General features: G+C 42.4%; 1 protein-coding gene across 1 annotated transcript; it reads left to right on the top strand.

The window, feature by feature from the left end:
- The first annotated feature begins 6,750 nt into the window (after positions 1–6,750).
- NOX4 (NADPH oxidase 4) lies at positions 6,751–118,754 on the top strand. Its single transcript, XM_082482344.1, has 18 exons — positions 6,751–6,817; positions 7,557–7,652; positions 16,313–16,423; positions 17,440–17,524; positions 18,181–18,278; positions 20,328–20,355; positions 23,540–23,612; positions 28,124–28,204; positions 33,429–33,657; positions 35,717–35,881; positions 36,030–36,092; positions 55,859–55,919; positions 79,715–79,796; positions 105,605–105,724; positions 109,207–109,315; positions 110,413–110,481; positions 112,509–112,609; positions 118,097–118,754. Exons 1-18 carry the CDS (start codon positions 6,761–6,763, stop codon positions 118,215–118,217), a joined length of 1,749 nt encoding a protein of 582 aa, XP_082338470.1. The 5' UTR covers positions 6,751–6,760; the 3' UTR covers positions 118,218–118,754.
- Positions 118,755–121,896: the final 3,142 nt, after the last annotated feature.

Raw genomic sequence — 121,896 nt, forward strand, 5'->3', positions numbered from 1 at the left:
GTTTTACAAAGACAAATATAACCCCAGATTAAATAAGAGTAATAAACTTGGCCGAGGCACTTTTATAGGAGGATTCTGAGGTGTGACAATGTGAATAGACAAAGAATGAACTCATCCTCAGGTGGGAATTTCTAGTATCTGCGATATCTGACCCAAATTTGCTCACTTTTTATCTTGCTGTATCAAAAGTGCTTTCCTGTTTTACTTTTTTTGATCATGGATAAAAGTCAGCTTTGGTCCACAGAGCTCCTTTGTTAGCTCCATGCCCTCCTTCGCCTGTGCCTTTCCAATTTCTTTCCTGCCCCGCTAACTTTGTAGTAAGAGTGCAAACACCCGTTTGGCAGAGTTAATGCGGAAGAACGTGCCAATCTCTTGGATCTGCAGTCTTGATGCTTTTAACTTCACATTCTTCCAAGGACAAGTTTTTCCAAGAATTGGAGAATTATGAATGTTTACTCAACATTGATATTTATGATGCTTGGATAAGCATGTTGTTGGATGTTGTACTGTAGACTTTAAGAGTTTCTGTAAACTATAGTCTGTAAACTGTAAGAGCTGTAAGTTTGTACTGTAATTGTTTAAAATTTTTCAGTCAACCGGGACTGATGTTTTCTCCATGAGCCCCCTGGGAAACTTGGATACTGCACATTATTTGGCACTGACCTTTGTGTCCTGGCGCTGATCAGGGTGTCCTGGCACAGTGTTAGCGTGCACTATGTCACCTTGGGACTCAACCTACCGGAGATGTAAAAAAATGTTTTATTTCTTGTCTCAAATTATTACTGCGCACCCTTAGCCAGCTCTCCCCTTCCACCTGAGAAGTGACTGCGCTGATATGAAGCATTTCTTGCCCAGTTTTTACTTATTTCATGGATTGTTCCAAGACTCGGTTATTAATGATGCCACTAAAGCTCTGGCCTCTCTTTGAAGGATATCACTTTTTTATTAAGTGCATATCACAAGGGATTGTTATTCAGCGGTAGTGTATTAGTGTGATTGTTCCACACCAGCTCTGCTCAATAGCTTTTATTCATGGTCTGGAAGCATTAATAATCTTCAGTGCAATGCTGCAGCTGAATTGGCAAACGCAGCAACTTGGCATAGAGGCGGAGGAGTATCCTGTAACGTGTTAAGATACTTGTACTCCTACCTATAACATTAGTGAGCCTGGGTTTGGAGTGTTGTATAAAAAGAAGGGGTTTCCTCTTCAGAAAGGAAGATGGAATGTCTACTAAAACCCCTCCAACTCTGGAAACCTTGTCTTGGAGGGAAGAATTAAGAACTAAATGCACAGTCTATTCAGTTACCCAGGAAAAAGGTTAAAAGGAAACTTGATAGTAAGTTATGTGAAACTGAAGAGAAAAGGGATTTCCGAGGGTAGATTCATTTCCATTTAACAGCAAAATACATGATAATCCCAGTGCTTCCAAAATAGTTTCAGACCTGTTTCATATAAAAATACGGTGCATTCACCAAAAGAAAAAAACCCAAACAAACAAAAAAAGAAAGCAGAGAATAACGACTTAAGGGGTCATTTAGCTTGGTGGGTTGTGTTTATTTCCCTCTTAAAAGGTTTTACAATAAAGCTAGCGATTTTTTCTTTTTTTTAAAAAGAACTGCTCAATCTCAGAGTTGATTAGCCAAATACAGAAATAATTGGTTGAGAATCTCTGGAATGCCAGTTTGGGGGAATGGAATCGTTCCTTTAACCTCTAAAATCAATGCAATATATTTTTTAATCCCCATACTATTTTCAGACCTGGTCCCCCCTCATAGCTCAATCCAGGAAAGGCCCATACATTTAGTGGAAGGTGGATTGGACCTGAAACCTTTTAAAAGGTACAAGATGCTGCGTGTTAATGATCTATAGATATGTGGTTCAATTCTGTAATAAGTGTTCAAGAAAATCTTACAAACAGTTGGAAAAATAAATATAACTGACATTTCTCTCAAATTGTCACGGAATGCACTCCAGCTGTATTTATTATACACATTTTCCCCATGTGCTCTGTGCTTGCATTCTTTCGTGATGAACGATGTTGCCGTGTGTTGGAGTTGTCATGCTATCTTTCTTGTTTGAATCAGGAATGTGCAGGAGGTTACTTGAGGACAAAATACTGTAGGACCTCCTGTAATATTTTTGAACTTGCAGCATGGAGCTGAGTGGTGGCTGAATGGCTTGGTTTAGGGGAGAGTTTCGACGGAAGCAAAACCCAACCTGCTAACGCCACCAGTGCACTCCCGCCGTGCTGCCCGTTTCGCTGTGTCTACAAGAATCTCCATCTGTCATTGTCAGACTTTTAATTTGAAGTCTTTGGGCATAAATTTTATTTTTCTGGCAAGGTAGAGTGTGGGCCTGGGCCATGCCTAATGCTCCTAGACACTATGGCAGCAGTAAATAATGCCATGGATCACTGCAGCTTCATTGAAATTAATAAATTTGGCTGTCGCCCAACTCTGGAGAAGCATCTCACCCTAGGGAGGCCTCCGAGTCCATCGGGGAGCGTACAAGAAAGCCAGCTGATCTTGTGGAATGTAGCAAATGTAAAGATCCCGTTTCAAAAAAGGAAAGAAATGACACAACGTGTAATGCCATAAAAGCCATATGCCATTGCACAGGATATTACTCGCATGGCACACATCTCAACTGACATACATTTTGATCGCTGTTTTACCCTTATGCTGTGACTACACACCACAGTTATAGGAAAAATTATAAAGGCAAACAGCATGTAGCTTAAGTTTAATGACAAAGTTTCTAAGAAATACAAGAAGTTCACTCGTGGGGAAACCTTCTTTTTCTGGTTTCTTCTGTGATTGCAGTTTTCTCCTGAACGTTTTGAATTTTGCCATTTGCTCTGCATTTTTTCTTCCAACAGAAACAAAAAAATGAAATCTCCTTTTTCTTAGACTATCTTCTCCCTTCCTCGGATGTGTGCTGTTACCACTTGGCCAGTATCCCTTTCTGATTTTCTTTGACCTCTCTCTCTCTTGCATTCCTGGCTGCACAGTGGCTCACTCGGAGATTGTTTCCTTCCTTGACCCCTGTGAAGGGCAGCGGTTAGGAAACTTTCCTGGGATGCGAATGCAATGGCTGCAGTTCTCTGTGAAAGGTCCAGCTCTCCCACTGTTGGGCAAGTGCTCTAATCGCTCAGCTGTTATGCAGAAACTGCACTTTTCCCGTTCTCTGTGATGAAATCAGTGCCAACATTTCCTTCTCCTCCCATGAACTCAGTGTTAAGGGTAAATACTCCGAGAAGAAACACTGGATCAACCCCCTTAGGGATGAGGAATTTAAGGGGCTGTCTGCCTAAATCTAGATTGCAACAGAGCAGAAGACGAGGTGCCCAAATCTCTCCCCAGACTGGAAGGTCACAGTGTTGTGCTCACAACATGTGCAGTCACTGCAGGAACTTGCAGGATGATCATGATATTCTGAGAGATGGAGACCCCTCGAAGTTTAGGTGATTTGGCTCCAGATCACTCTCAGGTACATCAGGGAAATTCAAGCACCAGAAGCCATGTTTGTAACATTAACTACAATGCTCAGCAAAGTGTTGTAAAGCTCTGGGAGAGCAGATTTGAGTGGAGTGGATGTTGATGGGATGTAGACTTGGAAGGCGAGTGCGCAGTCGGGGTGACTTTGTTGATGCCGTAGAAGCATCTTTATCAGAGAAAGTACCGTGCTCAGTCTCTGAGAGGGCCTGCCTGTCTTGACAGGGGTCTGTCCAGCTGGTACGACGAAGCACAAAGATCATCATAATTGGAGGACGGATGTTCACGAAGGAGAGAAGAGACGAGCTGGTGTGCAAAAGATGTTCGAGAGTCATGTTATGGCTTTTCTAATTCTTCAGGTTATAACTAGCATCTATGGCCACTTGTGAGCACTCTTACCAAGCGGTCTGAAACACACACTCATATACGTCTGGGATGGTTTAAAACAGAAAGAAGACAGAAAACATCCAGACACCCCTGTGAAAGCATGATTTAGGCACTTGCAAACTCAGCCTTTTCTACAGAAGAAGAACGCGGTTGTATCAGTGTGGCACCGGTCTCTGCCAGCCTCTCCTTGGGATACTGATTCAAAACCTTTGGCTGTTTCCAGGGAGAAAGACAAAGGGGATGTTTTCTATGAAAACACCCTCCTTGCTCTGTACCTAGATACGATGTAGGATGCAGTGTCGACTGGAGCATGAGTCACGTACTCCACATGCGTTACAGCACTTGGGAAGTAGGCAGTGAAGTACAGTCGCCGGCTCGTGAGTCATCAGCTTCATGTGAGTGGGCAGTCAAATCCTGCATAAGCTGATTTCTCAGAGACATTTCTAAGGGTATTTTGAAGAATAGCATATGGCACGGGCAAATTATTTTGGTTTTGTTTGTGCTTGCTGCAGCTTCAGCTTTGGCCGAGGCCCCACGTTATTAGGCCTGACATATCCTACGAGTTTTATTTTCTGTCATTCCAGCTTTGACATGCTTGTCTAGAGGAGTTTCATCATCCGGTTCTCTGTAAGCAGCTTCCATTTCTCTCTACATTCCGAGAGGAACGAGGAAGTGAATGGAAATAGCAAACAAGATAAATAAACTATACCGTTTCTTCTGCTGTTAGAGCTGCTTTGGCACCAATCTATGGTTCTGGTGAGCCTTAAATTCAAAATATGTATTTTCCCTTTCACTAGTTCTCCTTTTAATGTCATTTGATGATATAAAATATCCGTAATCCTCTGTCCTGCTGTTCCAAAACTTCACCTGGCACCTCATACAGCCGCAGAAATCCTCCCACTTTCCGAGACAGGGCTCCTGCCGCAGCCAAAATACCCCCAACTGAGTTTCACAGGAGCTGTGCCCTACTCGTACTCTTTAAGTTTAGGGCCACATATGGGTCAGACACTCCCTCCATCTTTATATGGAACTGGAAAAAAGATGGTACTTAGCTTCCTCCCAATTTTCTCCAGGCCCTTGGTATGTGGCTCACGAGGAACACAAAAGATGGCAACTTTCCGAGTTGTAACAGAAAGACAGCCAGCTCAAGCTGGGCTGGATGAGACTTCCCGGCGCTGCTCCTTGGACTTGGCATCTCCCGGAAAAACAGCCTTGCTCTGCTGCCAGCTGTCACTGCTGCTGCTATCTCAGGGAGCAGCCGTGGACAACACAATGCCCGGTTTAGAGTGGAAGCTCCCCTGGTGACTCATGAGGATGTATTTAAAAGCTGCTAGCAATGAGGGTTTTTTTAAAGCTTTTTCTTAATATAAAAATCAATATCTGGTGCAACTGCCCCTCCAAAAAAAACCAACAAAACCAAACCAAACCCAAACCAAACATGTTCACCCTGGAGAAGAGAAGACTCCAGGAAGATCTTATTGCGGCCTTCCAGTACCTAAAGGGGGCCTACAGGAGAGCTGGGGAAGGACTTTTTACTAGGGCATGTAGTGATAGGACGAGGGGGAATGGCTTTGAACTGTGAGAGGGAGGGCAGGCTCAGATTGAACATTAGGAAGAAGTTTTTCACTATGAGGGTGGTAAGGCACTGGGACAGGTTGCCCAGAGAGGTTGTTGAGGCCCCATCCCTGGAGGTGTTCAAGGGCAGGCTGGACATGGCCTTGGGCAACCTGGTCTAGTGGGAGGTGTCCCTGCTTATGGCAGGGGGGTTGGAACTCCATGATGTTCAAGGTCCTTTCCAACCTAAACCATTCTATGATTTGGTGATTCTATGATTCTATGAAGACCACCACAAAAAAAATAGACTGGTTGCAAAGTGTAGCAATCAGAACTCGTGACACTGTGGATGTGGGCATGGTCCTCGGGACACTAGGGACGTGGTTTAGTGGTGGGCTTGTCAGTGTTAGGTTAGTGATTGGACTAGATGATCTTACAGGTCTTTTCCAATCTGGGAGATTCTGTGATTCTGTGAGTCTGGAGGGCGCCCATAGCATCTTTTCTCATGGCGGCGGTAAGGTTCCACACCGGCCGTGATCCCGCACCCGCTGTGCCTGCGCGCTGGGTGGCCTCATGCCAGGCGCAGCAGCCTGCCTCCTCCGGTGCCCCCCACCCCCGGGGACACCTGATGGAGCAGGATGAAACTGGGAACAGCACAATCCGGCCCTTCCCAGCTTTCGAGGACCTCATGTACAGCCCAACGGTAGTTTCTTGGACAGCCTCTTTGTTTTCCCCCGAATCGCGGCGGTGCGGTCGGACGCGCGGCTGCTCCCCCCCTCCCCCCCCCGTATCGCATTTCAGCCCGGGGTAAGGGGGGAACTGGGGCAAGGAAGGGGGGAAACCCCACGGACGGGCTTCCCCCGTGGGTTTCCAAGGTGGTCGGGGGGGTGGGGGGGTGGGGATGCAAGGAACCGACCCCATCGCTGCGGGACAGAGGGGGTGGAGACCCAAAGCCCCTTTCGGACGGTCGTGTCCCGTCCCCCCTCCCTCGGCGCGGTTGAGCTGCGGGTCCCGGGTGGGCGCCCAGGGACAAAGGGCGCCGGGCGGCAGACAAAGGGGCAGCGGCCCGGGGGAGGGGGGGGGGGGGGGGGGGGGCGGTTGGAGCACGGCGGGGGCCGGAGCGCAACGCCCCGGCGGCCGGAAGACAGGGCGGGGGGTGAGGGGTGGGGAGAGGGGAGGGAGGACGGGCTGAGCCCCGCTGAAAAGGAGGGCTCGTCCGCCCGTCGCCCCCCTACACGTGTGTGTGTGTGTGTGTGTGTGTCCCACCCCACCACTACCCCACCGCCACCCCCCCCCGGGTGCTGCCCCGCAGGCGTCCCGCACCATGGCTCTGTCCTGGAGGAGCTGGCTGGCCAACGAGGGGAGCAAACACCTCTTTCTGGTAGGGGGCTGTGTGTCCTTCCCCCCCGCTACCCCCTCCCCCCGGGTGGGGGACGGGGGTATCCCCTCGGTGGGGCTGGGGAGGTGGGGGGCGCTGGTAAGGCGGCCGGGGCCGGAGCGGCGGGGGTCGGGGTGGATGGAGGGAGTCCGGGGGTACTGTGGGGGGGTGGCCCTGCCCGGGAGCAGGATGCCCCGCAGGGATGTGGGTGGTCGGGATGTGGTCCCCGCGCGTCCCGGTGGGCGGCGGGCAGGGCGACACGCGTGTGCCCGTGGGCCGGGGACGAGGAGGGGCGTCCGCGTCCTTGCGGGGACTCGGTAGGCTCTGTTTGCTCTTTGTTAGAGCCTCTTTGGGAAAGTTTGGGGGAGAAACTGCCTCTTCTTGGAGGTCAGGTTCGTCTTGCCTTTGTCTTCGGCTCTGTGGCTAGTTTTTATTCTTTGGGTCTTTCGCCGCAACATCTAAAGACTGGAGTAGCTGTCGCACGCGGAGGGTTTTGCCAGCTCGCGGCAGGCTGAAAGTCACAAAGGTAACGTTTTGTGAAGTTCAGTGAAAGTGAAAGTTTCTCACATAGGGGCTATTCCTCATAATACTTTAAAATACTTTATGCTAAACGCTCGAAGTTTTTTTCTCCCGTTCCATATGTTTACAAAACTACATGCATACGAGCTTTATGAATGGAATTAACTGAAAAGTTTGCACATGTAACTTTCACTTACGATTTCTTGTTTCTGTTTCATTTTAGTTTTTCTGGCTCTGCCTCAATGTATGGCTCTTCTGGAAAACCTTCCTGCTCTATTATCAAGGGCTGCAGTATTACTACTTGCATCAGATGTTAGGGGTGAGTGACCCGGACGTTACTTTTTGCCCTGGAAATTGGGATGCTGGGAGACGGGAAAGGGACAAAATGCATTTGCTAATCAAGGATGACACCAATTGCCTGTTAATGCTGCAGACATCAAGTAGGAAATTACTGGGATACTGTTGACAGTTGTTTAGGAGTAGAAAGTGGACAGTGTTGAGAATAAAAAGAGCCAGTCAAGTGTGGGACAGCTATCCTTCCTCCTCCTTTCCTCCCTCCCGGTGTTCCCAGCTGCAGACAGGCTCACAGGAACACAAACATGCTCAAAAGATCACTGGAGCTCGGCGTTTTGTCATCAAAACGTTAGCCAAACTTATGGGCTCGCGCTGTCAAATCCTTCCTAATCCAGTTATTGTGATACATATTTGCTGGAGGAATTCTTTCGATACGTCTTAGTTCTTTTCGGTCTTTGTCATCCTCGTAGTTCCTGTGTTCTGTGTAAATCATTGCAATCTATATAGTTTTAGTTTTTTTTTTTTCTAACAACAAATCCTTGGAATCTGAATGGTTTAATGAAGATCTTAGTATTTTGATTTAACAAGGGTAATATCCACTGCCACCAGAAGAATCCAAAAAAGATAATTTGGGGAAGTGAGATATGGGTCTGTCTTGTGAAGTTATCCACAGCTACGCTGTTGCAGTTGTTTGAAATTACTTCTATCCAAAGGGATAAATTAAGGGTTAACGGTTTTCTGGAAAGCGCTCTAGGGTTGCTCACAATTTGAGAATCCAGAAAAAGTGGATGAATAATATGATGCTTTGTAACACCGTGTCATACTCAGGAATGGATTTCACTGCAAAGTTGACATGGGGCGAAAGCACAGATGATGCACATCCCAAGCCGCTGTAGAGCCTCTGAGTTTTATCTTTGGTAGAACCAGGAGATGTTTTTTTCAGATGGTTGATACCATTGCCAGAGCTAGCCACCTCCATAAGCTTTTGTGAACTTGCCTGAAAGTCAGTTGACCTGATACACTTTTCTCTTTTTGTGGTCTTATAGCTGACCCAGATGTGTTAAGAAATGAATCTTAGCAAAGGCGGTGCAAAAAGAAGGGAATAAAAATACTGAAATACTTCACTATGGTGACTTTATAACAGAAAAAAAACACAAAAACACGTTTAATTTTACCAAAATCTGTAATAGTCTTGCAGCTCAGTGCATCCCTTTGAAAAGTGTGTTTGTTCCTGGCAGAGTAAGTGGGTTGTTTATAAAGTGATTATTCTTGGGTCAACATGTTGGGCCAGATTGTCAGCTGGTATCAATCAGCAAAGTTCCTCTCAATTCAGAAGACTCGTCTGCCGTGTACCAGCTCATCACCTGGCCTTGTTTTGGTTTTCTTATACTTCAAAATGAAAGACACATACAAAGTAAGGTGTGTTCAGAACCCGTGAGTTGATTCAAGCAACAGATTCATTGTCTTGGTCAGGAGATGAGAGGTAGGAGGCCACGCGTTTGAGTTGTGTCTGCAGCTGTGGGAAAAAATACCAAAGAAGCTTAGAGACTCTTTAAAATGAGGAAGAAAGCAAAAAGCTAAGTCTAAAAGATACTTTTGACCCAAACTCTGAAACAATTTTAAAAATTTTGAAAATATTAAAGGCTGTAAAACATTTTCACAGTTTACTTTTTACAGTTTGACTAAATATTGTAGAAATGCCATTCTAAGATGCCAAAGTTAGCTTTCTCCCGTCTCTTCAATATGTGTATAAATCGTACAGATTGTTTTGCTGGGGTCGGGAAAACTGAACGAACTTTCAGTCTCTTCAGGAGACAGAGTTAGCAGAGCCACGCTACAGCCGCTGTTGCCTTCCACGGGGATTTTTCTTCGTTAATTTTGGCTTGCGGAGCCACTGTCCACCGCGTGGCCCAGCTGCGTAACCCGTCTCCTCTCTGTTCCATACGCGGGTGAGTGGCTTGCAGTGTCTCTGTGTGACAGTTCCTGATGTTTGAAAATTTTGAGATTTAGATGAAAATTCTTCATTTGTAGTTCAACAGTTGTTTGTTTGGGTTTTTTTTTTTGTCCTAAGAGGATGAACTTTTTTATGGATACTTTCATAAAAATTCACTCCTTTTTCTGGCTAGTTAACTAAAAATGGCAAAAGGTAGTGGTATTTTTTTGAATTAAAAAAAAGATATTATCTTGTGTTTCAACGAGGTCTGCTGAGGAGAATTTTTCTCTCTTTCTTTGTACACTGTGATAGCCTAAAATCTCCTTAAGAACTTCTGGCCTTGCAGCACTCAAAGATTTACCTAGGTAATAAAGGTAACTTTATTGTTTTCCGTGTAACAGGATGGAGAACAAGAAGAGTTGCTGTGGTAAATCGGGTTGTGATATGAAATGAAATTCTGGACTGAATAGCCGAATATATTCAACTCTGCCATGTTTTCATGCTACTGCTTTTCTTTCTGATGTGAGGAAGAAAGAATTCTTTCCTTCTGCGGTCACTGAAGTGGTTCACTTGCCTTCAGCCTTCTACAGAAGACTCAGTTTTATTCTTTGTCGTTTGCATCCTCTGCAGTCTTCATACTTAGCACAGGATATTAAAATTATTTAGGTACCTAACTCTCACTCAGTCTTTCAATGTCAGTCCTTCAGATCATTTATTCTACACCTGTAAAAAGGCAGTAATAGCATGGTGGTGGCCTGGAAGCGCAAAGAGAATAAATAAGTCAATGTCATTGTTGTGCTAGGAGAAGGTTAGTCCGTCTATTCAAGTTATGTTGTGTCAAACGTTACCACTTTGCTCAGTTTGAGTCCTATGGATGAGACCACCATAAACTCTTCAGTGTGGAACCTCTGTCCTTGGAGGTTTTCAAAAACTAATTGGACAAAACCCTGAGCGAATTCGGTCTGAGTTTGGTGTCGAACCTGCTTGGAGTAGGAGATTGGAAGGGAGACATATCCCAAGCTCCCTTCCAACCACAATAATTCTGTGGTTATGTGATTCTTTTGGTCTAAGTTAACCAGAACCTAGTGGATGTAAACCCCTTCCCTGTACTTCTGCCTTGATTAGCCACCCTTTTGGATGCTTAATTGCTTGTAACACTGCGGATCAGAGTCTTACTACGTGGATGGATTCGTTGCCACTGGTTCAGGAACATGAGTCAAATAAAAAAAAAAATAAATCTCAGCTTTTCACAATTTAATAAATGCAAACTTGTGGCATTATTTTGCCTAACGAACAGAAGTCTGTGAGGCGTACAACAGGCACTGATTTTGTATAAAAGATTGTGACAAAAAGGAAAAGAAGATTTTCATCTCCATGTTCATGGTAGATACTACGGGATGTAGTATGTGTGAATTACAGAAAGGAACGTTCATAGATTACTTGATGTGACTCCAGAATCTCCATTGTTCTCAGTCAGAGAAATTGTCCAAATGATTAATTTCCTTGCAGGCTTCATGATTTCTCTCTTCACATTAGCTTGGCTGTAGTTTTTTACAACAGGTTTGCTTGCATCTGACCAACAAATTCAGGCCTAAATTCAGTACTGGTCTTATTAGAGAACTGAAATCGTGCTTTTAACAGCATTAAATGAAATACCTGTTTCTTGTTGCTTGATTTCCCCATGAATAGAAAGAGCATTAGGCTCATTTTGTCACAGCGTAAAAGGTTTCTCTTTCCCTATTGCTTCTCTGGTCCCTGCTCAGATAACTCTAATGTAGTCAAATGGCTGTTAATGCAAGAGATAAGCTTCTGGGTTTCACACCCAAGTGGAGAAAAAGCATTCTCAGAAGGGTCTCTTTGGGAAAAGATTGAATAACTGAAAAGGGGACCGAAAAGGAAAAGTGCCGCCTCACTTCTTTATCCTTACTGCGCAGTAACTGCGCGTCACGGTTGGGTCATCTTTATTTACTGATTGGAATACGTTGCAGTAACTCGCATGTCTCTCCTTGCTACTTCATCGTAATGATAAAGATTTTGCTAACGGAGGCCAAATTCTGCTTTCTTTGATCCGTGAACAACCCTCCTGCCGCCTGCTTCCCCCGCCCGCCTGAGCGCCGGAGGGACCGGTGTCGCTCGACCCTTTATTTTCCTTAATGCGCGGTTTTGCCATTTAATTGTCTTGTAACCAGGCTGTTTGGGATTTGCTCTTTAGGGTGCTACATGTAGCAAAAATGTTTAATGATAGGTTTATGTTGCTATGGAAGCTCTGTGTGTGTGTGTGTATATATATGCAATTCAATTCTTCAATTTTTTTTTGCCACAAGATGAGCTTAGAAGGTGAGATAGGACAATATTTGGTGAAGTCTTCCTGTATTTTGCTCCCCGATACCTTTTGCAACCATATATTGAATATTAGATTTCTGCGCGCAGCAGTTGCAGGTAAGGGTCGTCTCTGTATTTATAACTGACGAACTTTGGGGAATTCTGTGATACACAGTAAATTATTTTAGCCCTCAACTTGATACTGAAATCACTTGCCTAATGACAGAGAAGCACATTTCCTCTGCAGCACACGGAACGTCCAACGAGAACTGACTCTCTGCTTTTCTGTCCTACTTTGTACATTGTATGAGCGCAGCCAGGAGTCCATCCTGATTTCTGTGGGACCATCCGCCAGACAGGGATAGCTGGAGAACTTACGTTCCCGCTGCATCTCTGGAGCCCTTCACTGCTGATATGGAGAAGGAAAGTGCAGTGACTGCTTTATACTTGCCTGGAGAAGAAGTCTGTCCTAGTTTTTAGGATACCAGCTTTGAGTTTGTAGTGGGTCCAGTTCCCTACTATCCCTGCCACGGACTTCCCCTGTGAATTTGATTAATTTTTTAGGTTTTCTAGGCCTCTCTGCCCCTGCGTGAAATGAGATGACAGCATGTGTGGCACTGGTTAGGCAGAGTGCAGAAGGAGGTAGTGAAATGCTTGGGTTTGATATCAGCAAAGGTGGATGAAAGAGAGTGTCCGGCAGAGATTTTGGGGGTGTGTTTTCTCTCTTTTTGATCCTGCAGCAATTTAGTATGCTACTAACATGAAATAAAAACCTCCCTGTTTTTTGTTTGGTTTGGTTTTTTTTTTTTTTTAAGACAATGATAGTCTTAGGAAAAGAAGAGGATTATGGTTCTCTCATTTCTTAGCTAAATGAAAAGGATATATATTCCCTTCCAGAACCAGAGAGTTGCCTTGGAGCAAAAATCTTCTTTTAGTCTGCTATTGTTTAAAAATCCAACAATACGCTATATTAATTTGTTACTATGCCACCCAGGCAACGCAAAGGAAGTCGAGAAAGAGACCACTTGGAAATCATTTGGAAAGAATTAGTTTCATGGGGATATTTTTAGCCTTTGGTTATATGTTAAGAGCAAACTTAGTACTCTGTTATTCTTCTGGGTCTTGAACGAACTGTGATTGTAAGCGTTGCTAAATGTATTACTTTACCATTGTTTTCAAACTGGTCATGGGCTTACTGCAGCAAACATTACCCAACTTTAGTTCAGAATAAAACCTTAAATGAACCATTGGTGAAACTATTTGCATCTGGAGATGTCATTTCCTCCTCTCTCTCTCTCTCTCTTTTTTTTTTTTTTCCCAGATGCTGATAGCATTGAATTAGAATTAATATAAGGGCATTCTTCCATAGTAATTGCATTATGAATGAATATCTGCTAATTGTTAAATAGTGGCATGGAAAAACACAAAGCCAGGTTAGTAGGGTAGCTCTTTCTACTGATCATAGCCGATTCATATTTTGAAATTGTTTAGCATTTTACTTATTTCTTAGAATAAATTATATCATGTACTTAGTACTACACAGCGTAGAACTTATTCTAGACTGTTCCAAAGTAGGCTGTTTTGTTGAAGTTTTGCAAGAAGAATAGCCGTGCCTGATAAAGGAAGTCTTGGATAACTGATATCATGCCTGGTTTATGTTTAAACTCAAAGAAAACATAAACTCTTGAGAAACTAATGTTGTATCATATAGGTCATATAATAGAAGTTATTGCAACTTTGAAATTGCTTTACTTATTCATTGTATTGCAACTTTTTTCAGCTTTTGGGTGTTGGTCAAGAGCTACAAAAATGGTTCTGTTTACTTCTGGGTTTGCATAATGTTAGTTCTACATAATTCTTGTGTTTTTCAAATCATGCTCATTTAATCACTGAAATACTGTAGCACATCAGCAAGCTCTAATAAAAATGCTTATATGAGTTTAATGACCATGCTTTTGAAGTTATTGCTTTTATGAGGTGTATAGCTCATTTTTATCTTCTCTTTAGAGGAATAATAATTAATGAAAATAGAGACAGGCTTGTATATGCAAACGACACATTATAAAGACATTTTACTTGCCATTAAGTCTAATCATTTCAAGGGTATTGCCATTTTATCTGGTAGTCCAAACGTATTTACAATGTTCTAAAGTCACTTTAAGCTACTGTGGGCAAGGATGGAGAAATATTTATTGTGGTTTTTTTCACTTTTTTTTTTTTTAATCATATTTTGAAGTGGAAAGTGACATCAGCATTCAGTAAAATCTCAGCTCAGTCGCTGAGGTTGTGGCCGCTGTAGCTGGTGCCCGTTGTAGTCATTGCACTTGGGCTCTGGACCAGTTGGGAGAGTCCAGAGGAGAGGATGATCTAAAGTCTGAAGAACATGATTTGTGAGGGAAAAGTAGCAAGAATAATCTCTCATTTTGCACATGAACAGAGTGTGAAGTAACAGATGAAATAGAAGCAAGGGAGGTTTATGTAAGGGGAAAAAAGGACTAACATTGCATGGGAAGAAATAGTGGAGGAGGTCTGAGAGTGGGAAAGAACTAGGTGATGTGCTTCATTCTAGTCTTATTTTCTGTAATTCAGTAGGTTAGAGGTGCCCCTGTTGTAAGTGTCCCTCTCAGTGTAAGTATCATGAGATCTGCTCCCGGGGTGTTTGCCGGGGATCCCGCAGTTACGTGGCAGAGAACAAGGCAGAGCACATTTTTGTGGGGTAATTGCTCCTATGACCAACTTTTGAGAGAAGGTGCCCCTGTGACTGCTTTGTCCTGTGGAAGCGGGCGATGTCTGGTGAGGAGGTCCCCGGCACGCAGGTCTAACTAAATAATGTAAAGTAGCCATAAGAGAAATGGGCTTTAGGTGGAGAACTTGATCCTTCGGGTAAATTGAACATCTTTACCTTCCGTTTGCCTGCCGGTGTCGGGCCCAGAGGGACGGCAGAGAAGGTGGGGTACGTGGGCGTTAGTGACCGAGAGAGCGGGCAGTTCTGCCGGTTTATGGTACTGAGAAGCTCCTCTCGTGCTGTTGCGCTTGTGATCTTGCTAGACACGCTGAAGTCCACTTATTTTGGTTACTTTATTTTTGCTAGTTTATATATTCCTCCATTTCTGTGATGGGAAGATAAGTCCATGAAAGACAACTAATAGCAATTACAAATTTTGAAATTACAAGGCTTTTCTAATAATTTTTGTTAAAAACTAAATCCAAATAAATAAACCCTCTTTGTTTCTCTCCAATTTTCTTTCTTCTTCTTGATAAGAAAGATATGAATATAATAAATGTTTCACTGATGAAATTCTTTTTGATTGAGAAATACCACGTTCTTTTTTTAACCATAAAGTTTCATTTTGAAAAAGTAATAAATCTTTAGTAATTTTTATTAGATAATTTTTACCTGTTCAAATAATTCACATACCTCTGTAGTTGTGTTATCTTATAATGTTATCGTAGTTTTTAATTAATTTCTTCAGGAGTTGAAAAACTTGGGGTTTAGAGAACATTGTTAAGAAATATCCTTCCAGAAATCTGTTGACAGTCTAAAAGCATCTTTTATGTAAGCTAGCAAAATGCTAATTCAGCCTAATGACTAGGAGAACAATGACACCTTGCTAACTTCTTTAAAAATCATAAATGAATGAGAGAATATAATAAGATTAAAAACCCCAGGGTTATGACATTAATATGTGCTTTGTTCATTTGTTTGACAAGTGTTTTTGTTCTAATTATGTGACTTCCAAATATACCAGTGAGAGCATTAGTGAAATTAGATTTCATTACAGTTCTCAGCTATTGAGTACTTAAAAGGAAGAAAACCTACTTTCTTTAGGTCCAAGTATGGCACTGCGTTGTGTGAGTGGATGAGGAGTTCTGTGACAATTCCGTAACAGTCCTTGAAACAGTATTATCATTTCAGTTTAATTGAATCAATTTTTATTTTTTTTTACATCTTTCTGGCTTGTTTATTAGAAAATCATTACACTTTACTTAAGTGGTAGTGTTTTCATAGTATTTATCCCTCTTTCTTATTTAATAATATCTGTTGTAGCTTTTTCAGTGGTGATTTTTCAGTGGATGCTTATTGTTGCCTCAGATACGTTTTTGTTCCACGTGGCTTTGAGCTCTGGTGGCGATATTGGTTCTTTCAGTAGAAAGTTGTCATTTGCTGACATTATTGCTGACAAAATTAGTTTTGAGTAAGTTTTTGAAGCAAAGGTGAGAGCTGTTTCCCCCGGCGAGCAGGATAGCGGGCTGTGTACGGTAGTTTGCCCAGTGCATGTCAAACGTCAGGAAACTCCACCATCCTGATGAGTCAAGAGAGTGTGGGAACCGTTGGGGTTCACAGCAAAGAAAAGGAGGTTGAATACTGACAGCTGAACCGTTAGAGCGCCTTTTCCCCCCGTAATCTAACTCTTGCTGTGTTTGTTCAGCTAGGATTGTGTGTTAGCAGAGCTTCAGCGTCCGTCCTCAATCTCAACTGCTGCCTGGTCCTTCTGCCCATGTGCCGTGTTCTCTTGGCCTTCCTGCGAGGCTCTCAGAAGGTAAGTCCTGTCCTCAGGATGCGGCAGCTGAGAAGCAGAGGGCCCTGGTCTCTGTTCAGTCTGAAAACAATAAGAAAAAATGTGGTATATCCCTGTTTGTTGTGCAGTGTGTGCCTGCACGGTGCGGGTATCATTCAGCCTGGAGTCATGACCCCTTTGAAGACGGGGCCTTGGCTGCCATTGTCTGGTTTGACCGGACCCGTTGTGAGGAGGGTTTCTTGGAGGCATTTTTGAAGCACAGGGGCTTGCTGTGGAATTGTAACCAGATGGAGTCTCCTCCTTCTTTCCCGACTCTAATATAAAAGACATCCCCGTCCTCTGTGCTGCTTCCTGCTAGAATTCAACAGAGCAAAAAGAACTTTGTCGCTGCATGACCGCAAGTGTCCTACTGGAGATGACAGAATTTTAAATAAAAATACCCGACCTGATATATTCGTTATGATGAGAGGAAAAAACCAAAATGTTCTGGCAAAGCTACGAGGGTTTGTTTTCTGTACCAGTATTCAGCAAACAATAGTTTAGCTTGTTCGTGGTTTGTCAGTTGCTTTGACAGAATATAAGTAATGCTTTTGAGGAACATCCGTGTTTTCTGGATGGTTGAAAACTGAACCTATGAGCTCTGTTCGCCACGTGACAGTACCTATAAGATATGATGCCTATAAACGCATATACGTATGCAAATGTACCTTTCCCTCTAATCCTGCTCACTTAAAGAATCAGTGATGCCTACAACAATTAGTGCTGGAATTCCTAAATTTTAAGGCCAGAAGGGACATTACTTTATGTACTCTTGACATCTATGTAATACTGATCCAACAGTCATTTCTTCATTAAGACATCAAAATTGGCTCATTGACGTAACGCTGCAATTTTTTAATTTAGGTACTGTGCTTGCAAAGGTGTTAAACCTAGTAAAAGCTGAAGGTGCTATTAAATCACCTTAGTTGCTGTTAGTATTTTTTTTTTTGCTTTGCTTTGTTTTAGAAGAGAGATTGCTTGAATTCTTCTCTTATTAGGTTGCCAGCAGGAAAACCAGAAGGCTGCTAGATAAAAGTAAAACTTTCCACGTGACGTGTGGTGTTACAATATGCATCTTTTCAGGTGAGATCTTACTGTGCCGAGCAGCAGCTTGTTTGGAAAATGCACGAAAGCGGTATTTTGTGGTTTTTCTTATACAGTACATTTGGGGGTAGTCTTGCTCTGTGCTTCCCTGCCTCAAATTGTGAATGCTTTCTCAGATACGTGTGGGTTTTGGTTTGTTTTTCCTTTAAACACGGGCTTACATTCTAATGCCGAGCCTTTCCTCAAAATTCCAGTTTCTAAAAGGACAGGTATATGAGATCAGGTCAAAGTCTGCCATTATAAGTGATCTTCAATTATGCCTGAGGAATTTGAGTGGAGAAGCAGGATGCTACAGGCTTATCTGCAGAGGAAGGAGCCGTGGAGGCAAATACCCATTTCACTGAAGACGAAACATTCTTTGGTGGAGGCTTTTGAATGTTGTCTCCCAGCTGAAGCATTGCAGTATGGAAATGATTGCTCTACTGTTAAAAAAAAAAAAAAATCCTAAAATACGTACAGCTTTCTGCCGTGAATATCTATAACCTGATTTACGTTAGAAAAATAATTCCTTAGTCCCCGATGCATCTCATGCAGGTGATGTGATTATGGTTTGGCATCTGGGTAGCCACTTTACTTCAGGGGAATATCTACCTCTTGTTTACGGATCTCAGCTTTATTCTGTGTTTTTTTTTCAGTCTTACATGTTGCTGCTCATCTGGTGAACGCTCTTAACTTCTCTGAGAACTACAATGAAGACTTTCTGTCACTAAATGCGGCAAACTATCGTGGTGAGGTGAGCCGGCTGTCCTTTTATATTTTGCTTTTTAAGTATATAATTTAAATATGTGATTATTTGTACATCCAATTCCATTGCGTGATCCATCCTATGATCTATACAGTGCTGCTGATTTCGTGCACTGAAAACTCACCATCATGTGGATTGCTGTGAATTTTATTTCTTTCTCTGGACAAAGCATTTCTGAGCACTTTGTGTAGGCCAGCAGGATTCAGGCCTCTGGGTTGTGAGGTGGAGAATGCGGTCGTCTAGTCCTTTCACCTGACACCCCGTTCTGCTTCTCCACAACACGCTTTAACTTTTGGTCAGCCCTGAGTTGGTCAGGCAGTTGGACTAGATGGTCGTTGTAAGTCTCTTCCGACTGAAATAGTCTATTGTGGTCGTCTTCTGCTTCTCTCTGTTCCTGTTTTAGGAAAATACATTCTGCATTTGCAGTATTTAGAATATAGTGCTATGTGACATATACTGAGGATTTGAGGATAGTGAGATCTGAGAGTGATTTTGCATTTTTAAACTGCAGTGGGAACTGGGGTATATATGCTAAGAATGGAATTGGCTATCTGCATGAACTGGGCTGGAAGCTGATTTCCAGTTACGAAATACTTTGTTTGCATGACTTCTGACTGTGCTGCGGATCTCCTGAAGGCGTACCACAGTCCTAGTCCCTCCTCCAGGTGCTCGCTTGTGCGTTTGGCGCTGGAGAGATGTTTGCAGCTTTTAGGAGTAAGACCAGAGTCCAAGGCTCTTTCTTCTTTGGGCTATAATCAAGTTCTCACTTGTTTATATTCGTTCTCGTCTCAAGTCTGCATTTCTTTTCTACCAGCTTCATTAGGAAAGATTTCGAATGACCCTATCCCAGCTGCATCCTTTCCTGGAAAAGGAGAGCTTGACTCAGCCCAGGCTCATAAGGACCAACAACCAAGGTCTTCCACTCCCTGGGTGAATGATCTAATCACCGAGCTATTCTGTGGCAGACAGACATGCCAACACCAACTATTGTGCTGAGGTTCTGGATTGAACTCAAGCGTCTGCATGTGTTAGGAGCGGTCAAACACACTTAACCTCATCAGGAACACCAGCAGGAGCTTGCCTCAGGCAAGAACGTGCCAGCGTGTGCATGGCAGCCTGGAGTAAGCAGCCTTAGGAATTTTGCAATAGGAAATGGAGATAACAACAAGCTTTTAGTAAGCTTTAGTAACTCTGGGGTCAAAATCTCATGGATTTTAGGTGCTCTGGTAGGTAGCTCTTTCAACCTTTGTGCTTGAATTCCACTTAAACGTGTTTTTTAATTGCGGTGTGCAGTCTGGATGCCACTGTCATCTTCTGCGCATGGCTGCGCGCATTTGGATACCGACCAGGTCGGGGAGAGGGATGCTTCATTTTTCCAGTGTGAAAGCTGCTCGTCTCCCCTCACTGCATTTTACTGCAAGTTAAACCAAAAAAAACCAGTTTTCCTCTGCAGTGAAGACAAAACCTCAGGAGGCGTAGGACTCAGCGGGGGTGAGGCAGTTTCCTGTGAGGTTGACATATCCCCCTCTTCCTTTCACATGTGGTGAAGGACACAGGAACATCTGGCCTTGTATTATCAGCTCCTTAGTGTTCAGCCCTGCTTCACCGGAGTCCACTGCAAATCTCTTGGTGATGTAATTGGCTGTAAAATGCTCGCTGCTGATCTTTCATTTAAATTCAAAATCTCTCTCTCTTCTGCTCCCGTCTGTCCTCCCAAAGCTATGAGGTAACCGAGTAAAGTTAGGCTTTCAAATAATAATTAATTGTAAAATTGTCTGGATCCTAATTCTTCATAACAGATCAGAACTGTCTTCATTGAGGGAGTGCAGAGGTTAAAGGTGTGGTTTACGTTGAACCGCAGTCAGTGTAAACTGCTACCAAATGCCAAATACCAAATCCATTCCTGCATCCAGATTTAGGGATTGCTTATGCCAAGGAGCGCATGAGCTTTATGAGCTCCTTATTATTATTACATTATTCATAAGGATATAAAATCGTATAAAATTGACTTTGTTTTCTGGCCTGTCTGTTTTTCAGGACCCGAGGAAACTGCTTTTTGCCACTGGTAAGTCTGTTGCAAAACTGAATGAGAAGGTTTGCTGCTTCTCATCACCACTCTCCAGACAAAACATTTTGATGCGGGGTTTGCATGCTCCATTTGCTGTATCTCAGCTAGGTTGAGTGCTAATATACCCTGGGTTTGCTTATCCAGTAGTCAGGAGGGAGGACTTACATAAGCCGTGTAGTCGGATGAGCAGCATCTTCAAAGCTGTTGTTGTACGGATGAGTCAGTGGAAAATCATCAGTTTCAAACAGGGATTCTGCATAATATTAAAGCCCAACTCCTAAATGATCCAACTTCTAGAAAAAGAAACACAACAAAAAAGCAGTCGTCTTGCATCGGCTGGTTTATTTAAGGGTTGGTTTGACTTCAGAGCCCTCTAAACTGTTACACGGGAGTCAGGCTTCAGCACGTACAAAGAATAAATAAGCAAAGACATTTTTGGTGCAGGCCTTTAGAAGGGAGCAACGTTTGGGTACGGAGGGGCAGGCACAAGGCGGAGCTGTAGTGCTTCACAAGCAGGTAAAGGTCCTTTCTGGGGTCATCTCTCTTTCACTCTTACTTAGATCAAATGCAAAAATCCCCACTTGGCAGCATTTAGGGCAGGGTCCGAAGGAAGCGGTGTGGACAGCAATAAATGGGGTTCTAGACCTGTCGATCCCAAGACGTTTACTAGAAGTGGCAGCCTGTGGGAAAGGGCTTTCCAAAAACCCTAAGCAAGGTTTAGGGCAGTTGAGAGTAGAGGAAGTGAGAAAGTGAAATGGTAGAAGTTGAGGTACAAATTAACTGCTAACTGGAAATAGGTTGGGTGACTGGTGTAGTTAGTGGTGGAAGCTTGATGGAAGGTAGCTGACAGAGGAGGGAGCTAAAGATGGGGAGGGAGAATCAGAACCAGCAGCTAATATTATATTTAATATCTTGGAAAAAGGAGAAGGACTCGGGGTGAAGAATGAGTGTAGAGCCCCCATCAAATATTGTCACAGCTTCTGGGGACATTTTGAGACCTCTCTAGTTGAGCAGAGGATCTGCAAGGTGGAACCCCTTGCATCCTCGGCAGCCAGGAACGTACTGCATTTTCAAAAGTTTGAGCACATTGTTACAAAAAGCAGTGATTCCAAGTCATTTTAAATGTAAAATTACTCAGATCGCTCCCCATTCTAACAGCGGGTGAGTAACATGTATTATTTGTGCTGCGGGAGTGCCCAGACAGGGACAAAGATTTTGCTGCAACGGGAGCTGTACAGATATGCAAGTAAAAGGTCTCTTCCCAAGCAGTTCAGAACTAGATTTATTGGGTGATTTTTTTAACGCGGTGAAGAGAAGGAATAAGGAGTTGGAAGGATTTACAGTGTGACAACTTTTCGGATCAGTCCAGGAAAGAACCTCCTTGCTTAAGGGTGTGAGGCGGGCTCTGGGAAGCACAAGTATTCAAGATGATAGTTGGTAGAGGAAAAGAGAGATAGGGACTGGGAGGAGAGGAAACACTAAAAATACACCGGTGAATCAGGGCAAGGTTGAGTGATGTCCTGTTTGCAGTTTGATGGAGAAGAGAATTGAAGAACGGGATATAACAGGTGATCTATGGCTCGAGTGACAGTGTAGGAAGCGGGATCAAGCGCTGTACTGCAGTTGGATTGGAAGTATTTGTGTCAGAGGGGAGACTGATTGTACACTACCTATCAAATAGATTAAGAAAGAAGAAATGAAGGAGGAGTCAATGGAAAGAATGCACATTTTTCATTGCAGCTGCTTTTAGTTGTAACCTTTCCATGAAGGAGTGAAATTAAAGTTTCTTATGCAGTCCATGGCAAAACTTCCATTGATTGTAGGAGCAGGATTTTTCCTGCAGTTGGTAAAACCGAGGAGGGATTTGAGATGTATCAGATTTGGGGTATCTGACTTTTCAACAACTTTCAAGAAGTTTATAAAGCTCTAAGATTTGAAATTGTCTCTTTATTGCTAAAGAGTCTAAAATCACAATCAATTATTTAAAAAAATTAGCTTGTTCTTATCATTAGGACGCGATCCTGTACGACATCCCGGACCATTAAAATCTGTGGTTTTGCCATTTACGTCCATGAAAGCTGATTGCAACACTTATATTCTGACACTAAACCAGCACTTATTTAGCTTTGTGCTGGCGATTGGCCTGACAGACTGTGTTGAAACCCAAACACGTGGCCTTTAGGGTGACCAGAGACTACGCTTAAAAAGTGTCATTCTTTGAGAAGTGAAAGGTTTTGTTGTAGGGCTTCGTGGATTTTAGGTTCTTAATTCTTAATTCAGGTTCTTAATTCCTGGGATGGCAATTTTGAAGCTAAAAAACTGGTAAGGTAACGATAAAAAAAAAAAAAAGATAAAAAAGGCTCAGAAAAAGTGGTAAATTCGGTTGGGATTTTTCTAATCTATCTTTAGGCTGATGGTTTACTGTACTTTATGGGCAGGTTTCTACTTTAGGATGCGATCAATCATGCTGTAGAAATACTTCTTACTCTCCTTTGACTTCAAAATAGCTGAGGATAGACTAGTTCTGATACAAGTCTGCATTGGAGCAGATGAGTTCGGTCCTTAATGTTTTTAACCTTTCCTTCTCAAGCACCGGCTGTAGATCACTCTCACAGACCTTGCTCTACGGGCAACAATTTCAAGCATGATACAATGCCACGGAGAGTAATTTCAGGCTCTTTCCCATTCCAGGATGTAATGGGTTGGCAAACAATTGTAGCGACAGCTTGCATAGAAATTGATTTCCCTGAAATTCTGGCCCTGGCCAGGTTTTTAATTGTCGTGTTCAACAGAATTTAGGGTTTGGAATAAAAAAAAGAGATATAGAAATTTGTCAGTCTTACAAATAAACAAGTGGACGGGATTTGTCGTTGGTTACCTGCTTAGAGACAAATGTTGTGAGCAAATGAGTACAGGAGCAAAGGCAATAGGAAATCAGTGATGCATGGTGAAATGCAAGGAAAAGGGCAGTTTTCTCTGGGAAGGTGGGAAATAACGCAACGGCTCTTCTTTCCTATCTAGCTTGATACGTGAATTGTCTTCAAGAGATAAATACATGCAGGAGTTTGATTGAATCGTGATTTGTATGTTTAATAACTTCCACTTTCTTCAAAGGTCCCAGGAGAGAGGTGTACCTCTTCACAGTTCAAATATAAGTTATCTTATCTTATGTCTGGTTTAGTTCCAGGTATGACTGGAGTCATTATGGTGTTAGTATTATTCCTAATGTGTACAGCTTCTACGTATGCCATCAGGTAAGATATAATCTGATCATTATGCTGAAAAATGCCATTTAAGTAATCATATTCTCATACTGATTAGAGGGAATGAAGAGTAAATGCAATACGAGGCAAGAAGTATTTAAATGAGTGTTAAAAATGCCAGCTTTCTTGCCCTATTTTTTTTTTTTTTTTACTAGCTTGCAGGTAAATTAGCACACTGAATTTTCTATTCAAAAAATTACAAAACCTGATTAAATTGCCTTCAGAGGAAATTATTGTTTGAGGAATGTGCTCAGCTAAAAATCTAGACCTTTAAAAATTCAAATAGTTCTTTTTTCCTGTTTGTACAGGGAGGCAGTAAACTGAGCATATGGCAAGTTCTGTCCGATGCATAAATTAAGTCCACTGGAAGTAAAATAAGATGATATCTTTATCTTAATTATTTTTACCAATTAATTCTAACATCAAACTAAAAAAACAACAACAACAAAACAGCAATGAAGCAAACCGAAACAGAATTGCGCTACTTAAGTAGAATGTTGCTTTTTTTTAAAGCTCTGCTTCTGGTTGTCAGATACTGTTTGTTTTGTTGTTTTTTTTTTTTTTTAATGTCGATTATAATTTTGAAACAGCAATGCACTGTTGGCTCAGAGTAGCCGCTGGGATTTTTAAAGGTTTGGTCCTCCGCTGGGTTCACATTCTGCACCGACATTATTGAACACTTATTTTAGTACATTTGAGTGACCGGTTCCTCGGAGTATCTAGCCCAATGTTGTGGCCTTTTTAGAGCTTGGATTCCGCAATTGAAGCGTATAAAAAACCCCTTGATTTTTGTAGCAGTCTCTGGTGAATTCAAAGGCTGATTATTTAATACCTCATGTCAATTCCGCAAGCTCTGAAGGACATTTTAATGCCGTATCTTCGAGCATTAATGGTGCTCCACCGATGTGAGCTAGATGTGTGGTTTTGAACTTTGTTGAACTAATCCGTCTTTCCTGAGTAGCAGCATTGTCAGGCGCTGATTCAGGAAAGTAGTTCAGCAAATACTTGGGCATTTTTTGTAGACAAAGTTATTTCCAGGGTTGAGAGCTTTGTGAGGCACAGTAGGCTGGAGGAGCCCAGGGTGAGACTGCTGCACAAGATGTCAGAGGTGGCTGCACGTTACGTAGTCCGCACGGATGGCTCTACTTGCAAAAGAAAGTGGGGTTTGGGAAGACGGAAAAATGAAACAATTACTTCACTCTGCAGCACTGAGCCAGAACAAAGTCCTGTTTTCTCCAAGGCCACGATGAACTAGAAAAAAAGAGCAGCATTTAGCAATGGTTGGGAAACTTAGGGAAATATATGTAGTTGCAAACATATTCTTGGAAATAATAATTCTGCAGTTCATGCAACAAAGGTTTCCATTTTTCCAAGTTACATGCTTCTTATTTCCTTCTTCAAGCACAAGTACTTTCCCATCTTTCTGCCATCCAGCCGGCAGAATGAAAGCCCTTAAGAGATCATTTGCATCTCCTGTTACTCTCCCTCAGGCATACGGCTCAAGCTTGTCTTCCTGGTGTGTTTTCCTAAGGAAACAAGCTTCTCTCTGCATCTTTCTGTCCCTTTTAAATCTCTTTCCCTGGGGATTCTCAGGTGTGTTATGATGGCTAAGCTCACGCTATGGGCTTAGAAAAATTGATTGTGAATGTTCACCGCCTATCAGAAACCGGGCTTTGTAAAAAATGTTTCAGAGACTATTATATTCTCTTAGATTTCAGCCTTAATTCACTCTTGCACACTGCCCTGCTTAATCATTTCTTCTTTTGTATGTTCTTCCTGAAATTTTTCTACGTGTGATTATCCTGCTATTTTTGTGCCTTTACTTGTTCAGGAAACCGTGTGAATAAGTATTAGAAGGATTGAATTAGCTGCTAATGTTTTAAAGAGGGGAAAGTGAGCGTTGTTTGAAAAATTTTTTAAATTTTTGCTGTGTCATACCTGGGAATTAGACCAACATTTTTTTTTTTTTTGTTCAGTAGTTGTTTGGTGGAAGGGTTATGAAGTTATTAGAAAATAAAATAAAACCTATGAATAAATGTTGACATTTCTGCTAACTTTCAAATGAATGTTGTTCAAGAAGTTTTCCGTTGAACGCAATTACTGGTGACTCTGGAAATCACATATTTAAAGGAACATTCAAATATAAGCCGCTCCAATGCCATGCCTTTTTGTAACCAAATAGTCCAGTCTTCAATTTCATCTTCTATCTACCACGTATATCTTCCTTTTCAAAACTAGCCGTAACGGGGTTAAAAATATTTTTCTAAAACTGTGCTGCTTACTGTGTCCCTTTAAAGCACGGCAATATCCCCTTACGTTTCTCAGTAAGTTAACTCTTGCAGGTCTGCACCCGCAAAAGTCTAAAGTGGGTTAACCAAAATGGAAGTTTAATATGCAACTTCATGACAAGTTTTCAGGACTTTGAGTTCTGAAGAAATGCATACATTCTATGAATAATGTCACTTTTGAGCCCTAAGGAGAAGGCAAAGAAAGTAATAAATGTTCTGAAGAACTATAAAAATATATATGTAGCAGTAGGAAGATTATTGAGTGTATTAGGATATTGTATATATCGGTAGGACACACAGTTTAAGAAGGATACAAGTAAGAAACAAAATTATTAAAATGTTGGAAAATATGCTTTGTGGTAAGAGGTTCAAGGATCTCCATCCCTTTAATTTAAGGAGGTGAAGTTGAGAGGACTAAATTACGTTTAGGGGATACATGTGAGGAACCAGGATTTTGTAGTAGAAATATCTGCAGGAATGCTGAAAGAAGAATAAAATTCTGAACTGGCTGGAAGCTGACATTTAGACATACTCAGACAAGAAGTTTACAGTAATTTTAATCAGTAATAATAATTAGCTGTTAAAAACAACCCTCCAGAAGCTGGGATTGACTTTCCATTACTGACATTTTGAAAAATTGGTGCCGTCTGAAAAAAGTGCTCAAGATCCAATAAAAACGAACTCAGTGCAGCTCTTGGTATTGTAGCGAGATACCAAATTAAACCAGAGCTCCGAGACCTGCTTCAGGTCTGGGTGTAAATGTTATTCTCTTTGTGCCTTCTCATTGCGCTTCCATTCCCCACACCGTCATCCTTTACTTTCGTCCTACTGATGTTCACTCCCACAGCTCCTTACGGACCCCGAGTGACTGCATGAAAATGCCTCCCGGGGTGTGGGTAGTTACAAATGGTTTGAGCAGCCTCAAGGAGGAAAAAGCGTTAGCCTGGTGCGGAATGGGGGAAGGACGGCAAGGTGAAGGGGGGGCTTCTGAGCCCCTTGGTGTTGCTGGGTTCCTTAGAACTGCCCTGGCTTGGGTTTCATTTTGGTGGCCCTCAGAATACCAAAATTATTTTTTTTCTGTCTTGAGAAAGAAAACAACCGAGTCCTGTATTGACAGAAACAAATGCAGCGTACGTTTCAGACGTGTTGAAGCAAGGGTAGTTAGCTGTTTATGTAAAAGACTGTAGGAGGGGAAAAAATTCTGAAAGAAGTTAGCTGTGTCGGAGGAGTAGCTTCTTAAGCTATGTACTCAGAGTTAAGGCCTTTTTTTTTTATTGAATAATTGTTTTGCCTTGGAATGGGGGTAGGTTTTTAGGTTTTGGAAGGGACTCCTACCATGCTGTGTAGTGTGAGAAGTATGTTTGTGTGCTATGAAGTAGGATATTTTCTTAACCATCTGGTTGTTGTTGTTTTTTGGTGACTATTTTACTCAAGAAAAAACAAACAGGCTTAACAGAAAACAATTCCAGATGAGTATTTTCTTTGGTCTTGGTTCTTTTTGCATTACCTAACACATTACTGATGAAAGTAAGTCCTCTTTCTCCTTCACCTTTCCTGATCCTCACAGCGGTAATGTTCTTGCTCCTCCCAAGACCATCAGTCCTGGAGCCCCACCATATGTGGCCTCCCACCCTGAAAATTCTCCTAACTGTCCTCTGGTTGCCTCCTTGCTCTAGTTCCCTTTCCTCCTGTATCCCCTTCCACTGCGTACCCTCACAAGTTTCTTTTACCTTTCCCACCAGCCCTTCTGCTGCTGTCTGCGCTACCTGTTTGTATGTCGTTCCAGTAGTGACGCATTAAACAGCACAGCCTTGTATCGGGACAGGGAGAATGGAAGGCAACACTCACTCTAAAGAGGTTGAGTTTTGAGCCTGGAGACTGAAGAACTATTCTAGGTATAAGGATCTGATGGGGACTAAGCAGGATCTATGAAAGCAGTGAAGTCTCCTAATTTTGGAAGAGTTTTTCAGCTAGATCTGTATTCTATGTCCTTCATCTCTCTTTCTCAAATTCTTACTTCTGTGCCAGTCCCTTGTTCTTCTCAACACTTAATTGTGTGCAAGAACAGTGTGCCTGGAGGAATACATACTGGGCTTTGACTATTCTACATGACTACATGGCGTATAATGATGTTGTATGTGCACAGGTCTGCTTTTAATTAGCAGTGATTCCATCTGAGTGAAACAGCATTGAACCATGGTTTATTCTTTTCAGGGTTTCAAACTATGACATCTTCTGGTATACACACAACCTTTTCTTTGTCTTCTATATGCTGCTGATGCTGCACGTCTCTGGGTGAGTAAATGGAAAACACTGTCCTTTTTCTTGAAGCACAACCAGAAAGAGCAGTTCCCTTGATTACTGCCTTTCCCAAACACACTGGTGCACAGTGGGCCAACTTCTTGACAAGAGCTGTTATTGTCAGTTTTTCAACAGGTTATTATTTAAATAATGTTCAGAATGTAGTTTGGAGAATTGTGTGTTACTACAGCCAGCTAGCACAAACTTCTCCACTTCCAAGTTTATTCCTTGTCCATTTTACCAGTTTCTAGTGGGAAATCAAGAAAAACCCCTCTTTTCTACCCCCTCTTACCTGGCTGCTGAGAGGAGGATGAGAAGTAGAGTTGCTCATCCCTTTCTCTTTCCTCTCTACCTTCCATTTGGACTCCTAAGGAGAGCAAAGGAATGGCCTCTCCCTAATTAGCTCTTTCTCATTGCCGTGGTACAAAATATATTAGTTTTCCTTCTTGTTTTCACAAACGTGAGACGAGCGTTCACGTGCCACGAAGCTGATGGTCAGGTCTGTGTCTGGCACAAGCAAGATACCTCTACCGCAAAGAAAAGCAGCTTCCACAAGTTACGCTGTGTGAAAACCTGGTCCGTTAACATCTCTGAAGTTTCCTTTGAGGATGAAGGTGCAGAGGCTGGTGCAGGGAAGGGAAGGTGAATTTGAACGAGGTTTATTTCTCCATGTCACCAAACATCCACTGAAACACGGAGTGCTGGAATGTCTGTGTGACACTGAGCACCGCGGCTGAAAGTAAACAGTGAAAGGTAATTAGGCCTAGCAAGATCCCGGTAGGAATATGTTGTTGAACAAAACAAACGCAGCTTGAGATCTGGTGAATTGAAATAATGAGCTCAAAACAATTGCAATTCCTGGACGCAATTCCAGTTCTCTGTGGTTTTCTATTTTTATTTTTTATTTTTTTTTCTGTGGCATAGCTCTTGTTCATAGCTGGGGAAGATGGATGTAACCTGTTGTCCCCATGCTGGAGCGGGATAAACTTTTGCTAAATTGTTCTTGACAGGTGTTTGTCTAACTTCTTGAAAACATCTGGTGACCGAGATCCTCTAACCTCCCTAGGCAATCAGTTCCAGTGATTGCCTTCGGAGTATTTTTCATGTCCAGTTTAATTCATCTCCTTCATTGTATTATCCGTTGCCCATTGTCTTCCTAACCATGTTGCCACTTCATGAAGGAAGAAGTATATTTGGAGTCGTTTGCAAACCAAGGCTGCAGGAATACGCCACGCGTTTAAACGGGCATCTTCTGGTACACAGCCTCCTTAATATGGAATTGGAAAGTGTGAGTTCAGTGTGAGTCTAAAAAAACTGAGTGTCAGTTAAAAGTGGGAGAAGAATGAGTCATGGAGAGTGGGACTCAGTTCAAATTTAAGATGCCTAAATGTAGGTCTCTACATGTTTTCTAAGTGTCTGTCTCCCATTATAGTCTAATGAGTTCTAATAAATACAATCGATGGAGCCTCAGGAATGCTTTAGCTAACCTGCTGCTACAAAGATCTCATTCAAACGGGCTGCATTGATTTCTGGGCTCCATTGGCGATGTTGATTAGAAGATCTCTTCTGAGAATAAAGGAAGCTTAGACGCACATGCTTAGGAGCCAAGTGACTCCTGCGTGGAGTGACTTAGAGATTTGCAGACACATGGCCAGTTACTCTACAGAGCAAGGCATTCCCTGTGGCTGGGCTGTGCCGGCAGGTTGGGTGAGGATTTACTTGTCTTGGGAGTCCCTCCATTTGAATATTTCCATAGTATTCCTGGATTCTTGTTTTGTTTCAAACTGTTATAGATATGTTCTCGTAGTATCCTCTTCTTCAGGGTCGCCAAGCACTATTCAGCAGTATAAAAAGTGACATGATTCATCTGTTGTATATTATCGGTCTGTTCTTTCATCCCTATCCTAAGGGAGAGGAGAACCTTTCAGGTAATTATCCTTAAAGACTTTTGTTGCTCTTGTACTTCTTGCAACATGACTTTCAAATATTGTAGTGTTATAAGGCCTGGTGCATATCTACATTAATTTATCTATATTTTAAGCCAGTAATAGCAACAACAAAAAATATTTTATGTTAAAACGGAAGCCTGATGTACCAATATAAGGAGCTGTAAAACATATGAAACATTTAGAGCCCAATCCTCAGCTGATTCAAATTTGGTATTACTGTGGAGTTAAGTGGGTTATGCTGGTTCATCGGAGCTGAGAATAAAAGTAACTAGTGTTACCCAAGGATTTATCTTCCAAAGGCTGAAAATTCTTAAGATTCCACCCACATGTTGACCTTTAAGGAGACCCCCTCAAGCAACTCACCTTGAGTTGAGCAGCAGAAGATGGATGAGGAGATAGGAGCAGTGTAGTTCCCTATAAAAACATTAAGAACCTTTGACCTCCAGCTTATTATCGTAAAAATCTCAAGAAATAGTGATAGATATTTTCCAGCTCTAGGCAGAAGTGAATGTTGTCTCTGTTTTGGGGGTGGAAAATTGTTTTCAGAGTCTGATGTATGTCCATGCAAATAGACTGCATGCTGTGTTGCTCAGCCAGTAGTACACTTTCATATGTCTTCCCCTTTTTGTCTCTCCCGGTTTTGTTTGCTGAAGATGTCTGTCTCCTACTGTCTCCTATGACATCCACATATTGATTTTTATGTATTCAAGTGTTGTACCGAATAAATATGTGAGGATATGTCTTAGGCTCCTTAAGAGTTGTGCAGAACTCAACCTTTCTGGGGACCGATCTGGAGTGTGTAAGATGACTTGCCTTTCCTTGACAGCTTCAGAAATGGGAGTCATCGCACCTGCTGTTAACAGGCAGCTTTGTCAGCCCAGTTTGCCACTCAGTTAGCATGTTTGTAATAGTTTAAGCAAACGAGAGATCACTGGAGGGGATGGTCATGTTTGCAGTTCAGCTATTCATGTCTCAAGGGGAACTCTGAATCCTCTTTTGGGTTGTTCTGAGAACAGAGGAGCCGTGAGAGCAGCTGGCAGGCATGTACACAAGGTTGATTGAAAAAATATCGCATGTGCTGTGACTTCCAGCTAAATCCGTGAGGCACCATAATATTATGGAGCTGGGAACTAGCGTAATGCTCGGGGTATCTGTCACTTTGCAAATATGCGACGACCAACAGTGATGCCAGATGCAAGCGATAGGCATGGCTGGGCAAGGAATACCGACAGAAGCATGGGTGTAGGCACAAGGACACTTCCCAGGTGATTCTGCCAGGGTTGGATGTGGAGTTTAGAGTGAGCGGGTTTAACTTCCAAGCTGTACGTTATTCACTGGACCATGCGGGAAGCTTGTTACTAGCTGTCAGGACTGCATTTCAGTAGGGAAGATTGCCAGTGGGCTGTCAGAACCCATTTAAGTTGGGAATATAGCAGGTATTCTACTTCTGTCTCTTCTCGTGAATTAAACTCTGTCACTGCTGCTGCTGTATGTCTATGTTAGGGAGAGGAGGGAGGAGCATATATCCTTATGTTTGATGGTATACTTGAGATGAACCTTCACCACATGGTCTGGTGCTCAGAGGGCACGTCTCACCAGACATTGTGTCAGTGTGCCTTAGTTTCCACCCAGCATCATCCTACACAGCTGTCATTTAGCCCTCTGTTTTTTAAAATATTTCTCGTTGTGATTTTACTGTCATCAAATCCGGATTTGGAGGCAAGTAGCGTTCTGAGGAACTTTATTACTAGTATTATTGGTTCTTCCCCATTTTCAATAATTCATTCATGTGTTGAGATATCCCAGTGTCTCAGGTTTCCACTTCTTTCTTCATAGTTTCTAGCTGCAGCTGCTAAGTTCTCACTTCGTTTTGCTATAATCATAGAATCATAGAATTGTTTAGGTTGGAAAAGACCTTTAAGATCATCGAGTCCAACCGTAAACCTAGCACTGCCAAGTCCACCACTAAACCATGTCCCTCAGCACCACATCCACACATCTTTTAAATACCTCCAGGGATGGTGACTAAACCCCTTCCCCGTGCAGCCTGTTCCAGTGCTTGACAACCCTTTCAGTGAAGAAATTTTTGCTAATATCCAATCTAAACCTCCACTGGTGTAACTTGAGGTTGTTTCCTCTCATCCTGTCACTTGTTACTCGGTAGAAGGGACAGACCACCACCTCGCTACACCCTCCTTTCAGGTAGTTGTAGGGAGCGATAAGGTCTCCCCTCAGCCTCCTTTTCTCCAGGCTAAACAACCCCAGTTCCCTCAGTCGCTCCTCAGAAGACTTGTGCTGTAGACCCCTCATGTTCCAGCACCTCAGTGTCCTTCTTGTAGTGGGGGGGCCCAAAACTGAACACAGTACTTGAGGTGGGGCCTCACCAGTGCCTAGTACAGGGGGATGATCACTGCCCCAGTCCTGCTGGCCACACTATTCCTGATACAGGCCAGGATGCTGTTGGCCTTCTTGGCCACCTGGGCACACTGCTGGCTCATATTCAGTCCACCAACACCCCCAGGTTCTTTTCTGCCGGGCAGCTTTCCAGCCGCTCCTCCCCGATCCTGTAGCGCTGCATGGGGTTGTTGTGACCCAAGTGCAGGACCTTGGCCTTGTTGAACCTCATACCATTGGCCTCGGGCCATCGAGCATAAATTTAACTTTAGCTTAAAAACACAATCATAGACCCCACAAAATAATTTGCGAGAAAGGTTCCTTGGCTATCATGCAGGACTTTCTTTTTTCCTTTTATCTATTTCACAATATGTTTTTTGTTATTATACCGTTGGAGCAAATTATACCATTGTGTGTGCAAACCTGATAAACACCAAATAGTAGGAACATTCCTGCAATTTATGATTTGGCAACTTAGGCCACTTCTGCTACAGATTGCCTCAAAAAAATGGGGCTTGCTGACTGTAGGGAGGATGAGTGAAAACAGCCTGGGTGTGATTGAACTGGAAATGTGATTATTTAATTTTTTTTCCAAGGCTCCCACTATATCTTCCCTCTTTCAAGCAGTATTAAGCTTGAGGCTGTTCAGTGCGGGAGTGCCAAGTGAGTTGGAAAAGTTAAACCTTGCCTCTAGTGACAGAGGGCTCTATTGTTGCAAAGCTTCGATCTCACTGAAAGTCCTGAAAGCCAACAGAATAAAAATTCTTACAGAAGATGAGCATCGTGACTGCTTCCTAAAACCCTCTCTGAATTAAGATAAGTTTCTTGGTTTTGACTGTTACTTCAGTGTCTTTTCTATTTTTATTTTCCTGTAGGGGGGTGCTCAAGTACCAGACCAACTTAGAGGAACACCCTCCTGGTTGCTTTAATCCTAACAAAACGCTCCGAGAGAATGTGACGTTGCCAAAGGCTTTTGAAGAGTCGTTTCCTGACTATACTACTGAGCCTTTCCCAGAGGACTTATCACTACCAGAACCCTTTGTACAAAATAACTTTATGAGAATTTGTTCTGAGGAACCCAAGTTCCAGTCACACTTCCCAGAGGTCTGTATGATCCGACGTTTCAGGTATTACAAGCCATGCCAAGTCTTTCAGTCAGCCATAACCACTAATTATTCCTTTTCCAGACCAGATGTTTTAATAATGGAAAATATTATTAAAAGCTTTTCAGGCATTCAAAGATTTGGTGGGGAAAAAAACAATCTGTATTAAACCTTGAACTGCATTACAATGTGGTGCATAGAATAGGGTGGAAAAATGTCAAGAGATTGGTTGTAATGTTCTTTTTTGTATGACACGCTAAGAGATGTATTGGTCTTGCTATAACTGTGACTTTAAATTACAGCTTAGCACTTCAGAGCAAACATTTATATAACGTATTTATAAGGTCCCTTTGTAAGCATTGTGTGGCAGTAGTTAATTGAAATAATCAAACTCCATTTGTTCTCCTTTACGCTGCGGATGGAAGTCCTAATACTCATTTCTGGGTTGCAGTTGGTTGTGGTTTGGCTTTGTGTAGCCTGTTGTTTGCAGACAGGCTTGTTTTATGGGCGGCCTGGGTAAATGAGCGTGACGGCAGTGGGGATAGAAAAGCCTTTTCTTTTTCTGTTTTCAGTTTTCCTTTTGTTTCTTTGTGTTTTGTGAAAGCAGCTTTTTCTTCATCCGTTTTTTCCCTTTTCTTTTGAGAAAAGATGAGCTGGGCTGTGTTGGCAAGTAGCCTGAGGAAGTTTGGGAACACGGACTTCACAAGTCCAAGGCCCACCATTCAAGGTGGTTCTATAACAGACCTTACAGGAGTTTCTTATTTTTTATTATTGTAATTGTTTTCTGTGGAACACGTATGTCCCTTTCTACCTACAGTGGGAACCCATTTTACTCTGGAGCATGTAATCATAATAAGAAAGAGTCAATTCCACATTGAAGTCTTCCAACCAAGTTCTTTGGATTTGTAGTCTGTTGTGGTAACACTCCTGAATTACAAGCATCAATGTATATCTGGCTCCATGTGACCCGCCGGACATCAAACTTTGGGGCATTCTTTGGGGCTTAAGATGTCTACTTTAGAGCCATTTATGGGAAAACAAGAGCCATGAAAAGAAATGGCCACTCAGTGTTCTCCTGGCAGCTCGTAACTTTATTTTAGGATTTTTTTGGATTTGGAAGTGTTTTATGCACTTAAAGATACTGAGTTTTAAAAAAAAGAAGAAAAAAAAAAAGCCTTAGGTCTTGTGAGCTACTGAAGTTTTTCAACTCTGCTAGTTGCAAGAGATGCTGGCGTGTAACTCTAAAAATTGAATTGGGAAGATGGATGAGGGTGGAGGGCACTTCAGTGCCACGGCTGGAATGACTGAGCAGATGTGGACTCAGTGGTTAGCTCTGCCATGAGTTGTTAGTAATTGACTCTTAGCGTGGGATTTAGCTGAGCAGCTGCAAATGTCTCCATCTGAGGGAGTCACCCAGGGCTCTGTGTAATCACTGCAGAGAAATGGGCATTTCCAGAGCATTATTAGTCTAGCATACACGTCTTCCACAGGGGCAAATGAATTGTGATTCAAAAGTGCCCATTTCTCTCCCCTGTCTATGATTTTACACTAGCTTAATATAAGCATAAATTCTATAGCACAAGAATTGCGTCTTTCTTAGTCTTTGGCTTGTACCTGAGATGATTAAAAGAAGGTAATAGTCAAATAATATTGCAAGCCAGAAAGTGTTTTTCCATAAAGGTTAACCTGTTTTGTAGTACTCTGGTCTGTTAGATTTTGAAACAGCGTATGGGCTGTGTCCTTCACTGCTGAAACCAGTTGCAATCTAACTACACAAAACCAGCGTAACATGGTTGCAAATGAGGTCATTAGCATTTTGTTCCTGATGAGTTTTATGATTGAAAGCGTTTGTGCTTGTGGATGATGCTGCCGGTTAGACTGATTAAGCCTCCATAACGTGCTTGGATTGCTGCATGTAGAGAGATGTGGAGGTTACTCGTGGCCAAAACACTGTTCCACAATAGATGTGAGAGGAGGTTCTGCAAGCACTCACGTAGTTTTGAAATTAGACAACTTAAAATTAAAAGTCCTTGAGGTAACACAGTTTTGTTCTCCCGTAGACCTGGTTTTGGATTTCTGGACCATTGTGCTTGTACTGTGTGGAAAGGCTGTACCGCTACATCCGCAGCAATAAACCGGTCACAGTAACTTCAGTGATAAGCCATCCCTCCAACGTCCTTGAAGTAAGGATGGTGAAAGACGACTTTAAAGCGAGGCCTGGTCAGGTGAGTTAATGTGCCCCTGAGAAATCAGTGCCGTTCCTGTAGCCTTGTCTATAGGGGTGACTTTCACTTTGTATGCACTAACCCATCACCCAATGTTTTGAACATGTCTTTGTGGTCATTTGATTTTCTCTGGCTGATTTGGTTTCAGTATGTTATTCTGCACTGTCCAAGAGTGTCCGCACTGGAAAGCCACCCATTCACCCTTACGATGGTAAGAAATACAATTTCTTTTTCTGTACTTTCCCTTCTGTTTATATTTGGTAAGCAAATGGTCTTTATTGCCTTCAAGGTGAAAATTCCCTCCAGAAGAGCTCATGTTTCATTTATGAGGGTACCAATGAATATGAAATGGGATGATTATTATGTATGACAGTACTCAATACATATTTAATTTTCTCCACTGTTGAGAAAATGATAATAGGAACTTTTTTCAAAGTCTACCATAAGTGAAAAACACAAATAAATAAAGAAATAAAGTCCATGTGGTTTTGATCATTGTTTCATAAAAGAGATTTCAGCCGTTTTTGTAGACCTTAACGCAGAATGAGCACAAATTGTAATGAATTTTCTGTCATCTTTGGTATTCAATGAAAATACATTCCTGCAACTGCCTTTTCCAAAGTTAGAAAAACATCAAGTTTAAAAAAGAAGTTTCTAAAATAGCCTTCTGCTTTATTTTTATATTAAGAGATATATCGATGACTTAAAGTGATATACCAGTGAAGTCATACAACAGTGGGATTATGACTTACTCAGCTCAATTTATCTAGAATGGGAACTGGAGCCCCTGGAGACAGACTGGAATAAAGTGAAATTGTATATAAACATATCTGAAGTTCTCCAGGAGTGAGCAGTGGGAGATGCTGCCAGAAAATCCCTGTACAGCACAGGCTATGTTGTTTCAAAAAGCAGAGTCTAAGGTTGAATATTAGTGGCAGCCTTTTTCTTCCAAAGGGAATAATTTAGGATTGCCTGAAACTGATATTCTTCTTCAAGAAGACCATGGAGATAAATTTTCACGTTTGATTCTTTTCTTTGGGCTGATAACTGATACTTTATCTCCACTGAATTGTACCTAGTGCTGTGGAAGAGCTGACATGTCCTAATGTTACTTGAGATTCAGAGGGCACAACCAGGTCCTGTCCACTCCCACCTCTTTGGTTTTGTGGGGTGTTTATTATTTATTTATTTATTTATTTATTTATTTAGCTCTCTGTATGCTGAGCTGTCAGGCAGGTAGTGTCACAGGGGAACCCACACTAAATTCCATCCAAAATAAATTTTGTGCTGTAAATCTGGGAGTGAATCTCACTTAAAGGAAGCTGCCTCTGTACAGCTTGATGGAGCGATATTGGCACTTGCATAGCCTGATTCTTGCGGTTTTCCTGGCTATTCACTTAACCGATAGAAAGCAGTGTTATCTATCTGTTGTTAACTCCAGTATGCAGTTTTTAAGGCTTTCCTCTGTATAATGCGTGAAGACAACTAGTTTGCAATGCTGAAAAATGGTGTACGTTGCAATACTGATGGAAAAGTAGCTGGTTTTTTTAGTGCAGAATGTTTCAATCGGTATTTATTTATATTACTTATTAGTTTAGTGATCAGAACAGAGTTTAGCGTAAGTCTCAAACTGCTCTTTACACCCGTTTGGCCCTAACATAGCTATATTTAATAGTTACACCTGTTCTGTACCAGTGGACATATCCTATTTAAACATTAATCTCGAAGCATTGTGTTCTTGATTTCTGACTGCCCATCTCAGTGGAAATTAAAATAATGGTAATAATTAGATCACTAGTAGTAATTGCACAGCTTGGAAACTATGGGACTGTTACGAAGTTTTACTCTTCTACTGCTAAGACAATGGATCATGTGATTCTAATTTCCAAAAATAGTGTAATCGAAGGCTATTAGGCCTGGTTCAGTAGTCTTTTCTCTGGCAAAACTTCCTATTTGTTATGATCAGAGTTTTTATCAGAAAAGAGACTGCTGACATGGACCTACTGGGTTAGATCACAGGATGAAGTTTAATAGGATGTTTTATGAAGTCAGATTCTTTGTATGAGGTAAGGATTTCATGCAGTATTTAAAATGACACACTATAATAATGCAAGTAATGAAAAATGATTTTTGCACAAAAACTTCTAGATCTAGGAGCTATGGGAAATAGATCTCTTGTTATGAGTGAGTTCTCTTAGTGAATATAAATAACTCATATTCAGATAATGTGCAGTATATTTCAGATATATAAGTCGGGTTGATAAATTACAGTTTGTGTAATTTTGACGGTCACATATTCAATATGTAACGTTAGAACTAGCAATTCCCACTCATGCACAATGCATTACATTTTAAGTATGTAATACTAGACCAGGCAATCTCTGTTCATGCTCAATGCTTTACACTTTAAAGTGCAGTGATATCCTTCAGCATAACAGCATATCCTTCAAGATGGCATACGTGTTTTTAACTATTACAAGATACGAAGTTACCACTGAGTTACTGAGCTTCATCTTTATTGCCACAAACATATTTCGGTAGAACATCAGCTATGCCGGAGAAATGCTGTTATTGGGTAAATGGCTGTTTTACAGCATAATGAGGATTTGGAATGTCTAGGTTTATGACCATCTTTTTGCCCAGCCTAGGCAGGGGACAGTCATTTCCACATGTCTTTCTAGGTCATAGAATATGCCTTGGGCTGCCGTCCTGTTTAGAAAGTTGTTTTTTTTTCCTGTTGTTTAGTACAGAGCCAGACATGCGACTGTGCTTATAGAGTGTGTAGGCAATAGCTTAACTCAGTATTTTTTCTGCTCCCATCTGACCTACTTGTAGTTACCAAGCAAGCTGGAACACTACGGCCGCTTCTTTTGTCAGATGACGATAATCCCTGGGTTATTTTTGAAGAAGGTAGATTTAGATTAGATATTAGGAAGAAATTTTTCACTCTGAGGGTGGTGAGGCACTGGTACAGGTTGCCCAAGGAAGTTGTGGTTGCCCCATCCCTGGAGGTGTCCAAGGCCAGGCTGGATGGGGCTTTGAGCAACCTGGGCTGGTGGGAGGTGTCCCTGCCCATGGCAGAGGGGTTGGGACTGGATGATCTTTAAGGTCCCTTCCAACCTAAACCATTCTATGATTCTGTGATTTTTCTAGGCTGGTGTAGGAGCGTGGGGCTCGGAGCCACAGCAAGAGCAGCATGAGGGGCACGTGGGGCTTTGGATGCTGGAAGGGCAGTGCAGCCATGGCTGCGGCAGAGTTAGGGGAAAGGCTGCAGCCTTCTTCCCGGTGCTCTTGTCCTGCTTAGGCTCTGTGTGATGTCCTGTCTAAGCTGATGAAACATCTCACTGTGACCGGAGTATGCTTAAAAGACAAGACGTGGCCGGTCCAGGCATATCTTTATACTCTTAGCGAGGACTGTAAGCAAAAGCGCAAAGGAAGGGGTGAGTCAGTGTGAAGGAGTCATGCAGATATTTTACTAGTCCCTTCCCTTTTCGAGGTTGTGTAATATTTACAGTTTAGCTCAGTTTCTTACATAACGCCGGGGTGGAGGAACACAGTGGGAGGCTGTGGAAAGGGCCTGAACCCACTCCCGTTGCACCCTGGCAAAGCTCCCCCCTGTTTCGCTCGGAGCCGGAGGGAGCTCTGAGTGGTAACCAAGTGAGCATAAAGAGGTAAGCATCCTTCAGAAACGTGAGCACTGGCGGTTATTTTCTTTTCCCTGTTGTCGATTGAAAGCGTTCTTCCCCATGCTGATGGAAGGAAAGATCAGAAGCCATTGGTGCAAAACGCACGTGGGAATTTAGAGAGAAGCAAAATCTGTGTTGCTCTGAACTCAGAGCTGCCAGTCTCACTTCTTTGCTAACCTGTGACCTGGCTCTGCTGTCAAAGGCTTCATGTTACAGGATCACAGAGTGGTTGATACTGAAAGGGACCTCTGGAAAAATTCCTATCCAACCCTCCTGCTCAAACAGGGCTACCTAGAGCCTGTAGCCCAGGACCGTGTCCAGATGGCTTTTGAGTATCCCTAAGGATGGAGACTCAACAAGGTCCCTAGGCAGCCTGTTTCAGTGCTCGGTCACCCTCACAGCAAAAAAGTGTTTCCTTATGTTCAGAGGGAACCTCTTGTGTTTCAGTTTCTGCCCATCGCCTCTGTTCCTGCTGCTGGGAACCACTGAAAAGAGTCTGACTCCATCCTCTTGGCACCCTCCCTTTAGGTATTTATAGACATTGATAAGGTCCCCTTAAGCCTTCTCTTCTCCAGGCTGAACAGACCCAGCTCTCTCAGCCTTTCCTCATAGGAGAGATGCTCCAGACTTTTAATTGTCTTTATGGCCCTTTGTTGGACTCTCCCCAGTATGTCCATGTCTCTCTTGTACTAAGGAACCCAGAACTGGGCACAGCACTCCAGGTGTGGCCTCAGCAGCGCTGAGTAAAGGGGAGGCATCACCTCCCTCGGCCTGCTGGCAACGTCACTTGTACACACTGAGGTTCAGGCACTTGGAGATCCCAGTTTTCTCTCATGATGGATGTGGAAGCCAGCGTTTTTAAACTCCATTTTTGAAGTGTGCTTCCACTGTTTTTTATTCACTAGTGTGACTTTGTGTTCACTTGTGTGACTCCTTGACTTTGTTACCCACTGGAAAGTCTGGGAGTGGTAATGAAGGGATTCCTGCAAGTGACCTGCCGGCCATTGCTGGGTAGTTCATAGTGGGCTTCTAGCTTCATATCGTCTTCATTGCTCCATCATCTTTGATTTCACTTTGACAAAATGCTTTCTTTTTAACGTGTTTTACTGTGCTTCTTTCACTGGTTTCTATACACAACTGTACACAACTGTTACTATGCTGTGTAAAACAGTGTGAGTAACATTTTCAGTCCTGTACTCTCTTGTGTCCAGTTTACTTATTTCAGATAGGGTATCATTCCATCTTACAGTTGAGCCTGAGCAGAATACAGTCAGCTCCAATATATTTTGATCTGTAGTGGAGAGAAATATTGTGTGTGAATAAGTATTTTAGTTGAGCGTTTGTAAAGGGACAAATGATTTTTGTGTGTTTCTACTTGATGAACTTTTTAAAGGAGATTTGTCTTTCAGACCAAGTGCACAATGTGGTCTGGAGATCAGATTCCAAAGAAACATCGGAAATCTTCTCTTTAGTACTCTGCTTCCTAAGACTGACCTTTCTTTACAATTCTGTGGAAGCAAGTGTGGAACTCATCTGCTGTGGAATAGTTTAAATGTCATTGTCTATCGCAATCTTTAAAGCCCTTGGAAAAGAAAGCCAGCACCAGCAATAGTAGTATTTTTCTAGTCATGAGGATGGTTCTTCATTACAGTTCATATATCCAAAGCATTACTTCCACTTTCTTTAGTATACAAAGCCCCATACCTTATCAAAACCAAGAAAAAAAAAAAAGGTTATGGAGATTCTTCCATCCTTTTTTTTTTTTTTTTTTTTTTTTTACATTTTGGAAAGTATTTGTTTCCTCTAACTTCGTTATGGTTGCTCTTCATTTTAATTTGTATGAACCAGAAGAGACTCAGGCGTGCAGTTTATGGCAGCATTGGCTTTATTTCCATCTCCATCTTACATTTTCCACTTAGTATTGAGTTCCCTCTCTTTCCAGACACTTAACCACACCACTATTTGCAGCAGCATGAAGCCATAGTACTGACCATTTATGGCTGTGCACTTCCTTTTCTTTTGCTAATGAATGAATTCAGAACTAGGTTCCTGTTTATAATGTGTATTAGTGTCTTACAAGAGAAGTCAATTTTTCTGCTATGTTTTTGGAATGTCTTTCATTGGCACGAAGTGATTGGCAGTAAGCCTCGTGGAAATAGCTTTGTGTTTTGCAGATGTTAAGTTCTTCAGAAGATGTGCTTGGTCCTTTCATGTGGTCTCTGCTGAATCTACTACAGTCAGTGCAAGCCGTAAACTCCCACAAGCTGCCGTTTAGACAGCTTGGCTACCAAAAGCCTGGTGTCCACTCCCAGCACCTCATAAAGCTCAGTAACCTTGTTGTTTTAGTAGTGTTGATTTGCTTGTGGCAAAAGAAGGTAGGAAGCAATTACATCATTTCTTATGGAACTTAGATTGTGACAGACCTTGAAATAAGGACAACACCAAGAGGTGGATTCTTCTAAATTTGGAGATGGCTCAGATCTGAGGTTTGGTGAAAACTTCTGCTCTGCAACAAACATCCACAAATGCAGGATCAAATAACGTGTTATTTCAAATTAGTGACAGTTTTGGTTGTCACTAGCTGCTGTCATGCCCCCGTTTCGCCTCTGAACTGGAATCTATGTTTCACAAAGATAGGAGCTACTGTTCTGCCATTGTGGTGTGAATTCAGAGGTCACTTAAAGTGCTGGCTGAACAGCTTAAAGTTTAAAATCCTTCCTTCTGGTGCATGCAAGGAATAGTGCAAACTGTTCAAAACTGTTCTTTCAGTGAGTACCGTCTCTAAACTACAAGTACCACCTCTGAGGAGAAAAGAAAATTAGTCCCAATTGTACATGCAGTAGTCAGTGGAGTCTTTCATGAAAACTTCTTTACTGCTGCCTTTTTGCAGTGGTGGCTATGGAGGAAAGCATAGCCGGTGCTGTGGTGATTGAGTGAGTCAGTTTGCAGCATCTCCTTTGCTAAAGTTGAACTGTTGATGGAAAGGCTTCATTAAGTTTTGTTTTATGGCAACAACAGAGATCTGCTATTTGGAATAGTAATATTATTTTTTTTCAGCTAAAATGTTGGCTGTCGAGGGATTGTCCTCTTTCATTTCTGACAATCGTGTGTGTGTTTAATAAATTATTTTTTCAGGTATTTTGATACTTCACCATAACAAGATCATAGAATCATAGGGTTGGAAGGGACCTCTGGAGATCATCTAGTCCAACCCCCCTGCCAGAGCAGGGACACCTTAGAGCAGGTTGCACAGGAATGCATCCAGGCAGGTTTTGAATGTCTCCAGAGATGGAGACTCCACCACCTCCCTGGGCAGCCTGTTCCAGTGCTCTGCCACACTCAAGGTAAAGAAGTTCCTCCTCATGTTTAGGTGGAACTTACTATACTCAAGTTTGTGCCCGTTACCTCTTGTCCTGTCACTGGGCACCACTGAAAAGAGCCTGGCCCCATCCTCCTGGCACCCACCCTTTAAGTATTTATAAGCATTGATCAGGTCCCCCCTCAACCATCTTTTTTCCAGACTAAAGAGACCCAATTCCCTCAGTCTTTCTTCATAAGAGAGGTGTTCCAGTCCCCTAATTATCTCGGTAGCCCTTTGCTGGACCCTGTCCAGCAGTTCCCTGTCCTTCTTGAACTGGGGAGCCCAGAACTGGACACAGTACTCCAGGTGCGGCCTCACCAGGGCAGAGTAGAGGATGATCTCCCTTGACCTGCTGGCCACACTCTTCTTGATGCACCCCAGGATGCCATTGGCCTTCTTGGCCACCAGGGCACATTGCTGGCTCATGGTCATCCTGTTGTCCACCAGGACTCCCAGATATCTGAAGTATTAATTTAGCACCCAAGACATGAGGCGTCAGGGTTTTATGCATTGTATGTAGACACTGAGACAACACCTCCTTGAGACTGGCACTCTTGTTGTGCAAAACAATGGAGAGTGCTTTTGTCTAATCCATACTTCTCTAATACGAGGGTGAGAGACTCTTCCAAAGAGACCTTCAGGAGAGGAGTGAAACCTTAAATTCTCTGAATCACATTATTGCATTGACCAGAGAAGGTGCTAGAGTTAGTCCCTGAGAATCCCCCCCTCAGGTGCTGTGGGTGCTGGAGAGGAGAGATGCTTTAGGAGATTCTGGGAACTGAATTCTGCACTCTGTAGTTCTTGTCCAGTGATTTCAGTGACCCAATCACAATTCCTTTCTTCATTGAAGTCACTCAGGCAAATAATCTCAAATTTCTCTGAGATTTGGGACATCATTTTGTTGGAAGTGATGAAACAATAAATCTTAGCCCACTAAGCTCATGCTCTTCAGGCAGAGAAAAAGCATTGCCTGGTCTGTATAGGTCAACCTTCACTGACATGACTTTATGTAGAGGTTTCACTCCTTTCTCCACCATTCCTCCTGACCCAGCACCTTTGGCAGGTTGCCCCTTCCCTTCCTGCAGTTCCCCTTTTAAGCATCCTGAATCCCTTTTGGAAACAATTAAAAAGCCACCTGTTATTAAAATAAAAGGCTTAATGTGAAGATGTTAATCTGTATTGTAAGAAGTTGACTCTCAGTGTAGAAAAAGTGCTACCTCTTCTGCTCCTCTGAACAGTGCAACCTTAAATTTTTTGGATAAATGTCTTTGTACTTTACTCATCTCTCTAAAGCTATCCAGGACCTCATTTGTCATTCCAAGAAATGTATATCCCGAGCCTCTTGTCTTTTCAGATTAATACTGGTTTAGCATAGAAGTTGTCCTTCAGTGACTTTTTTTTTTTAATTAACACATACATCTATCCGAAGATACTCTTGTTGATACCCAGACACAGGTAATTTGTATAAACTCTTGTTGAGCTTTCTCTGCCTCTCTGCTTAAGATGTACTCCGCATAGCCACTGATTAGTAGCTTCATGAGATAGAATTAATAGAGGCAGATGGCACGGAAGTGGCACATAAAAAACAAAAAAATAAAATCAAAAGAAAGGACCTAAAGCAAAGATCCCAGCCTTCACACTCCGGGACTTTATTCCCCAGGGCTCGGTATTGAGGCCAGTTCTGTTTAATATCTTTATCAACGACCTGGACGAGGGTATTGAATGCGCCCTCAGGAAGTTTGCAGACAACACCAAGTTGGGTGGGAGTGTTGATCTGCTTGAGGGCGGGATGACTTTGCAGAGGGATCTGGACAGGCTGGACCGATGGCCCAAGGCCAATGGTATGAGGTTCAACAAGGCCAAGTGCCAGGTCCTGCACTTGGGTCACAACAACCCCATGCAGCGCTACAGGCTTGGGGAAGAGTGGCTGGAAAGCTGCCCGGCAGAAAAGGACCTGGAGGGGTACTGGTCAACAGCCAGCTGAATATGAGCCAGCAGTATGCCCAGGTGGCCAAGAAAGCCAATGGCATCCTGGCCTGTATCAGAAATAGTGTGGCCAGCAGGACTAGGGAAGTGATCGACCCCCTGTACTTGGCACTGGTGGGGTCCCACCTTGAGTACTGTGTTCAGTTTTGGGCCCTTCACTACAAAAAAGACATTGAGATTCTGGAGCGTGTCCAAAGAAGGGCTACAGAGCTGGTGAGAGGTCTGGAGCACAAGTCATGAGGAGCAGCTGAGGGAACTGGGGTTGATTAGCCTGGAGAAAAGGAGGCTGAGGGGAGACCTTATCATTCTACATCTACAACTACCTGAAAGGAGGTTGTAGCAAGGGGGAGGTTGGTCTCTTCTCCCAGGTAACAAGTGATTGGATGAGAAGAAATGGCCTCAAGTTGCACCAGGGAAGGTTTAGGATGGATATTAGGAAAAATTTCTTCACCAAAACAGTTTTCAAACATCGGAATAGGCTGTCCAGGGAGGGTGTTGAGTCACCATCCCTGTAGGTATTTAAAAGACTGGTAGATGTGGTGTTTAGAGACATAGTTTAGTGGTGGTTTTGGCAGTGTTAGGTAGATGGTTGGACTTTATGATCTTAAAGGTCCCTTCCAACCTAGACGATTCTATGTTTCTGTGTAATATCTGCTTTATATTAGAATGAGCGGCTGCTTCTTCAGATCCTCCAGAGGGTTTTGACCCTTCATTCGATGTCTAGACCCTAGTTCTGGTAGCAGGTAAGCAGAGATCAACTACCCACAACAGGTAGTTAGAAACTTTCTTTGAAACTAGAAATTTTCTTGTGTGTTATTGTGTGCTCTGACTTCACCTGGTTGAGTGCTGCATAGTGAATCTGCTTTTAATTCCCATTGAAGTAGAAGCTGGAAGAGTCTGGTAATAAGAAGCTCCAAGAAGTTCTGCTCTTTTGCTGGTTGTCCATCTTCCTGCACAGATGGTTAATTTGAAGCTGATCACATCAGGATGATTTGTAGTGTGAGATCTTTCTTCTCTGCCTTGCATATACTGTTCTATATGAGTAAGAAAAAGAAAAATTCCAGAGGGACTTGAATTCTCTGCTCATATACACGGATGGTCAAATCCTGGCAATGTCGTTTATACCATGTAGCAAGTTCGGGGGCCGGTATGTGTGTGTTTTTTAAAGTCGAGTTTTGAAGAGGGGAGAGGACAAGTTTGCATATGCAGATACTCAAATCCACAGACAAAATCCAAATATATATTGTTGAGGAAGAATACTTTGTCTGATTAGTACCCAAATTAAAATTCTATAAGTAATAATTACTGAGTCCCAGGTGGTGAAACTCTAAAGTCCGTTAATCATCTCAGAGTAGGTAGATTTACCTGAAAGAGGTTTCTGGATGTACATGACAAATTATAGTACTGTACCTAAATGTCTCAAAGCTATTACTTATTTATACATTTTCTACCTTTAAGTTTTTTCTTTTGGTTCATTTTTTCTGCAGATTGAGTTTTCTTTGTTACCTCTGCACCTCTATTTAATCCATTTGGTATCTGGATTTAGACATGATGGGATTACAAGCTGATGGCCTTGATCTGTACATTTACATTTTTGGGCTTGATGCCTTGTCAGAAAGGTCTCGGCAAATAATGCAAGAGTATAAACAATGTCAAAAGTAACACATTGGCTTTTGGAAAAGAAAACCAGTGTTTTGTAAAGCCAAGGTTGTCTTTATCCCTGGGTAATCCAGAGTTCATTTAAAATCAGTGAATGTATTAACAGTGTAGCGGTGAAGTTTTAGCTCTGCGCTTCTTTCAAGCAAGAAATTTAGTGCTGTGCAAAGAGCAAAACTGGAGATGATGGAGAAACACGTCCTGTACTGTAAAATTGAGAAATAGTCTCCACAACAGGAAAAGCCTACGGGCCAAATTCTGAAATACTTCATTAAAAAAACTGAAAAGTTTTGGAAGTTTGCCTGAGTAAAAAGTCTTCAAGGACATCAAGAGCAAAGTTCATACTGACAGATAAATACAATAAAACCAAAATCTAACATGATGACATTCTAATAAGGTTTGTTAAATATCTTGTGCAAATGGTTATGAAACTTTTCTTTATGCGATGATTTACAGAGCGTTTAGGGAAATGCAGATATTGTGAAGTATCTTGCTGGCAAATGAAAGAAATCCCTAGAGCTTGTCTGCTCTTCATAGAAGTAGAAAATCTAGCAGCTGTTTGACAAAGAATTTAAATAAAACAAAAATAGAGTAGATTAATATTTCAGATGCCTTCAGTACTTCCTTAGGCTTGTTTGTTTGGTTTGATTTGGTTCTGGGCTTAATAGTTTTGGAGTCAATAAAAGCCCTAAGTAAACCTTTACTTACATTTAAACTTACAAATCTGACTCTTGGATCAAGGGACCACAGAAATTGTTATATTCAAGTTCACTAAATCCTGAGTACTCCTTCAGAAGATTGAAACAGAAGGTGTTGATCCCTCTCGTGAGCAGTTTTTTTTTTTTTTTTCTCATACTGCAAAAGTAGATTTACAATATACAATAAGCATCTACTGACTTTAGCAGAGAAGTGTGTTTTCTCCCATCAGAGGTAGTGCTGCTAGGTCAGGTGAGACAAAGACTAGGAAGTGCAGGAGAACATCAAAATGAAAAATAAACAAGCACAACTTTTTAACGTGAATACAATTAACTTGTAGACAAAGTATTAGAGGAAATGAAGTGCCTTACCTCTTGCTGTCCTAAAATTAAGACCAGCTGACTGGCTGGGATCTGTGCTTTAGCCTGGCAAAATATTGATCTGTTGATGGTTCTTTCCATGAGTGCCTTACACCACTGGGAGCCAGTTTGCACGAGTCTGGAGGTGGCCCATACTTTCTGCTCAGGGATGGTGGAGCCTTTTGTGACATTTGCTTTCCTTGTTAGTGCATTTGTCAGCTCACGGCAGTGTCGCTTGGCATGTGTCCGCATACCCTTGGAGGACCTGGAGAGGCAGCCTTGGGCAGAAACATTGCGCTACGGCCTTGGCCTCCTTCAGGGACCAAGGCTTGTGTCCTGAGCATCCCATAAGGTTGTGGTTTGTTTTTTCCACTACCTAGCAATGTGAAATGCGTAAATTATATGGGCTGACCATTGCTAGGATTGGAACCTTTTTACTGTGTTACAGGCAGTTAGACTTGATGATCCTTATGGGTTCCTTCAAACTTGTGCATTCTACGATTCTATGGAAAGTGATGTGTCCGCTTGTGTCAGCAAGTTTTTTACCTCGGTTGAGCTGCAGAGACAAAGAAATACTGAGGAGTCTGTAGAAGTTTCTTTTTGTAGTGCATCTGTAGCAGCAATAGAGTAGCACTTGGGCTATTACAGATTTATTAGAAAACAAATAAAGTAATTTCATGTTATTTATTCAACAATGTATATATTTTATGCAACATTATATGGATTTTAAACTTACAACTCTTGGTGTATTTACAAACCTAAGACATCTATTACAGTAAAGATTTGTGTTTTCTGGTGATGCAAGAGTGAAATCAAGGAAAAAATGCTCATAGATTGAGACCTAAGAAAAAAAAAAAAAGATTGTTTTGAACACTGAGAGTAATTTAACAACAGAGACTGCAGGGAGTGAAGTAGCAAATGCGGAACGACAGCCTCACAGGAATTAGTGGGTGTGGGTTTGGTTTGTGGTTTATGTTACAGAAGTTAGACCCCAGATGACCAGAATGATCCTTCTTGGCACTGCAGCTGACCAGTGATGCATCCCGAGCATCCCACAGTGTTATGGTGTGTTTTTTCCACTCGCTAGGCTGCAGGTGTTTGGGGCTGTGTGACAAGGAGTAAAAGGGAATGGAAAGCGAAAGGGAAGAGTGTCTGGGATATGTTTCTGCAGCTGGGCTGCTTGCAAGGAGTCAGCTCTGCAGTGGGAGGGCTCTGGCTGAAGCAACGAGTACTCAAGTCATGGTGGTCTTGCCTTGATCATCCAGACACCCTTGATACTTAGGTCATGTTCCATGGTTAGGATTTCCCCACATTCAGAGGTGTTATAATGTCTGCTGATGTCTGCCAGTTAAATTAGGATAGCTGTAAGGCCAAGTCTCTAACAGGGAAAGCTTTTAGACAAAATCCGATCTAAAGTGACCCGAAACAGAAAAATAAACAGGGCCGTGTTAGAGAATCTCCCAGCCTTTGGGGCAGAGAGGTGTTCAAAAGAGTAACTCCTCAGATCAACGTCTTTTCTCTGAAATTTGCTTCCTATGGGACTCATCAGTTAAAACAAGGGTAACCCAGTGTAACAGAGTTCACCTCCTGTGAGTCAGACTGAAGTCTAGCTACTATTTTTTGGCTACCTTTATATAGCATGCCTGTGTTTGTCATCACTCCTCTTCATTTTCTAATGTCAGGATGAATCATTTTAGGAATGTTTATATCAGTTCTGTATGAAACCAGACAAGCTACAGCTTACTGAGCTTCCGAGGTTCACATTTTCTTGACAGTTGACAAAGTTGAAAACCCTTTAAACCTTTTCTTTTTCTTTTTTTTTTTGGTCTTTTTTTTTTTTTTCTCCCTTCTATGGGAGGCAAAATAAGTAAGTTGTGTTCCGTTCTTCCCCCCGTCCTGTCCTGTCCTGTCCCCGTCCCCGTCCCCCCCCCCAGCCCCAATTCTGCCTTGTTCCCAGTCATGCTAAGTGTTTGATGTGTTTTTCTTGATCTGCGTGAGGGTTTGTCTGAGTCTGGAGCAAGGATGGGCTGATGAAACGGGGTTCGCGGTGCAGCTGGTTCACCCTGGCACGCCGGCAGAGGATGGAAACAGATCAGGGGCTCAGCAGTGTTTACAGTCCCTATCAGGATATTTGCAAATCCATATTAGGATCATATTGTGGCTTTTTCCCCCACAGTGAAAGCTTTCTTTGAAGAAGTTTCCCTTTATTTAAGCAAACTCCGCAATGAGCTTTTTAGTTCCCAAAATCAGGCAAAGATGAGCTTTCACTTTGTTCTTCCAGCTGTGGCACAGATCTTCTTTGTAACTTTGGGCACTGTTCAGGCCACCTACCACAGGACCAAAGACAGAAGTTGGTGCTTACTGTGGTGCATCAGCTTGAGAGCAGTATCTCCACAGGAGATACGGAGCTTTATTTGCAGAGCCGCATGGGGGTACATAACTTGGGCATCCCTTTCATCTCCTTTTTTTCTGAAAATAGATATTCTTCAGTGTTATCCTGGTGTGTGCATCAGCGCTTCCGCGACAGCGCTGTAGTCAAAACCGAACATCTCTCTAAAAGAGTCTTCCCAATTCTTATGGTAGAGATGTACAGAACTGGAAACCTTCAGGAATTAACTTTCTATTTTCTTGCTAGTTTGCTCTTGACTCACCCGAGCTCCCTGCATCTAAAAAGAGTGTTTTACAATATTTCAATGGTATTTAATACCATTAGAATTATTTCACTAAGTTTTGTCGTGTTTCTTCTTCTGGGCAGGATTCTTGACTGGGAATAGAGACCAGTGATGTTACGTATTTGGGGTATTCTAAGCTGGAAACACAGGTGCTGATAACCTATTTTTCATTTACTGTATGTTTTGTTCTTGTATGAACAGATTCCTCCACTGCTCATTGCCTCCACTAGATTTTTATACCAGTATAAAGGGCGTGTAAAGTATTACCGCTGTGGTCTAACAGTAATTAGTTCACTCTGTGTTCATGTAAAAGCAAGACATAGAGGACAACTGAGAATCGTGTTCACAATGTAAAACTGATAAATAAAATACATTTCAAGTACGTATTAGTCTAGTAGTGCATTAAAAAGGAATTAATTAAATTATTAAGATTACTAAAAATTATTAAAAAATAGCATCTATATTTTATCTCAGCATAGAGATAAACAGAAGAGCTACAGCTACTGGTGAGTGTAATTAATTTGTTGGTTTATAAGTATAAAGTTCTCCAGAGACTGCTGCAAATTCCCTATGTGATAATTTGCATTTGTGTTTCGTGTTAGCTTGAAAAAAAGGAAAAAAAACGTATGGAAAGGTGTTTTTTCGTCAAGATATAGAATAATATGTACTCCATAAGTTTTATCTACACATAAAATACTGTTCTCACTGCTTTGAATGTGAAAATAGACACAAAAATAAAATAAAAATAGGCCTTGTAAACTTGTTAGCATGTGATTAACAGCTCTGAGGAAATCTACCAGCTTTCCAATGCGAAGAACATCGTTTGGGTTCTCCAGGGGTGCAAATCTGCACAGCTCTATTAAATTTAACAGAATTTCTTTGGTTTTCAATTGTTTTTGGAAGATGGCCAAATGCTGGCAGATAACCTAATGAGCGTAGCTGTTCTTACCTGTAAAATCTTTCACTTTTTAAAAGTATAGATAGCTTGAGGTTAGAATAAGATTAACATAGCTTCACGTAATTACGCTATCTGCCACGCTTAATTTGTGTACCATAGCGTTTCGAGCAAATGAGTGTGGCAAACGGGGTTCATTTAACTCTTCAAAATGCAGCGAGAGCTACTGAAAACCTTATCACTTGTGACCTTTTGTTTAACAATGTCTAATGTCCCTTCTCGTTGCAGACTATTCAAGTTAGTGATTTACCTGTTTGGAAAACATTATTTAAGGAAAAAGAACTAAGAAAAAGTATTTTTTGATTTCAAGATTGGCTAATCTTTACAATTTCCTCTTGGGCAGCGTACTGGGCAGTAAGGAAAAACTACGGGGCTGCATGTGGCTCTCGCCACAGTACAACTAATAGTCACTGGATTGTTTCTTAGCACTTCCAGGTTAAAAGGAGCAGGGGGAAATCCAAGTACTGTTTACCAAAACACATCTTAAGAACAATTTTAATTGGTTTTGTTCACAGCTGCAGAGAGGACATCATGCATTGCTGAGGCCACTTTGATATTCCTTTATTTGAGCAAGGCGCATGTGCTTAGTCTCTTGATTTCCAATTCCAGAAGGTGCTGCAGCTTGTGCTTGTCTTCATAGAACATAAACAGATGTCAGTTTAAATGTGTGTATGAGCCGACTGTAATAAGGATCTCGCAGCAGTGTTTAGCTGTGCACTGTTTTAAAGATGAGATACGGCAAATTAGAAGTAAAATAGGTGATCAAAGACTTAAATACGTAAATAAATCCTCATAGAGAAATTGATAAAGCGTGGAGTAGATGAGTGGGCGGGGGGTGGGTGGAAAACTGGCTGAACGGATTGTGATCAGTAGCACGAAGTCCAGCTGGAGGCCACTCAATAGTGGTGTACCTCAGGGGTCAATACTGGTTTGCAAACGATGCAAAACTGGAAAGAGTGGTTGATATACTAGGTGGTTGTGCTGCCATTTGAAGGACCTTGAGAGGCTAGACAAATGTGCTGACAGTAACCTCATGAAGATCATGAAAGGGAATTGCCAAATCCTACCTCTGAGGAGGAATAACCCCAGGTACAGCAGAGGGTGACCATGAGCCAGCAACGTGCCCTTGCAGCAAAGAAGGCCAAGAGCCTCCTAGGCTGTATTAGGCAGAGCATTGCCAGCAAGTCGAGGGAGGTGACACTTCTCCTCTGCTCAGCACTGGTAAGATATATCTGGAGCTCTGTTTCCAGTTCTGGGCTCCCCAGTATGAGAGAGACACGAACATATTGGAGCACAAAGGGCCATGAAGATGATTAAGTAACTGGAGCATCTCTCATATGAGGAGAGGCTGAGAGAGCTGGAACTGTTGGAGGAGTGAAGAAAACAGAGCCAGACTCTTCTCAGTGGCACCCAGTGACAGGATAACACAAATTGAAATACAGGAGTGTCCATCTGAACTTAAGAAAAAAAACAGTTTTTCTGTGGTGGTGGCACAAGTTGCCCAGAGAGTCCGTGGTGTCTCCATCCTTGGAGACATTCAAAGTGCAACTGGAGACTGTCCTGGGCCACCTGCTCTTGCAGACCCTGCTTGAGTAGGAGTATAGAAGTAGCTAGTCTCCAGAGGTGATTTCTAGTCTCCACTATCCTACAATTCTGTGATTTCATGAAGAAAGTCTAATATATAAGAGGATATTTTCATTGCACTTCATTACACATGCCCAGTGGTCTGTTAATAACACAGGACAGTTTACCCACTTCCATGATTAAATGTCTGAAAAACTGTCTTTGAATATTTTCTTAAGCTTCTGGAATATATTCCCTAACAGTCTGGAAAAAGCCATCATTTGGAGACTTATTTGTGTTTACGGAGATGAGAGGTAAAATAAGTGTTCTGTGCAGTAAAAACATAAATAAAATTTCCAAAGTTAAAATTACGGGTTCATAGGAAAGTCTTAAGTCAGAAGAGACCTCTGGAGATCATCTGGTTCAACCTTTTGGTGCAAGGACCATTGATACGGTTTGGGCTGGGTTGGCCACTAAAACGAACGGCAGATGCTCTCTTTTACTTTCCTCCCCTTCAGAGAAGGGAAAGCATCTCCCTTCAGGGAAGGAAGGATGAGAGAGCAGAGAGACTTATGAGTTTAAAAAGAAACTAAACCGGGACAGCTGTAGGTTAGGTTATCCAGGGACCTGGGAAGGTGAATTAGCAAGAGAAATTGCACTGTTTCTCCGGTACCTATTCCATGGTGAAGAATATTTTTCTTATATCCAGGTGAAATTTCCTCTGAAGCAACCTGTGCCCCTGGTCTCTCGTCCCGTCACCATGCATGGTGGTGAAGAGAGCACTTCCATTTTCTCTATGGCTGTTTTTTTAAGTATTGGAGACAGTGATCTCCCTGAGCCTTCTCTTCTGTGGGTTACACAAGCACATTTCCTTTTTTGACCTCTCTTTGTATGTCAGGTTCTCCAATCCTGTCATCGTCTTGGTGGCCCTTCACTGGACCTCCTACAATCTTTCTCTCATTTGAACTGGGGGAAATTCCCTCCGTGTAGCCTAGATGATGGGTGTGTTTCTTCTGGTAAGATTTAGCAGCACAATAAGATATTTCCAGAGCTCTCTGAGGAGCTCTTGTACCCAGTTATAGGTATCAAAATAGGCTTCCTAAAGTCTAAAGAGAAATAAATCTCTTTTTTATTGGATAATTTTTCAAAGTAGTGCAGAAAGGAGTTAGTCGCAAGGGTAATGTAAAGGATAACAGGTCTGAACCTATTCTGGATGGAGACAAGAAGTGTTCTGCCATTAACTTTAATGGAAGGAGAGATTGACAGACAATTTTATAGAAGATGTGCTGAACTGGGACTGTGCATAGTTGGACTAAGAAAATCACTCAACCTCCTGTGAAACGCAGAGAGCCCTGGGACAGTCCAGACTGAAAAATAAACTCTGCTAAAGGCTCTTACAGAAGTCCCCAGGAGAACAGATCTTTTTGCTGCCAGTATGCGACTTTCTAGCTGAGAAGCTGCTCACCTGCTTTTGTATGGAGAATTGGTCTTGATATTTTTGTTGGAAAACACTGCGACTAGCTGCAGCAGATACTGGCTTCGTTGTGTGAGGTTTGCCTGCATCCCTCCCTTGATGCCATTTTTTTGAAGGCTAAGACTTGCTGAAATAATTCTAAGTTTCCGTAGCAAATTTTTATAGGAAAACTTGAAATAAGACAAGGAATTAAATGTGAGTCTGTCCAGTAATCAGTACTCTTAACAAGAATGCTCTTCCCCTTCAGGAAAATGGAGTGGCTATCTGGGATTTTGTATTCCCTATTCGAGGTTGGCCAAGATGTGGAGAATACTAACCATTTATCTGTGTCTGCTGCTAAATAAGGAACTGATAGGCACTGGTCCTCAGCCCTGATGCCAGTGGTTTTCCACTCCACAACTGATTATCTTGGGAGCACTAATGGCAATGGTCCAGAACAGAGCCAAGAAGTGTCCTCACAAGCGTGGTTGGTTAATTCAATATTTGGTGCTCCAATTCGCTACCTGAGCTTCTTTGATTTATAATGTAGATGTGATCCTTGAATTTAAGCCCTTTCCTCATATTTGTAGCAGTAGAAAGAAAAAAAGACAGGGGTGTCATCTGTTGGGTGTTGGATTCATGATGGAGCTTGGATCAGTCATTAACAGGTTCTAGGAAAGGCATTGAAACTCAGTAGTAATATCTTCTTTCAAAAAGAAACCAATGGTGTTGGTTTATAGAAGGAAAGTGAAGATTTTTTTTCTTGAGGAATAGTTGCTTGTCTTGTTTATGTTTGAAATCATTTGGTGTACCTGCAAAAGCTGTCCAGACAATGCATTTGAAATCTCTCTGTAGCTAACAAGGAACAAAACTGAGGGGGCTCCTTAGACCTTTGACATGGCTTGACTGGAGGTTTTTAGATATCACGGTTTGGATAAGACTGTAAATAATATCATTCCTGTGATGATAGTCACAAGTAAGTAGCTCCGAGGTGAGGGCATAGGTGCAGAATGAGAGGGTAGTGGCTGCAAAGTGATTTTTATGATGTGCCATGCAATCTGCCGTTTCTCCTTTGCAAACTCTAAGCTCTTGTGAAGTCCAGCAAAATCTCAGTTTCCATTTAGAAGAAAGCGTCAGTTGTGTGAGAGTGATCAGCTTGAAAACGTGTGCCCTGACATTCAAGATCCAGAAGTCTCTTAAATGCCTCGATTTAGGAGTGATGGGGCAGTTCCTGCTTTTGACTGATAAGTGTCAATAGTAGAGGGAGCGTTTCTGGACTGTTGTATCCTCAGTTGAAATCATTGCTGAGTAATGTTAATGAAGTGGCTGTTCCAGATCACACCTCCAGACAAGCCTGTCCCAAACTCCTCTGTGACCAAAAGAAAGGGTTAAGACTGAGCCAAGACTAGCCATGCTTGGCCTCCTGAGCTGTACTTGTGCTAGACTTGCTTTTTAAAGGGATAGGCGCGAGCGTGGCTGCTCGGGAATGACCTGTTTACACCAGGTTCTGTCTTAACAACTGTACTTTAAATGCATTTTGTTATTTTCTTGTTACTCAGAAGTGGTCCTTAATATATTTAATATTTTTAGTGCCCTACAGATACCAAAGCAACGTTTGGGGTCCACCTTAAAGTAGTAGGAGACTGGACAGGTATGTAGAAAAACAATTCCTTTTCAGAGACAAATACCTTTACTTGAACTGTTATCCCTTTCTGGCTTCAGCAGGATTGTACCTTGATTGTGGTGTATCTCACGAGAGGTCATTCATGCTTGTTTTCCCAAAGTTGTTTTTATTACATTCTTGATGCAACCCCTGCTTTTTTCAGATGTGCATTTCTGCAGATAACGTGTTTTTCCAACTACTAACAGATCTTCTGATCGCACTGTAATAATTTTCAGTGTTCCTCCATTCCTGCCGCTTTTTCTTATTTTTTCGGTAGCCTGCTGCCCCCGTGCAGTGCCTCTGTGCGTCGCGGTGGCTGCAGAAATGCTGAAATGTGCAGCTCCCAGATAAGAGGATTTTGATGCCGGCAGTTTGGATGGCTGCCAGGTTAATTAACGCCTGTGGTACACTGAGATTACAGGTTGCTTTCATGTTCTTCCATGCTCTTCCATTGCTCTTTGAATGTCCTCCAGACCAGGGGCGTAAGCCAGGATTCCCCGCAGAGGAGAATGGTAATTTGCTGTTCCCTGTGACAGTTGTATACTCAAGTGATAGTTGTCGTTATTCCTTGGCGGCTGACTTTCTTCTTGCCTACCATAGCATTTCCTTGTAAGGAAGACAAATACACAGCACCATCTTCTTCGTTTCTTATGAGGAAATGTTTTCCCTGTTGATGTGTATCGGCTCGTGTTTTTGTGGAACTGAGACAAATGAGCTTGTCGCCCTAAAAGGGATTAGACCAATTTGGGGAGAGTAAGTGCACAAACGTCTGTTGAACTTAGCGGTCGTTCTGCATACTTGGCTGTGGAAGTTGCTGAAACTTTAATAAGCAAAGGGTTGGGAGGGCAATGCCATAGGCACATACGCTCCATAATCATCCTGATTTTCTCTTCTTGCTTGAAGTTTAGGATTTTGTCCAGACAGAGGCAGGTTATGGGCCTAATTAGGCTCTGGTCTGCTCCAATATGATGGCTCTTGTTGTTAAGCTTCATTCCTACCTGGGAGAGGACAGTAAGCTACTGGGACAACTGGGGTGGAGAAGTACTAGCTAAATGAGTTTTCCAAAAGAAGTGGCATCTTTGAAGTTTTCTGATTGCCTCTGTGGTGTGAATTGCTCTCTGTTAGCATTTAAATGTTATTCTCCCAACTCAGTATTTATATTCTCCATGGAGAGGCAGGTCTGCCTAGGCAGGAGTGTGCGAGATTCAGGGCACTGTCACATTACAGAGACCGTTTGTTGTATTACTTTTGCTAAACAGGCATGTCTCTCCTGGGGACAAACGTGCTGTCAAGAAGCAGGTGGTTTACCCAACCCTTTATGCTGCATCTGCACCACAGAGCCCCGTTCTCACGGGATCCCTTAAGCCCTGTGACAATTAATGGTCTCTAATCCGCTGACTGTTTGAGGAAGGATTATTATATTTGCCACATTCCTTATAATCTTTCTTAAGCGTGCTGTAATGGCCACTTCTGTAGACAGGATATTGGGCTGGAGGAGTTTCTATGCGACATACTGTCATTTGAGCTCTTCTCACGACCTGTTTTCTCAGCCTTTATCTCATTTATTCAAATTCTCTTTTGTATCACGTTTTCACATTCCTGACAGTTTATGCCTGGCACCAAAGAGAGTTAACAATTTATTTCAGAGAACTCAATTACAACCCTAAATTAAAAGGATGCAAGAAGAGTGCAGATATGCTGTGAAATGCAGGGAAGAACCGGTTAGTTTGAGACGTTTCTCCTCTTGCTGGCTTCAGCTTCTGCTGCCGGCAGCTGGGAGATGCGGTGAAGGAAGAATTTCCTGCCGGTAGCTGTACGGACTTGAGGAGGGGTACACACCGCTGGCAAACCAATTCTGCACGTTATGTTTCGGGTCAAGTCTCTGACACCGAGTCCTATGTTTTGAAAATTGAATAAAATACCTCGTGGCCTTAATGACTTTGGTTTGTAGATTGGGGACGCAACCGCACGTCAAGAGGGAAGATAAGGGGTAATAGAATTGTCAACTCCTGATGAGAAGTTGCTGGTAATGGAAAGTCATTTCTTGCCCGTATCCCAGTGCATATAATTTTAAATATCCATTAGAAGAAGCCACAAGAAGTGGCTTCTGAAAAAGGCAGTCACTCTAGAAATAGCTTTTTCCGTAGGAGCAGATATTTAGTAAATTTTCAGACAATACTGTTATTTGCTTTTTAAAACAATGATGTGAATAATGAAAAATGTAGGACAGAAAAAGTAGAGAAGAGAGGAAGAAACCTCAGAAACAGTAGGTCTGAGACCTTTGCAAACCAAGCAGTAATCCAGACCCCTAAGTGATGTGTTTCTTGCTCCATTGAAATGAAATGTACTATCTGAGCTTAGAAGAGCTGAGAAGCTGACCTTCTCAGAAGCAGATTTGGATAAAAGCACGACATTCCCTCCCATTTAGTAGTCAGTGGCATCCTTTAGATAAATTTCCAGTACAAATCTGAACTCTTTCATTTCTCATCTGTGTTACGGTGCTATTAGTAACTGTGTTGTGCTTAGCTTTCGTGTTCCTCACAGAAAACAGAGCCACACAGGCACTGGTATTGCTGTAATGTGCCCTCAGATGCCTGTGGAGCATATACTTTCACCTGAAATACTTCCCATGGCTCCCCTTGTAGACCTCTGACCTGCTGATGTGTGCAGTTTAGGATGAGATGAGTCAGGCCCCAAGCATGTCTTTTTTTTCTCTAGAGTAGATACATACATCACTACCTCAGAAGCAGTTAGTTTAGTTAATTGACAATTAGTTGGGACGGTTCCTAACGCTTTTTCCATCTTTTGCCATATGCACTGGGTACTGTGAATAGTTGGAACAGCTATTATAGACCTCCCTAAAGAATGGCTTCGCGATAATGTAATTACTGTCCTTGTGCTGACAAGCGATTACTGAAGTCAGCACCTATTGCATTAACAAAATGTTCTGTGGCACTGTGGTGGCTCGTACTATTAATGCAATTATTTCGTTATATTACAGAGGTGAAACCTATGGCTGTAGACCACAGCGTAGTTAGCCTGGCAGGACTTAGACACCCGAGTTACGACGGGTTTACAGTGGCTGAGCTGTGGGCATGGCGGACGTGAAGCCCCGGGGGTTGGGTTAGCCCCGTGGCTCAGCGCTGGGGCAGCGCGTGTGCCTCTGCGGCTGCCTGGTGGTTACTGCAGCTGAGCTGGAGCATGGCAACTTTAAACCCTACCGTAACGTTGCGGTCCCTGCAATGGCTCGTGCGCGGATCAGAGCTGGGAGATCGGTGGATTAGCTAATAAGTTAATCTTGTTGCTCGTCTCCCCTCTAAACACCAGTTTTGTTCTGCTTCTCTCATATCTCTGGGGTCACCTGTTTCTCCTTCAGCTTTGGAAAACTCGTCGCCTTAGTATTTACAAAAGGGTTTTTTGAAAGTTTTTTTTTTTGTCCCGCTTACTGTGTAGTTCGTCCTCAGCGTTGTCATCTATCAGCCTTATTCTTCTTCTGTCGTTACTGCTGCCTCAAGTGCTACTGCTTGTTTGGTTTTAAAGCTGACACTTCATCCGGCACCTCCAGAGGGGAAAAAGAGAGGCCACGGGCCATGCCTCCCGTCCAACCACTTGGCAGCATGGGAAAAAAACAAACCATGGCAGTGTATCAAGGCAGTGTGTCTCAATCACTAGACAAACTTCGGGGTGCGAGACAGAAAGTGATATTGATGATGGCGAAACAACAGACTTCTGAAGCCACGCAGCATGTTTTTTTGTGGAAAACAAACACAACGCACTCAGAGGCGTTATGGCGAATTGCGTGCCGTAAGGCAATAAAACATTGCCGCTATGTTGCAGTGCGGTGCGGGTACAAATGGATGTGGGACCCTGTTTAAAACGCTGCTGCTGTTCTGCGCTCTACAGTAATTTTTATCTTGTAGTGACATCCCTCTGCTGGGTAGCTGATCCTACTGTAGGGCACTAAAAATATTAAATATATTAAGGACCACTTCTGAGTAACAAGAAGTGATCCTAGCGGTGGCCGCAAGGCCTGTCCACCGTCCCGAGCAGCGTGGTGTTTATTGTGGAGGTGCCATAAGAGCACTTTAATGCCACTCATTGAACCTGAGACTACTGTCCTATAGGTTACTAAATGTCACGGCAGCAGGAGGTATTGATGTGTGCGGGAACTCTCCGGCTAGAGCCAGAACAGTCAGATCGTGGGGTACCGATCTGCATCACCCTAGTAAACTCTAGTACGCCTCAGAAAATACGTATCTTTGCTTAATTCTTCCTGCTAGAGATGAGGATATACATGGTCACTGGGTCATTTAGGTACTGAGTGCCTTATTTTGAATCTGACATCGTACGATGTGAATTTTTGTCAGATGTTGTCATAGTCCTTTTTCTGGAAGGTCCAGATTTGGAGCAGGAAGTCTCGGGGGAAAGAAAACATTTTTCAGTGAAAAACAACAATTTTCCAGAACATGGCAAATCTATGAAAGCATGGATCTTGTTTAACTCCCTGTGGACTAAAAACTGAGACAGCAAAGAGTACACACCCCAGATTTGTTATTTTTAAACAGACAAAAAATTTAAGGCAGTTGTTTGGGATTTTGAAGGCTGACTAAGGATTTTTTGTGTGCTCAGCAGAAGAAAATAAACATAACTTTTGAGTGGCTCTGAAGAAAGAACGATCTAAACTTGCTGGGCTGGGCGGGTTTGCCAAATTGTTCAGGAGTATCTACATGACCTTGTTAAGGCTTTGGAACTCCTGGTTTAGAGAATGCCTGAAGCATCCCGAGGCTCGCTCTGCATTGCTGCACTTAGCTGGAACTTTTCAGCAAGCATAGGAGCTCGCAAAAAAGCAGTATTTTATTTTCGGTAACCCCGGGGACAGTTTTAGCGATATTATTAAAGTAGTGGATCATTCAGTCAGTATCTACTATGTTCTTAGTAGATCTTGATTCAGACTGGAGGAATGTGTGAAGCAGAAGATGACAAGAGGAATAATAAGAGTACAAAGTCTGCCCGCAGGATGTGACAAGGTTGTCCCAGGATCACTATAACTGCTGCCGAGTTTCTTTAAAAAATATTTAGTCACTGGTGATGAACAGTTGGTCAACTCTTTCGCTATTACCTCAAGCTCTGTTTGATTTGGACCTTTTTTATTCCATAGTAACATGTATTCTGTTGTGTTTAGTTATTCCATGGGATTCCTGGCAGTGTGTAAAGGCGTTAATGATGTGGTACTGTCGGTTGTTCCAGCAAAATCAATGTGTGGGTTTGGAAGCTGAAGGCAGAGATGGGATAGATGTTATTTTCCCTTGTTAGATTTTACGTCTACCGATTCGTATATTGTCAGTGAATCCTACTTACACTTCTGAGAAAGATATCAGAATTGAGTGCTAAAAAGGTTTAATTGTGTTTCTTTTTATATAATTTGGCATTAGTAATAAAAGTAATACTGTTACATTAAGTTAAAATACTTAACAATATAATTAGTGTAGCGTAAGGAGTACTATTTTTATTCTTCATTGCCATTAATGTTCATTAATTATCTTATTTGTGACTGCAAACAAGCTCAATAAAAGACAGGATTAAGAGAATGGAGCAAAAGAAGGAGAACAGATTTAGTTTCCTGGCTCAAAGCTGAAAGCTCCTTTCCTCTGATTAAAGAATTAATGCTGAAGGTGAACACATCTGAATTTTTGGCTGCAGACCTCGATTGTTTTATATTAGTTGAATTCTAGCTGATTTAATACCAAAACCAGTATAACTTGCGTCAACTCCGATTTGAACATTTAATGAGCTTTACCTCTACAGGAAAAAAGATTTTTTAGGTGAGAAAGTTGCCTCGAAGGAAATCTTCTCCGACTCTGAAGTCCTTTCTTTATGCATCCTGTTATTTGGAAACTTCCACCTTTTTGCATATCCCAGGTTGTTTTTAATCATGTAATCACTATAGAAAATGACATGGCTGAATGCTGTAAATTATTTTTATCCTTTGGTACAATATACCACGGGATGTGTGGATGTTGCTGTAGTTAAGAACTGATCCAAGAGTATGAGGTTGGAGGGTTCCTTGCCGTGCCTCAGACGCTTTAAGTACCCTTAGGAACTACAGGAGTGAAACCCGTGGAGCACATTAACATCTACCAGCTGATGGGATCGAAATGAATGGAGTGAAAAAAAGCAAAAAGCTACTTTCTTCTTTGAAAATAGAGTCACAAGGTAGAAAAGCTCTAGGACATGTATCTGAGTGGATTGCCAGGCAAATTTCTGGTTTTGTAATCACTATTTATATGCTGTGTTTGCCTGTTTCAGAAGGCAAAGTTGCTGTCCTGGGGTTGCCTGTGTTTCGCCATTTTTCTGTTAATCTTTGCTTAGGGATGCTTAGGGAAGTCCCGTTCTTGTGGTAGTTTCTGTGCAGAGGTACACAGCTGCTTGAAGCAATGAAGTCTGGCTGGATTTTCTGGTTCCTTTGTGCGAGCGCCTTTAACGAGCTCAGGTCCCTAATGGTTTCTAGAGAAATTTGAGAGTTCACATCAAAACACCGGCTCTTTATGCATGCCTGCGCTTCCCTGGGGGCAACAGTGGACTCCCATAGAAGCCACTCAAGTTTTGCTGAAGAATCCCTACCAAACATCGTCTTGTTTTGTTCCCAGTTCATTGAAACTTCTTCCTCAGGGACAGAAGAAAAAAGCAGACACGCTTCAGACTTGGAATTAGAAGTTACTGCAGTTTAACTAAAAATTGCTAGTTAAAATCTCTGAAAAGTAAATTTGAAAGGTTTCTTTTTGGGATCCTTTTCTAACAGATTGTAAAAATGCTGTAGTTAATTAAGAAAAATATATTTCAAGTTTGGAACATTAAAAAAAATAGGAAGAACTTTTTTAGGAACTGTTGATATTTATAAACTTTATGATCAGAAGGGGCGGTTATCTTTATGTGCTCTGAACACCCGCATGACGCTTTAGAATTTCTTAGAATAATTTCTATACAGAAGTTAACATAAACATAAACCAAACCCGAAACTTGGGGTTGAAACAGTCTGCAATTTTTTCAGCATCAGCCTTTCAGCATCAGCTCTTTCTGTGCTGTTTGTGGAAAGGAAGCTCAAACTTTGTGATGATGTCATAATTTAGTGTTTTTCCTGGTTTGTATTTTTTTTTTTTAAACCCCTTTACTCCTGCATTTCAGCGGAAGAACGACCACTGGAAAACGTATGTGCATTTTAGTTGTTGCCTCTTTATGTTCAAATACTTACAGAAAATGAGCACGACACCTTTGAACCATCTATTTGGTTGACCTGTTGTACTAAGTTCAAGTTTTGAGACCTTGCATTTTTCTGCCTGTTTGCTTTCTGCACCCTCTTCACTTCTAACATTCCTTTTAAATCCAGAAGTGGGCTGGCTTTTCAGTAGAGGTCTCATCATTGATTTGGGCTGTGGTATGATTTAAAGTGTAGCTCTCTCTTGCCATAAAGATCACCAGCAGTGGTGGTTGCTGGGCTATTCAGAAGATGACCTATCATGCTCCCTTGTATTTCTCCTTATTCCTTGGTCTCTCCTACCTGTCTGCTTGTATCTGCAGGCGCCTTGTCTAAACTTGGATCAGAAGGGAGAGTGGCCATCACTTACTCAGAATTTATTCTGGGCTCAGCAGTTAACTCTGTGGGAGTTAATTAAAACTCCCACAACATTGCAAATGTCATCATGATCAAATAATGTGGTCAAAGGACATTTTCACCCTATTTGCACAGCAAATATTGTATTGCTCCTTGTTGGCATGATATTAGTGTTGCAGTTCTAGTTAGGATATCCCATCTCTTTTATTGCATTATTTTTCTTCTTCATTCCATCAGTATATTTACCTGCTTTTTGCCAGCTGCATATCTCTGAAGGGAGACCTTATTATGGCGTACAAGTCTCTAAAGGGTGGGTTGAAGGAGGATGGAGCCAGGCTCTTTTCAATGGTTCCCAGTGACAGGACGAGGGGCAATGGGCACAAGTTAGAACACAGGAAGTTCCGTTCAAATACACGGAAACACTTCTTTACGGTTCAGGTGACAGAGCACTGGCACAGGCTGCCCAGGGAGGGTGTGGAGTCCCCTTCCCTGGAGATTTTCAAGACCCGCCTGGATGCAGTCCTGAGTAATGTGCTCTGGGCAATCCTGCTTTGGCAGGGGAGTTGGACTAGATGATCTCTAGAGGTCCCTTCCAACTCTGAAACTCCGTGATTCCGTGATGATTCCGTATTCACACCCCAAACTTAAAACTTCCTTGAAACAGCAAATGTCTGTTCCAAAACCTCTTTCTATTCCAAGGTACATTAAAATGAGCGCTGGCATTGTTTATGTGAAGCAAATCCTGTGCCCCAAATTTTACCATCAATTCCCTACAGCCCTTTGCAAACCAGCTTTGCATTCATGTGCCCCACACACCTTCCTGTTGCTCCATCCAGTCCTTTGACATTTGTATATGCATTGTTTCTCCGATGCATCAAGCACTAGCTGGAGAATTTGGGTTTCACCGTAAGGAAATATAGCCAGTCCGTGATCCAAGAAGTTTTGAGGGACATCTTGCAGCCATAGCTCTTCTCTGCCTCAGTTCTCCCCTGGAGATCTGTCCCATTAAATCGTAAATATTATTAACAAAAAGCTGCCACTGACCAACTTATATAGTTGTCAACTACAAAAATAGGATTCCCGTGAAAAAAATAGGTATGTGACAGCTGCAAAAGTGTTACTTCTTCCTTCAAAGAAACAAACCGAACCAAACCTCAGAACTTGCACTGAAAGCACCGTGTTGTGACAATGGACCAACAGCATGTTTCCACAACTTGTCAAAGTAGATATTTCGGTATCTGCTATAAACAGGTTAGAAAAGTTTAGTTTAAAATATTTATGGCTACACATTTTATATGAATATTAACTACACAAACAACTGCATGCTAACATCAGCTCTGTATTGGACTACGAACCTTGTGGTCCCAATGCCTCAAAAAAGTGGATACCGCAGTGCAGAACAAAGATGGGGGGGTAAGTTCCTAATGAGAATGGAGTCATAGAATCATAGAATGGTTTAGGTTGGAAAGGACCTTGAAGATCATTGAGTTCCAACACCCCTGCCATAGGCAGGGACACCTCCCACTAGACCAGGTTGCCCAAGGCCACGTCCAGCCTGGCCTTGAACACCTCCAGGGATGGGGCCACAACCACCTCTCTGGGCAACCTGTGCCAGTGCCTCACCACCCTCACAGTGAAAAACTCCTTCCTAATGTTCAGTCTGAACCTGCCCTCTTCCAGTTTAAAGCCATTCCCCCTCGTCCTATCGCTACATGCCCGAGTAAAAAGTCCTTCCTCAGCTCTCCTGTGGGCCCCCTTTAGGGACTGGAAGGCCGCAATAAGATCTCCCTGGAGCCTTCTCTTCTCCAGGCTGAACAGCCCCAACTCTTTCAGCCTCTCTTCATAGGAGAGGTGCTCCAGCGCTCGGATTATCCTCGTGGCTCTCTTCTGGACACACTCCAGCAGGTCCATGTCCTTCTTCTGTTGGGGACTCCAGAGCTGGATGCAGTACTCCAGGTGGGGTCTCACGAGAGTGGAGTAGAGGGGCAGAATCACCTCCTTTGACCTGCTGGCCACACTTATTCTGATGCAGCCCAGGATATGGTTGGCCTTCTGGTCTGCGATCGCACACTGCTGTCTCATGTTGAGCTTCTCGTCAATCAGCACCCCCAGGTCCTTCTCCTCAGGGCTGCTCTCCAGCCATTCCCCGCTGAGGCTGTATTTGTGCTTGGGATTGCCCCAACCCAGTCAGACTGCCAGTGCCATACTATTTTTAATATAAAGGCATCCTGTTGTTAGTGTCAGTCCTCTAAGTCAATTTGTAATTAAGCGCCTTTTTTTTTTATTTTTTATCAGGCTTTAAAATTTCAAAAGGCGGTGAAGCAGAAATGCCTTAAATAATCTATAAAGTTTAACACACTGCAAGGTGAATCAAGTGCTCGTGCGTCTAAATTTTGAGTGACATTTGAAATGGCGGTTGCTACATGCTGAACGTGGCATTTCTTAACGAGACTAATTATCTCAGTATTAACTAAATGCTGGGAGGAGAAACTGTAAGAGGGGATCCATAGCCTGGAAATCACTCTCCCAAAGGTGAATGGGATTGCGGCTCTGCCCCTCTGGGTACGCGGGGTGGAGTGTGCCGTGAGGGCAATAACCGGCGCTTTGGTATGAAGCGCAGCAGCTGATGGGCAGGGTGCAGCCTGTATTTTGTTTCACTGACATTATAACCCACATTTCTGCAGCTCGGGCATGTTCTTCTTCCTCTTTTTCTCCTTTATTTAACACTCTTTTTGCTCAGAATGGGGATGAAGTGACAGAGCTTGTTTCAAAAAGGGTATCGCGATACTTCTTATTTAGCTAGTTTGTGACATTTGTAGCAGATTAGACCAAATTACACTATAATGAAATAATATTCCATGAGAAGCAAGTTTGTAGGGAGAAGTAATATCTTTTATTAGATCAGCTGAAACAGCTGGAAAAAACAGGTTGTCTTTCAGGCATGCAGGGCCTTCAGCAGGTTTGACAAAGGGGCAGCAGAGTCAAAGCAAAGAGCAGGGAATGAAATAACATTCCCTGTTACTTTTTAAAACATTGGTTTTTTTTCCCTTAAGAAATATGAGGGATAAAAATGCCTAGTAAATGAATAGGAGATGCACCTCCCCCCCTCCACCCTTTTTTTTTTTTTTTATAAAGTTGATTTACCTTTTCCGTGAGAAAGATTATTTGTTTCTCCGAAAATTCTTTTGGTCAGAAATACTGTCTGAACGCCAAAAATATCACTTGTAAGTGCTCTCCCCACTGCCTCTCAGGATTGGTATGCCTCCAGCTTGCTTTATCCTCTCTTGGCTGGGTTCCCATTTAGGGTATATTTGCTGTAATATGCCATGGTCTCACTCTTTCCTGGAGAGAGAACGCGCTTCCATCGTGGCAGGTACAGTCCGGCCGGCGACTCTAACTGGGAAAAGAGATGGGCATGTGAGAAAACTCCGCAGTGACTTGCATGAAGCCCTGCATTTTATTTGTATATACGTGCCCACACACGTCCCTCTGCTTTCAGTGTTTGGGTGGCTTTTTTACATTTTAATGTGTTGGGTTTTTTTCTCTTAAAATATCAATATCCGATCTAAAACCCATTTTGATTTGAAATGTTTGACCATCTATAGAGAGGTGAATTTGGACGATGCTTTATGCAAAGCATCACTGTGCTTTTAGTAATTTGAAGGGGCGCTGTTCTGTACATAGGAGCTGATTAACAGTGGATGACTGCTTGGATTTGTGGACTTACCTGAAACCAGAGAACTTTGTTATGCCGTAGTAAATACCATTATCATGAGTAAGAGAGAACGCTTCTCTGGTGGGGAGAGAGCCTGGAAGGTCTGTGAATCCAAATTAGGCGTATTTGTGTGAAAACATGTGTGTTGGATAAGGGGGGACTCAGTGGAGGGTGGCGTTTACACATTTTTCAGTGTTGAAGGGGGATTTTGGGGAGAAGAGGAGTTTCAGGGATTATTGGCTATTTTGAGTTTTGCTGAAATGGCTGCTGTGATGATTTTACTGTACCGTCAACGATAACTAGCACACCTACAGCCTCCGAGAAGCCTCCTCGTGTTATGTGGAATGGAAATAAATCAGTGGGCAGTTTGTGCTCTTTGTTGAGATAAGCAGTTTTAAGGACTATCTCTTCCCATAAATTTAACATATTCCCTTATTCATTAAGCACACCGTAAGTGCCATTTCCTCAAGGAAAATGCCAGAGACGCCCACGTGCGTTTTCAAAGCTGAAGCTGCGATGCTTTGCTGTGCTTTGCCAAGTGGCTGGTGCCAGCCTGACGGCTCAGGGCTTTCCCTCAAGGATTTCATTTACACCGTGTTAGCTGAGCATCTCTTGAGCTTAGCCGTGACTGGGTGGAAAAAGGCAAAATTTCTAATTAAAGGAAGACATTTTTGTAATTTCTGTTATTTGATGTTTGCATTTTTTTAATGGGTTGAGGAGATTATGCTAATTGTGCCCCATTACTAACAAGCATGGCAAACGGAATTTTCTCAGCGCAGTTTCCAAATAAAGCAGCATTTCATTAATCCAAAAATTTGTTTAGAAATAATATTTCTTTAAAAGTCTCCCATACTTCTCAACAAATATGTACCAGCATATGCCATTTCCGCATGAACAGGTTTTTATCATTTCTGTGCCATTTGATACTGCTGAATTTGTGATGGTACATCGTTGCACTGCTATATGCCAGGTCACGACTGGTATCTAAAATAATCAAAAGATAGATATCTAATGACAGCATATAGTTACAAGAATTGGCTTATTCGCTTTTTCAGAAAAGTACATGCCAAACTTTTTCCGTACAACGATGTGAGGAATTGTGTGATCTAAGTCACATTAAAACACTGGTTTTCTTTCTTCTAGTAAATAGTTATCAATGTAGTATTACATAGTAACGTTTTCAAGTTTTTCTTTCCCATTTGAGGCTGGGAATACTTTTTTTATTTTTACTTGAGTAGTAACAGACTTTCTGTCATGTAAAAACGTGTCTATTTAATATTTCATTGTGTTCATAGCATCATAATAGTTGAAAGATAGAGACGACAATCCAGTAGAAAATTCCACAAGATGTTTTAAGGAGAATCTACACATAAGCTAATGCTAAGTCAGCAAATATATGTATTTTTAAGAAATTATTAATTAAGAGTAAATGAAAAGTACCCAGACTAGTTTATATATAGTGGTTTATATTCAGGGAGTCGGCTGGCTTAAGTTCTCAGGAGTGACTTGTCTAGTTCAGATGTAAGAAGAAATAACAGAATTGCTCACAGCAGGGTGAAATTAAACCAAACTTTTGATACATTTCCTGATACACTTGGGTGCATTATATTTTATCACCTATCTAAAAAAAACCGAGAAAAACAATATCTAATGGCTCATTTCATTTGCCAGTCATTCAAATGATTTCCTGCTAAGGTTTTGATATTGCCCTTTGAGAGATGTTATAAGAAACGGAGCCTCAGATGTGATTAGATCTTTGGAAAAAAATGTGCATTTCTTCCCAATGGATCATCCCCAGTCGACTACCAAAATTTATATAGAAAATAGGATCCAGCTGAGCGCTGATCACTTTATCCTGTGTTATGCTTCAGCACAACTAGTGCTAGGAGTGCTTTTGGAGAAGAACTTGTATGTGTTCTCTGAAAGACACAGGCAGCAGAAAACACAGGAGAAATGATTTTTTTATATCTAAACGGAGCCCCTTAATACCCTATTTCTTCTTTTGTTTCTTGTCTGGAGCCTTATTACTGTTATTTCTAGCATTTTAGTTTAGCTAAGTGGTTGGCTGGCCAGGCGTTTCCATCCCGGGGGGTATAGCAGCGCTGTTTGGTCCAGGCACTGTCTCTGAGTATTCAGCGTATTTCAGCGTTCTGTCGGGCCCTCGGCACAGACCCTGACTACAACTCGGCGTCTTCCATGTAGGTATTCACACAGCTTAGCTGTGAGGAAGGAAAAGTTGTGCTTAATGACCTTACTAACGTGAGTTAAGCCTTGGTGATTAGCAACTTCATTCGCAGCTGCAGTTGGAGGGAAGAGGGCTGGGCAGTCTCACCGCTACCTTCCATGACAAGGCAGGGAGTGAGGGTGTCTTTAGGAGGGAACTCCCGTTCTCTTTTGCAAACTCTTTTTTCATTAGCACGTTTCCTTCCTCTCCCACCCCTGCCCCATCTAAGAGAAGCCAGCGTCTAACCTGCCCAGCGGGTCGGAAGCCCACGGCAGGGCAGGGTCTTGCCTGCGTGTTCGTCAGCCCTGGGGACAGTTGCCTCCTAACCTGCTGCGTCCCTCTCCTCAAACCAATGTGGGTTTGCAGTTTTATATCCAAAGGTGGCAATCAATGGAAAAAGCACAAAATATTGATGATTTCCCCCCCACACACACACACAAGCACACCTTCTGATTACATCAGTTAGTGACATTTAGGGTGACTTTTAAGAAAGGAGTTGGCACAAAGAACTGGAATGTACTTGGCAGTGAGGCCTTTATAGGGCATCCTTTGCTAGGCCAAAATCTGCTAGCGCTTCCCTCCTGTTCTGTTGTAATGGAGCAGGAGTGCTTTGTACGTTTTGGGCAGGCAAAGCATTTTGTGCATCACCCGTCCCCAAAATACAGTGGCTGAAGATAAAATATAATCTTATCGGCCTTAAGTCGCCCCTTATGTTGCATGGGGAGAGGTTCATTAGATCTTGAATCCAAGTCTCACGGCATGTGATTGATTGTTCCCTCCAGAATCTTTTGTCCTACCTGCTTTTACCTGTGAGGGGGTAAAGCAGACGGAGCCAGGCTCTTCTCAGTAGTGCCCCGTGACAGAACAAGAGGCAATCGGCACAAATTGAAATACAGGAAATTCTTTTTAAGTGTAAGAAAAAACTTTTCCTCTGGGAGGATGGTCAGGCACAGGAACAGGTTGCTCAGGGAGGTTGTGGAGCCTCTGTCCTTGGAGATACTCAAAACTCCACTGAACATGGATGGCCGCGAGCAACCTGGTCTTGGTGACCCTGCTCAGAGCAGGGGGATCGGACTAGATGATCTCCAGAGAGCCCTTCCACCCTCAGCTATTCTGTGATTCCTCAAAGTTATTATACAGTAATTTATTTGCATATTTGAGTGTAACAATTAAGCTGTGCCCGTGTTATGAAGAGCGTGAAATGATCTCACACTTATACTGTAAATTGAGACCAAATACCCACGAATGAGTTCCCAATGACTGGTAGTGTTTTTGTTATGATACAGAATTTTAGCGTTGGATAGGATTAACTCCATTATTTTGTGACTGCCATTTAAATATGTTTAATGAAAAGTTCTTGTAGCTTGTTCAGATATATAAAATATGTTACACTTACAAATGTATTTATAGACCTGGCTAAATATACCAATGCGTGTCTGCATGTGGGTACATACTGATGTTTGATATATTTGGTGACAAACTAATATACATGGCTGGAGATCATGTGACCCATCACAGCCCAAGAATAACACTTCGGAGTCATGATAATAATTTCCATGAAGACATCAGCTCAGTGCTCAGCAGCAATAAAGAGAAAAATTATTAGGAGAAGAGCAGAGAGTGAAGGAGAGGAGATCGCAGTGCAGCTGGGCATTTCTGTGGTGCTCCCAGGACTTGAACCCCCTGTACAGGTCTGGTCCTCATCTCTCAGCCAGGATACTGGACAGTGTTCAGAAAGGGATGACAATGATGATCAAAAGCATGGAAAGGCTTCCAAACACAGGACAAGTGAGCATGCAGGGACTCCTTAGCCTGGAAAAGAGATATAGCAGTGGTCTACAAAATCATGCATAACGGTGGAAGAGTGAGTGGGTAGGGCCCGACTGTTCATGGTTTCTGCCAGTATCAGAACTTTTGGCCATCAAATGCAGTCAATAAGATATTATTTCAGAGCATACATGAGATGATGGATCTTCATGTAGTGGGTGAGAGACACATGGAACTACTTGTCAGAGGGTGTGGGATTGATTAGGAGGTTTACATGGGGGACAAGACAAGTATGTTAAAGACAAGTCAAGGCATTTCTTAATGGACAAACCACTCAGGCTCAGGAGATCTCCTGAGGTAGAAACGGTTGGAGGCTTGGAAGGTGACAGCAAGATGAACTTGTCCCATGCTGATTCTTCCACAAGTGTCTGCAGATGAAGCAAGATCTTAGGGTAGGGGGCTCTTGGTGTGAATCAGTACAGCCTGACGAATTGTGCCTTTGCTGAGCTTTTTAGAGGCATACGCTCTGGAGCTTTGCAGTGCTGGAGTGGTAGAACTCAATGCTACAAAATTTTGCATAAAAATCATTTGCTTCAGAGCATGTATTTGTAGAGATATTTTTTTAAAGTTAAAGTTAACTTTTAGGATTGTTTCTAAACCCTGTTTTACCGTAGCACTTTGTAAGTGCTGAGCTCTGAAATGAACTCTACTGTCGTGACAGAAATAGTCTTCAGGTATAATGAGTCCCTCTGAGAAAAAAAGATTTCATGATCAAGACATTGGTTTTGAACTCCAGGGATCTAGCTAATCCCCAGCTCTGCCAGGGCATTGCTCTATTACCTGCAGAAGAATTTCTAACTCCGTATTGAGTGTCAAGACAGCTTAACTTCGGTGTTGCATCCGCTTCTCTTCACTGGCTGGCTGAGCATCCCGAATCTGGCAGCATAGCTAATAGGCAGTCTGGGTCACTCACCCCTGTCTTGTCTTGTCAAGTTAGACATCCAAGATGCAGTCTAAATATGGTCCGCACCATCTCTCTTCCCTGTTTGGAAACAAAGCTTTTTATTTTCTTTCCATCACTCATCTTTCAATCTTTTAAGGTCCTTTGGACAAGAACTGCCTTTTATGCTGTTTCTTCGTTGGTTGATATATGGGTATATAGACATAAATCATACAATCATAGAATGGTTTAGGTTGGAAAGGACCTTGAAGATCATCAAGTTCCAACCCCCCTGCCATAGGCAGGGACACCTCCCGCTAGACCAGGTTGCCCAAGGCCACCTCCAGCCTGGCCTTGAACACCTCCAGGGATGGGGCCTCAACCACCTCTCTGGGCAACTTGTGCCAGTGCCTCACCACCCTCACAGTGAAAAACTTCTTCCGAATGTTCAATCTGAACCTGCCCTCTTCCAGTTTAAAGCCATTCCCCTTCGTCTTACCGCTACATGCCCTAAATCATGCAGCATGTGTGGTTATAGTGTAAATGAGGGAGGTCTAGTCAGAAATAAATCTGTCCAAGCTAATTTTGACATAGTAGGTGTGACATTTTAAAGCCGTAAGAAAGCACCTAGAGTTCCAGCAGGGAAAGGATGTGCTGATGCCAGAATCAGGGAGGGAGAATGATTTCCAGCTGGTAAGCACACAGTTAGAGAAAGAGGATGAGCTGATTACTTTTGATGGAGCAAATGCAGGTTAAGAGGGAAAGCAGGGTGTACAGAGACTTTCTTGAAGAAAGGAGAACTATTCTGCAAGTCCAGAATGACTGCAAGGTGCACTGCTGACCTGTGTAGCTGATTTTCTTGTTTTTTCCCTCTGCTTAAATAAACTAAAATCCTGCAGAAGAAAATGTTAAAGAGAAGGGTGATCGCTCTTTATTCACCTGCCTTAGAAAAAGAAGACACCAGTTGCCTTTCTGTAAAAGCTTCTATATTTTCCTTGGAAAAATATAAACAACACGGATTTTTTTATATAATTTTTAACTTTCTGGGTTTTACTAGCTTTCTTTTTTTTTTTTTTTTTTAGCAGCTCTGTAAATACTGGGCTCTAATTAGTCTTTCAGGTGACTGATCGGGAGGGAAGGAAATGTGGGTGAAAAAAACAGGAGAATTAAACTCCATGAGGTGTAATGGACTGAGAATCATGGAAGTTCACGCTAGTCAAAGAGCCTGTCTCTTTGTATCAGCAAAATATGTGTGTTTTAGGGGAATTCCAAGGCTCATGATATAATCATGTTGGAACCTTTAGCTCATCAACATTACCTCATCATTGTTTTCTTTCCTCCCCTTTTAATCTGATGGAGGATATTTGTAGCACAAACTCTTCAAGAGGGGAGAAGTGGCACTTCCTTAACTTCAGAAACTTTGGCCATTAAGATGACACAGGTCAAACTGAAATATCAGACATTTCATTTTTATTCCATCTTGCTGCTGATCATAACTTTATAGCCCTTAACTGGCAAAGACGTCTCCCTAAATGCCTTTTCTTTTTCAAAGGCACTGAGGAAGTACTTACGACAGCATTTCCAAATTTACAGAGCTTGAAAATAAGGCAGATTAGTGGGTCTCAAATCCTTTTAAATGCTGTTGGCTATTTTAAGAAAGCTGAGTTATTTTTTTATTTTATTTTTTTTTAATTATTGCAAGTTGTTGAGGAGCTATTCATGATATGGGAGGTGCTCCAGACCAGTCTGAATTTTGTGTAAAACCAGGCAGGTTTTTTTAGTTTGAAATTGCAGGGCTTGCGAGTGTCCATATAGTGAAAGATGGAACTGAGATTTGTGTCTCAGTAAACGCAAAAGCGCTACAGATAATTAGAGAAACACGACTGCAAGATATCCAAGGGTATGAGTGTGTCATGTAGACGTTTTGTTAGACATCTAGGCTTCTGGACCACAGTGTTCTTAAAAAATCCTTATCCCAAAAAAGCAATTGCCATCAGTCTTAGGGTGTTCTTTATTGAGTTCCTTGCATGCAATTCAACCTGTTTTTTTATTAGAGGTTCAGAGTGATCTGAAGCTGGTGGGTAAAACATCGTTGTGATAAACAAAACAGTGATATCTCAAACTTCAGTTACGTACTGCTATGGCCTCATAGGTAGAGACCATCAAACTCTGGAATTCATTTTTTCAAGACCCTTGGAATTCAGCAGAGTGGCTTTGCTGTTATTTTCTGTAAAATGTTCTGTAACAAGAAGGAGCAATGAAAGAAGAACCAAAAGACCTGACTTTTAAAGTCAAACCTGACACAACTGCAGTGTGTCACTTTTGACATCATCTTTGAAGTGCCAAAGCAGTAAGAGCTTCAGGGGTGTGACAGCTTCAAGAAACAAGGCCAGTGCTCCCTGTGCCATAGCATCAGTCTACAGAATGTGAATAATATTAATAATGTGTTTTAATTCACAGCGACCTTCTATGCAAATTATATGTCTTTGCTTTGAGAGTCCCAGAAATAAAAATATTATAATAAAATTTCCCTCTGTCTCTCTTTCCACCTCCCTAATACTGTATCCTGGAGAAAAGGGAACTTAACTGTGTAATCAGTTTAAATGGGCTTCAGAGTATGCACCCATTCTTACTCACGTTTTTCTGGCATTACCATTTATTCACCATACTGAGCACAACCCAATTCTTGCTTGAGAACAAAAATGACACGCATCTAAATATTTCAAAGGGAACGCATCCTTCTGTCCTTGTAAATTGGTAACTGATTTGTCAGAACAGGTATTATAAAGCTGTTGGTGGGCGTTTATACTGAGATTCCGGTAGTTGACTTGTGAATATGTTAAGCTGGGAGGGGGAAGGAAGAACAAATGGTGAAAAAGAGGGAAGATGTGAGACAGGGAAGAGAGGTTTATGTAAGAGGACAGATTAAGTTTCTAAAGCTATCCATGACAAACTTTCTTTTCTTCTTTGTAGTCTACAACTTTCTTGATTTAGGAGGACAGGGAATGACATTGTGTTATTCCATCCAGCCCCTAGTCATCCCAGGTAACTTTGCTACACTTAGCTAAACATATATGACCTCCGTGAGACTGCCTAAGTTTAAGTGAGGACTTCTCAACGATCAAGGATTTGGAAGGAACTGTATGCTCAAAATGAAAACCAGGAGGAAATGGAGACACTCAGCATGTTGAAAAGATAAGTTGGAGCATAAGACTTGACTGTGCAACCATTCTTGATGTCCGTGAGGATTTTGACCTGTGGTTAAACTTATGGGAGAGTCAGTGAGACGATGTCTGCAGTGTCACACTCAGCAGAGTGACAAAACAATCAATCACACAGAATCACAGAATAGTCAGGGTTGGAAGGGACCTCTGGAGATCATCTAGTCCAACCCCCCCACCAGAGCAGGTTCTGCTACAGCAGTTGCACAGGACGGCGTCCAGGCAGGTTTTGAATGTCTCCAGAGTGGGAGACTCCACCACCTCCCTGGGCAGCCTGTGCCAGTGCTGTTCCAATGGCATAATTGATCTCAGAACAATGTAAAAAATCATTAGGAAACTAGCTAGTACAGACAAACTGATGCAAATTGCATGCATTGAATGAGAGAGAAGATAATACCAGATTTTTCAGAAGCAAGTGTTTTAAAACTTGGTTTAGTAAATGTCACTTATGTTTGGTTAACAAACCAGACCAACACCTAGACAAAAAGCATCACATTTTAGGTACTAAACTGTAGGAAGTGATGGAAAAGATTCATTTTTGGGAGATGTGTCTCTAAAATGATCTGAGTAATAAGATTGCCTGTGACTTGGTTTGGTTCTATTGGTCAGCTAGTGATTGCAGATCAAAATAATGTAAAATGCTCTAATTGGTTTCATCAGTTGTCAAGTCTTTCATCTGTTGTTGTAGCATGGATTTGAAGGAAAATCTTAGTTTTTTGAAAAATCCCAACCCCCAACCCCCCAGTCCTTGGAAGGTATCATTGTGATTTTTTCTTGCAAATAAAAATTACTAGGGCACGTAGTGATAGGAGGAGGGGGAATGGCTTTAAACTGGAAGAGGACAGGTTCAGATTGAATGTTAGGAAGAAGTTTTTCACTGTGAGGGTGGTGAGGCACTGGCACAGGTTGCCCAGAGAGGTTGTTGAGGCCCCATCCCTGGAGGTGTTCGAGGCCAGGCTGGAGGTGGCCTTGGGCAACCTGGTCTAGTGGGAGGTGTCCCTGCCTATGGCAGGGGGGTTGGAACTCGATGATCTTCAAGGTCCTTTCCAACCTAAGCCATTCTATGAAAAGTCTTCTCCTGTCAGGCTTTAGGTTTCTGATGTATACTTTTGTAAGAGCACCAAAAGTGCCTATGTTCTGTCAGTAGCTGCCAAAGCTCTCATCACCTCCCTCATCACCTTGCTGGATAGTCCTTAAAGGCAACAGTGTCGTTGGCACCAATGTGACTTTTCTGCTGTGCATACGTATGTGTAATATGAGAAAATCATAGACCTGAAGGGTGAATCATGTACATAATGGTCCTATGGGACAAATTAATCCTAAAGGCTTCTGTCCAGTGTGCCATTTCTCTTAAGAGGATTTACAGGACGTGGAGGCTCCGTGTGCTGGAGGAAGCTGTGGGATGTATGTGAGATGAGGTGGAACGCTACCCTATAGTGTAAGTGTTGCCATGGAAAAATGAGTAAAGTCATATGGTGAAAAGAAAATACATCTGCCTGGGAAATTTGCCATAGCGTGGGGGAAAAAAAAAAAAATAAAGTTGACTTTAAAACAAGATCCAGTAGGGAAGCTGTTTAGGCCAATTTCAGATGCCATAACTTGGCTGCTTTCACTCCAGCCCTGGCCAGCCCTGTCACATTACTATTCAAAATATTTTCAAGATTGCGGCTTGTTGGATTGAGTCCTGGAGTGCAGCCAGGTGGCCTGGATCAACGGGAAAGGGCAGCAGCACAAGAAAAAGTCACGGAGCAGGGGTTAAAGATGGAATATGGCTGTCTGCCTGGGGCCTGGAGCGGGCCATATCTGCGACCTCCCTGAGATGTGTTTTGTCTTTCCAAGAGAGTCGCGGGCCCTTTGCAAGGTCTGCCAAACCAGCCTCACTCACTTACATGTAATGTGGTCTTGTGCGGCGTTAAACTGAAGAAGAGCATGTCTGCCCATGCTTTGCATGGCTGTTGCACCTGGTTATAGACCCTAAAAAATAAATAAATCAGACCACCCCGAAGACAAATCCTTAACCATGGTGGCTTGCACCATGTTCTGGAAGTCAAAACCTTCAAGGCATGGAAGGAAGTGCTATTGTTCAGTGTTTGCCACTGAAAACTTCCTCTCAGTCCTCCAGCAGGCACACACAAAGGCTGTTGTTGTTCATACAAAGTCTTTTTATAAAGGATTCCAGTAGCTTCAGTTGTGCTGGGAGATTCCCGAGGTAGGGGTGGAAGTTAACGTGCTCGCTCTGACACATATACAGTTGGATATTTTGCACCAGTGAAAGCTTCCTGAAGCCTTTCAGTTCTTGTCCAGTGGCTTTTGAAGATCATATGATATGATATCATATCATATCATCTTCAAGAATGACAGGGGTGCCCACGTACAGCATATTGCCATGTACCAGAGGACTGCAAAAAAACCCCATCTTCCTAAAAATTCAACAAGAGCTCAAGAAGTAGCTGTAATGGCAAGCTTTTTGTCAAGACAATGAGCAGGCTGTTCCCTGAAAGTTGCTCATTGAGTTTCACTCCTGTCTTTACAGTACTGCATTTATTGTTACTGGCCACATCCAGTCTCTGTCCTGGTTAGGTACAGGGAAAGCTAAGCTACATTTTGAAGATGTGGTAAGAATTTTGGAGATACAAGTGCTTATTTCTTTCAAAATCGAATCTGAAGAAGTGTAGAAATAAAGGAACAAAGATATTAAGAATCAGCCCTTGCTCCTTCACTGGCAGATCCTGGTGTCGTATCCGAGATGTTTGCAATACATCTTAGCCAGCTGGTGAAAGACCATCTGAGACAACTGACCTTTACAACTGAGCTCTTATGAAGAGAGTTTTTCTTCTGAATTTATTATGCTTTTTTCGAAGTATTATAACTTTATAAAGTATGGGTTTGGTTGTTTGTTTTTTTTTTTTTTTTCCGTTTTAGAGGCTAGATAGCAGAATTGTATCCAAATTAATTTGAGTTTAGTTCTGATGACATAACAGTACATAAAACTGAGTGTTAAGAAGGCCATCGTATACTAACCTGTATGAAAGCTGCTATGGTTCCTTTTCGGATCTGGGAGATTCAGATTTTTTCTCCACTGATTTTCTCTCCTTTGGTTTCCTTATCTTGTAAATTTCATGTTAGAGGATATTTGGAGATATATAGGGATATAAGGGGAGGAAGGACTACGCTTATCCTCAGGTTCAGTTTCCAGAATGAAAAACGTACATGGAAAAGATAGCCAGTTTAGAGAAACGCGTAGTACAGCCGCTACACACAACACAGGCTACTGTGGTTTAGCAAATGAAGGATATAACCCGTAGCTGAAAATGTCAAGCCACAGTTATAAGGTATTGCAGGAAAAGTAGGAGATGAGAAGGTGGGAAGGGCGTCACCAGTGTCCTAGGTTTCTGTGCCACCGGAGGACTGGTTAATTAAAAGTTGCAGGTGATGGAAAGAAAGAAGGAAACACAACATGTCCCATGCTATGGAGAGCTACAGGGTGGGCTAAGGGGATTTGACCTGCATGGGAAATTTCCTTCTATCCCCGAATCAGGGTATCAAGGGAATTTTGAGGAGGTTCCCATCTTCTAGGAACTGAGAAATTCATGCTCATAAAAGCTCCTACAGATGCTGCTTACATATTGCATCTAACCACCTCTAGAGAAGGGCATGAGAGAAAAGCAGCTGCACAAACCACAACCGCCCCTTCACTTGGTGGTCACAAAGCTAAGTTGCAAAAACCTTACCTACTGCAGATGATCCTGTAATGCAGTTTTCATAATATGTAGTAGTGAACAAAAGCAATCCGGTCTTCCAACCAGCCTTGAAAATACCAATGAATCAGTTACCCAAGGACTTTTACTGCAATTTAATTTAGATTAATTAACTAACCTATCTTTCTTTAGACTACTGTGATCCTTGAGTGGCTGGTGAATTCTTAGTTGCTCCTCCTTTCTGCTTAGACTAAGCTCTTCAAGGCAGGGACTGTCTACGGGTGTCTGTGTATGATATCTAGAAGACCTCAGAAACTTGTAAGCACTACAAGAATTCGATATTGGATCAAAAAATTAACATTTTAAAATATTATTAGAAGGGTTTACAGGAAATAGTAATTTCTAGTCTTAGCAGCAGTTTTCGTAGATTTTATTCCCTATACACTTAGCTTTGTCCGCTGGTAAATATTGCTGGAGAAGAGAATTCACTGATATTACTGCTTACTTACTTGTGGCCTGAACTTACAATGCAGAGTCACAGTCTGGGTTTGTTGGGTTTTTTTTTGTTTTTTTTTTCCTTTTCTTCTTTTTTTTTCTTTGTCCTGACAGAAAGATTTCGGGATTTACTGCTTCTACACTCAAATCAAGATACAGAGATTCTGCCCATCTTTCAGCAGAGGCGCTATCCCAAGTAAGTAAGATTGTCTTCTTGGGAGAAATAAAATCTTTATCTATTTGCGGCGAGGGCGAGTGAAGCATTTATAGCACTGTACATGTTTTTGGTGTCAAGTCCTAAGGCACACTTACACTGAGCTTTGCGGTCCTTCAGCGGTGTCAGGGAGAAGCAGACGAATTTTGCCGGCATGCCCAGCTGGCAGCGGGGAGGTGGTGGTGGAGTGCAGACATTAAGTTGCCTGGATCAGTGTCTGGTGGAGCTTTGTTTCACTTGACACGGTGTTGACACAGGCAGATGTTTTGTCAAGCTAATCCCCACTCTTGTCTTGTGGGATTCCGTCATTTATGGTGACAGATTCCCTTGGATTTTGACAGGCTCCCCTCTGGAAGCCTGCAAGCACTAAAAAACATGGGTTTTTTTCTGCCCTTTTTTAGGGATCTATGTATAGGCAAACCAAAAGAGTAGTGTTATGTGTTCAGGAGGTCTTGCATGTATTGAGTATCCTGCACAAAAACTCTTCTTCTCCCAAATGAATTACCTGAATGAAGCAATAAAAATGGTCCTTGTTATTATATTGGTTAAAAGAAACAGTCACTTTCAGCTAATTCCTGATAAGAGGCAGTGAAGGGGAAAGAAGAAGAAGAAACAGTCCTCACGTTAACCATGACCAGAGCGAGCAATGAAAAGAGACTCGTGCAGGATAGACAGAGGGAGGAGAGGGAAGAAAGAATGTGTGGAGCCAATCCAGCAATGATGATGGAAATAAACAAAGTTACATATTTTAGTTATTATCATTAGCAGGTTCCTGAAATATGAAAGAAGCCAGTGGAGCGAAGTGTTAAATACAGGTCTTAAAATCCAGTAATGCAATATTTTTTTTTAAGACCAGGCAACGAATAGAGGGGCTGAGTGCTGAAAACGAGTCACCTCCTCGCTGTGAATACTTGAAAATAAAAGCACTCAAGGGTGAAATCCTGATTCTGAAAATGGTGAAATTTTGCAGACTTCAAGGGAGACAGGATTTTATCCCCCCGAATTTATTGTTTGCATTATCCGTTATCACTGTTTTATTGGAATACTGTGGTGGTACAATATATGAAACTGCGGGAGGCACCTTATGTGGATGGACTGGTCTACTTGTTTCACTAGGACATCCATGAATTATTACTTTTCTTCTCACCCTTTGGAGCACTGGAACAGTTATTTTTCCGTGGCAGTAGAATACTTTGCTTGCCTTAGTTGTTTTCACTTGTGGTAAGGACACTGTCAGAGTAGTCTGAGAAACCAGTTTATTATCCTTCCTCAAAGACCAGACTTACCTCTATACAAATCATTCCTAAGGTGTCTGACTTTCCATTTCCTTATATTCAATTTATTGTTAGAATTCATGGACAGCACAGTCTATGAGCAATATTATACATTGTCAGATTCATGGGTGAATGAGTGCCTATTGTCTTCTGTTCAATGGATGCTTCAGCTCTTTGAAGATTGTACGACAAATAGTTTGTAGTATGGACCTCTATTGCTATTTGAAGTTATAGTGGCTTTGCATCACAAAATGATACATGTTTTCAGCCACTTTACTCGGCAAGATTGACTGATTCCTCTAATATACAAAATCAGCCAAACTTTAGCACTGAACTGAAAGAGAAGTTTGCATATGTTCTTAAAAACAATAGATTTCTGTTTATAACATCATTAATTGGTGCAAATTTGCTTGCTTGTTGCAGAAATTTATCATTTAGTCTAGTTCTTTTAGAAACTGGTTGAAGACTATTGACATGTCCTAATTTCCCTAGAGTTTGTCTTTCAAGCGAAATACTTGTGTTCAGCAAGGTAGAAAACCTGTTCATCTTCATAATATACATTATCTTATTCCCATGTCAGTTTTTTCCCTTCCCTGTGCTCGTTTTCATTGAAAGGTCAGTTAACAAAAATGAAGATAATGAACAGACAGATCTCATAAATCAGTGTCCCTTCATTAACATCCGCTGAGCAATGGCTGGTTGTACTACGTAAGGATCCGAGCAGTAAGGTCATTTTAATGAGGCGTTGTCGTGGGGCACAAGCTGGAGCTTTTAATGCTTAAGGAAATATTAAGAATATGGAAGGTTAAAAATAAATGAGAAATTTTAGTAATGACTTAGCTGAATAGCTTGACTAAGCAGGACTTAGTAGGTAGGAAGGAGAAAAGTTTGCACATATTTAAGAAACATATGTCCAAAGGAAGGAGATTGGATAGGAAGATGTTCAGCGTCTCTCAGGATATTCAGAGTCATAGTAATAAATATTAAAGGCTAAATGAGCAAACTATAATCCATCAATTTTTGAAAGAAATAGAAGCCTTGATGTTCTGGCCTGAATTATGTTCTTGTACATTTATTATATTAAGACCTGAACTCTTTCCCAGGGAATAATTTTGGGTACATGTTTGTTCTCAGAGAAGATGTCTGTGCACCGGAATGGTTGGAAGAAGTTTTCCAGAATATGCATGCACATTGTTCTGGATTTACTGGGGTAAATGCGTCAAAGAAACATGCTTTGCACTTCATTGATGAAGGGAGAAATGCGGGATCTTTTTATGGTCCTCATGTTTGCCTGAGTTTATTCTGCTGGTTTTGGCTTAGCCAAGAGGAGCAAATACCTACTCTGACACGTGGAGGAGATGATAGAGAGGTCTGAGCTTACAAAGATTCACACAGCACATCACAGTGCTTCCCTGGATTATCACTGTGTGTCCACAAGTAGCGTGGCATCGTGAGCACCAGTTCTTATTGTGGCCCGTGGTCTGAGTTTCAGTACTGCACCAGTACATCGGTACAGCATCCGTCCAGTCCGCTCAACCTGCAGTATCTGTCCTCTCGCTTTTCTTTGCAAGGTTGTAAAGCAGAATGAGCGTGGCTTTATCTGATGCTTTATTCACATGACAGTGTAACTGTGTCTTGGAAATTACAATTATTGGGGAAGGGATATGGAAGTATGTTCTCCCATTAATGCGCATGGTGGAACTTAAGGAAACATATGGCACAGTGCATGGTCACAGCTAAGTGAACTAGTAGGACCAGTCTAATCCAGGCAAGTCTTTTTGACACCTCAAGTGATAGTCAGAGGATGAAATGTGTGGTTCAGAAATCAGACATCACTAGACACTCCCCCAGCCATCTCATCAGGAAACCCACACGTCCACAGAGAGAAATGTTTTGAGGAGAAAACCTATCTCCTAGCTGACATGAAGCCATCGCCATGTCTGTGAGGATTTGCATTCCTGAAACTAAGAATAAACCTGCAGCTGCGGGCAGCCAAATGGGTTGGGGTACATAGCAGTTCCTGGGAAGAGCCTCTGCATGCAAACCAAATCACAGACATACTTGGAGCTTCTTCCTTCTCTCCCTCATTCCATGAGTGTGCTGAAGTCACCGAGGTGAGTTATGCCGACACTATCAGGCCTGTCAACAAACTAAACTTGTTGCAATGAGTCCTATCCCAATTCATTACTTTGACAGTGAGCATTAGGGCTCCTACATCTCATAAAAAACTTTTCAGAGTTTCACTCTTAGCACATTTCTGCAGGAGGTTTTCTCACGTTGGTATCTAGCTCATGCTTTCCTTGGTCGCCCGCTTCCCTGATGACGTTCCTACTGTTTATCACACAGATTCACTCATAAAATGCAAGAACTGCTGAAGTGCTGACACAAGCTAAAGATTGCTCCAGAAGAAGACACTATTATGCTATTAATTGGGCTGTAGGGTCCAGCAAGTGACAGGGTGGTCAGTGCTAGCAGCAGCGGCCTAGGCCGCTTCATCCCACTGGGGTCTTTTTGGTCTTTTCCTGCTGACTCCACTCCACTCCCGACCGTCGGTGCTGTGTGCCCAAGGGAAGGATGCACAATTGCCTTGCAACACCAGAGAGAAGTGTCTCTTGTAGCTGGGCCTGATAACGTCAAAAGAAAAAAAAAAACAAAACAAAACAAAACAACCCCAAAAGAACGAAATGATAAGGGAAGTGATAAAAGAAGTGTGAGAGTGAGGAATTAGGTTGGTGGGTGAAAAAGGCAGGAGAGAGGCTGACTGCACAAAACAGCCCTTGAGAGGGACGCGCCAGAAATGCTACTGGCGTTACAGCTTTTTAGCAATTTTTTCTGTGTACAAGTGACTTGAGAGTTCAGCTGTACTTTATATTTTCAAGATATTTCTGAAATCCACAAAATACGTATGTGGGTTTTTTAGAGGGATTATTTGCTTCTTTTTTTTTTCCCCTTCAGAAATATTTGCAGTCTTCATTCTTATCTTCTGTGGGTTTGGTGGAAAAGTTCTCGGATGATTCACAGATTTTAAGAACAGAAGGAGCTGTTATGTTCCAGCTAATTTGAGTCCCTTCTTAACATAAGCCATAGAGCATTACCCGATAATCCCTGCAGCAAGCTTCTGGTTCAACCGGAGCATGGATTTAGAAAGACATCCAGTCTTTAAATTGAGATGTTAAAAACTGGAAAATTCACAAGCCTTTAGATCAACCTGTTTCAATTGTTAATTGCTTCATGTATTTATAATATTAATTTCTTTAACTTCAGTTTCCGGTCTCTGCCATCTCACTATACCATTTTCTGCTCATCCAGAAATTCCTCTATTATCTGAAATAACACCTCCATAAAAGATGTTGGAGGTCATTTAAAAACTTACCCTTCTCTTCTATAAATTAAATAGATAAAACTTTCTTGCAGGGTAAGGCTAATTTAAAAGGTCTGTCTCTAATAATTCATTTTTTCCTTTTAAAACCTTTCCAAAGTTTTTGCTTGTTTGTTTCTTTTTTAACATGGGCAGGAATTAAGAAAGTATTTTGGTAACTGTTTCCATAATGCACATATAGGGAAATAACAGCACTTCTTTGTAGTCAAATAGGGAGACAATGTAAATTGTGCACTTATTATTGAAATGGAGTGACAAAGTGTTGAACTTCGGAGAAAAAAAATTAGCTTAGAACCTAGGAGGTGTAATGAAATAACAGAGTATTCCAAATATATTTACTTTCCATCTGTCATAAACTTACAAACTTTTCTTTGGCATATATTCTTAGGAAATTAAGGTAGCCTTCTTGTGTATGCACAAAAATACTGGTCATTTTAATGTCACAAAAAAACAGAAAATACAGGATCTTTGCTTGTATCTTCAAATACATATTTTTGAAGGTCATCTTTGAAAAGCTGCTGAAAGTTTCAGCTCAAACAAAGCCAAATGGTGTTATTCAATTCTCATCATGGACTAGTCTAGACAAATCGGCGGCAGAAAGTTAGTGCCCTAAACCATTGTGCCATCTGGTTCCCAATTGCTACTCATCTTAATGATAATGGATCTGTAATGGATCCATGCCAATTTACTATAGCTTAAGTTCCGAGCCAAGAAACTGATAATATTTCATAAATAGTACCCCAGGAATAAAACTCGTATCTTATTTGTAGCTGTCTTGAGAACCTTTTTCTTTTCAGAGGAAAATTATTTGTGTCTAAGTGGAGAAAGTAGTGAGTTGCAGCTTCTGGAAGTGACGATGCTCAGACAGTGCATCCGCTGAAATTCCCCCTGGATCCCAGGTTTAAGGATGCAGGAGAGCAGCTAGCAGGATCGTGGCCTAGGAACCAAATTCAGTTTACATTAGAAATCAAGGCAACATCTTCCTTGGTGTTCAACAAGGAGAAAATCAGGACCTATGCATTTGTCACTCAGTCTTCATTGTAAAGACAAGGAAATTTTTAATTTTAAAAAGAAGTGGAGAACTTCTCATAGAGTAATTTTCTATTAAAGGCTTTCTGTGAAGCGCTTTACAAAAGATGTTCTCGTTATGGAGAAGAAACTGAGGCACAGGGCTCTGAGGTGAGTTACCAGTGTCACCCAGGAACAACTCTCCTGGGGACTAGGCCAGAAATAGAAATTAGGTCTTCTGCAGTGCTTTCAGTTGTGTGCAATTGGCTCTCTCATCTAAAATAACATCTATCCTGTTTTCCGCTGCAAAAACACGTGGCCTGCCCATATTGCCGAAATCAGATGGGAAAGTGCCAAATGAAGGAGCCTTTCAAAAGTGCCCACACAAGCACTTTAAATGCTTTGTGTAGCATTGTACATTAAGCATGAAAATGACTGGTTTTGAAACGCTCCAAGATTTATTTCAAAATGCAGGCGAGAAGCTAACTGTCTCACCAGCAGCGCTGAGCCCCCAGAAAACCCAAGTCTCAGGGAATTTTGATTACTTGATAAAAAAAAAGAGACACCTGCTTAAGGAATCTGTAATGACATTTAAAAGAAAACTGAGCTGTTTATAGAGAAGAATGTTTATAGGTTTTTTTAGTGGTTCGGGATTTTGTCTCATTTTTCATTCTTTTTTCTTTTTCCCCCCTTTTTTTTTTTTTTCAGTGTGACTTGCAGTGATATCAGGTTATGCTGATAAGTTTGCAGACCAGTGCAGGGTTGAACTGTATGACTATAAAACTTCCACTATAAGTAAAGGGCATTTTCCTGTCATTTGGGATTTTTACCAACTGGTAAGAACAGGGGCAATGGAGTAAAGGCTGGTAGCTGTTTATAAAAACAGTAATCATGTTATAGGAGCAATCATGTCGCTAAAAATGCAAGTAGTGGATCTAGATTTTGTTGAAACCATAACGAAAACGGGAGGAAAGACGACAGTAATTCCTACTGTGCACTACATGTTTGGGCTCAGATCCCACAAACACTCGTGTGGACACATCCACGAAATAACAAACAAGGCCAAGTCAATATCTTGAGATACTTAGGACCGTACATTAAACTCAAATGTGGGTCATAAATTCCTCGAGACAGAGGCTATATTTGTTTAGAGCATCAGTACAATGCCCCAGTAACTTCTAGCGCAAAATAGAGACACTTTTGTGCTGTTTCCAAAGGCCTCAAGTTCAAGCACCAACACCACAGAGTGAACCCGTCTCCTTAAAGCCGAGGGGAGTTTTGCTGAGAACTTCAACGGGGCTCAGGCCTGAAATCTAAGAAACTTTGAAGAAACAAGTGCAAATCTTTCAGATGTAGAGAGATGTAGGGAAAAACACGTATCCTCCGGTCTGGAACGCAGGTTTAACTTAGCTCTGTTTATCATAGCACAGTTGTGGCTCATTAGCAGTCATGAACTGTTTTATGCAAAACATTGCAATGCTCCCAATTGAGAAGGGGAAAGGGCTGACTGAAAGTAAAAGATGCCTAAACCTTTCAAAATATTTGGGAGATGAAATCATGGCTTTGTTCGAAGTGAATGGTGTAAGACAAAACATTACAGCTGGTTTTCATTGTGCTCTTTGGGAGCATGAGCACAGTTCTTGATAAAGCCTGTTGATGTAATTGATATATACCTGCCTACTACTGAGCAGCAGTGTGAGGCTGTGGGGAGTTATCTGCCACCAGATGTCTTGAAGGATGTTTTTTTAAACAGCTCAAACAGAAGTTATAGTAGTTTGATGCAGAAATTATTAGTGAAGTTCTTTGATTCATTATGCAAGAGAGAGTTACAATGATCCCTCCTGGCCTGATACCCAGTTTTAACATAGTTTTAAAAATAATGGCTTATATTAGTTTAAAAGGTAGTTTCACAATTACCATAGTTACAGAAATCCAAGCACCAGGCTCTTGAAAAAGAAGAACAAGTGCTAAAGAGTTGTGGTTGTTGACAGTAGTGACTTCCTCCTTGACTCTATGGATACAAGGGAACAGCATCACTCATTCACTCCTATACGCCTACCTGCACATTAGCAATTTAATTTTGGGGCCCGTGCTTTCAGTGTGGGACCCCGGAGGCTGGTTTCTTTCACAGAATCTGTTAAAGGAGGCAGCACCTTTTGTTGGTGTTTTGTTAGAGTCGGTGAAAAAGGGATAAAAGAGAGGTTCCAGCTATAATAAAGGGGAAAATTGACAATATTATTCCCCTAAACATGTGAAAGATGCTGGGAGAGAGAAAGGAGTTGCCTACCGTGTCTTCCTTTATATTTCCTGTAAGACATAAGCAAAAAGTGTATTTACTGGTCTCTAAGGAGGGCAGAAATCTAGCAACACTCATTGCTATTCTGGCCCTTCCCCAAACAAGGTTCGAAGCAGCAGGATAACTGTTAGACAGATGTCTGAGCCGTACCACAAGTCCTTCTTCGTGCCGTTTAATACCTCAGAAAACAGCATGCACCGCTGCTGCCCCTGGGGTAGCACAGCAAGTGTGTGCTCTGTGTAAGAGCAGAGGGGAGCACGAACCTTCAAGCCAAAGGAGACAGTTACGATGTTCTAGTTTTGCATAAAATGGGCAAGGATGAGCCTAGGTTTCAGTTTTAGCAACCTTTTGGTGGGTGGCACTGGTGGCGTTGTTCAGTTCCCAGTGCCGGGCTCTTTAGTGTATGTGAAGGAGACACTTCACATTTCTTTTTCATGCAACAAGTTGGGCTTTAAGCTCTTGGTGATAATCAGGAGCAGAAAGAGGCCCATGTTGATCTAACAGCTGTCCTCTGTCTCTTCTGAGAAATGGATAGGAGATCTGGGCTGTGGAATACCAAGTGGACCACCCTGAATTGAGCATCCCCAAATAAACATGTACGTCAACTGCATTTTGTGGAGAAAAATGTCTCAGCATCTAGGCTAGGATGCAGCTCAGAAGTAACTATCAAGTTTTAAAAACTGGCAGTGGTAGAAAATCCGTCTTATCCTATAGTCTGTTATTCCAGCTGTTCATTATCGTCAACCATGGGGACGGGAGTTGGCTGCTGGTAGATTGTACCCAGTGGCCCAAGCCTAGCCCCAAGGAAAGTTCTTCTATGACCACGTCAAGTGGTTTGTAAGAATCACAAGTGCTTTTGAACAGCCAGACAGCTAGCAGCTGGAAAACATTGTTAGCAGCTGCAGAGCAGCAATGGCCCATGGTGTTAGCTGCCAAATCCTTTCCGAGTGTTGCCTAATCAGCTAGCTGAGGCTGTTCATGAGCAGAATTGGAGACTAAAGTAGATAAGTCCTAGCACAAAAGCTGTTTGAATAGAAGATATGTACCAAGTTGTTGGATGGCGAAGATAAATTGAGTGATGTTCACAGTTCCTGGTTGTTGTTTTTTTTAATAGAAGAATTTTGTGGGTTACAGATTTGTCAGAAGATTACTGGTCTAAGCATCTGTGTCTGAAGTGAAGGCATTACATTCGTCAAGTGAGGTGACTAGCAGTGCTTTTCCATGGTATCATGAATGCAGTGATGCTTTTTCTCGCCCCAAAGCAATGACATGGACCAGAAAGAAAGGATACTAAAACAATTTGCTTTCAAGCCTAGTAGCTTTCGTGTAACACTTTGCTTTATAAATTAATTATCCATTGCTGTCAAGATATCTTTGTAATAGGAGATTCAAATTAAGTTTGCGTGCGGTTGAAACTCATTTAGAACCAAACTCTGCAAGGAATTTTCCTCGTTCCTCTGGGAGCTCGTGTAAAGCAAAATTGCTGCATGCTCCAAAAAAACCCACGGGAGAAGGGTCAGTCCTCCCACCCCAAATCCACTTGACCAGTATGGAAAAGGTAACCGATACTGCAGCCTGTACAGTTGTCAGTGTAAGTGTTCTCTGTATCCTCTTTGGTTTCAAAAAGTACTCAAAAGTGTCTAATGAAAGCCAAATGCCTGAGCACTTCTGCGGACTGGGGTCTTGCTTTCCTCTGCATGGTATATTGTGATGTTACCTTAGGATATTATAGCTTTGTGTTTCCTTTCACTGTATACCATGTCTTTAAGGTATAAAATAGTTTTTTAGATACATTACTGTTGGTCATTTCTAATATTGGAATGTTGAGGGTATAATTAATTCCTCTTTTAAACAAATCACCATAAAAGACTGAATTTCTTTATTATATTGATTTCCCTCTGCTAAACCAATTCTGAAGGCCTCAAAATAGATTAAATTGTCCTTTTTTGCATGGATAGCTGAAGCTTCCTAAACAATATTTGAAATGCAGGCATTTATTTCCAGTGTTTTCTCCAAAATGAAGGTATTTGCCTCCCCTCTCAAAAGACTTTGAAAGCTATTTGTAGGTTGGTTTTTTTGTGCCATACTTTTTATGTTGTTAGGGAAAAGAGAGCAATGGAAGTGGCTGGTGACAATTTCTCCATCACATGATGCTATTATTACCAGAGTAAGGCCAAAGAAATTGTGGCTGAACTGGGCCATACATTTTCTCACGCTTCATCTCCAGATGCATTTTCAACTTGGATGAGCCAAATCATGTAGTTGTAATGTTATATTGTGAAGGAGTCGTAAACCTGATGTTCTGGGCCTTTGGGCACTGTGAAGATGAAACTCTGTGATCTTAACAATACACCAAGACTATCTCCTGCCACGGCAGTTTTCAAGGGAAGCAGTTCTAGGATTTCAGCTAATCCATCAGTGAGAGTTTGAAGTGTGTTGGAGAGATCCCACTCACTTTGCTCGAATCTGGCAAACTGGCACTCTGTTCAAGCTGGTATAAGATAAAATCTGGCAGAGCTGTGAACCAGACTCAGGCTTTCCATAATTTTTTAGTGTAGGCTGCAAGAAAGACTAGAAAGTACCAAAATCCATGAGTTAGCGTGATACAGCAGGCTGCACTAGTGTTTCTGAGTGGGAAGGGCAGGGGCTGCTGGCCTGAATCATAGAATCATAGAATTGTCTAGGTTGGAAGAGACCCTTGGGATCATCGAGTCCAACCATCTACCCTACTCTACAAAGTTCTCCCCTACACCATATCCCCCAACACCACATCTAAACGTCTCTTAAACACATCCAGGGATGGTGACTCAACCACCTCCCTGGGCAGTCTATTCCAATGCCCGACCACCCTTTCTGTGAAAAATTCTTTCCTAATGTTCAGACTAAACCTACCCTGTGGGAGCTTGAAGCCATTCCCTCTTGTTCTGTCATTAATTACCTGTGAGAAGAGACCAGCACCAACCTCTCTACAGTGTCCTTTCAAATAGTTGTAGAGAGTGATGAGGTCTCCCCTCAGCCTCCTCCTCCTCAAACTAAACAGTCCCAGCTCCTTCAACTGCTCTTCATATGATTTGTCTGCTAGGCCCTTCACCAGCTTCGTTGCCCTCCTCTACACTTGCTCCAGCACCTCTATATCTCTCTTGTATTGAGGTGCCCAAAACTGGACACAATACTCGAGGAGTGGCCTCACCAGTGCTGAGTACAGGGGCACAATCACCTCCCTACGTCTGCTGGCCACGCTATTTCTAATACAAGCCAGGATGCCGTTGGCTTTTTTGGCCACCTGGGCACAGTGCCGGCTCATATTCAGCCAGCCATCCACCAACATCCCCAGGTCCTTCACTGGGCAGCTTTCCAGCCACACCTCCCCAAGCCTGTAGTGCTGCATGGGGTTATTGTGGCCCAAGTGCAGGACCTGGCACTTGCCCTTGTTGAAACTCATACCAATGATGTTGGCCCAGTGATCCAATCTATCTAAGTCTCTCTGTAGAGAGACTGTGGATCACAGAGAGAGAGACTGAAGGATCACAGCTGATCTGAAGAGTGTAAAAGTCATTGGTTCCGTATTTCAGTTGTGTCCCAGTGAAATGCTATGCTGCCTTCCCTCCAGAAAGAGCAAACCTTCTGTGAAGGACAATCATTACGTGCCAGCCTCTCTGTTGGCCCTGTTTTGTTTCAAGGAGAGGACGTGGAATTTTGCTTCATCTCACATATGTCAAGCTTGCTGGTGAACTGAAGAAAAAAGTCTCTAATCTAAGTTTGGGTTCTGAATGGCTTGGAAGGGAGCAGTGATGCTGAATGTCGTGTGGTCCTGATTGGGAGGATGGAGGGAGGGAGGGAGGGAGGAAGAGCAGGGAGGAAGAAAAGGCAGATGTAGCTTTCTCTTTTGTGCACACAGTCCACATATTACATAGAGAAAGATCCCTTAATTCAAAAGAGCAGGTTTACCTTATGGGATCAGCAGAGCAAAATAAAATGAGCTTGTTCAGCTGCACGGGGCTCAGGCCGTAATGAGAGCCTCTGGGCACTGCTCTTCTGTGACAGGCAGACGATGCTGGTATTGGCGGGCGACTTGAGCTCCTTCTGTCTTGTGTTGGGGAGGAGGGTTTAAGGGACGTCTTGCTAATTTATTTGCAGGTCGCTGGGTCCCCAGGAGAAAACGGGCTGCGAGTTTGGCGTCTACAAGGCTTCTTTCACCCGTGGTGCCATTAGCATGCTCTTGAGCATCTAATTCCAAGCTCTAAGTGCAGCAGAAGGGCTGTCCCCTGGGGCTCAGCCCCCGCTTCCCTCTCTCACAGCACTTCTGAGATGGGGAACTTTTCGAGCTGTCAGTGCCCCATCTGCAGCAGTGCTTTGCTGTTTGAGTGGGTTTGTGTGTGTGTGTGTACGCATTTTGCCTTCACATTATTAGAAGGCAGTAACTAGCTGCGTAGTGATTGATGGTTAATGTTTCTTTTTCTTGGTGCAGATTTGCACTACAATTAAGGAATCCACTTTAAAGGATTGGTGCAAAAATTGGTTATCAAAATTTGACCTGGCTCTGTCAAGTCATTTGATAGCAAAATAGAGCAGGTTGGCTGCAAGCAACTCTGAAGAGCTTCCCTGGAGCTTAAGAAATCCATTTATCTCTACGTTGGCCATGCCAGCTATACATGGTCAGCTGAACCCCCCCACACCACATTGACTTTGTTGTTCGTTAGTTGGCCCCACACTCAGATTCTGGCACCAGTGAATAGCACCTGCACTGTGTGGAAGTGTTTTGGCAGTTAAGAGCCAATTAAATTTGGCTCATTCCCCTGTTCCATCCTTCTTATGATGTCCAAGGAGAAGACTCATGACTGAAATATTTAACATCTATTAAGAAAAAAAAAAAAAAAAGGTGTCTTGATTTTGCTGAGTCTCGGGGTCTGTTTGTCTCTGCACTTGAAGGTCCCTTGGAGGATGAAAGTTCAACGGATATATTACACCATAAAACTTGTTCACATAAAAAAATATATCAAAAGTGCTTCTAAATAATGTATGGTTTTATTACCATTGGGTCACTGGTGGTAAAAATACCCTCTGCACTGAACACTGTCATGTAAGGTTAACCAAACTGATGGAATAGAATTAACAAGGAAATAGCAGCGCTGGTGCCTTTATCCACAGTCATCTTTACCGTTTCTTTCACTTGTTTGTCTCGGCAAGACTTCTCCAATGAGATGTGAAGCTATCACTTACCCTTTTTTAAACTGTGTACATCTGGTCTGCAGGTAAAAGCCATGAGTTAGACAGATGAAACCATAAAACAATGAATCTCTAGAAACACTCCCTTGTGTGATGCTATCCTTCCTTTCCTTTTATTTTCTCATTAAGGACTGTAATCTATATATTGATGGGATTTATGACCATCATTATAGATGTATCTATGGGCCTCACAGCCTTTTCATGAAGTCATGGTTGCAATGCTCTGCTCTGTTTGAGAAACAGAGCTATTCCTGTATAACAGGTAGACACTCTCGCATGGTGTCAAAGTGACTTGGCCAAGTTCTCCTAAGGAAGGTATGGCAGAGCGCGGGTTGGATGCCAGCACAGCACCTCAGCTGCTGCGTTCCTCCTTCCTCTTTGTGCTCTTTCTATAAAGTTCCTACTCCAGGGGGGAAAGTACCTTTTGATTAGGGACCTTTGAGCACTTCCACAATAGATGAAGCAGTAATAACATTAGAAACATGTGGCGGTGGTTTAGTAAATGGTTGATGAATGCAACCTTTAGGGAAAACATAAATGCAGTTTTCAGAATCTCAGAGAGGAACAACCGGAAAGTATTCACCTGTCAGTCCAATTTTTACTTTACAATTTGTTTAAATTACAGTCGTTAAGGGAACCCTTAAGCAGAAAGAAAGTAAATGGTATGTGAAACACCTAAACCACTGATCACAGCTGATGGATACAGAGTGAGATTTTCAAAAATTAAGGTTTGGTTGGTACACAAAGCCTAGACAATTGGGATTTCATCCGTCTTGTACTGCCCATGTCCTGGTGTGTTTACTTACAAATATAGGTACCACAGCAGGATAAACAGTAAAAAGTAAACTTGGTGTGTATAGTCACTTGTATGGTGGATATCTGCTTGACAATGTATCTTTCAGTCCTGCAGAACTAAATCCTGGTATCATGGAATTCAGTGGCATTGTTGCCATTTGATTTTTCCTGGAGTCAGATATTATTTTTTTTTTGCCTAGAGAATTTAGCAATGTATTGTCTAAATAAGAATACGGCACAGTGTATTAAAAAGAAGAAAAAAAAAAGTAAAAGTCGGTGCTGACAGGTGGCAAGCAGCAAATAGTTCTTAAGCAGGCAGTTTTAAAAGGGGTGAGGTATCAAATATGCAGCAATTCATCTTGGGACTTGGTCTTTTCACTATATCAAGTAATGACAAGGAGGGAGATGTAAACACCAAGTTAATTAAATCCTTGGATGACCCTGGGCCAGGGAGGATAGTATATTTCAGAGCAGATGGATTGAAACTTCTGAATGATCTGGCAAATTTCAGGAGGTGGATGGAAGAAAAGGAAGACGAGTTGGAATAGCAGAAGTGTCAGACAGTTCACCACGAGAGATATTATCGTCATCAAAGAAGAAACAGTGACATGGGGCTGGGGTGGGGGAATGTTAGGACCATACTTAGCTCTTTATAACAGCCTTTTGTCTGCGTGTGTCAGAGTATTAAACGTATTAAATTAAGCATTCCCAAGATTGTGAAGGGGTCTGAGAAAGTTTTGCTACCTCATTTCACCAAAAGGAAGAGAATAGCTGAGGATGTAAATGACATTCTGGAAATGACAGCAGATCAGCATGAGGGAGATGGGATTAAAAGGCAGGGCTTCTCTTCCTCTTTGACTGATCAAAACCGGCATTTGAGGTCAGACCCGGGGCACAGTCCTGTGATTTGCATTTCACAATGACAATCAACATGATGGGGATCGGCTTGACCAGTGTGGGGCTGCAGGAGACTGATTTTATGCATGAAGTCTCACAAGTCAAGATTTCATAGAATCATTGAATGGTTTAGATTGGAAGGGACCTTGAAGATCATTGCGTTCCAACCCCTCTGCCATAGGCAGGGACACCTCCCACTGCACCAGGTTGCCCAAGGCCACATCCAGCCTGGCCTTGAACACCTCCAGGGATGGGACATCCACACCTTCTCTGGGCAACCTGGACCAGAATGACCAGACCAGTCACACACAACGTGGTTTCTCTGTTTATACACAAAGCAGCTTCAGGGGGTCTGGTCAATAGGAACTGGTATTGGATCTACAGGAAGACCCTCTTATTCTTTCCCCCTGAATCTGTGCCAGGTGTATTCTGCTGTGATGGCCTTCCTCTGTTCTCCTCAGTGCCTTATAGTCACCTTGCCCTACAGCGGTGTTTCTCACCCAGTGGGTTGTAACCCTCAGGGTATTTATGAAAAGTAAGAGCGGGAAGGGTTATGAGAGGCATTATATATTTGAATTACTTAAACTCTGGTCCTCTCTCTCTCTGTCTCTCACCAAGTCACTCGCTCATCTGTCTTGTTCAGGGTCACCCGTTCTCTCTCAGCTTCTTAAAACTCATAGAGATGCTAAAAATAAGACTTTCTGTTATCATGGTTACTCTTACAGCACATAGAAAGGTAAGAGCTTGAAGGAATTTAAAAATTCAAGGGATGAAAAATTCTTCATTTTGAATAACCCAAGAGGCCAGAGGGCTGTACAGAGGCATCTTTGTATGTCTGAAAAGGTAGTGATGATGACACTGCCACCTATGAATAACGATGCCATTATATAGAGCCTTGGCAGACTGCAGACAATAATGGACCGTTCACTCTAAAAAAGCAGAACTTGAAATAAGAAGTTGGAGCATATTCAGAGAAAAACAATGAAGAGGTCAAGATGGTCAGGGCTGGATTGAGCTCATCTGTGATGTAATGCAGTATATTCTCTGGTAGCTTGATAAGCTTCTGCCTGTGAATCTATATGCTGTCTCATCTATAGCCTTATGTTGACTTCAGAAATTCCTTCTCCAAGTTGGACGATCTCATCCTTAATCTGCCATTTTACTGCAACTATGTATGGTTTACTCTAGCGTCCGGAGGTGTTCTTTCCATTTTGGCCTTGCCAGTTTTCCATATCGCTTTCCAGATAAGAGGCTTGTCTGCCTAAGGAAGTGTGCTGGCCTGAGCATCGCTGAACATCTGGGAGCCATCTGAAGTTGCCTTCTCGTTGTCTTGCAGACATCACTCCTCAACTGAGCAATTTTTAGAGAATTTCTTTCTAGGCTTCCTGGCAGCTAAGTCCAAGCAAAGATATTTTACAAACCCCCAAACCAGTAATTATTTACTTCATGAAGTAAATAATGGGAAATAGTAAATAAAAGGGAACTAAAAGCAAATAAAAGGGAACCTACTCCTATAGGCACATTCCGCAGCCTGTGTAGGATGTGAGGCTCATGGAAAGCATCTTTCCTTAAAGGAAGTGTAGCTGTGAGAGACATTTCCTTACAAAGAAAGTTTTCCAGACAAAAGATGAGCTTGTGACTTGACAAAGTCACTTTGCTTACCCAATGTCCACCCTAAGACAGAAAAGAGTCTGCAGTGAAACATGACAAATTTTTCTTGGGGATTTATTACATTTTAGGTAGCATATTCACAGAATCACAGAATTTTCAGAGTTGGAAGGGGCCTCTAGAGATCATCTAGTCCAACTCCCCTGCTAAAGCAGGATTGCCTGGAGCACATTACTCAGGACTGCATCCAGGCGGGTCTTGAAAATCTCCAGAGAAGGGGACTCCACACCCTCCCTGGGCAGCCTGTGCCAGTGCTCTGTCACCTGAACCGTAAAGAAGTGTTTCCGTGTATTTGAACGGAACTTCCTGTGTTCTACCTTGTGCCCATTACCCCTCGTCCTGTCACTGGGAACCATTGAAAAGAGCCTGGCTCCATCCTCCTTCAACCCACCCTTTAGATACTTGTACACCATAATAAGGTCTCCCCTCAAATTCATGCTTAGGTTTACTATATATTGAGGATCCCATTTTATTGCAGGATTGACTACTGTATTCCAACTGCAGAATTTGTTGTGATTTTTCCTTCTTTGTTTTTTCTTCTTATTCTCTTAATTTTGAGTTCTTCATCTCTACTTAATCTAGCCCGAAGAGCCTGAGGGGGCTGCCTTTAGAGAGGATCATGCTATGCCTGGCCTTGTCTGCAGATTGATCTGCTGCCAGCTACATCTTCCACCGCTCTAGTCAGCTTCTTCTCTCCTCCTCTTTTCTTTCCGCAGATACCTAGCTAGGATTTTAATTTCTGCACTTGTCATTCTTGGGATTTGTCAGCAGGTGCCAACTTTTCTTTCCCCAGCCCTAAGGTGTATTATTGGAGCTTGACCAGGAAAGCCTACTGGCAGTGTGGATGTCTAGTTAGAGTGGTCTGCTTTTTCCCCTAGCTGACTCTATGAAAAACGTATTTTGTCCTTTGGTGTAATATACCCCCTGAATACATTTTTAAGTGCAAAGCAGCTTCCAAGTGGAACAACTAGTACATATCATATATGTCAGGCTCTCCTGAGTCCTGAACTCCCATGTAGACCTTTTTTTTTCATTCACTTAACTTGAAAATACCCGAATGCTGGCTTCAGATACCCCATAGTACCCTTAGGTACTGATGCTGCAGGTATTTCCTCTGATATGGGGACGTGGGATGTCCTATCTCAGTGAATGTAATTTACCAAGTGAGGAAGAGGGCTCAGCGCTCATATCACCACTGCTTGTGAGAAGGACCCACACTGTCTGGTAGATGGTAACTGAGATGACCATCAAAGAGAGGACTATAGGCAAGAAAAAGCTTCCTGTAAATATTAAAAGAGAAAAAAGGTCAGATATGGAAGTGGATTACTCTAAAGCAGAAATACTGTTTGCAGAGAAATGGACAGATAAGTACTGTGCCAGTGAATAAGTTGTGAAGAAACATGGCCAACATGCTCAGCCTACTTGTTGCTGACCTGTATTATCGCATAATAATGCAACAATCTAAATTTTCAAAAGGCAAGTTATAATAGGTGGTGCAGTCTTTACAAATACCCTTCTTTTACTTTATTAGCTAAGGCAAAATCAGTAGGAGACAAGTTTACAGAGAGGCAAGGCACTTCACAAAATAGATACTGTAATTGGTAAGGAAATAAGTGGAAAATTGGATTTCTTGTTATAATAAAATAAATTATGTGTGATCTTTAATCAAAGGAATACATTTTGGAAACATTTTATAAAAATGACAGTAAAAAGGCTGCCATGGAGAAGAATTAATACAACATTAATTAAGAATATTGACCCAAGAATTTGGTACAGAAAGTACATGTACTTTCAGAGAACAAAGTTGTCTGAATACATAATTATACTTGATTGTAGTTCTCATAGTGGTTTTACAGACCTTTTTAATGAAGTGAATGGTCTAAACTGTTGCTTCTCTCTTATGATAGTCAGCAATGAGTAATAAGAAATATGGGCTCTCTATGAATACTTTAGGCAATATTTGGGCAGGTTTTTTCAGTTCTGAGGGAACTGAACTTCATCTGAGAAGTTACCTACGGATTGCTCTGGGAGTCATGAACAAGGAAGAGCCAAGCTTTCAGGGGTGTCCGTCAGTTGTGCGCGTCTGTTTTCTGTTACCTTCGGTGGCAGTTCTTTATGCTTTTTTGAAATTTTCCTTCATAGTTATGAGGTTCTTTGCTCCTCCTCCACCATCCTCCTCACTCCTCTGTTACAAATCCAGCTCCCCATAGGTAGAGGCACAACTTTTGTTGCTTTAGTGTTCCAGCATACTCCAGTGGGATCTTCTTCTTGAACCTGCATGGTCTCATAAAAAAACATGGATCTCAGTTGAGGGTTTACAGAAGGAGCCTTATCCATGAAAATGCAGGTGCCTCCTCTGCTTTTCAACTCTCTTGCCCTTGTCATCATACCTTCAACATATTTTCTCTTGCTAAAGATGTCGTAGAAATGGAAATTCTTCTTCAGTCATCTCTGGGCCCTTGAGAGTAAAGTAAGCTGAAGAACAGCCAATTTCATTTTGTTTTGCCCAGCCAGGGAGAAGTAAATGGAACTGAGATGCAATAAAACCAATGTTTTTTCTAGAATTTAAAAAATAATTATAATTTGGCATGTTTCTATGAGAAGAAAATCTGATGCTAATTGATTCTATAGCTTTTGAGCCATCTACATTGTTATAATTGGATGTTTCATGAACGGATAAAGGAAGCAACTTCTGTGGAAGAGAGAAGGCAACTTCTACAAGCTCTAGTACCTATTGAAAGAATATGTTTGAAGTTGAAGGGAAAAAATATGAATAATCAATCAGAAATTAAACTCAAGCTGTTGAAAAAAAAAAGGAGAGGATGCCCAATGAAATCAGAATTAGAATCATAACACTGCAATCTTCTGCAAAATAGTATATGAAGTTAATTGGACCCACTGGGTTTTGCAAGCTCACTTGTCTAAGGGGCTGCTGTGTTCTTTAATGAAAACATCATCCTTCACAATGTCAGGAGAACACATGGGAGTCTCTGATCTCACATGCCAGATGTCACATTTTGTTACACTTTTAAACCTTGAAAGCCATTGTAGTTTCAGAAATCCATACAAACCAAGGATGACGTGCTTTGTTCAGTGGTGGTTCTTCATCTGTAAAAGGCCATCGGTACTGAAATGCTGTCAATAATCACAAACCCTCTGGAAAAATAGTGTCAGAGTGTACACTTACTAATTGAGGTTTAAATAATAACGTGAAGCGTCATATGTTGACTTCAAAAGGTCAAGCTGCTGTCTTGACTTCTGTTGCAGAAAATATTTGAAAAATCTTTGATAGTAGTAAGTGCAGCTTCTTTGAAAAGTAAAATCACGTAATTTGTTGTAACCAGGTTTTTACTGAAAACTGTGGATTGAGCCTTGGACTCCAAGGTGGTCTTCTGTAGGCGGTTTCACTTTCTGTAAGCCTTCAATATGAAAGATTGCCTCTTATATAGGTCTCAGATTTGGCTGCTTTCCAGTAATTCTTCATTCCTCTGTATTATCCTAGTGCCCCCACGAACCTGTCATGCATCAGGAAGCCGTCCTGATAGATGCAATCACACAGCAGAGAGCCTGCCCTGACCAAACCAACTTAAACCAGAAGAACAGGAGACACCAGATGGATACAATCAGACAGCAAAATTCAGGGAAACAAAGACAGTACTGGGCCAGAATATGACTGAGCTATGGCGAGCACATTGGCAATCTAACTACTCTCAGCTTCTGGTTTGTTGTTTTTTTAGATATTAGAGGAAAGAGGAGTCTTAAGGAAGAATTTGAAGGGAGATAATGAAATTGCTCTGCAGATGTTTACAGAGATTTCCTCCCAGGCATGAAGGGCAGTGTGGGAGGAACATGAAGGCACTTGTTTGAATATTTATCACGTGGGGGTGGAGGCTGGTATTGTGGGTTATCAGAGGGAGGCGATGGCATCTCTCTGGTACGTAAGAGTTACAGCAGCAGAAGAGCATCAGGAGACTGTTTCAGCCATCAGGCAGTTGGTCCCTTGGAGTTCTCAGGCTGTATCCATCATGGCAGTACTGAGCTGTGGTTTTGGTAGGATGAATTAAAGCGAAGAATGAGTGTGGGAGGAGGGTTGTTTAGTTGATTTTATTGTAATTTTGGAGAACTTTATCCAAAACCTATTGAAGTCAATGACATGGGCTTTTCATGAGGGGAGGGATTCAGCTCCAGCTGAAGACGTCCAAATGTAGGTGTCTGTGTGTGAGCTAGGTATCAAAGCTCCAATTACCTCAGGAGGTATCCAGGTCTGGATTCAGGTGCCTCGGGCTAGGTGACTGGTGCCATTTCAGTGCTGCTTGGCCTTCAGCTGCCGTTCCAGAGGGACACCAATCTCTAAGGTCCTGTTGATCTGAGTCAGTACAGTCAGTAAGCAGAGTGAGAAATTCGTCACATCCTGAATCTCTCACTAGGCTCCATTAACTGTACCAACTGCATCTCTTCTGACTGGATCGGGGGCTTACTCAGCATGCTCACACAAAGATACCTACACCTGGGTCTTGGTAACAACCTGAATACTGCTCCAAGGGTATGAAATCTCGTACTGCTGGGTGAAACTCTTACTCTGTTGACCTTGGGAAGAGTTTTGCCACAAACTTCATTCAGACTAGGACTTCACTTTCTGCGCTCTGAGCAGTACTTTGTATCCAAGCATTTTGTTCAGCTTGCAATTGCTGATACTTCTTTAATTAAAATTTCCTACAGCCTCTTGAATTAACTCCCCTATCCATCTGTTACTCCACTAATATCCCAGATAATGTCTCACAGTAGCTCCCAAAGAGCCTGGAAAAAAACTTAATATCAGCATTTACAGTTGGGTAGTGAAGTACAATATAAGCATTAAACTTTTCTCAAGGCACCTACAGCCTGAAGTAAAGCATGGCACTGAGGTCCAAGTCCGACAGAGGTGTGAGCAGGTGTCTCCACACATCACTATGCAGTTCCTTGTGGAAGATAATAACTTGGGTCTCAAAAGCGGTCCAGCTGCCTGTGTCCCTGAGATGGTGTCCCTTGGTTTAGGGACAGCCCCATGTTAGTGCAGTTGAATTGCCCAGCGCTGGAACAGAATGGCTTGGTGCTTGCTGGGATATTTCAGTACCGCTGTACTGCAGAATGTAAGTGTGCTTTAAATAGAAAATATGTTCACCAGTTATCTGTAAGATGCTTTTTAATAATATGCTCTGCTATTTTTTTTGTGATATATTCTGTTTTGAGGAGCTTTTCTTCTGTTTGTGAGCTAAGAAATCGTGCCAGAATAACTGAGAGCACTCCTAAGACTGGAAATGAATACATGTGAAAAGAACAAATCGTTATTTGAATAAGTTTGCCTGAAGGGGGAATTTCTAAACTTTTAGTAAAATTCCATTCCCTTCCTTCATGTTAATTAAATTAAAGCTGGGGGCATAGCAGAGCATAGCATGCCAGTGTGATATATCTGGGGCACAACTCAAGAAACACAAAGTCATCTTTACCCCCCTTGGCTCATCTGTCATTTCGTTGAACGCTGTGAAGTTTCATTTGCAATAATGAACCGCTTTTATGCAAAACTTTTCAGTACTACCAAATGAAAGGAGGAACATGTTGACAGGAAGCGAAAGTTGTATAATCTCTGCAAAAGTCCATGACTGAATCGCAGCTCTGTTCATCACTGCGCTGTTTGATACGGCATCACGAGGGTTTTTTTTTTTCTTCCACTGACTTGAACAAAAGAAGGATCAATTCCAAACTGACCACCTCCATCAGGGCATCAGAGTCACATTTCTTGTAGTTATAAATTATCCCCACAGTGAAATGGGATTAAATAGTGCATGTCTATGACAACCAACAAAATCTTCCAGGGAGGTCGTGTTAGCCTTGGAATCAGTCTTTTCGGGCAGCCTTGTGGAATGGGTTAATGCAGTAGCAATATTTCTTCAGCTTCTCCCCCGTTTCTCACACTTGGAAGCGGTGACTTCTGGCTGTTCTGTGCTGGGCCACATGCAGGCACAGCAGGAGGCTCTTGGCTCCTCTGACCGCATTTGCTGTCCAAACAACTGCTCCTTACTCCCTCAGAGGAAGACACAGTGGGCAGATAGAAATATTTTGCAGGCCAGATGGGGCTAATGGGCCACAAACCGGAGCAATCTAACCAAAATGCATATTTAATTGAAGGTTGCTGCTTGAATTTCTGGCATGCAGTTATGCACCGTGCTTGACTGGTTTGCAGTGACCAGATCTAGTTTTGCATGTTTCAACTCCTGATCGTGTCAGTGGTATTCAGGGGCACTCAGACTTCCCAGGAATTGCGTCGTTCCTTCTGAGATCAGACATACATACATACATACTTCAGATGTCCTCAGTTCGGCTTAAGTGCAATTCTGCGAAGTGGCACCACTACAGTGTATGACTACTATGACATCCACTGTGGTAAATTCTGGAAAAATCTCCCTTGCTAGTTTGGTTTTGTTTTGCGTGCTTGTTTTCCCCCAAAATGTTGGCTTTAAGTCTGTGTATCCAAATGAAAGTTAGTGCTGCTCATGCAAAATGCAAGGAATGTCCCTCAGGCCTGTGCTTATGCCCTTCATACATTTAGGAGTGGTTCTCCAGGTTTCACCAGCTAGGCGGGATCTGATTAGGGTAGCAGATGTATACGAGGTATGCCAGGAATGACAGTGGACTTCAGTTGCTGGTCTTCACTATCCAGTCTTTTTTTTTTTTTTTTTCTTTTTGCCCTATGCTGATATCCCAAAATTAGATCTCTGTTGAGATATACATCTGAGACCCATAACATTTGTGGACTTCTCTCTCTTCTCTGGTCCCCTGGACCAGATCCATTTCAGAGTAATGACCAGCTTCTCTACATTTCCCCTGTTGCTTATTTAAATAAGAGATGCTCCTTTTACTCCTCAGTCAAATGATAGTGTAACATTTAGAAGGTCTCTTAAAGTAGCTGCTGCTGCACTCTGCACCAGCGGTGGTATCATTTCGTTAGTGGAAAACAAACCCTTGTTAAGCAAATGGTGTATAAAGAGTTATGTAACAGGAAACATTTAATGAAAAGATACTTAAAGTTCTGTTTATATTGTATGCACATGTCCAGTTAAGTTTTTCTTGTCCCCATTGTGCAAAAGAATTTATCTGTCCTAAGTAAGGAGTGAATTTGGTTTTGAATTTGAATTCTCACCATGCTGGTACTAACACACCTGACAAGGAAAAGCTTTATGGTTCTCCAAGAGAACATTTGTAGAATACTGTAGTGGCTGCAGAATACAAAGACAGAAATAATGATAAGCATATTTGGGTTGTATATTGATTAGTAATGAATATCAGTGAGGAATTTTGGTTATTTAAAAATGTCTACTGCCAGCAGTTCCGATGCTTTCTGATGATGGCTGTGGCTGGCCCAGTGTCTTCTCCCTTTCCCTTCAGGTAGGACACCAAGAACCAAGAAATTAATTTATAAGACAGGGTGTAGTTAAGGATCAGCCTGTTTTCCTCCAGATCTATCAGCAAGTAGGTACTTATCTGTGTTTATATAAGACGCTGTAGAAGAAGGAGCTTAACATATGAGATGTCAAGACGTCAGCAATAGCAGAGGTCTGGAAGAAATTTCCTAGAAAGGACCACATTGGCCAAAGACACCCAGACAAGATGTTGTCCTGACAAGACAAGATGCCAAGGGTCAGACCACAGAAGTAAAAGAAATGAGATCAGACTGAGATCTTAAGTTATGGCTAAGATCCAGCCCTCAAAAGGAAAGAATCAGATGAGGGTTGGAAGACTTTGCCTGGGAAAAGAGATGTCTCCTTTGCCTTTAATTCTCTGGCTGATGGTATAAAGGAGAAGCTTATACCCTTTTATTAGACAAATAGTATGCCTAGGTTAGTTGCAGAATAGTACCAATATATGTGTGTGTCTGTCTGTGTGTGTATAAAAATATATATTGGAACTTTTGTGTGGACTGAGGCCAAAGGTTGATGTCAGTCAGCCTAGCTGTGAGCAGATGCCTGGTCACTGAGATGCTGAATGCAGTGCTGGTCTCACCACGCTTTGCTGTGTTCACCGGTTACCTAAAATGGGGTGATTCAGTGAGCCACTAATGCACAGAATGGGCCTTGACTAAATGTACTGCTCAAGTTCTCTTCATAATAGTTTCTAAAGGTGAATCAATTACTGAAGTAAGGTATGCAATAGTTATTCCATAAGTAGAGTAGGGGGTATAGAATCATAGAATGGTTTAGGTTGGAAGGGACCTTAAAGATCATGGAGTTCCAACCCCACTGCCATGGGCAGGGACACCTCCCACCAGCCCAGGTTGCTCAAAGCCCCATCCAACCTGGCCTTGAACACCTCCAGGGATGGGGCCTCCATGTGGATCTTATTAGAGATGTTACAGCAAATAAATTTTGAGCTATCTATGGATGACCTTGGTCAGGCTTTCAGCAGTGTGGGAAAGATTTGGAGGTCAAACTTCTGAAGATGCCTAAAAGCCTGTTTTTAAATTGCAGTCAACTGATTTTCCAGCAGCACCTGAAATATTAAAAATGGGTTGGAAATGGGACTCAGTCTCCTAAATGATCTTTAAAAACAGATAAACAAAACTGTTGTAAGAGTAAGAGGCATGAGTGGTCTTTCCCCCTCTTCAGATATCTTGTGTGATTGGGATAGATCACATTCCCAAGGGTCTGGATGTGAAACGAAGGAGTAGATAGATGCTAATTTGTTCCTTTTGCTCACTGCAGGATGGATATGTATCACCTCTTCTTTATTCCCTGGAAGCCCATTAAAAACATTATGAGAAGACACAAAAAATAGATTTTTGTACCCCTTTGTCCATCTCAGCTGCTTCTGATGTTCAAGAGGTGAACCACCTAGGCAGGGCTAGCCAAGGTCTCTTCCTGCTTATGACCCACCAAGTTGTTATTGTTTCCAGTGCAGTACTTTCTTTGCCCTCTAATACCAGACACAAAAGGCAGTCATAATTTAGTCACCTCCACCTTTGTGATTAAAAAGTGGCTTTGTCTAATCATGGGATGTGCTAAGAGATTTCACAGAACAGGTTTTCATACCACTTGTACGATGTACTCCACATAAAGCTTTCCAGGAAAATGGTTTTCATATTCTGCATCCCAAGACTAATAAAAAAAAATGAAACAAATTCTTGTAGGATGTTACTTCCAGCCCATGTTTCTTTTCCTCTCTTCTCTGTTTTTAACAGCTTTCTCTAAAAGTGTTATTTTTGCTTTTTCTGCAGACTGTATGTGGATGGACCTTTTGGAAGTCCCTTTGAGGAATCCCTGAACTATGAGGTCAGCCTTTGTGTGGCAGGAGGTATTGGAGTTACACCCTTTGCATCAGTACTCAACACACTGCTGTAAGTGAGCTTGAGCCTTTTAAAGCCATTTCCCCCCAGTTTACCATAGTAGTGCACGTCAGAAAGACTTTCAGAGTATTTAAGAACTTCCATTAGCATAACATAAGTGCATGATTTCTTGGAGAGAGATAGAGGACTGGGAAGAAGAAGAAGAAGAAAAGTCATCTCCTGCAGGCTTTATAACCCAAAGACTTGTGGCAGAGTTGTACCAGTAGTGCACCTGAGCTGGGACGATGTCACCAACCTTTATATCCCGCCACCAGCCTGGCCTGTGAGCGATGCCGTCACAGCCCTTCAGCTAGAATTGTTCCCTTAGTCCTGGCTTAGATGGGGCTATGGGCTATGGTGGTGAGTTTCTGAGAGTCAGGAAGTTGTGAGTCTTTCTGCTGCAAATGCAGGGCCAGTTCTCCTGGCCTGTTTGACTTCTGGAAATGTGTACGCTTAAGGTTTTAAAGGAAAGAGATCAACTTGGATTCAGACAGCATTTGGATGTTTAAGTCCATGTGAAAAATTTAAATTTTAGGTGTGCTTTTTTCTTGACTTCTTTTTTTCTCATTTCTCTTTTTTTTTTCTTTTTTCTTTTTTTTCTTTTTATTTTAAAGTAAAGCCTTTGACATTCTATTCAGAGCAAACCTTTCACCTCTTCTTTCTTTGTCACATTGGCAACGTGGTTCCCACCACATCTTACGCTGTGTGACATAGGCTTGCTTTTATGATTGCTATTGATTTTTTAATATTTTTTTTTTTTGCTAGATTATTGGTTAGGAGCTCCAATCACAGGTTAAGCACTCCTGTTTCGTAGGCACTGTATAAACAGCCAACCAAAGCAGCAAACCTTCCTTGAAGTGAAAGGCTGGCTGGCTTTGGGAGGGTTTTACAACGCACAACTGAAGCATTTGTTCTAAGAGGAACATGCCAACGGCCAGCTTTAACTCCAAAGTGAAGTTAAAGCCTAGAATTTAGATGCTGTGCGCATTTTTCTGTCCTTGACCTGGGCTGGACCTGACAGTGCTGAGCGCTTCTGAAAACTATCAGCCCCACCTGTCTCATAGTGCTGCAGCCCTCAAAGACGGTCCTGGGCTCCCTCATTTTCTTTTCTGAGAGTGTATCGATCATCCTCTCAAAAAGAGGGTACATTTTTGCTGAAAGCGTGGGGCCCAGGTGGGTAAAATGACCATTTTCCTCATGATGGATTATCCATGACAGTGCTTAGCAAAAAATGTCACAGATAATAATGATGGGCCAACAGCAGGTAATGAGATGTTTGCCTCTACCAGTGTGTTATCAGAGGCTGTAGGAACTTGCACAGACATTGGCATTGAAGGTTAGTGTCCAAAAGCTTTTGCACTCTCCGTTTGCCTGGATAAAGCCATAAATGGACTTCCAAGCAGCCAATCCCATAACCTGCCTTTGTAGCCAAGCTTCCCCTTGTGCTCTGTAACTTTATGTGGGAGAATCATTCTGTGGTTCTGGGAAAAAGGAACAGCCTAAGCCTGCTTTCCTTCCCAGTATTTAAACATCAACAAAGCCCTTGTTGAGTGGGTGACCGGCCTGTTGTCTTTGCCCCGGCTTTAGAAGCAGAAGTTGGCAGGTGTGAACGCACAAACTGCCATACGATGCCGGCGCTGCCGAGCAGCGGCGCCAGTCCTGTCGTGTCGAGGACACGCGGGTCTGGGGGATATCGGAAGCCTCTTGGCATAGTCATTTGTTTCCTCCTCTGTTGTGTTCCTGTTGTACTTACACAATTTTAATTCCCGCTCCTGCCCTTCCCTCCACTTAACTGTTGAACCCTACGCCCTATTTTTAAGAAAATATAACGTACCTTAAGGTAAGCTGGTGGCTTTCATGCAGAGCGGTCTGTAAATAATGGCTGTTATTATGGGCAGTGGTAACATAGAAACACACAAGAAGCATTATATACACGTGGATTTGGTTGTAATGGGGGATTGCACCTCTACTGCATCATCTCTCCTGCTGGAGGCGGGCCCGAGCATCTGCATCTGAGGTGCTATTTTAAATCTATGCCTCACTCATTTCAAGAAGTCTTTCAGTCCAGCCTCTTTGTCCAGCTGCAACGTTTCATCACGGAGAGTGGTGTTTGGTTACTGAGCTACAGCAGTTCAATACAAAATGCCTTGCGTTTTCCTCTTCTTTTATCCTTTTTTTTTTTTTTTTTTTTTTATGGTAAAGGCACTTATTTCCCTTGCTACTGCTTACAGTTATCTCGTCACATCTGACCAGATTGCGACCCTTCCTAAGGTCTTGTCTTAGTATAAGCAGTCAGAAAAAGTCAGAAAATCCTGCTCGGCAGGCCAACAGTTTACAAATTAACAAAACTGAAATCAGGACTTGAAAGGCATTATACTCTCCAGTCTTAAAGCACTTTTTTTCCCTCTGTGGGGAGTTTACATGAAAGGTGAGTTCTCAGCCCCTACCTGCCCCTGAGAATGTCTCCATCCATGCTTCTTGGGCTTACAGTGGCGGTTAGGGGTGTGGGGAGGTAAGACAATGGTTGGAGAGTCATCACTTAGGTAGATCTGTCAATACAATACCCTTGGTGGATATGCCGCAACCCCAGAGATTGATATGGTGAGATGTATCATGGGGTTGGCTCCTGGGACTAGTGTTTGATGTTGACAGGCTATGGGCTTCTCTGCCTGAAAATTATTTTAGGAGGAAAAGGAGGAAACAATCTGCACGCTGGCTATTTCAGTGATCAGAACAGAAAACGGCATTGGCTAACTAAGAAGATATTTCGTGGATATTTGTGCTTTGAACTCATTAATCATCAAGATTTTTTTCACTTCTGTTTTCTTTCCCAGTTCATTCCAGTCCTTCCTTTGTGCTATACTTGTGGGTTTTTTTTGCATTAGAAATGTGACACGAAAGTCCTGTTTTTCTAAATGCAGCGTCAGAATCTGCCCGTGACTGCACTTTCCCCACTGGCATTTTGTGAGGACTGTGATACATCACGCAGTTCCCTTACACAATGGAGCTCTGAATTGATTGGGTCTTTGTGATTTTGCTAGAGTATTAATTATAATCAACCAGAGCCTTTTACATATAAAGGCAGAATTGAGTCCGGACATTATTGCATTTGTCAATATTTTCCTCTTATGGGTCGCTTTATAAACCTAATAATGATTTGACATAGTGCACTTGAACTTAGAATGTCTGCTTTGCTTTGAAATAAAAGTTTGATGATGATGCATGAATCCATATTTGCTGCCCAAATCATCTGTATAGCTGACAACTTCCAACGCGGAAACAGTCTCTGTGAAGGGTGTTAGCTCTGTGCTGGAGATTTAATATTCTCAGGATCATTATAATAGGCTGCATTGGTCATTTCGGTGTCTGATGTGTCACAGGATGAAAAACAACTTCGCATTTAGCTTCTACGGGAAATTCATGCTTCCACTAATTAAACTAATGTTTCCTTTTTAAATGATAATTTTTAATTACCCAAACATTTTATTTTCAAGTGACGGCTGGAAATGCTACAAGCTCAGAAGACTCTACTTCATTTGGGTGTGCAGGGACATTGAGTCTTTCCGCTGGTTTGCCGACCTGCTCTGTACGTTGCGTAACAAGGTAATGGGGGCCGCTCGGAGGGATACGACAGCGTCGTAAACACAGGATGTGTCCCCACCACACAAGTGGCATGCTATAGAGAAACGCAGCCTTGCTCAAAGCCAGCGAGCTCCAGCAGTACTTCTGCTTGGGCTACCTGACCCAGGCTCCATTTATTCTTGGAGCTGCACAAAACAGTTTGAGTATCTCTCACCAGTATTTCACTGCACGGTGTTCACGGAATCACGGAGTTTCAGAGTTGGAAGGGGCCTCTAGAGATCATCTAGTCCAACTCCCCTGCCAAAGCAGGATTGCCTGGAGCACATTACTCAGGACTGCATCCAGGCGGGTCTTGAAAATCTCCAGGGAAGGGCACTCCACACCCTCCCTGGGCAGCCTGTGCCAGTGCTCTGTCACCTGAACCGTAAAGAAGTTTTTCCGTGTATTTGAACGGAACTTCCTATGTTCTAACTTGTGCCCATTGCCCCTCGTCCTGTCACTGGGAACCATTGAAAAGAGCCTGGCTCCATCCTCCTTCAACCCACCCTTTAGATACTTGTACGCCATAATAAGGTCTCCCCTCAGCCTTCTCTTCTCCAGGCTAAAGAGTCCCAGCTCTCTCAGCCTTTCCTCATAAGGCAGATGCTCCAATCCCTTCATCATCTTAGTTGGTCTTCGCTGGACTCGCTCCAGCAGTTCCCTGTCCCTCTTGAACTGTGGAGCCCAAAACTGGACACAGTATTCCAGTGTTGCCACGTACTAGTTGTCCGGACGCTTATCTGTGAAATTTATGAGGTGGAAGAAGAACGTGTGGGTTGGGGAGGCCGAGTGGCCCTTAGCCCTTTGGCTAGTAGACAGATTGAGAAGGGAGGGGGATTTACAATTTCAGGGAGATTTTGAGAGCAGTGTAGCTTCGTAAAATAATACTTTGTACACAGCGTGATGTGCAACATTCTGGAGTGCGCGAAGGGGTGCTCTGCAAGCGTATCTTCTTCATTAAGGAGCTTACTTCACTGATGCCGAAACCCAAGTCTTTCAGGACAGTAGGCACAAGAGACTTTACGTTTACATTAAGAGAAGGGATATTTGCTCACCAGCCATTTCTGTCATCCTCCCAGCTTTGGCAGGAGAATCGACCAGACTATATAAACATCCAGCTGTACCTCAGTCAAACAGATGGAATACAGGTATGTGGCTAAATGCTGTTTGTAAACCGAACTATACCTTGGGGTAGTTGACAATGCAAACTGTCAGTCGAAGGCGAAAGGGAATTGCTGCAGATGGTAAAAACAGGAAATGAGGCCATAAACTCAAGTGACTGATTCGTTACTGGGGCAAGAGAGCAAGTCCATCCCCACAGCATTAAGAGAATCTAGTCTAGAAGCCTTAACTTGATTAGATGTGGGCAAAAATCCATATCTTCCTTTTCTAGGAAAGAGGTCCTTCCAGGCCAGGCCACGGACCAGACAGTTGGCCGTGTTTGATGGGAAATCTGCATCATTTCTGGGCTAAGAATCAAAACAGCCTAGTTCTAGGAGCTTGCAAGCTCAAATCTTCTTTTCAAATAAATATTTTGAGAGAAACTTGCTATTTTTAAAAGCTTTGAATTTCTTTGCCTCAAATATAGACAAAAGTTACAAATTTCTTGATGTATGAGACTGGAAATTACACTGAAATGTGGGTTGTCATGTACTAGCAACCCCAAAGCTGGGCTAATTCCCCAACATCATTTAGCACGTAGAGCCTAGGCCTGATTCTTTACCCTGCTGCATCTGGAAGCTTTCCATTGACTGCAGTGGGTCCAGAACCAAGCCTAACAATTACTACAAAACATGAAATGCAGTGAGAAACCATGCCCAAAGCATTTGGATCTGCCCAGTGTCAGGTGGAGATAGCATAACATTCACAGCTCTAGTAGGGACGCTATCCAATAGCCTAACTGATGTGATAGCGACAGTAGTTATGAACAGTGCTCTACAGATTTAATGCCTGGATGACATATGTCCATTGGAATGGGGTGCTTGAAAATACCTAATTGATGAACCTGGTATGTAATTGCTAGGTTAAAATTAAAACCCTAAGCGGGGCTGCAATGCGGTGACACCGCAAGATTGTCATTATAGCCAATTCAAAGCAAGTTTTCTAATATTGTGTACCAAGCAGCTACTGAATTCATTCAAGTCAACATTGTTTTAAGTCTTTATTTAAAGCCACTTTTCTTTTGTGGCTATTGAACAAAACTGGCATGAACCATAATACCGCTCATGATTTCTCAAGGGGGAGTTAAACTCAACTCTCCATTGCCATACGGCTTATGCTGTCACTGATGTTAGTCCAAAGTGCTGACTGCTACCAAAATTAGGGCAATTTTGCTTCGTGAGCCCTTTGCTCAGAAGTAGCACGCCTGTGTGCCAAGAGGGAGCCAAGCCCACCCTTCAGCAAGCGATCCGGGAATATAAAAGGCCAATGGAGGATGAGTTGGCCAAGGATCTGAGTTGGCATTGGTAGGAGCAATTTCAGGTTGTTCAGCAGCGGAGTGAATGTGGGAGCCTAGATAAGATGTACTTTCTGCCTTTCTATCACGTTAGGACAGAAAACTAAAGAAAGGGAATGCCCTGCAATGGAAGGCATTTGACCTTATCAGAATGCTGGTGAATTAGCATTGCTGGAATGGGTTGGGATCCGCCCCGGGAGCAGTTTTGGCTACTTTCTGCCGGTAAGGCAGCTCAAAACAGCTGGCAAACTACTCCCGGGGAGAAATGTAAGATTTCCCTTGTTAGCTTTTCAGGCCTAGTCATCTTCATACTTACTTGTACAAAGTTAAAAAAAAAAAAAGGCTTCAGACAGAAATATGATTTTTTGCGTCGGCAATGTTTCTTCCAGCTTAGCATTAAAAGCCAATGAGAGGATGAATAATAGGAGCGTGGTTATTGTTTTATGGCTTAAATAAATTGGTTTAAAAGTAATGGGGAGATTAATGAGCAGCTGCCTGAGGAACAATGTATAACGAACACCGAGGAGAGCCATTGAAAAGGCAGTGAGCAGAGGTATCGGTGCATGAAATGGCTGCGGTTTTAATCACAACTGCCTGATACTCGTGCGCAGGTTTTACACCTCAGGGATGTGGTGAGGCAGCCAATGTCAGAAATGGGAGCCCTGGGTGATACGAGGCAATTTGCAAATCAGGCAGAATGGAATTTTTTGTTTCTTGCAGAAAATAATTGGTGAAAAATATCAAGCTTTAAACTCAAGGCTTTTCATTGGACGACCCCGGTGGAAACTCCTTTTTGATGAAATAGCAAAGTGTAACAGGCGGTAAGTAACAGTCCACTTGAAGGATGCCACAATTTGAGGGGAGGGGACATTACCTGTTGTCAGCTATGTTTGTATGAAAATATTTTGGGTTTTATCTTAGAGTGTAATGTTTAAGCTACTGATGTTGAAATTTGCTAATAATTGCTGTGAGAGATGGCCTGTACAAACAAAACTTTTTTTTTTTTTTTAACACTCAGAACAGTTCATCTTTTCAAAGCAGCTAGGATGTTCGGTGGCCCAGTAAATAACAGTAATAGATTTCCATCTCACTGCACAGAGATTGCGTATGGTTTTGTCCATGGCAATATCTTGCTTGCAACATATGCTGGTTTTATAAAGTTGCGTTTCTTAAAATTGTTGACTTCTCCTATAATTTTCATGATTTATAGTGCTGGTTTACAAACCGAATGCACAAGGAAGAATCTGACTGTCCTGTATTGTTTTTATTCAGAGAAGATATTGTCTTTGGAGATTCCTGGCACTTTTTTATTCTTTGTTAAGACCTGGCAATGCCTTTTTACTGTACTAGGCAAACATATTATGGTCTGAAACAAGACTGTTGCAAACCAGAGTAGACATGTAATTAGACTGTGGAATGTCTTTGTTCAGATCCAGCGTTGTCGGTTGAGTATTTTACACCCCACTGGCAGTTTTCTGCCTCAAAATCCAATCTGGTAGAAGGGATTGTGTGAATCTTCCCTAACTCACTTCTGGCAAAGTCAGCAGGGTGGTAGCAAACCACCCTCAGTAGGTTTTGATAGTAATCTGGGAGCAGCAGGTTGAGTTGCTCTCACATTCCCCTGCGGAACTTTCCCTCAATAACTTTTTGTCCTCTGTTTCACTTACAAAATGAACATCTGCCCATGGCGTATTGACTCTTCTGAGGCTGGATGTGACTTAGGGGACACTGAGCCCTGGCTCTTGAGAAATATCGAGCACCCGTATGTATCACTGTTGGCAATATAAGCTGCTGACAATGTGTGTCTTGGATTCGGGTCCTACAGGGTGTTGCGGACAGGGTCCCTCGCCAGGATGCCCCAAAGGCTGCTACGGAGGGTCATCCCCAGTAGGGTTCTCACATGATGCAGATGAGTATCACTTAGAGAAGGGTTTTGTAGTAAAGAACCATGGAAAAGAAAGGGAAATAGAGAGGTCAGAGAAGCAAGTTTAATCTCTGGCTCAGAGTCCTCTGCAAAGAGGACTGTTGACATTTTATGCCCCATTCTAATGTCCTTTTTATTTAACTGTGTGAATGCAGTTTTAAAAGATGAAAATGGTGTCGTTTCTGCCACTTCCTTGCAAGGCTGTAAGTGCACATAATATAGATGAAGCTATTAGCGGTAGTCATACTTGCATTTTCCTTTGTTGCTTTCCATCGCATTACTCCAAATTAGACTTCAAGTACCATTTCCTCTGCATTTCCACATCAGGTCTTTAAATAATGCCACCATTTTCAGTCCAGCTGTCTTTTAGTACCTAGATAATGTTCAGACTCTTGATTGTCCTGCAGCTTGCTAAGATGTAGGCTTCCTCGCCCTTTGTCACCCCTTTTGCAGGGTTGATGGATATAGGTCTTTATCTATAGACGTAATTATGTGTTACATGATAGACAGTAGTGCAACCTGTAACTCGGCTATCCCACGGAAACTTGCCTGTTGTAGGTAAATATTCTCCCTCTTTTCCTGGGTGAGATGGGAGCGTCCATTTTTCTCTCTAGTCTAATTTCCTGGTCTCCTACTAACTCCATTTCACTTCGTATTTCGCCTTAACTTTCCACCTAAATGACCTTGCTGCAATATGCAGACAAAAAAAAAAAAAAAAAAAAAACCCAAACAAAAAACCAACAACAACAAAGAAAAAGGCAGGGCAACCAAGTTATTTCCAGCATCTGGTGCCAGTGTTCAGGCTTTTACATGTATTCGCAATCATCCCCTCGGGCTTCTTTATGGGCAGCCAAGATATTTTCCACTTTTTATCCGGTGATTTGAGTAAAAGCTGCGCATAAACAAACACGCAGCTGGCAAACCTCTCATCGGTTTAGCCATCCCGTTGGTTTGTGGTTTGTGAGTCGTTGCTGTTGTTGCTGGTTGGGTCCCAAATAAGCAAAGTGCGTTCGTTTGTAAGTGTCTGAGCTTTGCCAGACCTTCAGAGCATGACACGGGACACCCCAGCCTCAGGTTCCTGATTCTTTCTTCTGGACTAAGAGGAGCAGACGTGTGCCATCTGCTGATGATATTTTATATGACACCCGCAGTCCCGAGGATGGGCCGTTTATATAATAAATTACTGGTCTTGTTTTTCATGCTTTCTTTTTGGGGACAGAGCAGCAACCTTGCTCCTGCTCAGTTGTCTCCTGGATGAAAAGCACACACCGTGCCTCGGCTGCCACGCTTTCTGAATTTTGCTCAGTTCAAATGGACGTGTGCTTTTTTCCAGATGGAGTCTGACCTAGAAACAGACATGATACGTTTCTTGTGCACTGTAAAGGAGAAACCTCTCTCTAGGAATGAATATGGGATTTAAAACTGGAACATTTCAAGTCCTGATTCCTGACTCTCTAGGTAGCAAAGTATTTCACCTCTCCCTCACCTCCTGCCGTTCATAAAATGGATGTAAGAATACATGCTGACCTACTCATCCCATAGGAACACTGAGGAGTTATTTCCTTCGTGCTCTGAATGAGTAAAATCTATATTAGTGTTTATAATTATTACAAAGAATGGCCTGTAACCCAGTTTCCCCAGTTGTAAACGTGTTGGTGGTATTTAAAAGATTTTCAGACGTGGTGCCCCAGCAGTACCTAGCTGTCTGTTTTCATTTGAGCGACAAGGTCAGCCGTTGTCCCAAAGAAGTGATTAGCAATTAAAGCCCGTCGGCTCAGGGTAGCAGCGTGCTGCTCCGTGCGGTAGCTGCTTTCAAGCCACTCGCCTGCCGGCATCCCAGCAAGCGGGCAGGAGCCGAGCGAGCCCGCGGGGAAGGGGGGGGCATAGGCAGGGGAGGAGGTGGGGGATAAACCGGGGGAGGTAAGTGGTATGTTGGGGGATGTCCAGAACAGATGCTGATGGTGTGTATCCCGGGAAGGAAGTTTGAGAGCCTCTGGCGCACTGCATGGGGCAGTGGTTCAGGAGACCCTGTTAGCCACAGGTCTGCTGCGTGACTTTAGGCAAATCATTTAACCTTTCTGTGATTCTGTTTACTAGCCAGAAGTTCTGCATACCTTGGAAGGATGTTGCTGGGATGGGAATGCGTTAGCAGTATGTGCTGCTTAGACATGTCTGTGCCTGAGGGGCTATATGTATATGTATATGTATATGTATATGTATATGTAATGAAAGGGAGAGAGACAGACAAACTCTTTGGGTTTTATTTATCAGTTGTCTGTAGTGATTAGACTAATGAAAAAAACCCAAACGACATTCATTCAATTAAAGACACAGTAGAAGACAGATTCTTGCTGGCAGCTCCTGCATCCTTTTTCTCTGCTGCGCGCAGATTAGACGGTGTTCAGGTCCTGCAAGTGCTGAGGAATCTTATGTGAGAGCAATGAGCGATAGCGCTCTCCTCCTTTCTGCAAACCCAGCCACCCCCACAACACCCCTTGCCGTTAACAGCAGTACTGCCAGGACAGGAAAGCTTAATAGATATACAGAAGGGCGAGAAAAGTGCCAGTTATGAATATTTATCATGGTTTGATGTCACACCTGATGTAATTGAAGGCAATTAAAGTCAGCGTTGTAAGGTGCCTGCACACGGGCACCGGTGCTGTTATTGGCGTAACGTTGTGATGCTTTGTGATGTTTGTTGCGTGCCAGTGCGGCTGTGCAGAGCTACAGCGTGCACTGCCCTGCTGTGCCAGCGGCTGCCTAACACGAGGCACACGTACTTGACAGTAGGCATCAAAGGTTTCTTATATGTGTTAGTTCCCTTCTCTTACCAGGCACATACACAGGCAGCTTTAAACTGTGCGTTTGATTATCCTGGATGCGCGAAGATGTTCTATATTAAATAGTTACTGGATAAAATATTGAAGTAGTGCCGGAGGCAGGGACCAGAATCGAAGTCTCCAGCCTCTTGGTGAGTGCTGTAGATCACAACAGTTAGAGCCATGTCCCCTTTTGCGTGCTCTCTCTCTATCCCAGTAAATCTTTAAGATTTTTCTCTGTAGCAGCACAGTTTCAGCAGGAAGATGAAGAAATACTATGGTTTTTTTTTCATTATATAGAAGAGACAGCACCCCATCCTCTTTCCCTGCTCCTTCCTTTCCCCTCTTCTCATCTTTCAAAAGAAGGGAGATGACGAATATCACGAGTGCCTCAGTCCCGCTGGTGTGGAGGTGCCCTGTTCAGGTGCTGGCTACTGTTCTGAGCCCAGAGATGCTGTGTGACTGTGAGGCTGACTTACAGCCTGTGTTTAAGATGACCAGAGAGCAAAGAGCTGTTGTCGGTGGAGTGGTGTGAAAAAGTCAGGTTAACTAATGAACAAGGGCTGATGGCTGTGGATGATGAACAAGGATCGTATTCTGTGTTTGACTTGTCGTAAGACTTTCCAATGCAGCTGCTGAAGGAAAGATTGCATGCTAATGTGAAACTAAAGCGGCAAAATTATTCTGCTGCTGCCAGAAATAATCATGGGTTAGTGGTGCTCTGTTTTCATTAGTGTAACGAATCACGGTTAGTGACTAGATCTCCTGCCGGTGTAAATCACGAGTTACACTAATGAAAGTCATTACAGTGAGGCACATTTTTGACAAAAAAAAAGTGATTAATCTTGGAAAAAATTAGAGTGGGAAGTAGTAATTTTTCATCACGGTGTCTTGAGACTAAGATGAGGCACTTTTTTCTTAGTCAAATAAGTAATAGGAGTTGTTGTGGGGATACTTGGGAGAGATCTGGTGGCTTCACTAATACTACTACAGAGGTGTCCCTGCCCGTGGCAGGGGGGTTGAAACTCGATGATCTTCAAGGTCCTTTCCAACCTAAACCATTCTATGATTCTATGATCTAGTGAGCTGTTCTCACCTTAAAATCTGTGGATAGTTGGCTTATATCACAGAATCACAGAATCACAGAATTATCAGAGTTGGAAGGGACCTCTAGAGATCATCTAGTCCAACTCCCCTGCCAAAGCAGGATTGCCTGGAGCACATTACTCAGGACTGCATCCAGGCAGGTCTTGAAAATCTCCAGGGAAGGGGACTCCACACCCTCCCTGGGCAGCCTGTGCCAGTGCTCTGTCACCCTCACTGTAAAGAAGTGTTTCCGTGTATTTGAACGGAACTTCCTGTGTTCTACCTTGTGCCCATTGCCCCTCGTCCTGTTACTTGGAACCATTGAAAAGAGCCTGGCTCCATCCTGTATATATAATACAGTGGCTCCATCCTGTATATATAATACAGTGAGGCCAGGATCCAAATCTGTCTGTTGTTAGAAGTTACTGTTTATTTGCAATGTCATAACTTTTTGTTTTGTTTTGTTTTGTTTTTAACAGGAAGACCATTGGAGTTTTCTGTTGTGGACCAAGCAAAATCTCTAAGATACTTCATAAACTGAGCAACAGCAGCAACTCTTATGGGACAAGGTTTGAGTATAATAAAGAATCCTTCAGCTGAAAGTCTGTTGGACTAGCAAGACTCTCTAGAAGATTAAAGTGCAATTTTTTGTTTGTACAACTTAAAAGTTCAGCTGTGGTTTAAACAGACAGAAATGTACCAAAGAATAGCACAGATTTTCTTATTTATGATTATTTAAGACTTTGGGAAATGATGGATGCAGCAGTATACCAACAAAAAATAAGTGCTTATGCTAAAACCCAAATGCACTCGCTCAATATTTGTAGCAGCGGTGATTCTTTGGATTTGTTTCTGTTAATTAAAAAGTACAGAAGCTGGGGAGAAACACAATTGCTTTAAAAGCTGATGGAAGAAGAATCTGTGGAACCTTTGAACTTCTTCCACTTCAGTCCTCTGAAGCTGGATCAGTAAACCAAACCCCAGGTTAATCCAAAAGACAAAACATAGTGTATTACAAAGACTATTGCTTTTGTTGGTATACAAATCTCATGGCTTTGGGGTGGAAACACTCCATATTAAAGATTTTATAAGTTGCAGAATTGGGATTCTGTATTTAAAATATAGAGCGTTACTCTCGCTAGTCTACTTCTGTAATGGATGTGAATATTCCCACCCTGAATGGAAGAGCTGTGTAGCACCTGTGGGCAGACTCTGCCGTGATGTGAATCACAGCCTTTTGACAAGCAAACAGCTGTACCTGGAGAAGCCTCTATCTTGCATCGGTTCGGCGTTCAGTGAGTTTGCAAAATAAGTGTGATCTGTGCAGCCAGAAAGATGGAGCAAGAAAAGCGATTCACAGGAGCAGACAGGATATGATGTTTCATTGTACCACGCGCTCAAAGCGGCCGTTGCGCTTGCTCTGCACTCACACGCCCTGAATGTCAAATACTTCAAGCATTCAGATGCTCTTACTGATTATTTTATGACGCAGCAGGTTGAAATCCAGTTTTAGAGGTCCCAGGGTATGCTTGGTTGGCCATGATCCTTTGAGTACCTTCCCTGGGGCCACACTTATGTGCACTGATGTCGCTGAAAGCAGGATCAGGCCAGATCTGCAGCAGAGTAAGAATGAAGCCTTCACTACCGTGGCTCTTTGCATCACGTGCGCAGATAGAAACTTTGCAGGAGCTGCAGTATGGTTTCAGGACATTGCAAGGGGGAGGAGCTGAAACACCCAAATGAAATCTTCCCTTCCCTTCTCCCCCCCCACAGCCGTTTTCCACTCTGCTCATAGTTGCCGTGGAAGGGCTAGAGGTCAAAACAGGCACTTTAAAACTTTTTGGTTCTGAGAAGCAACTTTTCTTCCCTCCATCCAGTCGCCAGTCCAACTTCCTTTATTTCTTCTTTACCCCCTTTACCTTATTTTACTGAGAAGAAGACATGTAAGCGGGAGTCGGGCACTTTCCTGGCATAGGAACATCATTTCCATAGGCCTCGTTCTGGTGCATCGTACTAGAGCAGTGTTGCTTTACACTTGCAGAAAACCTGCCCCTTAACCTCCGGCAGAAGTTTGGGAGCAATACCCCGCAGTGTTTGCAGCACACACAGCCGTAAGATGGCTCAGCATCTCTCGTGCACCTGATCCACCTGTATTTAGCGCAGTGGATTTGATTCAGTTTACAGATTTCCAACGAGTACCTTTTTTATTTTAGTAGGAAAGACACTAATTTTCAGCTCGCAACACAAGCTCTGTGAAGGGGTCTATGAGCATCAGTGTTCAGAGGGAAGCGTTTCTCTAGCAGGTGGTGTATAGGCACGTTGTATGTGTAACTAGTGAAAACGAGTTTGGTCTTTGCCTTGGCAGCTTCTCAGGAGTTGGCCTGAGTGGAGCAGCAGGATGGCGGCGCAGCAGCGAAGCCACATGGGAACGTGTTCCTCCATGTCTGGACTTTGCACCGAAGTTTTTACCTCTGGCTCTGCCCGATTTGAAATTCAAGGGGGGAGGAAAAAGCCAGAGATGGGTGGATTCCTACTGACGAGTATTCTCAAAGTAGCCTAGACGAGAGAGAAGCCAAAATAGAAGTGCAGTGTGTGATGGGAGCCTACATCGCAGCTACCGATTTTAATTAATTTTTTTTGAGGCTGGAAGGATTGTTATTTTCCCGTTGGATCTCATTCATCTGTCACTGTAAAACTGGAGGTATGCAGAAAAGAATTGGATCCTTTTAAATCATTATGATTTGTCTCTAATAGTGCCTGCATGGATTTTGTAATAAACATAACATTGATGGCAAAATGCGTAGGTACTGGGCATTGCCGATACTGCGGCTTTTTTGTTTGCCGGCAGTTACCTTAAAGCGTGATTGGTATCATGACCGCATCTATTGACCACAACCAGACCATGATCTTTTTCCTCTTGTTTTAGGATCTAGTATCGAATGGTTTTGAAATACAGTTTAGAGTCATCTAATCAGGATGTTGTTTGTGGTTTCACATCTCCTCTCTGATAGATATCGGTTCCATTACCGTATAAGGAGCAGCTAGTTTTGTAGGTAGCTCTGTGCTAAAGCAGATTGTATTTTCCGGCTCAGCCTTTAGGTAGGTAGTGCTCTATCGCTATAACAATACCGGTACTGTGCTCTTGTTCTGCGTTGTGGCAGGAGCTGGCGCCGCGTGTAGGCCCGTTGAGGGCCCGTGGTGGGGTTAGGCAGCGCTGTCAGAGCAAGGTGCCACCCAGCCAGGGTCTCCTCCTCCTGCCTCTGCCCTGCACCAACCCCAGCTGACCCGCTTGTGAAACAGCCTTGGGACCGTCTGCCTTTCTGGAGTGTTGTGAGGCTTAATTAACGTTTCGGGATCACTTCGGTGCACCTGCGGTGAAAAGGCCCGCGTAATTGCTACGCAACTGTCTTTGTGTTTTTATTTTGTGTAAAGCTTCGCCTGACCAAACCTCTCTGTTGCTCATCTGAGGAGTTGCTCGACCAGGTGAGGGCGAGTTTGGGGAAAGGCTAAAAGCCTCAGCTGCTTTGTTTCCTTGTCCTCAGGCTACGCCTTTTAGAGGGGCAAAAAGTTTAAGGGTTAGGGAGTGTGGCTTGGCTTCAGGAGCGGCAGTCGTTACGATCAACACGGTCTTTCTACGGGCTGCATTGTCCTTGCTGCGTCTGAGTGTGTCTCCAGCCTGAAAAAACAAGCTGAGCTCTCTTTTAAACTCCATAGCTTTTTTATCTGTAAGCCAAGCGTACACGAAAATGTAACTCTGTGCCAGGCAAGTAAGTGAAGGCTGACAGCACTTAATTCCACGTTTACAGATCAACCGGATTTACATAATTGAACGTCTCTTTATGCTTTAAACTGAGTCCTGTAAGTGAGTCTGTGGTAAGCGTCCTGCTGGCAGGGGAAGGATCCCACCACGTATTCTGCCACTTCTCGCTCAGTCTCTCGCTAAACCGCAGACCCCCTCAGCGTTTGCTCGGCGGGATCTTTGTGTTTTACTAATCATAAATGTTTTGGGACTTTTCTTTAAAAGGGACTGTTTTCGTGCCGTGACGGAACCCAAGGCCTTTCCCCGCGGCGGGGACGCAGCCCTCCTGCAGCAGCGTGGGGCTCGGGGCCTTGCGCAGTTAACAGTTGGGTTCACCAGATTTACCCGAGCAAGTCCATTCCTGTAGCTCTGGGATTACTCGTGTGAGTAAACGTTCGCTGCTGTAGCAAAGGGCTGCAGAGGTGAGCCCCGATGGAGCGTGGGAAGGGCTGATGAGGAGTGACCTTCACCTCTGAAGCC

Source organism: Vanellus vanellus (genome assembly GCF_965231255.1).
Source record: "Vanellus vanellus genome assembly, chromosome: 1".
Taxonomy (NCBI): domain Eukaryota; kingdom Metazoa; phylum Chordata; class Aves; order Charadriiformes; family Charadriidae; genus Vanellus; species Vanellus vanellus.

Coding starts and splice junctions, on each gene's coding strand:
- NOX4 (XM_082482344.1), top strand. CDS start 6,761: ATGGCTCTGTCCTGGAGGAGCTGGCTGGCCAACGAGGGGAGCAAACAC. Junction 6,818..7,556: donor GGAGCAAACACCTCTTTCTG/GTAGGGGGCTGT, acceptor GTTTCATTTTAG/TTTTTCTGGCTCTGCCTCAA. Junction 16,424..17,439: donor TCCTGCGAGGCTCTCAGAAG/GTAAGTCCTGTC, acceptor TTCTCTTATTAG/GTTGCCAGCAGGAAAACCAG.